This window comes from Dromiciops gliroides, chromosome 1, assembly GCF_019393635.1.
Source record: "Dromiciops gliroides isolate mDroGli1 chromosome 1, mDroGli1.pri, whole genome shotgun sequence".
In the NCBI taxonomy this organism is placed as follows: domain Eukaryota; kingdom Metazoa; phylum Chordata; class Mammalia; order Microbiotheria; family Microbiotheriidae; genus Dromiciops; species Dromiciops gliroides.
The window spans coordinates 320,223,172-320,367,350 of NC_057861.1; the positions used below are offsets into that span (position 1 = coordinate 320,223,172).

Below are 144,179 nucleotides of genomic sequence, written 5' to 3' on the forward strand. Positions count from 1 at the left end.
CTATCTAGCCGCCCCCACAGACTCTCTTCTTAATGTGAAAATATTTAGGATAAAACATTCTAGGAGTCAGGATACATGTAAGAAAAAATGTCTGAGGACATAAAATAGCTCACATAGTTAAAGGTAAATGTCACTCATAAAAATACTCCATTAGTAAAGCATGCTTTCTAAGAGTGTGGCTGCATCAGAGCAGGTAGAACTCTAGCTGGGCCAGATCAGGTAGAACAATGGTGATGGAGACCATTCCTGCTCTTGTTGGGTTTAAAAATCTGAAAACGCATAAAAGCACATAGGGAATAGGGATTGACTAATCATTATGATATAGTGAAAAAAGTTCTAAACATAAGAATCTGAAAACCTAAATTTGAGGCTCAGCTGTGCCATTTGAATGGTTGAGTCCTCAGACAAATCACTCAAATTCACTGAGTCTTGGTTTAATAGTCTGCAAAATAGGGATAATAATATACAATCCTTCTCCAGGGGATATGTCAAAGTTTAAATGAATTAATGTATGTAAAGTATTAACTAGTGGCTTGAGGTAATTTATTTTCTTCTAGTTTTGTACATTCAATGGTTTTCATTGATGATTGTTTATGATAATTCTTTGTAATGTATGGAAAGAACTTCATAACCATAAGTCACAATGACAAAATAAACTTTTAATATAACAGATATTTAGACTCAAATGTATATGCTGTTAAAGATGAAAGGGGCCTGAGATACCTATCTGTATAGCTTTTTTTCCTACCTTGCTCAGAGATTATCAACATTAATTGAGTATACTCTATGTACAGACAGACCCCTGTATGGGGATAAAGGGTAGAAGAATAAAGAGAAAAAAAAATATCATGGTCTTAAAGAACACCCAAGCTCCCTAAGGAAAGGGAAGAAAATATAAAAGAATAAAAGACCTTTCCCTAAGCTACAGTTTCCTTAAAAATAAATAAGGAGAGTGGTAGGAGCAACCAATGCTTTATGTTGTCTGGCCTTCTTTCCTTTTAAAGGGGCAGAGAAGCCATTCTCAGGACCTTCATTGCTTTGACTTCCTTCCCAGCTATGGTCATGTGGTATGCTGTAGCAGCTCTCACTGCCCTAGAGTCAGAACACTTCTCTGATCTAGCATGGCTAATTACCATGAATGTGAATGTGGAGGAGACTAGCCGTTTGATTAGAATTACTGTCTTTTTAATCTTAGGAATTATATCCCTTTTATCTATTGTTATTAGGAAAGTCGTTTTACTGGCATTCTAACCCTAAACCTGAATCACCAGAATGGTCTGAGTTAGGATTGACTCAGAATAGCATGGTCAGCAGGAGTTGTTTGCAGTGTTGAAGTGGTTGAAGGGTAGTGTGTAAGAACTTTGAAGGACTGGAAAGCCAGATATAGGATGGTTACAACCTGTGGCCAAAGTTTTGTTTGGGGCATTTAGGAATCCCTCTAAATAGGATAAGGAGGAAGCTCCTATTCAGTGTTTATTGTTAATATGTATAGCTAAATGTAATGAGTGCTTAAGGAGAATGACATGGGAAGTAATATAAGAAAATTGAGTATACCTTAGTTCTTAGCTTTAGAAAAGCTGGAATGCCGGGGGGCAGCTAGGTGGCGCAGTGGATAAAGCACCGGCCCTGGATTCAGGAATACCTGAGTTCAAATCCGACCTCAGACACTTACTAGCTGTGTGACCCTGGGCAAGTCACTTAACCCCCATTGCCCTGCTAAAAGAAAAAAAAAGAAAAGAAAAAGAAAAGCTGGAATGCCAAAGTAAGGAAAATTAAGATAAATTGTCTCTGAATGTTAGGTAACTAGAATCAGAGGTGGGTGAGCTTTGGATCTTTAAGAATTGTGCCTTAAAGAGGGAGGAGTGGCTAGTGGATCTATGAATAACCCCAGTGAAAGGGCAATGTTTTGTTTTGTTTTTTTTAGTGAGGCAATTGGGGTTAAGTGACTTGCCCAGGGTCACACAGCTAGTAAGTGTTAAGTGTCTGAGGCCGGATTTGAACTCAGGTACTCCTGACTCCAGGGCTGGTGCTCTATCCACTGTGCCACCTAGCTGCCCCTGTTGGGTTTTTTTGTTTGTTTGTTTTGTTTTGTTTTGTTTTTTTGTGAAAGGGCAATGTTAATGGGGGTGAGGACTAATAGAAGTATGAATTCAGATCCAGAAGCTTCACAAGGATGTGAAGCCCTGCCAAGGTTCTGGATATAAGAGAGCAAGAATGATGATGAGGATTTGGCACTAGAGCAAATAGTAAGAAAGTCTGAAGCTTATCCCATATTATTAACCCCAAGAAGTGATTTCCTCCAGGGGAGTAAGAGGATGGGTTGGTTTTTAACACCAAGGAACTTTGGAAGTGTCTAGAAAAACCTTAACAGTAAGTCAACCAATCATTAGAACAATGGCTAAATGAAGGTGTGATCTAATGGAGACAGCTCAGTTTTTGTCAGTTGCAAAATTCCCATGAGTTTGGAGGGCTTCCACAGGATTTTCTCTTGCAAATACAGATAAATTCATGAGAGTCCCCAGAGAAAAATGTCATTCTGTTCATTTCTAGGTGGCTACAATGGGGAGTTCTGCCTACTTGGTTCTGCAACAACGAATTCCCTCTACAGCCAGTTCCCTGATAGAGGACAAAGGAGGAGGCAATTTTTTTTAAGAAATGAGTTTTGGAGACTGGATTAATGCCTTTTCCTTATGACCTTTCACTCCCTATGACCAGCTTTTAGGGGCTATAGTTAGATCTTTCCTTTGGGGAAGAACCCAACCTGCATAGCATTAGGTTTTAGATACGGGCTTCCCCACATTCCAGACCCAAGATCTCACCTGTTGAAGTTTGAGCAGCAGACTGGGATAGCACCAGTAGTGGTCTGCACAATTAGGTACTCTAGGGATGGTGGGAAGAGTCCTTGTGGTTCCCACTGCCATGTTAAGTGGGTTGAAGGTTATACTACTCTTTCCCATAAGGAGCTTTGGGTATGGTTTTTTAATCACAGAGTGAACAAGACTATGATTGATGGCTAGCCTGTGAGGATGTTAGTAATATTGTATCAGGAAAAAAATAAAAATAAAAAAGTCAATTGGGGCAGCTAGGCAGTGAGGTGGATAAAGCACCAGTCCTGGGTTCGGGAGGACCTGAGTTCAAATCTGACCTCAAACACTTGATACTTACTAGCTGTGTGACCCTGGGCAAGTCACTTAACCCTCATTGCCCCGCAAAAAGAAAAAAGAAAAATGTATCAGGACATCTGGGACCAGGCAGTAAGGGTCCTTCCACTTCATCAAAATGTCCCATCCCACCTGGTTGTTCAGAGCTACTTAAGTTTTTCTATCTAGATTCGAGGCATTGTTAGGATGAGTCTCCCTCTAAGGGCCAAGATTCCCAAGGAACTTTTGCCTAATGTATTATAACTGTAGAACCCACAGGTATGGAAAGGCTATCAAATACATAAGGAGCTCTTATAGGCCACCAACCATGGGACACTCTAAATGGGTCCATAGGGGTAACCCAGTTTCCATTAGGAGTTTGAGGAATAAATGCACTTGCACAAGTAGAGGTGGGTGAAAGAATGTCTCCTCTCCCCCTCATCTACCACTATGCCATTTGAGTTTTAGTTGTGATGACTCACCAGGGGAAGTACACCATAAGTATGGATGCTATGAGTTCTTGGGTACCTGTATGGGTACTCATTGTAGCCTCTCTTCACATATCATCTTTCAGCTAGGTGGGCAGTGGATAGAGCACTAGGCTTGGAATCAGGAAGACTCATCTACCTGAGTTCAAATCTGGCCTCAAACACTATCTGTGTGATCCTGGACAAGTTACTTAACCCTCTTTGCATCAGTTTCCTCATCTGTAAAATGAGCTGGAGAAGGAAATGACATAACACTCCAGTATCTTTGCTAAGAAAACTCTTAATGGGGTCACAGAGAGTTGGACATGACTGAAATAACACAACCACAACAACAAATACCTAATGTTAAACAACCTTGGGGGTGGTAAAAACAATTACCACCCTAGTAATGGGGCAAGCCAAGCAAGTAGAAGTATCAGGGAACCCTGAGGGAGAGAAAGGAGGTAGCATGCACGTTGCAGGAAATAAAGCCAGCACCACCAATTCAACCACTGCAATTACTCAGGCTCTGATGGAGACAGCCCAGGACCCAAGAGGCTAGAAAATGGCAGTGCATCTGAGAACAATAGCATTGCTTCCACTTCAGTCTCACTGCCATCACAGAGGAGAGAAATTATTGTGGAGAAGGGGCTCACCTTCCTTGTCATCAACATGCACTGCTGACCAATTATCACCTAGAGGCAGGTGAGCCCAAAAGGCTGAGTGGCAGCACCCTTCAAACCACTGGTCCTGCATATAGCCCAGCTCCTGTAGCTATCATCCTAAGAAACTGCTCCCATGGAGATAAAGCTTGAGAACTGCTTCTGAGGGTGCAGCACCCAGAAAAGGAAGTTCTTATCACTAGTCTTTGGTACCATCAAGTGGTTCAATATCAGAAAAAGATGTGATTTTATAAGTGGAGATGACATGAAAGAAGATACATTGCCATCTGCTGGACTATGTACAGCCCCCTGAAGACCATGAGACCTTTCTGCCTGACTTACAGCTGAAATCTTCTATAACATTGGTGTTCCCCATTAGAAGCAAATTCCTTTCCATGATGAAACATGCAATCTACCTCCAGATAGAGAAGTGATAGATTTAGAATGCAGATTGAAGAGTGTGTATGTGTATACATATATATACATACATATAGATAGATATATATTTGTACACACAAATTTCTACATTAGCCCTATATATGTAATGTATACCCACACACATAGACATATAGGGCTAATATGGGAATATGTTTTGGTTGACTACATATTTGTAATGGGTTTTGTTTTTCTTGTTTTCTCAATGAGTATGAGGTGGGACATTTGAGGGAGAGAATTCTGAAAATAAAGCTGAATTTTAAAAAAAGAAGAATAAATAGAATTAAGGAATCAAGCTCCTTGAGAGGAAGGACTGTTTTTTATATGTATATCCCAAGGGCTCTGAACATAAGTGCTTAGTAAATACTTTTCTCTTCCTTCATGAAAGAGGTCAGAGTACTGCACTGTATAAACTCCCATCATCATAACTCCATGTGGCCAGTGAAGAGGGGAGACGGTACCAATAGGGAAGATTGTTTAAGCTTGGGAATTCTGTGCTGCAGTGGGCTGTCAATGAGTATCCACAGTAAAATGGTCATCAATGTGGTTCCTCACCTGCCACCGGCCACCAGATTGCCTAAGGAGAGACAGATTGATCCAGGTTAGAAATGGAGCAAGGCAAAATTCCCATGCTGATTCGTAGTAGTGGGATTGGCCTACAAGCAGCTGCTGTACTTTTTGCCTGGGCCAGATTTAGAGACTCAAGGGGAGGAGAAGAGAGAGAAAAGGATCTTCCCCCCTAACCCCTCAAATTGTCCAACAAAGATCTAGAAAATTTAACAGAGTCCTGATCAGAAATCCACAGAAAAATTACAGCAAGTCATTTTTCCAGTCCAGAGCCACATAGAGAGACAGATAGATGTCTTCAGATACCAGTGATCAGGTCTAACCAGGAGAGTGCAATGGGGATTCTTCAAGTTCCAGTATTAAAGAGGTGCCTGGGGCTGTGAACTAAGGCATGGAGAGATCAAGCCCAAAGGGGCATGATCTTGGGCAGTAGCAGACACTAACTAGCTGCTCAGTCACTCACACCCCAGAGCTGAGTCACAGATTCAGTGTAAACAGAGAAGGGGGCCTGTACCTAAGGGTGGCATATCAGGGTGAGAACTAGCTATGTATTGGGCAAGAAGTAGGAACAGAATTGAGCAGAAGTTGTGTGGCTCTGACCCCGGAGCATGGATGGTATCAAACCCAGCCCCTAGCCCAAACTAAAGCCTGCAGCTAAATAACCAGTGCATGGAACTCAAAGGGAGAGCTTCCAGTAGAGTTTCTGAATCTACAAAACCTTCCAGATGCCTGATGGTATTTGGGGCCAGTAAACAGTCTACCAGATCTCCAACCAAAGTCAAATCCACAGTTTCATTGTACAAACCCAAATATGGGTCAGAAATTTGCAAAATTCAGACTAGGAAGTCAACAACCAGACCTCACCCTGGATCAGACAACTCTGAGCATTGAAGGTGTTCCCCAGCCTGAGCTGTCCCTGAGATCCTTGAAGTACCTAGAAAAAGCAGCAGAAGGACCTAAGAGAATTCAAAACAGTCCAAAGTAAGTTCCAAATATCCCCTCAAGAAGTGTGCAGAGCCTGACCCTAACACAATTAGGGAAGTAAGAATGGGAGAATGAATAAGTAAACAAAAGAGTCCCACCATAAAGAAATACAATGGTGACAGAGATGCTCAAGACACAAACCCAGAAAAGAATGACTCTAAAACATCTACAAGCAAATCCTCAAAGAAAAACACAACTCTGGGCACAAGTTCAGCTAGATTTGCTGGAGGAAATTAAGCAAGTTTTAGAAGGGTTAAAATGAGTATTAGCTCTTTTTCTGGTGGCTAAGAATTGGAAATTGAAGGGATGACCATCAATTAGGGAATGGCTGAACAAGTGGTGGTATATGAATGTAATGGAATAATTATAGTGCTACAAGAACTGATGAGCAGGGGCAGCTAGGTGGCACAGTGGATAAATCACCAGCCCTGGATTCAGGAGGATCTGAGTTCAAATCCAGCCTCAGACACTTGACACTTATTAACTGTGTGACCCTAGGCAAGTCACTTAATCCCCATTGCCCCATGCAAGAGAGAGAGAGAGAGAGAGAGAGAGAGAGAGAGAGAGAGGGAGGGAGGGAGGGAGGAAGGAAGGAAGGAAGGAAGGAAGGAAGGAAGGAAGGAAGGAAGGAAGGAAGGAAGGAAGGAAGGAAGGAAGGAAGGAAGGAAGGAAGGAAGGAAGGAAGGAAGGAAGGAAGGAAGGAAGGAAGGAAGGAAGGAAGGAAGGAAGGAAGGAAAAAAGAAAAGAAAAGAAAAAAGGGGGGAAAATGAGCAAGATGATTTCAGAAAAACCTAGAGACTTACATGAACTGATACTGAGTGAAGTGAGCAGAACCATAACATTGTATACAGTAACAACAACATTGTGCAATAATCTTAGCAATACAATGATCCAAGACAATTCCAAAAGACTCATGATGGAAAGAACTATGGAAAATACAAAGAAAGAACTATGGAGTCTGAATGCAGATTGAAGCATACTATTTATGTGTGATCATTTCCCTTTTGTTCTGTTTCTTTTTTCACAACACGATTAATTTGGAAATATGTTTAACATGATTGTACATGTAAAACCTATATCAGATTGTTTGCTGTCTTGGGGAGTGGAAAGGAGAGGGAAGGAGGGAGAAAAATTTTTAACTCCAAATTTTATAAAAAATGAATGTTGAAAACTATCTTTACATGTAATTGGAAAACAAACATAAAATACTATTTACCTATATATATAATATATGTAAATATACTGTACAATGAAGAACTATGAATGATTTAACTATTCTCAGCAATATAATAATCCAAGACAATCCCAAAGGACTCATGATGAAACATGCTATCTGCCTCCAGAGAAAGAACTGATATTGTCTGACGCAAACTGAAGCATACTATTTTTCACTTTCTTCTTTCTTTTATTCTTTTTTCCTTCAAATCTTCTTGTACTAAATGACTAAATATGGAAATGTTTTACACAGTTGCACATGTATAACCTATATCAGATTGTTTACCATCTCAGCAAAGGTGGTGGGTGAGAGGAATTGAATTTGGAACTCAAGGCTTAAAATGTTAAAAAAAAATGTTTTAATATATAATTGAGGGGGAGGATAAATTTTTTTTTTTAATGAAAGTGCTAAAGGAAAGAACTGGATAAGAAATGAGAGCAATAGAGGAAAGATTTGGAAAGAGAACTAATAGTTTAGCATATGATGTATCAAATCTTATGCAAACAATAGACTTCTTGAAAATTACTGTTCAGTCATGTCTGACTCTTCATTGACTCCATTTGGGGTTTTCTTGGCAAAGATATTGGAGTGTTTTGTCATTTCCTTCTCCAGTTCACTTTATGGATAAGTAACTGAGGCAAACAGGGTTAAGTGACTTACCCAGGGTCACACAGCTAATAAGTGTATGAGGTGGGGCAGCTAGGTGGCGCAGTGGTTAAAGCACTGGCCCTGGATTCAGGAGGACCTGAGTTCAAATCCGGCCTCAGTCACTTGACACTTACTAGCTGTGTGACCCTGGGCAAGTCACTTAACCCTCATTGCCCTGCCAAAAAAAAAGAAAAAGAAAAAAGAAAAAAAAAATAAGTGTATGAGGTCAGATTTGAACTCGTCTTCCTGACTCCAGGCCTATTGTTCTATTCACTATGCCACCTAGCTGCCCTGGAAAATGAGAATGAACCAAATAGAAGCTAATGATTCCATGAGACATCAAGAAATATGAAAACAAAGTCAAAAGACTCAAAAGGTAAGGAATCTCTTATTAAATTTTCCCATGTCTGATGTATGGAGTGAAATAGCCGCACAGAAATAAAATACACAATTCATGCTATGGTTTAAACAATCATGGGGTATTAAACATAGAAGGAATTTAGAAACTATCTGGTCCACTGCCTTACTTCCCAGATGAAAAGATAGAAAGTGACTTGTACAAGGTCATAGAGTGAGTTAGTGGCAGAATTAGTACTAAGAACCTAAGTCTCCTCCAAGTTAATGTTCTTCTCTATGATACCATACAACTTTTTATGCTATCCAGGTGCTTCTCTTCTGCCCTTCTTGACAGATGTTCAGGTGAATCTGTTTTTAGTCCTGAACTCAACACTTCATTAGAAGCAATCATAAGAACTACAGCTGGCTTGAGGTTTTCTCATCTATCCTTCTAAAAGAATTAAGAATCAGAACTTTGCCCCTAGCCCCTCCCCCATACTTCATGAAAAATATGACTGGTCTAAATTTCCTTTATTGAAGAACCACTAGCTCTATTTACTTAATCCACATGTTCTTAATGCATATACCAAAAATCAGAGCTTCCTAATCATTAGAAAAGCATCTACAGGTAGGCCTTGAAGTCTCACCTAGTCTGTCAGCAAAGCTGTTGCAGTAGACAAACCTTTTTTTCTCTGTGTCTCACTGAGATTAAGAGAGGGTTAGGAGAAATGCAAGCCTTCCCCAGTTCTACTTAGAGAAGAGCCTTCTACTCCCATCCAGAAGTTGAAAACTAGAACTTCATAAAAAGATAGAGGGCTTTTGCTAAAAACCCACCGTATAATCTTTAATTCAATTTTAATATTTAGGTTAGAGGTTAAAAGTTTCTAGGGTAAGGTTTTGGGTGGTGATAATAAAAAACTAAAGGGGGCACAGTGTAAAGGCAATGATGCAACTAGGATTTGGCTATAAAAAAAAAAACAACCTTTTCTACAAAAGGGCAAAATCCTTCGGTGGAAATGAGACAGTATGGTGGCAGACATCATTTCAGCATAGGAAATATCTTAAGAAAACTGATGTAGAGTTTCAATTCTTTAATAAAGCAAAAAAATTTAAATCTTGTTCTCCCTGGTCCATCTTCCACTCTGCTTTGCTCTCATAAATGTGTACTAAGTAAGAGAATAGACAAATCTAAAGTGCTCAAGAGAACAGATCCCTCAGCTATCAGAAGTAGAATTTGAAATGCTAGTGCCTTCTTTTTTTTATTGTCTCCAATTTATCCTGCATCTTGTTTGTACATAATTGTTTACATGTTATCTCTTCCATGAGCTCCTTGAACAGGGCCTTTTTTTCCTTTTCTTTCTTTTTTTTGGAGGGCATGGGGGTGCTTTAAAAAAATCCTCTGTGCTTACTTAGTATAGTGCCTGACACATAGTAGGCCTCCAATTAATATCTTGACTGACTGAAATAAAAAAGATTCTTTGACATTAAACAGGACTTATCTTGACATTTGGTAACAAAGAAAATAAGAAACAAAGAAACTAGCTGTTCAGGCTATTTTTGAAGTGTTACAAATTTTGTTTTCACTATTAAAAAGTTGTCACATCATCTTTCTCAATTCTCAGGAAAGCAGAAGCAGATACCATCGCTAGCAGGTGGGAATTAAGTGGGAATGCCTAGTTCAGTTCCCAGAAAGTTAAGTGGCCAGCATCCATTGGAGTAACAATCCTGTTTCTCACTAGGCATAGACCAACATCTTAAATTGCATACTAAAATAAGGTCAAATTGGGTACATGATTTAGACATAAAGGATGATACCACAGGTAAATTAGGACAGGAAAGAATAGTTTACCTCTCAGATCTATGGAGAGGAGAACAATTTATGACCAAACAAGTAATACAGAATATTAGGAAATGCAACATGGATGGTTTTGATTACATTAAACTAAAAAGCTTTTGTACAAATGGAAGTAATGCAGCCAAAATTAGAAGGGAAGCAGAAAGCTGGGAAACAATTTTTACAGCCAGTGTTTCTGATAAAGGCCTCATTTCTAAAATATATAGGGAACTAAATCAAATTTATAAGAATACAATCATTCCCCAATTGAGAAATGGTCGAAGGATATGAAGAGGCAGTTTTCAGATGAAGAAATCAAAGCTATTTATTGCCATATGTAAAAATGCCCTAAATTACTATTGATTAGAGAAATGCAAATTAAAACCATTCTGAGGTACCACTTCACACCTATCAGATTGGTTAATATAACAAAAAAGGAAAATAATAAACGTTAGAGTTGTGGAAAAATTGGAACACTAATGCATTGTTGGTGGAGCTGTGAACTTATCCAGACATTCTGGAGAGCAATTTGGAACTCTGCCCAAAGGGCTATAAAGTTGTGCATAACCAGCAATACCACTATTAGGTCTTTTTCCCAAAGAGATCATTAAAAAAAGGGAAAAAGACCTACATGTACAAAAATATTTATAGCTGGTCTTTTTGTGGTAGCAAAGAATCACAAATTATGGGGATGCCCATTGATCAGAGAATGGCTCAACAAGTTGTGGTATATGAATATAATGGAATACTATTGTGTTGTAAGAAACGATGAGCAGCTGGATTTCAGAGAAACCTGGAAGGACTTACATGAACTGATGCTGAGTGAGATGAGCAGAACCAGGAGAGCATTGTACACAGTATACATATACAACATTGTGTGATGATCAACTGTGATAGACTTTTCTCAGCAATACAATGGTCCAAGATAATTCCAAAGGACTCATGATGGAAAATGCTCTCCACCTCCAGAAAAAAAGAACTGTGGATTCAAGATGAAGATTGAACCATACTGTTTCTACTTTTTTTGTTTTGTTTGTTTTTTGGTTTTTTAGGTTTTTCTCTTTTGTCCTGATTCTTCTTTCACAACATGACTAATACAGAAATATGTTTAATGTGACTGTACTTATATAACCTGTATCAGATTACTTGCTGTCTTGAGATGGGGGGGAGGGGCGGGAAGCGAGGGAGGGAGAAAAATTTGCAACTAGAAATCTTATAAAAACAAAATGTTGAACTAATGTATTGTTGGTGGAGCTGTGAACTGATCCAACCATTCTGGAGAGCAATTTGGAATTATGCCCAAAGGGCTATAATGTTGTGCATACCCTTTGACCCAGCAATACCACTATTGGGTCTCTTTCCCAAAAAGATCATAAAAAAGGGAAAAGGACCCACATGTACAAAAATATTTATAGCTGCTCTTTTTGTGGTGGCAAGGAATTGGAAATTGAGATGTCCATCAATTGGGGAATGGCTGAACAAGTTGTGGTATATGAATGTAATGGAATTTTATTGTGCTGTAAGAAATGATGAGCAGGCAGATTTGAGAGAAACCTGGAAGGACTTGCATGAATTGTTGATGAATGAGATGAGCAGAACCAGGAGAACACATTGTACACAGTATCAACAATGTTGTGTATTGATCAACTGTGATAGACTTGATTCTTCTCAGCCATACAATGGTACAAGATAGTTCCAAAGGACTCATGATGGAAAAGGCTCTCCAAATCCAGAAAAAAAAAAAAAAAGAACTGTGGAATATGGATGCAGATTGAACCATACTATGTCTTTTCTTTTTTGGAGGTTTTTCCTTGTTGTTCTGATTCCTCTCTTATAATATGACTAATGCAGAAATAGGTTTAATGTTATTATACATTTATAACCTATATCAGATTACTTGCTGTCTTGGGGAGGGGGAAGGGAAGGGAGGGAGACAGAAAAATTTGAAACTAGAAATCTTATAAAAACAAATGTTGAAAACTTAAAAAAGAAAAAATATCTCGACTGCTCAAAAAAATTAAAAAAAATTTTAAAAGATGATATACAAGAAAAAAACAAATGTTCAAAACTATCTCTAGAAAATATTTTTATGATAAAAAACAAAAAAAACAAAACTGTTTCTCTCTGTGGGCAATTCTAAGGCCCACTCTCAGTGTGGGTACTTTGGGGGAGTTGAAAGTGGAGATGAAGGAGGAAAAAAAAGTATTCTGGAATGTATCTTAGCCTTCAATCTAAAAATCCCATATTCACTTTGCAAAGTGAAAACCAGAGAAATCCTACTATTATCAGGAAAATCAACATTGGCATCCTGAACAGCTACAAAAAAAAACACCAGAAAGAATGTTGAATGAGCATTATTCACTTTTCAATCTATCAACATTAGGTACTTACTTTGCACAAATATATACAAAGCAAATTACGTACAGGATTATTGTTCATTCTTTGTTTTCAGAGGACCAATGACATCATGATGTGCTGAGTGATGTTCAAGTCTCGTGGCAAGACAAAAGTCAAAATGACTGGTGATGGCCTAGGATGCAGTAGACGATGACCTTGGTATCTTTGATGTCTGACCAAGCTTAAAGCATTCCACAGCGCTTGCTTCAGCCTGTATGGATGTTTAGAACAAATTCTTCTCATCCACCCATTCCACCAGGGGAAGCCTTCACATGCTCAGAGTAGACATCCCCCTAACTCACCCATGGGTTTGAAGCCGGTTGATTACCCTCAACCTGGTTTATCCCATAGGTGGAGTGATCCAGGACCAGCACTTCTGGTGTAAGAGCTCGCCAAGCCCTTTTCAAGGCCGCTCATCCACCTCTGGTGTCCACGTATCACCTAGTTCTCACATGTGGATGGCTCCAAAACCTGTAGCATGTGCAACAACCAAACCCAGACTATATAGAAGTAAGATAAATAGAAAATAACAGAGGGAAGGCATTAGAATTAAGGAGTGGGGAAGATTTCCAGCAGAAGACGGGTTTAGTTGGAACTTAAAGGAAGCCAGGGTGGTTAGTAGTCTGAGCAAAAGCTATAGATGGCTATAGAAACAGCCAAAGAAAATGCCTGGAGCCAAGAGATGGAGTATCTTGTACAAAGAATAGCCAGGGAGTCAGAATTACTGGATCCAAGAGTGCCTGTTGGGGATTAAGACAGGAAAGGTAGGAGGGCACTAGGTTATGGGGGCTTTGAATGCCAAACAGCATTTTGTATTTGATCCTAGAAGCACAGTATATTGGGGGGGGGGGGGGAGTGGTGGTTGTGACATGATCGAACTTCAGGAAAATTACTTGAGTGGCTGAATGGAAGATGAGTGGAAAGAGACCTCATGCAGGCAGGCAGGCAGACCCACCGGCTGGCCACTGCAGTACTCCAAGGCATGAGGTGAACAGGGCCTGCACAAGAGTGGTGGCAGTGACAGAGGGGAAGAGGCACAGTGAGGAGTCCAGGACAGAACTCGTGGTCACTGGAAAGAGGGTCTTGCCCTCTACAATAATAGGGAAGGGAGAAGGAGGGAAAGTTGGTGAATTCTATTTTGAACAAGCTAAGTTTGAGGTGTTTCCTAGAAATCCACCTTGAGACGTCTGAAAGGCCGCTGGAGACGTGAGGTTGGAAGTCAGCAGAGAGACTGGGGCAGGAGAGGTAGACTGTGAGCTCTAAAAGTCAGTAATCAAATCTGGAGATGTTTTAAAGACTACCCTACTAAGTGAAGCAGGGAGAAAAAACACCTCAGGCAAGTATTATAGTTTAAATAAAAAACACCTCAGACAAGTATTATTGTTTAAATACACTCTATTTTATTTTGTCTTAAAATAGTTTAACCTTTATGCTACAGACTTATTTCAAAAAACAGAAGGTCTTTTATCTTGCACCAAAAAATATATATATAACACTCTGTTTTATTATTTTTTTCTCAAAGACCATTAAATACTAGATGGAAACAAAAACTAAATAATGAATGTAAAGAAGAACCAAATTTCTTTTAAAACTAGAGTTGCACATTTTAAAACATTAATTCTAAGCAATGATTTGTCTTCACTGCATCAAGTTCCAAGTTCAAACTCCAGCAACAGTAGATCTGTTAAACCACCAAGTGCATTGGTTCCTAGCCACACAATGGCTAACATTTCACTTTCCTGGTGAGAGGAGCAAAAAAAAAAAAAAAAAAGGGGGGGGGGGCTTTGCTGCCCTTTGCTCTCTTTAAAATATAAAACAAAAACAAACAGAATAACATTTCCTAACTATCCAGTGATTGTGGGTGTGTTTTTTTTAAAGATCACTACCCTTTAAAATTTGTTAAAAGTATAAGAAATATGTAGTGTTTTAAATAAAATAGAAAACAAACCCAACAGCATGAGACTAAGATACGTGATTATTTTAAACTATAAACAGTGCACAATCTGAGGAAGTTTGGTTAGGGCGCAGTTGTTTTTATATATACATGGAAGTCACATCATATACATACTGGAAAACAGGAATTTAGGGGCTCTGCTTATTTATTTATTTTTCATAGGAAAGACTAAACTATATCCTCAGTTCCCTCAGACACCTCATGAGATAGGAAAAAGCAGGTAACTAACACATCAGTTTTCCCTCTCAGTTACCTACGGTGCTAACTTGCTAAAAATGATGCACATTACTAAATTAGCAAATTAGGAAAAGATTTGTATTCACAATTGGTACAATGATACCAGCATTATGGGATGCTCAACTGCAAAGAAAAGGGGGTCCATTTAATTTGGCCCCTTCAAATAAAATTAAAAGCAAAACATCAAAATAGCAGATACCGAAAAGCAGCAACTACATCTTATAGGGCATGATCGTACAATACATAGGTCATTGGTTCAAATTCTAATTTATTTGTTAAGTTGGGATAGAAACCAGTCTGTGGTCTAGCAGTACCATTTACCACAAAGGTAACTCTGAATAGAGCACCATCTCTGGGCTATTGCTTTGGGGATTTTTTCCTATTCTTTGTGCTACCAAATAGAAAATGTATATAGATATAATCCCTTAAGAAGGAATTCTAAGAGCTGTCTAAATTGCTTTCTCACCATGGAATTTTGTAAAAATTAGTATATTGCTTAAAAGTACATCTCCAGTGTGTAGGGGATAGCAATGAAACAAGTGGTGCCCAGAATCTCTGAGGAATCTATGTCAAAAGATGGGCTCCAAATACAGCAGAAGAGTGAGTATAATGTTCACAACATTACCATCTTTCTCTCTCTTCTTAGTTCCTGGATCTCTATCTCCACTACCATTTTATTCTGGAGACTATTAGAGAGTTTAGTTAGTTGGGATATCTAAAGAAGGAAGGGGTAATAAGAGTTGAAAGGTACTACTTGTTGGTAGGACAAAAGAATTATAAAGAGCATAGGGACAGCTCAACTCTCCTTTTCCTACCTACAATGCAAAAAAATATAAATATATACAAACAACCCCCCCACCCCCACCCCGGAAGAAAGCACTAACACAGAGGATTATATGCTATGTAGAGACTTTGTTGTAAATGGGTCAACAATGTGTTGTTTCTATGGTCCATCTACAATGGGCTATAGAAATAATTTTATTACAGAGAATTTTCTCTGCAATGGTATTTGCTTCAAAGGAGTTTTACAGCTGTCTGTGGAGAAAATATCTAAACAAATTTCAAGTGATATAGCACGACCAACCCTATACCCTTCAAATTGGTTTCCTTGAAAAACACAGATCAAGAGTTGGCAAAGTACTTTAAGTGAAGTAAATAATGGCTTACAATAGTACAAAGTATTTAATAAAATAATGCCAAAATTAAATATGAACAGTCTGAGGACATTAATAACAGTCAGATTTGAATAGGTTTCTGTTTCGGCCTCAATTTTGGTCTTTGGTTTTGCCAAAAGGCCCATATATAGGATAGAATTAAGATTTGTAAACTGGAATTGTTATCTCAAAAGCCTGAATCTGAACAACTGATGGAAAACAAAAGCAAATGTAAAAATATCAGAGAAAGGAGCTGATCAAAGAATTTGTGATCAAAAATACATCCCTGTAGAAGAGAGCATTAAGAGCCCAAAGAAGTAGAAAGAGTTCACTAAGAAACTATGCTTTAATAAAAATAAAGTATTTTAAATGTCGGACAAATAGGGTCAGGCAGACTATTCTGACTGTGCAGTTCTCATGCATGCTTTTATGATAAGCAGCAGCCACTGATGCATTAAGAGCTACAGGTAAAGCAGCTTACCTACAGTTGAATTACCAGAAAACCAAAAAGAAATGGCTAAGAAAAAACAAAAGGTGAGGAGGGTCCTGAAAGCAACATCACTTTACCCCACCTCTGTACATGGTGTTATCAAAGCTATTGCTTTCAAAAGATATGAACAATAAGTGAAATAAATCCCAGATACCAAGTAGCTAACAATGCCACAAAAACCTCAACTTTGGCATTTCCTGAATTTTCCCTATTTTAATTATGTAAAATCTAGAATGTTGCATCATGTGCTTCTTATGGCATATATTATTATTTTTTTAAAGGTAGGAAGGAGAAAGATACTCAAGCACAACATCAGTTCGGCATCAGTTTATGTAATTAGCGCTTATTGGCTATGCCCTACATGGAGAGACTTGCTATGAAAGAAGGCACTTAACACTCTTGCCAAATGCCATGCAAGCTTATGAGTTCCTATAGCCTCCCAACTTTGGCCTCTCTCTGTTTCAGGCCCATGTAACAGGTTCCCAGTTTCACCTTTATTACATTTTCCAGTTATATTTGAGTAGACCAGAAAAAAAAGAAAAGCCAATGGAATCAGAAAGGAGATTTTTTTTTTTCCATTGATGCCAATCCTCCTCAGCAAAGTATTATCCTGGAAGTAGCTAATAGTCAAGAAATTCTCATTTTTCAGAGTTAAAAGTTATTGCAAACAAGGAATCAACAGAAGTCAACTTAACAGAATTTGTGATCACAACATCAGAGCAAAGTCATTCAAGTTGTGGCAAGTCACCAGTCAGGAGAGTAGTCAGGAAAGGGAGCAGAAAACTAAGTTAATAGAGAAACAGTAATGCTCCTGTTTTCTGCTTAAAAGGACAAGCTGTTACACACATGTCCTGCTGAGTGCCAATAATAGAACCTGACTGAAAAATGTGCAAATGCCCTGGGGTAAGAGGGCCAGCGGGAAGGAAAGAAGAGCTAACCTTGTAGATTATAATTTCACTCACAGAGAGAAATACAAGGTTCCAAAACCCCAGTTAAAACTCACCTTGTAATTAAACTAATATTCTATCAGGAGTGAGGAAGGCAGAGCTGGATAGCGTTTCCTCTGATTAATATTCACCACATATAACTGCAGCTGTTTCTCCATAAAATTCATCACTATCTCTCATCTTCCTAATGAAGGAGGGAAAGAGTCCTTCATTTTCCTAAATGACTTCTAAAGAAAACCTCAGTGGGTTTGGGGTTTTTGCTTTTTTGTTTTTTAAAGGGGTAATTCTCCACAAGTTTCAATTCCACAAATGCCAAGAACGGGGCTTCTGAAGTTGAAGCAATGACAATGAACTTCTGTGCCAAAGAGAAAAGGAAGGGTACAGTAGGGAAGAAACACAGTGACATCGTATTACAGTAGGTATTTGCGTCTGCTATCTTCATCCAAGGTAAGATCGACTACTTCTGAGGGTGAAGACCAATTCTGCTGGGGAGTCACGGATGTCCATGATTGTGTTTGCCGGCTGCTAAAATATTGTAAGCCTGAGCCATCCTTCCATGAAGACACACTCTGAATCACACCACCCCTAGGATGTACACACCTACAGAAGAAATAACAAAAGCAAAGTTAATTCTGCAGATGTTTGCTACAAATATTACAATGTAAAACAATGTAGTCTCAGTTGTATTGGCTAATACCTTTACTACTAAGACAAGTCTGATATGCATACTCATGTAATCCAAAACACATCATGTATGTATGTGTATGTATATATGCATATATGTATCAGATATGGCTTAACACAGAAAGGCCAAGGATCACAACACTGGACAAATGTTATGTATTTTATTATTTTATTTATATTATTGTTATATTTTATATTATATACATATATATCATATATATGTATATATATTTTTAAACTTCTGAAACTGTCATGGCTCTGTGACTGCTAAACTGTGGGTATATGTCATATCATTTATGGGAAGGCCCATTGAGGGGTATCTGGCAAGGAATGACAGTCCCTGTTCCCTTCCCATTCCAGGGGTCACTTCTTTTTTTGTTTTGTTTTATTTTAAATAAAATTTGAGAACCTTAGGCCAAAAGATACATTAGGTAAATTACAATGCTAAAGGGAAACAATTAAAAGCATAAGAAAATAAGACTTAAAATTAACTCAGCTCTGTGTGTGTGTGTGTGTGTGTGTGTGTGTGTGTTAAAAAAATGTGTCAGAGCAACAGAGGATGCATGCTCACCAGTAATAATAATAATGATGATAATGATAATAATGATGGTGATGATACCATTAACAATTACAATATCAATTGTGGCGATATGCTTTAAGAGGAAGTAACAACAATACTATGACACAGATTAGATTTCTGTAACTCTCTTCTTCAGTGAGGATTCTTGAGTACTGGAGTTTGCATTGTGGCCAATTCCTAGTCTAAAAAAAGCAAAGAAGAAATATTGCACCTTTCTGCTCTATCACAGCCCATAGTCTCTAGGCAACAAGATGAGCAGAGTCCTGATCTACTGAACTCAAACTCTCAAAGAGATTCAGATTGGTGAGACAGAACTATTCATCTGAGAAATTCCTTCAAGGGCTATTTGGGAGAAAAAGAATCATCAACAGCTTGGATTTCACATTCCTTGAAAGACTCTAAGTATCCCAGGATGAAATACTGAGTCAGATATGAAGAGGGCAGCTGGTGGATCACTACCACTTGTGTCCTTCCATCTTAAGTACTGCCCATCCCTAATTAAGCTTAAATGAGATCTAACAGGTGGCCTGACTCCACTGACACTGGTTCCCAAAGCTGGGCTCAGAAAATGCTTAGACTGTATGTACTCAAAAAGTGGTGTTAGAGCTCTTGGATCTTGCAGTTCTGACTAAATTCTACCAGCCCAACCTAGTTCATCAGAGCACTAGGTTAGTAATGATGACCAAGGTTGTATGCCAGAATTGCCTCTGTGAGTAGATATTCTTTGGCCTGAACACAGGAACTTAAAGTTCCTGAAAGAGGACTCCCATTCCTATTGGAGAATTAGCCTGAAAGCTACTCCTTTGCCAAATGGGTTACTGAAAAACAATCTCCTCCTCCCAGCCACATCAGGGGCACCATTTAAAGTTGTTGCCAAGATATTTTTACTTAATGTCTCTTCTGAAATTGGTGATTTAGCTATAAACTTGGGGGAACCTATATTTTCAAGGCTCCTTTCTGGTATAACACTACAAGAATCCAAGAAAACAAGGAGCACAGCATCAAATAAATCAGCCCAGATCCCAGTCTGATTGGCTAAGCCAAAGAAGAGTTTTGATCTAAGGATCTTAAAACTCTCTCTCATCCTAATAGTACCCAAAACTGATGAATAAGGAAAGAACCAGGAAATAGTACAGGACTCAACAATGGACAACTGTGAAAACAGAGGGAGCTGTACAGGAGAAGCCTATGCTACAGGATACCAATGAAATAATATAGGGGTTTTCCCCTAAGGTCTCACACAAATAGTGTCTGTTATTGGAATGACTGAATTCATACAAGAGACAATTAAAAGCTTGTAGAAAACTGAAGAATCCACAGAAAAGAACTGCAAGGGAGATAAACACTGTGAAGGGTCAAGTCTAAGATCACAATTGTATGGGAATCTTAACATAAAAAAGAAATTTTCACTTAGTTTGCATATCTCTTTGTAATATAGGTTGCAGAAGTCAAAAGAAGGGCAAATGAACTAACTGAGCAAGACCAATCCAATGATTACTTCCTCCCATCTCCCATGAGAAATGCCTGTTGTCCCAAAAGTCTAAATGCTGTTTTGAGCTTTAATGATTTAAAACTCCACTAAGACTTTTGGATCACTCTGTATTTCCATTTGCATGTGACAAGAGGAGGGAGTGAGGAAGAAGCACAATGCAATCAAGCTTTGAGTTCACACTGACTTATTAGCTAATTTGACAAACAAACAAAACAAAACAAACAAAACAAAACAAAAAAAAAAAACCAGAAAACTTTTCTTAAAATTTTTCCCTGTTTTAGAGAAACAGGATCAAGTTCATGTCCTTAGTCCACTGAAACTAGTTTTGGGTCTTGTTTTTTTTGTTTTTTAAATAAGCTTTCATAACATTGAAGAGAAGAAGAAAATGCAAGGAATACTGAGATTAGCTAACTTATTTGTAGGAGATAGTACCTTAAAAATGAAACCTTTATACACTTATTTAGAGATCACTCTATAGTACTTTTTGTGGTAAAATTACTATTTCTTTTTCCTGATAGAACACTAAGTGATTGCTTATTATTTTATGGAAATACTCTGGCCATGGGCTCTAAGACTTCTAATTTGCCTCCTTCAATTTTTAGTATTTACCATTTAATAGATGTCTTGGTTTCTAGGAAGCCTTCAGCTTAATATGCAAAAGTTTTTCCATCTCCCATCAACTATTTGGTTAAGAATGTCACCATTACTGTCAATTACCAAAGGTACTAAAAGTTTGATTGCACAAAAGCATCTGGGAAAATGTACTGACAAGTTCAAGGAAGATGGGAAGGTTGAGATATCTCTGACATGGCTCAGTGAGATGACACTAGATTGGTGCTGATGGAGAAACAGGAGTAAGGCAATTTATATAAGCTTATTATTCTGGCATCAGAAACTCATTTATTTTGTCAAAACAGCAGACCAGACAAAGCACAAAGCCCATATGTGACTGATTAAGTTCAGGCCAAGATTAGGAAGGGTGATAATACTTCCATCCAGTTGAAAAAGAAAATTTTAATTGTACTCTGATAATCTAAAAGATAATATTCCACACTGAAAACAAGTTGTCCACAAAACACCATATGGAAATGATGATGTTTGAAAGATAAAGAAAAGAAATTGAATGCATCAACCATCAACACAAAGCAGCCATCAGCAAAGTTTCATTCAACTATTAGCTTAGAGAGCATGCTTTCTAGTCTACAACTACATAAAGGAAACGTGGAATATAAATAAACATCACAATTGCAAATAAAGGAGCAGGGAAAGAGTTTAACATGCAAGGAAAAGAAATTATTATAACAAATAAAAAGGCACATACATCACAACCAAAATTACTCAATTCAAATACCAAAACACTTCCAAGGAGGAAACATGACACCAAGTCCCCAGACTCAGAGCCACCATACCCCCAAACAACCACTCAAGGACAAAGCCTGAGTTTCATAAACCCTCAAAACTTCAGTAACAACGTATAACACAGATAGGAAAGTACAATGAGAACAGGACAACTAAATCCAAACAAACATCTGACTGAGCATGCACATCAAACTAGAACAAAAAGATGTGGATCAAAACCTAAAACCTTTTTCCATGCGATAACCCTGCCAGAAGCCCATCAATACTTCATAACTGCAACCCTAGACCTGCAAGAGAAATAAATTCCAGATAAGATACAAGCAACCAAAAGGCGCAATTCTGACGCAACCAAAAAGAAAGCCTCCCCATCCACTTCCTGGCCCTTCAGCCTTCGTGTTTAATATGGAGAACACTGAAAAGGAAGCAGGTCAGGAACTGTGGAAAGGCTTAAAGGAAGAGGTCAGTCAAACCATCCTCACAGTCCAAAGGGCTGTGTCCACATGCATGTGCATGGGTCAGTTAAAATGCCTCAGTTGTACTTACAATGAAAAAACCAGTACTTCTGGTGGACGGCATCTGAAATGCCATATTGTTTTAAAAATGGATTAGCCATCTATAGGAAGAACAAAATTTCTACAGCAAGTAAACATACAGAACAGAACCAAAGACTCATTCCTTATATTCCAGGGTTGAAGAGAATGTCCCCTGACAAAAGAACTGCAAGATAAATTGGAATTTTCCATTTACTCAGTCATCTGGCTGTATACAAAAACTGAGACCATGTCACTCTCCAGTGCACTTACAATCTAGGTAAACAAAGAGGACAAAAATCACAGAAATTACCACAACTAGAAGAAAACAATGGACTTGCCTCTAGTTTCCATGATTTTATAGAATTATTGTGAATTTTAAAAATTTTTCCTGAGATCTTTGACCTTCAGCTTAGTCAGTGTAGGCAAAAGTTTTGAGGCATAGAAGTAAAGGCTTTATGATGGAAGGTGGATCAGAGAAGCAAAATAGAGAAAGAGAAGTAGCTAGATAATTTAGGCTTTTGGCCACAGGAAAATGTGGAAAAAGCAGCAGTCACCAAGATATACATGAGCCATGGTAATTAACGCTGTGCCTAATCACAAAAAAGAAAAAGGAGATTTGGGAAAGAGTAAAGGTGAGAACAGAGTGGGTACTTCTTTTAGTGAGAATTGAATAAATTAAAATTTGAAATATTATTCAAGAAGAAATAGATGAAGGGCATGTATGCTGATGGTATAATTTATGGTAATTCTGCTGGTGTCATTCTGAATAACATGAAGGAGAAAGGAAATAATAGGGAAACAAAAACAAAAACCTGATATTTATGATGGAATTAGCTCAGCCCGAACAAGTCTGGACATGTGCTTGAAAGTAAGATTTTAAATACAGAAAAATTTTAGAAGAAATTTTATAAAGATGAGAAAAGGAGAAAGCTCATTACAGAGCTAAATATCATAAGGCTAATAGTTAAGAAGATATGAAAGATTAAAATAACAGAAACTGATGGCAAGGAGTAGAGTGATATGAGGAAAAAGTGAGTTCTAACCTCCCTAGTTAGGTCAAGTTAACAAGAAGGAAATACTAAAAAAATCACTGGAAAAAGGAGAAAAGGTGAATCTAATAGGGAAAATGTAAAATATGAACAAAAGGAAGATGGAAGTTGAGAGGAAAAAAAGATAAACAGACAATGGAGACATTTTAAGAACCCAAATGGGAGAAACTAATACAAAAGAATTACCGTATAAATGAAAAAAGAGGTGGCAAAATTCAAAGATATCTCTGACAGTCAGTAAATTGTACAATAGTGCGGCATTTAAAATTATACGTGGTCGCCTTGCTTCTGTCCCAAGTTTAGGGAAAATTAGCTGGGGTTTCTAATATATTAGTTACCTATAAATTAGAAGCTTTAGCACCAGTTTTGGTCATTAAGCATTTATTAAAGCAGACCAAATGTTAGTAAAGCAAGAACACTTGGCTCTGAAAGTTAAGAAAAGGCCTTTCTAGCCTAGAGCTCAGCCTGGCCTGGCTCTTCCTCCAAGTATTCCTCCACTAGTGCCTCCAAGAGCCTAACTAACTGCAGAACCTTCCTCCCAGTGCGGAGGAGAGGCAGCCCTTCTACACTGCTCAAAGCTAATTGGCTAGCATCATTCAAGTTTATTGGTTTACTGGACTTGAGGGTGGTCCATGAGCTGAGGTCAGAGTTCAGAGAACACACCCCCTGAGGGCCAGGCTCTCAGGTAGGTGTGGTTTCAATCAAGTCAACTTTAAGTGAGTTAATCAGCAAAGTCAATGCAATCAATCTTAATATTATCCACTGCCCCCCCTTCCTAAAACCCATTATTTTCTCACAACAGGATGAAATGGAGAAGGAATGGTAAAGACAATAGAATTTATAAAGGAGAAGAAAATACAGTCAAGAAAAAAACAAAACTTAGATATACTGTGAAGAAATCAAAGAAAGAGGGATGAAATGAGAAAAAATAAGATAAGAAAAATACAAATGATTAAAAAAATATATGTAGAATCAAGGAAGATTCAGGATGTTCTTTGAAGAATTCAGTCCTGGCCAATAACGAGAAAATGTCATGTCAAATCCTAAATGCTGAAATTATTATTGTCAGCAGAATAAATCTCACTGCATCAAGGAACAGATTTTTCTGAAAGATCAGTTCCATACTGGCTCTCATTACAAACATCTCAAAAAAAAAAATTATCTCCACTAAATGGAGATGATAGATGTGATTTCCCCTCTACTTCAATTTTATTTGAAGCAATGCGAGGAAACTAGGTTAATTTTCTAAGCTTTTCTGAATATCCCAGATCTCTGTAAGAGTTAAGTGGGAAAAAGTAAGGGAAGGGAGTGTTTATTAAAAGCCTATGACTGGGGCAGCTAGGTGGTGCAATGGATAAAACACTGGCCCTGAATTCAGGAGGACCTGAGTTCAAATCCGGCCTTAGACACTTGACAATTACTAGCTGTGTGACACTGGGAAGGCACTTAACCCTCATTGTCCCACCCCCCCCCCCAAAAAAGCCTATGACATGCCAGGCACTATGCTAAGAGTTTTGCAAATATTAAATCATTTGATCAAGTGAAAAGTAATAGAACATAGTTGAAGACAGGGCCAATTTCACTCTTTGTACCCCCATCACCCAGCTGGCACCTGGCACAGAAACATAGTACTTAATAAGTATAGCGACTGGCATGAGGTAGGCCAAACTGACTTTTCATTTTATCTACTTTTTATGAAAGACATTTGAGAGTTCAAAGAATATCTTTAATTTTTAACTACCAGTATCATTTAAGACTAAATTAAAAGAAGGGAAAACTTAGTGATAAAATAGTCATGACAAAAACCTTATGGTACTACTTCATCTATAAAAGAGAGAACATTGTAGCATTCCCTTGGGTCTCAGCTTTAAAAATTTTCCTGTTTGTTCAGTCATTTAAGTCAAGTCACTTAAGTACTGAAAATATGGAGAAAAACAGCAGCAGTAACCCACAGAAATATATAGGGTGTCCTGAAAGTCTTAGTGCAGTTCAAAGCTATTAAATCTTAAAAGAAAGGTAACCTTTTTTTAGTTGATTTGTCAAAATGTGAGGCAATATGGTACCACACTCCTGAACTTAGAAACGTCTACATACTTAACTAGAAAACATCTCATAAGGAAGAACTTGACAGACAATTATTCATACTAGCCACACCATTAGGCCAGTCCTTTCTTTTATCTGTATTCTTGGAGAGGAAGGGAAGGTTAAGGTTAGCAAAGGGAAGAATTTGGCTTTAGGTTTTTTAACCCTAGTTAAAGTAAAACTCAAAATTTACATTGAGAAAAAAAAATGCTATCCTACCTTGCATGTTCCTGAACTCCCACAATCTCTACTTCACTGTCTGAAGATGGGATATTAATCTCTTCATTGAGTTGTGCATTGCCAGAAGCTGTTTTGTCACTTGCAAGGAATCCTGGATCCAAATGACCTACGAGGAGAGAAAAGCCAAGCTCTATAATTTGACTTCTCACAAATATCAGAAATTTCCTGATAAACTTTTAATCCAATCTCAATCACAGAATTAGCTACTTGATTAGAATAAAATACAGTGGTGGTATTATTTATTTAACATATTTTAATGTTTTTGAGGTTCAGTTTAGCTTGCTTTGAAAACATTTCTTGAGACAGACCTACCTCTAAGCAGAAATTTGCCAAGGACAATGTTGGATTAGTTCTTAAAAAGAAAATAAAACTCTCTCCCTGCAAAATTTTAGTAGTGACAGGTAGAAACAGAATAATTATAATTCATTACCAATTTTATAATTGTAACTATATAAGTCAAGTAATGCTCTGTACTACAAAACTTCTCAAGGATAAGTGTCTCTGCAACTTCATTTTCCCTGTGGAATTAAGAAACACCACCAAAGGAGTGAAATCAATTGCTGAACTGCCTTTTTGTACTTGACGTTTCTGACCTGTCAAATTTGGCCATCACCATCTGCCACCTTTTTACCTTCACAGAATACCTTCACCAAACCACAAGATCTAAAAGTTGGAAGGGTCCTCCAGGGGCCATCTAGGTCAGTCTCTGTACACAAAAGGAATCTCCAGTACAGCATACCCAACAAGTGGTCTGGCTGGTGGTTGAAGTCCTCCGAGGAGGTAGAATCTACAGCCTCTTGAGGTATCCATTCCAATTCTGTACAGCTCTAATCATTAGGAAGCTTTTCTCCCGACATGAAGTTTAAACTTGCCTCTTTGAAACACCTGCCCGTTGCTGCTCCAGGGCCAAACAGATGAAGTCTAATCCCTCCCCAACAAGACAGGCCTTCAAATAGTAGAAGCCAACAATCATACCCTCCCTGAGTCTATTCTTCTTTAGTCTAAAGAAGCCCGGCCTCAACCAATCCTCATAACAAACATGGTCTCAAAAAGCCTTACCATCCTGGTTGCCTTTCTCTAGAAACTATTGCTTATAATTCTAACCTCCTAATTCTCTTTACAGAGAAAAAATTCTAACTTTGTGTTTAGTATCACCTTACCCCCTTATCCCACCCCCAATTTCACTGCTTCAATCCTTTAGGAATCTTTTTAAAAACTTCCTCCCTAAGGAAGTTTCCCTAATTAATTCTCTAACTAATGCATATCACACCATTTCAGATCAATATTTTAGATGTTTAGGACCTAGGCCTAAAGAGATCAAGTGGCTTGTGTACTACCACATAATTCAACAAGCCTTTTTAAAAAGTGATATTTTCTTATATCACCATTATTCTCTACAGATCTCTGCCCCCCATAAAGCCCTCCTTTGCAACAAATAACCAATTAGCAAAACAAATCAACAAAATTAAGCATGTCTGAAAATGTATGACTTGTCCTGCACTTCTAGTCCAACACCTCTTTGCTAAAAGGCAGGAACAATATTTCTAAAGCTTCATCACCTTTTCTCAACCTAGCTTTCCCATTGTATGAATCCCCTTCCTGCGTTCTGCCATTCAAACTGGAGTTTACTATGTTATTTACCCATGACATTTCATTTCCCAGACTTTGCACTGGCTACTGTAATCCATCCCCAGAGCATACTCCCCCTCTTTACGTCTACCTCTTAGTCTCCTTTTCCATAAGATGGAAGTTCAAGCTTCTATAGGAAGCCTTTCCTGATTTCCCTAACTGCTAGTATCCTCCTTCTCAAAGTACCTTGTATTTCACTTTGTTTTCACTCTCTTTATATACAGTCTATATATAACTAGGCATGGACTTGTATCTCCCATTGGGGTATAAGTTCCTTAAGAGTAGGGATAGCTTCACTCTCCATACTGCTATTTCCAGTAGCTAACAGTACCTGGCCTATAGTAGGTATTTAATAAATTTTTTTTGATGAACTTATTTTTTTTTAAATGCCTACTATGTACAAGAAAGTGTGAGATAAAAATAATACCAAAACAAACAAACAAACAAAAACAAAAACCAAAAAAAACCCAACCCTGATCCCTGCCCTAAAGAAGTTTACAATCTAATACAGGGGTTCTTAACCTTTTTTTGTGTCATGGACCCCAGTGGCAGTCTGATGAAGTCTATGGATATCTTAGAACAATGTTTTTAAATGCATAAAACATATGATTACAAAAGAAACCAATTATAAGAAAACTATTGAAATATTTTTTAAAACACAAGTTTACAAACCCTAGGTTAAGAGAACTCATTCAAATAAATAACATATACACAATTACAATGCAAAATGAAATACAAATGCCTAAGAGGAATTACCACGGTGCTATGGTAGTTTTGGGGAGAAGGAACACTTTTGTCTGGTCAGGGAAGGGAAAAGGATGAGGGAAGACTTCATAGAGGAGGTGGCATTTTGAGTTGGACCTTTAAAAACAGGCAGGATTTCAACAGACAGATAAAAGAGAGGACATTCCAAGTGTAGGGAATGTTTTAGCAAAAGCAAAGAGCGTCACACATGGATGGCTAGGGGGCGCAGGGAAATAGAATGCTGGTCCTTGAGTCAGGAAGACATCTCCCTAAATTCAAATCTGATCTCAGACACCCCCCTAGATGTGTAACCTTGGACAAGTCACTTAACTCTTGTAACGATTGGAATGACGCCACCTGCTGGAGACTTACTGTAGAAGAGTTCCGCCCATGAAGTGAAGGTCTTTGAGGGCAAGACCAGGAGTCTTTTCTTTGGCGTCAGGAAGTGACGCGGGCTAGTGGGAGGAAGAAGGAAGAGACTGGCGCTCGGTCTCACTCTCTTTCCTGAGGACTCTGGTGGAGAGCGGAGCTAGAAAAGTGCTCTCCCTTTAATAGATAGGAATCTAGGCCTTTCTTCTCTCTTTATCAAATTCTTATTCTCCTTAATAAATGCTTAAAAATCTAACTCTTGCTAAAGCTTATAATTTATTGGCGACCACTCATTAAATAGTTTAGACAGTTTAGCTAGAATTTTAGCCCTTAACACTCTGTTTGCCTCTGTTTCCTCATCTGTAAAAAATAAGTTAGGGGGCAGCTAGGTGGCGCAGAGGATAGAGCACCAGCCCTGGAGTCAGGAGGACCTGAGTTCAAATCCAGCCTCAGACACTTAACACTTACTAGCTGTGTGACCCTGGGCAAGTCACTTAACCCCAATTGCCTCAGGGGGGAAAAAAATTAGAGAAGGAAATGGCAAACCATTCTAGTATTTTTGCCAAAAACCCCTAAATGGGGTCACAAGGAAATGGACACATCTGAAAAACAACAAAATGAGGGCCGGAAGCATTTAGGAGACAGAAAATAGTCCTGTGTAATTGGAGCTTAGAACAATGATTTTAGGGTTTAGAACTGGAACATTAAAAATAATGCAGTCCCATACTTTTACTTACACATAAGGAAATTGAAGCCTAGAAGTTAAGTTCACATAGTTATTAAATCACAAAGCCAGGGATCACAACTGGTTCTCTGATTCCAGATCTGGTGGTCTTTCCATTATATCATACTGCATCATCAGTCAGTGAAGGGAAAATCCACAAGACCGTATTATGTATTTTAATAAAAATCAACCTCTCCAAAAATATCTGAGAATTGGTATACTGCTTTCTTAAGTCCATCACACCTTCCACTATATCAAGAAATATTTCTGATCTTTTTGTTTTTTTTGGAGGGGCAATGAGGGTTAAGTGACTTGCCCAGGGTCACACAGCTAGTAAGTGTCAAGTGTCTGAGGCTGGATTTGAACTCAGGTACTCCTGAATCCAAGGCCAGTGCTTTATCCAATGCTCCACCTAGCTGCCCCTAAGAAATATTTAAGAAAGATAGTGGGTCAGAATAGATAAGAGTTGACAAGTGACTGGAGGTGGTAGTCTGGTGAGGAAGAGGAATCAAAGATGACTTTGAGGTTATAAGTATGGATGAATAGAAGAATTCTGGTAACATTAATGGAGTGGGGAGGTGATCAGAAAAAAGTTTCATAGGAAAAATGAATTCACTTTCATGCATATTATGCTTGACACTCTGGAGCTTGGGAGAGTGGTAAAGATAGGAGACAGATTTGGAACTCAACAACAGTAGCTTAGGTCACATATAGCATTTTAAGGTTTACAAAGCATTTAACACGTTTAGTCTCATGTGATCTTCATGATGGTCTTTGGGAAATTGGTGCTATTATCATCCCCATTTTGGGGACAGGAAAACTGAGATTCCAAGAGGCAGTGGTGGTGGAGGTAGGGATAGTAGTAGCAGCAGCAGCTAGCATTTATACATAGCACTTTAGGGTCTGCAAAGTGCTTCACAAATATTGTCTCATTTATGATCCTCATGTCACAGAGGAGAAAACTAAAGCAAACAGAGGTTCAGTGAATTACCCAGAATCAATAGCTAGTAAGTGTCTGAGGCTGGATTTGAATTTAGGTCTTCCTGATTCTAGCCTTCCTAGATTCTATCTATTCACTGTGCCAGCTAGTTGCTACTACAAGATAAAATGATTTACCCGGGGAAATAAAACTTGTTAGCACTGCCAAACAGTTCAACATCAGAAACAGATATGGTTTTATCAGTTTAATAGACACTAAGTATGTGTTAGTGCATCAACCTTCTCTTCCCTCTACACTTGCCAACTGGCCCACTAAGAGAGGCCATCTGACTTGTCACTGTGCTGTCCAGACCCCTGGGCCTTGCCATTTGCCCTGAAGTTGAACCCTTCTAATGTGTTGTCTGGAAGGAGGGAGGGAAGGAAGTAAAATACCATAGGTTGTGAAAGCAAGATTTAAATTATTCACTTTATCAATGGGAATTCAGGCTTTGAAAACCTTTAATGTAACACAAAGCAAATTCTAATATTAATGGCAGGATCTTAAAGGGATTAAGATTCATACTTCAAGTTACCATGAACATTATAGCTTCATGAGAAAAGCATTTACTACTAAAAGGCTCCCAAAATTTGCTTTGCCTACCACTTTCTGGGAAGCATGGAGTAGTTTCCAGAAAGAACACTAAGCTACAGGGGGCAGCTTAGGTGGCACAGTGGATAAAGCACCAGCCCTGGATTCAGGAGTTCCTGAGTTCAAATCTGGCCTCAGACACTTGACACTTACTGGCTGTGTGACCCTGGGCAAGTCACTTAACCCCCATTGCCCCCCCCCTACACACACACACACACACACACACACACACACACACACACACGAACACTAAGCTACAATCTGGAAAAACAACAAACAGGTTATAACAAACATGAGCCATTTGACAATTCTTTCTCCTTGATTGTTCTTGCAAAATAAAACTATAAGAGGGAAAGAATTTGATAGTTGTCAATGCTTTTACTCCTGGATCTATCCACAGAAGAAACTGGTCATGCATGGAAATTCCTGTTTTGTGGGATAATTTGGGGAATATACTGGTCAATTATATTGTTAAATATAGTCCTGTTTATTGTTTCCCTATTAAATAGTTATAAATTTTAAATTATAATAATAGTGGCAAACCCAGCTCAAACAGAAAAGACTACTTTTGGGGGGTAACTAATATATCCTACTTCATCTGTAATTATGGCTTTATAATGACACTTGAAAAGTATTGTACCTTTTAACAAAATTTTATAACCCCCCCCTCAATGTTCATCCAGCATAAATGCAGTACCCAGTAAGAGTAAACTTCACCCAAATATACCACCAATTCAATCCATCAAAATTCTTTTTCTGCCCCAGTACATAAAAATCGCAAATCAAACCTGCCTATTTGGTTCAGTTAACTGAACTTGTACAACTCAATAAAAATGATAATGGAAAAAGCAGGACTCTGTTCTTTTGTGGTTGGCATTTTTTTATTTTTTTTATCATAGACAATCAGTAACAAGATTTTTTAAAAAATGGCAAATCAAACAAGTGCTCAGAGACAGAAATGTGAAAACACAAATCTTATGGCAAATGCTGGGGCCTTACAGACTAGGGATATGAGCTAGTCTGCCACATTTCCAGCATTAAGGCAAGGGAGATGTTTTTTTATGATGGTAAGGCATCTGGGATCTGCTCCAGGCCTGTGGGATGCTGTTTTCCATAAAGGGACATCAATCGTGTTCTTAAAGAGTCAGGGATGTAGCCCCACTCCCATCTGCTTTCAGCTGCTTGGAGCCACAGCCTACAGGTTCTTCCTTTCACTGAGACCCTCCTAATGCATGTCACAAATTTCTTTAAGGTCTTTCTATGTAAGCCCTAATCCCCTCTGGCCTCTTTACTGGCTCCCCCGTGGTTTCAAGGGAGCCCATTGGCAAATAAGATGTCTAGAGCAAGCAGGGAAGTCAAAAACTCTAAAATGTTCTCTGAGACACTGCCAGTGGTGATGGTAGTCTTCTCCAGCTCTGATGAAAGAATCAGGCCTGCAGAGAAAGAAGTGTAAATACCACAATTATCATATATTAAACTGTATAATAAATCAAAAGGTTATATTTAGTGAAGATGACAGCTGGCTACCTTTTTAGTCTCTTTGCACTGCCCGTACACAACTTTGGAAAGACAATTTCTCTAATTTCTATAGTTGTCACAAAATTCTAAGTTTTTGTTCTCCCATAAGGGAACTTTTCAACATATAAAGAAGTCAGGACAGATAGCTACTAAAGAAAGCATAAGAACTGAAGAATAGTAATTAGATTATACTGTGAAAATTATTTCTCCAAAAACAAAATGATAAATTTAACTCTCTGAGATTTTCAAGTCTACTAGGCAAGGGCCAAACCTGATTTGCTAGGTATCTTCTACATTCCGTTCCCTTTTGTTTCTTTAGACATCAAAAATTGAGAGAGCAGGGACAGTTGTTTTTTTTCTCTTTATCATCCACTTTGCTTTAATATCACCTGGCACAAGTCATTAAAAAGATTTAATATAATCTTGATTTTTCAGAAAGGATTCTTTAAGGGGGGTAATTCCCATATATTAGCAAGGAATTCTAGTTATAAAATATTATAATATACCTCTAATAATTTATTGAATGAATTATTCTACTCATTCAGATGTCATACCCTTTGATTTAAAAAAAAAAGAAGCAAAATACCATTATTGTGCCTGAATCTTTTGAATAACAGCCAAAGCACAGAAATACCAATTCTCAAAAACATATCATTCACAGGAAGTAGGCTACTAACCTGGAAGACATTTAAGTTATGTTCCACTTTCAACTAAGTAAACAAAAACCTCAAAGTGAGGTTAATGGAGCCTATTGATACCTTCCCAAAAAATGTATTACAGAGAATTACTCTTCTTGATAGCTATAATCATCTACAGGACTTTAAATATTGAGTGTTATCAAAGACAGAGTAATGGGTTGACTAAAAGAAACATCATGAGAAAGCTCAGTCGCAACATCACCATTGACCAAACACTGGCCTAGAAATAAAGAATCTAAAGTTAAATTCTCTATTCCACTACTACATGCCTGTGACAATGAGGAAAGCAAATCTTTGTACCTCAATTTATTCATTTTTCAGAATAGAAACAAAAACACTTGTCTTCTATCTCCCTGTAACAAAAATGTTGAGGGAATAAATGAAAATATAAATAAACACACACACAGAGTCTTGAATACTTTTGAGCAAGCTCCTTAAACTGTGGTTTGCAACTCTCCATATGGGGTGGTATAACAATTTTGGGGTCATGAAATATTTGGCAACAGTAAAGATTATATAAATCTATTTTATATATCTATATGTTCAGGGTCACGTAAAAATTTTTCAGGTGAAAAGAAGTCAGGATTGGAAAAAGTTTAAGAAGCCCTGCTTTTGAGAAAGGTCTCTAAATAAATTCAACAACCATAACAAAAAAGTGTCACATACTCTAATTCCATCCAGGCTCAAAAGAATCCACTCTCCTCTTTTTCCATCCTTCCTATCTATCCAAAACCAAAAACCTAGCCTAGAGAAAATTACTGGTGGTTATAGTAAAAAGGAAAGATTTTCAGACAGATAAGAGAAATGAATCCCCAGGCACAATGGGGAATCCACCCCAATCAATTTACCACTGTTTTTAGCAACAGCAACAAGCAAGAAAAGGAAGCAAGTGATAAATATAGTACCTGAATGGTCCAATTCATTTGATGACTAGTGGCTGGCCTGATTTCTACTTCGTTTTCCTTAATTTGTTGTTGATTTAGTTGTTCTGTCTTGGTTTCAGTCACGTCCACTTGGGTTCCAGAACATCAACTCTTTTATAAGAAGGGGTAGGTTATTCTGACCTCACTAGGGTGTTAACTACCTCAGAAATGCTCCAATTTTAGGATTACAGATATGCAAATCCAGGTTGCAAGGTAAGCCTAAAGCATTCCTTTTTATCAAAATGAAACTTTAAATAGCTTTTTGAAATCCAGGTCCACATTCAGAAATTTCATACAAACAACCACTTGACTTCTTCAAACCATCAATTTTTAAATCAGGGACAAATATGTAAACGTATTTTTCTTTACATTATGGCACAACAGATAGATGTACTCTCAAATTAATATACTGGTTTTATGCTGCTACAATTTGAGAGCATAGGTAAACTTGTGCCTCAAAGTCACAACAATGTTGATAGGTACTAGAACAGTTGAGGGGAAAATTGTCCTAAAATTGAGGGTTAGAGGAGGTGGGGATAAAATTTGTTAAAACTGTGACAATGACCAAACTCTCTAACCTAATCTAAACTCTAAAAAGGAATTTATGTTGAATTTGAGTGACCTTTGCACTATGTGAAGCTGTAATGTGGATATTAAACACAAGACAGGTATATTTAAGAAAACTCAAATTCAGCTTAACTTAAGAAGACTTAAGAAGGAACAAATTCCTTCCTATTAGAAAGGAATTCTAGTTATATGAAATTCCAAACTCATTGTTTTGTTGTGTTACTTTTTTTTTAAAGCCATAAAAAAAAAATTCACTACAGGGCTCCTTTTAATTGATAGAGGAAGGGAACTTCCTATATGAGGAGCCACTGACAACTTAAGATCAATAATAAATTATCCTTCAAATGACTGAGCCAAAAAAGATGTGATTACAATTAAATAAACAATTTACATGAACACAGACTGCATATAAAGCAATATATGAATAAAAATGCAAACTCCTGTGGTGTATTCCTAATACCTAGGATGAAGGTAGCAATGTCAACTGCCTTATATTTATGTAATGCTTTACACTCTTCAAAGTGTTCTCTTATGTTACCTCATCCAACAACATAATCAAGGTTTATAATTATTTATTATTACCCATTTTACAGATGGACGCTGATGCCCAAAGAAGAGAAGGTAATTTCCTTAAGGTTTCATAATTCATCAGCAGAAGACTCAGTACTGAAACCCAACCTCCTGCCTCTTACTCCAATGCTCTTTCAAAAACCCTCAAAACTAACTCAATCATAGTAAATCTCAATTTAAGTACAAAAAATAAATTTTGAAGAGAAAACATTTCAGAGTAAATTTTTTAAAGAAAAAAGGTCCCCACAACAATCTTCTTTTAACCTGTTTTTACAGTTTCTAAAAATTTCAATACTTGTAATATCCAACACTAAAGAGATTGTGTTCTAAACATGTAATTATAAATTCATTATTTGCAACAAATTATTTCCTATTTATACCAAGTTACAAATGATGATTGGGTACCCAGGTTAGCCTACAAAAGCCCAATTAGCTTATTCTTAAATAATGAGAATATGTAATAAAAAATAGTAGAATTCAACAACAAATACATATATTAAGCTTCAAACAAGTATATACAAGGCATTAAATTTGGCTACAAAGACAAAAATGCTAAGAGTCCCTGCCCCTTGAGCTTACATTCTACAACATTGTTACATTAAGAATCTGGGCAAACGGGGCAGCTAAATGGCGCAGTGGATAGAGCACCAGCCCTGGAGTCAGGAGGACCTGAGTTCGGATCTGACCTCAGACACTTAACACTTACTAGCTGTGTGACTCTAGGCAAGTCACTTAACCCCAATTGCCTCACCAAAAAAAAAAAAAAAAGAATCTGGGCAAAACAGAAAAATTAAACTGATTTAACAAAGTTTTTTTTATCTTGAATGCTGTTGCTTGAGAAAAGTCATTTATTTTTAAGAAAGGAGAAGGTAAATTGAAACTTTTGGGGAGAAACTGAAGGAGGATTTCTAGAAGAGGTATAGAGTTGTACTACCCCTACATGAGAACCTTATCAGTCGCACAAATGGGATTTTTTCTTAGTCTATAAATGGAATAACAGGGAGAAATAGGGGGTGGGAGCGGGAGGGGAGAGAGGATGCATTATTCTGGGACAAACAGAGAAGAACTAGAGAAGAATAGCAGCAAAGAGCAAAGGTAGATATGTACATTTATATGAGATAGGCTGCATGCAGGTGAATCTGTGAGAAGTGAAGGATGGGAGGATTGAGGCCTATGATTATGTGCATAATCCTCCAAAGCAATGGAGAGGAGAGCAAGGATAGCAAGTGGTTTCTGGTCTTAAGAAATAATTGTCCTCAGAATAGGTGGAGTTAATGTTTATAATCTAGGGATAAGTGAGTTGCCCCACATCATGAAGGGAATAAGTGAAAGACTCAGAAGACAAATCCAGAGATATTTCACTACCACCACACTACCCAGGTGGAATTCCCAACTGCCTTCACAAATCTAAGTGACACAATACTATATCCTGGACAGACACTTGCCAGTTAATATAAAATACATCTGACCTGCCCCCATTCTGTTCTGTAGGCAGGCTACACCTAAAAGGAAGATTTCTGCCAGGACACATGCATGTTATGGCATCAGAGAAGTGGTTAAAGTTGACCAACCTGCCTCAGCATTCAGTTCCTCTAGAAGCCCGCTGGTCCTCCAGGTAGCTCCTGTGTCCTGGCTTCCTACAGAATTACTGTGCTCTTGAACTACTGCAGCCGCCAATAAATTGTCCACATTTACCACTTCTGAGTCAGAGTTGGTGTCAGATATATCATAATGAGCTACAACTGAAGGTCCATCTGGGAAAGAAAGAAAATGTATACTGTATCTATATATATGGGGAGAAAAATATTCCTGGAAAGGGAAAAAAAAAACACAGAAGAGCTCTCTAAATGTCAGATTTCTTTTACTATCTTATTGTATTTGCAGAAGAGTTGTCCTTCATGCAACTAAAATTTAAACCCAATGTTATACTAGAGAGATACCCTAGCTTTACAAAGGTACATAATTTTAGAACAAGGAAGTGTTCATTCAAAGAAGAAAATACATAATTGTACTGAATGTTACATTTAATTCTTTTCACAATCCTAAAGAACAAAATTTTATAAGTAGAGAATGATTCTACTCCATAGAAGATAAAAGTGAACTTTTATGGAGATTTTTCTAAGTATAAAAATGATGTAAACCATCAACAAGTGAAATTGTGGGGGGTTTTCATTGATTTATGAGTGTATAACTTTCAACAGATTATACTAATCAAAGCTCTAGCTTAGCAAGAAAAAGAATAAGGAAATCTTCCTTACTTAACATTCATGGGGCCTGTACACTGCAGTTTGAAATGTATGAAATCCCAGCAGTTTCTAAAACAAGGTGAACAAATATAACACAAGAGCAATTCATGACTGACTTGTCTATTCCAAACAATACACTGTGACAAAAGACTGTTTATAACATTTACAATATAAATCTATTTTCAAAATCAATAAATCCACAATATCCATTTTCAGGATTTTGTTTTGAAATGCTTATATTGGAACATGTTTTGCAAAACATTTTTTTTCTCTTTATTCAAACACTCTATTATTCAAATAAATGAGTAATTTGTGAATTAAATTAGGGAAAGCAGCAAAATAGAAACCACACTGAAGGATGCTCAAATTTTCAGAGGGAAGGTAAGAAAGAGATCCTTACTAGTCTGATAGGCATTCCTGAAGATTACTAAGGTGTATTCTAGAGTGAGTATACTACAGCAGTCCATACTAAAGTAACTCACTATTCATGCTGATTCGACAGATACAGGATAAAAACAAAAATAAAAACAGCTGCCTAAGTCCTCTCAACAACAATACCCAAACTAAAAATTTTCCTTAGCAAAATAAGAAAAATTATCACAAACTTAGAGTTTGAAATTATTTCAGAGGTCATCTAATCCAACCTCTTAATTTTGCAGATAAAGACCTTGGGCTGAGAGACATTAAGAGATCTGTGCAAGGTCATATATTAAGTAACAGATCCCATATTTGAACCCAAGTTCCTCTGATTCCAAAGCAATGCTCTTTCCACTGTACTATTTCCCTGTTTCTAATCATACAACATCCCATAACTCCAAATCCCATCAGATTTAGAATAAAATAGACATAAAAAGAATGCCATTTGTTACTAAAGGCAATATGCAATAAGCCTCAAGATGTCTCCACAAGGGATATTTTTATGTCATCCTACAAATGGATATTGTAAAAACCACTGACTTTTCAAAGAGAAATAAAGCTCAGCTGATCATGCTAAAATATAGCTCAAAAAAGAAATTGTTATTTAAAGATCAATATCCAACTTTTTATAAATTGCCAGTGAAGGGAAAAAGGAACAATACATATTTTTGTCTTTGTTCCTCCAAGTTACCCCACATATTAACAGAATAATAATATAAACAACAAAAAAAATTAAAACTCAACATAAAAATAAATGTATAATTAGATGCCAGCATATAGTGTGAATGTGACACAATATGAAATTCTGACGATTATACTTAAAATATATTCCAATGATTTAATAAGAAAAATGTTCTTCATTCCCCAAAAGGGGGAAATTAATTTTAGCAGGGACATTTTAATTAAATAGCTGAGGAATGATCCATGGTTTTATTGAAGGATTTGCATTTTAGTCTAAATTTAAGACTGCATCATGATAATATTTTTTTTAAATAAAGCAGCACTGTTTGATATCTTCCATAATGTTATCGTCAGAGTTCAAAGTGATATATATGTGTATATGTATATATATATGCATACACACACATATATAAACACACACATACATACACATATCAACATACTGTGTGATCTCTTTTTAAAAAAACACACACGAGTGCAGAAGATACGAGGGTCAAGTACAATATTGACTATTTGACAATATTTTTTGGATAAGAACTCATTTTAACTTAAAATATTTATTTCCTTCAATGAACTTTTTCAGTGAATGAGTTTTTAACCATTTTGCCAATATCATTGAGAAAAAATACTCACCAAAATTTAGACAGATCTAGAAACTTCAAATTAGATCTAAACAAAAAGTAATTATCAACTCAAAACTTTTTTAAATGTTTAAAAATGTGTTAACATGTAATTAGAGAAAAAATTATATTTAAAAAGTCATTATCAGTCAAAGTCAAAATTGTACCACTCCTACATGTATAATCATGCAAAATTTATATATATATAATAAATGTATATACATGCAGAGTGATATTTCTTATCACCTACCCATGGAAATAACTTGTGTGAAAGTCTTCTTCAGTAGGAAATACAAGCATAAACTTGTTATCTGTAGCTCCACTCTTGTATCTTCCACACTTCCAAACAGCACACCTTATAACTTAGCTTAAATTTAGCATACATTATAAACAAAAACAGCAACATTTTTTCATATTTTTGCATTCCATGACAGTAATAAATTTGATCACTAACCAAACTTTTAGTTTCCAGAAAGCTCACAATAAGTGATCAATACTTTATATTCCTCTTTCAGATGTGAATTTAAAATTCATGGTCTTTCTTTATGTACCAGGGCCAAAGTAAACTTATTGTCATTCAATCTTGGCTTCATCATGAAGTCTGGATCATTCATATTAAGGTATAAAAATCTAATATACTGGAGTAATTTGTCTGCTTTCAAAAAGTACACTTCCCCCCACCCCCAATCTGAAAAATGATTCTGAGACCTAATACAATGGTATTAAGACAGCTAACTTGGGATATTTATGCTGTTTGGTATGAACCTACTCATGTAACTATATTAAATAATGAACAGAGACAACTTCTTTCCTATCATTTGATTACCTCTCTAAGACATGGGGGGGGTTGGGGGGGGGGGTGGAGAAATCATATTACCACTGAAGAGGGAAGAGATGACTTCAGTTTTCATGAGACTGTCAACAAAAAAATGTTCACATGAAGATTCACTAAGATACACTTCTCTTTCTATGAAATCAATAAATGATGTATCTACTCCATCTCACTCTCTCTTATTTTGAATTTTAGAATCTGTCAATACCTTAATTTTTTTCCTCCCTTATACCCATTATCTACAAATATCAACAAGATTTTTTCAGGGGTATTGTTTTAGTTTGTAAATTATCCAGTTTCCTTGCTTCTCCTGCTCTTTATGTTAGAGGACTTTTGGATATTCCCTACTGTTAATTATCTTTTACCAGAAGGGGAAGAAAGAAAATAAAATCATTCTATTCATTGACTCTTTTTTAATAGCTTTAAAAAAAAAAAAAAGCTGCTTGGGGCAAAGAATTTCTAACCTCAAGATTGGCTATATATTTAAATCATCCATTAGCATGGGAAGTAAGATTGTTAAGCGATTTCTCATCAAGTATTGCTAACTCCTATAATTTTCCCTTTGTCTCCCCTCTATTCCCCCTATGAAACCACCAAAAAGTCTATGCTTCTTTTCCTTTTGTATCTTAATATTAGCACTCATTTTATTTTCTCTTACTCAGGTTTGAGTTCTCATTGATCCGTTCTAACAGTATTCTTTCATAAAAGTTATTCTCAATAATAAAATATTCTCAAATATATTCTCATATAAGCTTTCCTAATATTGTAGATCACTCTTTTCCAATTATTGGCTTTCTTCTATAACATTTCTTTAATATGATTTAATCGAAGTTAACTTTACATTCAGTCAGGTAGTCCTATCCTTCATAAAGACATGAAAACCAGCTTGAATCAAGCAGAACAGAGATAACCTATGCCAATCTACCTTTACTTAAATATTCAATTACTGAATAAAACACTGGTTGTCAATTCTTATTTTTCCTTTTTCCTTCCCTATCAAGGAAAGGATATTCAGATTTTAAAAAGTAATAGGTGGAAAATCCAGAGAAATATATATCAATATATTTGATTTTCTTTAAGATAAATTTTAACAAGTAGAGCTAACCACAAATGGAATAAGCAGCTTCCCCAGGCAGTGGAGTTCCCAATCACTGGAGGTCTTCAAGTAGAGGCTGGATAACCACTTATCAGGTGTTGTAGGGTAAATTCCTGCTATATATCTAATAGGTTGAATTAGATGATCTGAGGTCCCTGATAAATCTGAGCTTATGGGTGTGATATTTGAAAAAAATGGAACAAAAATTTAAGGAGGAATTGCAACTCAAAATAAATAGAGCACAGAAGTGACCCTCAATATGTTCAAATCATCTCACCTAGTCAACTTGGACCTTAGGTATAGAAAAGACTCAGTGATGTGAATACTATTAGTGAACTCAGGAGAACTGTAGAGAAGAAAGAAGACGATGTAAGACTGAAGACAAACACTCTAATTTTCACAAAGGCAAAGATAGCTGATTCTACAAATTGTATCAGCAAGTAAGACTGATTCCTGAAAAAATTCTAGAAAGTTATTTTAAAAGGGGTGATTCATGGGCACTTACTAAAAGGTGATTACTAAAAGCCAGAACATCAAGAGAATCATGCCAGAAAAATCTTGGTTTTTGTTTTTCCCCTAACATAGTTTTAATAAACTAATAAATTAGGGGAATGCAAAGTCAATGCTTACCTGAGCCTCAACAAGGAAGTTAACAATGTCATGATATTTCCATGGATAAGATGGAGATAAGTAGATGAAATAATAGTACAGTTAGACATTAAAAACTGGCTGAATTATTGAATCCAGAATGTTGATTAATGCAGTCAAACCTAGAAGGAGCTTTCTAGTAGATTATCATAAGGTTCTCTACTTGGCTCAATTGTGTTCAACAATTTTATCAATGAGTTGGAGGAAGGCCTAGATCAAATTTATGAATTCTGGAATGTTGAAAAGAAAGGCCAATACAATGGATAGTAGAATTGAGATGCAAAAACATCACAATACTGTGACAAAGGACTAAAACTACTAAAAAGAAATATAACAGAGATGAATGTCTTATACTTGGGTTCAAAAAAGCACAGTAACAGAATGGGAAAAGTGGATAAGCATTTGTATAAAGAAAGACTTGGGATTCTGGACTATTCCAAGCTCAACATCCATTAACAGAAAGTCAACAATAACAAATGCAACCTTAGGCCACAACAATAGAGGCAAAGTAGCCAAAAGAGAATGGGGAGTGTAACACTGTATGATCAGCTCTGGTAAGACCACCTTTAGGGTATCATGCTCAGACCACTTAATTAGCCACAGTGCCGCCATAGAAACTAAGATGATCAAGGGAATTAAAATTGGACTATATGAGCAAAATTGCAATATGACAATGACCTGAAAGAATTGAGCTGTTTAAATGGCATAGAGGTGGTTGGAATGACAAAATCAATTTAAGCACCTACAGTGCCAGGTACTGTACTAAACTTAGGGGACACAAAAAGAGGCAAAAGGGAGAAACAGAATCTGCCTTTAAATATCTGATGAGTTATCATATAGTAAAGGAATGCTTAACCAGAAGCCACACAGGACCAATATGAAAGGTTTCCTAATAATTAACCTATACTGCTACAGTTGCTGCCCTTATTCCATATTCTCACCTCAAAATTCCATGGCCCCATTCCTCATATACTGTCCTGCTTCACAAATTCTCCTACCCAAACCAATAGTAACTAACCACAATCAACGAACAGTTGGTGCAAGACTCCTCACTGCCCTTCTTCACTCACATTATGAGTGTGGCAGGTCAGCAGAAATAAGTCTTCAAAAACTGACAGGGCTACAGGTTGGGGAGGTGAGTTCCTGACATACTTAATTAAATTTCTCATATTTTCCTAAAGAAATACTGATATAGTTACTAGTATCTACAGTATAATTTAATATAAAATCCATTACAGATCTTCATCCTCCCTTCTTCTTCTTCTTTACTAATTCTTCTTCCTCCTCCTCCAGATATATTGGTTCAACAGATTTTTCTTTTTGTTCAATATTGCTGAAGCCACATTTTTCTATTCTTAAAGCATACTATGCGAAAATAGTTCCACAGTTTCAAGGTACTAACAACTTTTGGAACACTCGCTGTTTATAAACTGTGAGTATTCAAAAACTGACAATTAGAATTTTACTGTTACTGGAGACATGAAATTTGGTAATAATTTTTACTACTATATAGCAAGATATCAATTTACACAAGTGAAATATTAAGTTTACAAAACAAGAACTAGCATCAGAAGGAAAATGCATGTTTTTCTTTTGTATAAATGCCATTACTGTCAAGGAAGAAACAGCTGAAAGAAAAAAACTGAAAATAAAGGCCAGTTCAGAAATAACTGAATAGTTTTTTAAAAGAAGAATTATACGAAACATGAGGTCTTCAAGAGATGGAATAATTTAAACTGAAGTCAATTAAACAAAAATGTCAAAGTCTACCATGCACAGCAAAACAGTTCTCTGTGTTTTAGATTTTGGAAACATACGCAAAAACTGATGCATATTTATTTTCTCAGAATTGTACCACAAAGCTATTTTATTAAAAAGTTAATAAACTATTATAAGAACAGGTATAAAAAGACATGGCTAGAGAAAAATGAAATATAGCAAAATAATAGTTCCCCCTTAACAATAATAACATTGACAAATTATTCAATAGAGAAAGTACTTTGGGGATTTAAATAAATCAGTGTTCAATTTATCACTTTTCTACTGCACTAGCTCTCATAACTTTTACTTAGAAGTAAAATAAACTCATTCAATCAAAACCACCATAGGAATGAAAAGTTCTAAAGCAGTCATAATTCTTAAGCCACATACCACTATGATAAATTGGATCTACCAGTGAAACAATTACCTATAAAGGAAAAGTTGTTTCACAGTTTTAAAAGACCACAGAACAATTTTAAATAAGCAAGAAAATACTGAAGTCTCAAGGAAATATGAGTGTGGGAACAAGAAGTTGTCATTTTAATCTACAATACTAATAGAGGGGGTTAGGGGGAAAAATTGAGAAGTAGGTTTGGATTTCAAAATAGATGAAAGTATAACAAACGGGTACCAGCAGATTCTAAAGAATTCTAGTTATTTTGAAAGCCATATGTAGGTATTCAAGAGAATCTATTTATCCTTAAATAGGATCTATACCTTGAAGAATTCATTCTTTTTAAACAACATCCTGATCTCTCTGGAACAAATAGAGAAGCTATTGGAGGGAGGGAAGGAGAGAAAAGGAGAACTGGCTAAGGAGAGACTACACAGATGTAACAAACAACAAAAAAAGGTCTTAGAACTAGTTTAGAACCAAGTTAAATAGCAAATTATCCCATGAATTTATGTTCGCTAAAGTGCTTCTATTCACCTTATGCTAATTAAGATTTTACTCATCACAACTTTTCAGTCCCTCCTAAAAGAAGCCTGCTACATTATGATTCAGCTAAATTTTGGCATTTGACAAATAATTCTACTTAATATGGAATTGTCTATGCTTAGTCTAAAATAAATGAAGGGGGAAAGCCAATCCCTGCTTTCTTACAATATTTCTAAATCATTGGTCCTTCATTGTAAGCTAGAAGGTTCAAAGACAGTTTCTAACATTTGAAACAAAAGTAAATGCATTAAGTAGCAAAACTCAATGAGTGTTCAAAACATCTATCACTATTAAGTTCAATATTCAAGAATGGAATTTTTACTATTACATAAAATACAAACCTGTTTGATTTACTTTACAACTCAAGAACACAAGTCTTTAAAAGCTGAACATGAATTAGTTATTGTCAAAGAAATTGACTAAAATACAGAATATATTGCCCATTTTATAAACATAGTAACAAGAATCATTTAATCACATTTTATATTTATTTAACTCTAAATTACAGTAGTTACAATCCAAATGTACAGGGTTAATTTGGCAAATAATACATACTGAAAATACAGTAAGAAGAATTTTAATAGTCCAGTTACATTCTCCCTAAAACATTAAAATCGGATGCAAATAGAATTTAATTGCTAAAGAAACATTCCTAATAGTTCCTTCATTTTATATGCATCTTTTTTATGCTGTAGTAACATATCACATTTAAATATCTTTCATTAATTGGATTTGATCTTGATTTAAATTTTCTACCACCATTAATTTTCCTGAATTTGGAAGTATTCAAAAAGCCAAGAAAAGGGAATTTGTTCATAAACTCTCTGGGTGTTGAATGACTAGATTACATCTAATTCGTCTTATAATACTTATTCCAAAGACAACTTTCTCAGTTGCTTTTGAAGAGGATTTGAATATACTTTCAACAGGAATTCCTCTATGCACCATTTCTGAAATACAAATTATACCACAATTTAAATTGCCTGCATGGGATTTTGATCCACATACAAGGTGTCCCAAAGTCACAGTGCAATTTTATGCTTTAATAGTTATGTGTGTGTGTATGTGTACAGATAGATAGATAGATAAGGGGAGAGAGGATATAGTTATATGTATATGTATGTATATGTATATTTGTGGCACAGTGGATTGCCAGGAGTGCCAGGTCTGGAATTCAGAAGACCTGAGTTAGAATCCAGCCTCATTCAACACTATCTGTGTGAACTTGGGCAAGTCACTTAACCCTGTGTGTCTCAGTTTTCTTATCCATAAAATGTTCTGGAGAAGGAAATGGAAAACCACACTAGTATCTTAGCCAAGAAAACCCCAAATGGGGTCGTGAGCAGTCAGACACAATTGTGAAACAACAAAAAATACATACACGTGTATATAAATGTGTGTGTGTGTTTTAAAGGGAGATTTGTGGAATTTACATGGACTGAGAAGATCTATTAGACACAAAAAAATACCAATTCTACCCTGTGCAAGGCACACTCAATTCCTTTTTTTTTTTTAATTTCTAGGGATACAGCACAAGACAGTAGAAAGAATACTAGATTTGGAGTCAGACCACCTCATTTCAAATCCTACCACTGCCACCTGCTATCTATGATAGCAAGTCACTTAACTTCTCTAGTTTCTTATTTGTAAAATGAGAGTCAGAATGGATGATCTAAATATCATCCAGATCCAAATTTATAATCTTGGGATCTGGTAATAATGGTACCTAACCCCTCCTATCATAACAAGTATACCCTTCTTCAACTGGCAATCTCAATACTGAATATGAAAGGGGCAGCTAGATGGCGCAGTGGATAAAGCACCGGCCCTGGATTCAGGAGGACCTGAGTTCAAATCTGACCTCAGACACATGACACTTACTAGCTGTGTGACCCCGGACAAGTCACTTAACCCTCATTGCCCTGCCAAAAAAAAAAAAGGTAGCTGTTGGAGGCAGCTAGGTAGCGCAGTGGATGAAGCACCAGCCCTGGACTCAAGAGGACCTGAGTTCAAATTTATTCATGTGAAATTTATGCCCCAAAGAAATCCTCTCAAAAATATGAAAACTTTCATGATTATAATATAGTTCAAGTAAACCAGATTTGTTGGTCATCTGTCCCCATCAAACACAGTACATTAAATTCGAAATTTTGGTTTTGGTAAAAAAGAGATTTTGGTTTTTGTTTTATCATGGAGAAACTAAGACTTTGGGGGGGGGGGGGGGGGGGGGGGGGGGGGCTGTGGTGTGATTGGTGTGGGGATTCCTCCAGTGAAGAAATTCCCTTTACCAATGCATATCAGCAACTGAGAGCAAAGATCATTTGTTGCCTTGTTATGTATCTCCACACTTGGCAAGGTGCCTTGCCCACAGTAAGCACTTAATAAACGTTTGTTGATTGGGTTTCTGAAAACTATACATTGAGAAATGCCTGGGGCAGTGAGACATTAAATGATTTGCCCAGAGTCACACAGCCAGCATATATCAGACTTTTTACTTGAATCAGGTCATCTTAGACTCCATTTATAATTATATATGTACTTTTATACTTACGTAGCATTTTGCAAATTATTTGTTATTTCTTGACACAGGTAAAATCTAAAAGTGGTAGCCAAAGGCTCTAAAGCCCAGGGCAGAATTCATGGGCCTAACAAAACAGCTGAAAGACCAAAAAAGCTACATTAAAAAATAGAGCACCGGGCCTGGATTCAGGAGTACCTGAGTTCAAATCTGGCCTCAGACACTTAACACTAACTAGCTGTGTGACCCTGGGCAAGTCACTTAACCCCAATTGCCCCGCAAAAAAAAAAAAAAAAAGTGTTCATGGAACTCTTATATTCTAAGGCTATTCTGATGAAAAGTCCAATTTTTCCAGAAGAGCATGAGTAAAAGTCACAAAATGCTAGTAGTGGAGGGATGAATTTGTTCATTTATCTAATAAGCCTATTGAGGTGAATGAAAACAAGGGATGTTTATATGAATGAAGATTACCATAAAGTTGTCTGGGACCACATGATATTTTCCTTCCAGTGATCCAGAAGATAGGAATACAATAGGTGACAAATGTGGTCCTATCACCTTTAGCAAAACAAAATTCAGAGGAAGTATTTTTATATCATTAATCCTGAAGCTATACTTTATCTTTTTCTCTCCAAATGAGACAAGATTTAGAAAATTTTCTTAAATGGTGGATCACGACCCTCGGGCTTGTGTAAACGAATTTAAAAATATTTATGTGTGTGTGTGTATGTATGTATGTATGTATATATACATGAATATGGGGATCACGAAAAATTTGGCAACAGCAAAAGGTTACGTATACTTATTTTATATACCTTTACACCTGGGGTCATAAAAATTTCTCAGGCAAAAAGGAGTCACAAGTGGAAAAAATTTAAGAAGCCTTGATTTAGAAGACTTAATCTGGAATCTTCTAATTCATCCATTTACATTAGGAAATCCTTAGGATCCCACTAATTCAAGATGTATTACTTAAAAATTCACCTGGATAAACGATAAAGTACTATATAGACACGTCACCTTGCTCAACTGCACTAATTTAGGTTAACATATATACAAGATGTAACTATAAGGCAGTAAGATTACAGTTTTAAACAGCCAAAGGAGTACTAGCCCCTTAGCAAGAAGTGTTAGTAGAGAAGGCTACTCTTATTTCAATGATACTGCCATGGCTCAAAGCACATTATATATATCCGGAATTAGGGACAGTATAATTCTCCTGAGATGAGAGGCCCCATTACCTTTTTGACAAAAGGTAGCAGCTCCCTCCAAATTCAAATCTACCTTCAAAGAATACAGCTTTGCCACTATTAAAGATATGTGAGACAACACTACAAAGGCACTGAAAGCAGATTTCAGAGGGAGTTCTGGAGAAGCTTTAAACATTAGTGAATCAGTGAAGTAGAGCCTACCAAAGGGCATCATTTCCAAGGTGACACTCATTTGGATATATATAAGTTCTGGTATTTGTTCTTAAAGAATTTATAGTCATATTTCGTACGTAGAAATAAACAATATTTAACGACCACTATGCTTCAGGCTACCATCATCCCTTCCCCACAAAAGATGAATTAGTTTTGTTATACACCAACATTTTTAAATTATGGAAACTCTTCCAAGGGGACATTTAAATTAACTTGGATAAAGAAACAATACTTCCAAAGATCAACAGAACAAGTATATGTTACATGTACTCAACGATATAAAATTTCCAATTTAATTTGCAAAAAATTATATAAAATATCTACTATAATTTGTGGGCTTGTTCTTAAAAGAAAGATTTCTACAAAATTAACAATTCCCTGAGAATAGCCTGTTGAAGTCATGATTTCTGTTCTATGACTTCAACTTCATTTTTCAACTTTTCTGAGGCACAAGCTAAAAATCAAGTTTAGAATAATAATTTGACAACTATAATGTATACTGTGTAAAACTTAGTTGGGTTTTTAAAGTATTACTAACATATACTCAAAGGATTTCTCCCATTAAGCGTTATAAAATGAATGTCTTTCAGAATCATTTTGATTTGCTGGTTAAATTCTCCAAAAGATTATTAATTGCTGATGTGCCAATGTCTACATGAACCAGTCAGAAAGGAGCTTGTATCTTTTTGTTTGGGGCGGGGGTACTTTCAAAAGTCAACAGCCCAGTCATTTTCATCTTTTCCTCTCCTAAAAAACAAGCTGCTCCCAAATGGAACAACTATCTGATGATTTTTTTCCACCAAAATGTTCTTGAATTTGTTACACACCCATAAAGGAGGAAAGGGAAAATAGTGTGTGAATAAGGTTTTATTCACAAATACTTCAACCAAAAGCTAAATTAATTTAAAAGCTTGAAGGAAGGAGTGTTTCCCTAGCATCAGAACTTAATGGCGAACAGCCAGAACAGGACATATTTCTAATATTTATGACAATACTTTGAAAATAGAGGTATATATAAGAAATTGAATCTAAATTACTCTATTCAAAAGCAAATGCTTTCTTATGCAGTTAGGTCCTAAAGTGAATAATGAATCTCTGAAGTGGTCACATGTATTTTTAAATTTGCACTATTTGAAGTCATAATTATATAAAATATGGTAACTAATTCCAGCCCAATGGAAATATCAAGTGCAAATTTGAATAATGCAACCACTTCAGGAGAGGTGATTATTCACATTGATAAGAGACTTCTTGTACTTTTCATCACAGTACCACAGAAATACCCCATGGTGGACATTATTTCACTTTTATAGTTTTCCAAATACCATTCGAAAGAAAGAAAGAAAGAAAGAAAGAAAGGAAGAAAGGAAGGAAGGAAGGAAGGAAGGAAGGAAGGAAGGAAGGAAGGAAGGAAGGAAGGAAGGAAGGAAGGAAGGAAGGAAGGAAGGAAGGAAGGAAGGAAGGAAGGAAGGAAGGAAGGAAGGAAGGAAGGAAGGAAGGAAGGAAGGAAGGAAGAAAGAAAGAAAGAAAGAAAGAAAGAAAGAAAGAAAGAAAGAAAGAAAGAAAGGAAGAAAGAAAGAAAGAAAGGAAGAAAGAAATTAAGAAAGGAAGAAAGAAATTAAGAAAGGAAGAAAGGAAGAAAGGAAGGAAGAAAGGAAGGAAAAGAAAGGAAGAGAAAAGAAGAGAAAAGAAAAGAAAAGAAGAGAAAAGAAAAGAAAAGAAAAGAAAAGAAAAGAAAAGAAAAGAAAAGAAAAGAAAAGAAAAGAAAAGAAAAGAAAAGAAAAGAAAAGAAAAGAAAAGAAAAGAAAAGAAAAGAAAAGAAAAGAAAAGAGAATGAACCTGGAGATAACAATCATCCTTAGAAGAATGATGATGAGATGATGGGTTCCAATATCTTACCATATAAAGATATGACAAAGGAAGTAAGAACAATGAGCCTACAAAATACTTAGAGGACACAAAATATTAGACTTCAAGTATATGAAGGGCTGTCAGAACAGATTTGTTCTATTTGGCCACAAAAGACAGAGCGATGAGCAGATCGCTGCATAGAGGCAAATTTAGGTCTGGTCTGATGAAAAGCTCCCTAACAATCAGCACTGTCCATAAAGGGAATGGGTTGCCTTCAGGAGGTAATGGGCTCTCTCTCAATCCCTGGAAGTCTTCAAGTGGACCACTTGGCTATGTTGTAGAGGGAATAAATCATTGTTCACATCTGAACAAGCCAGGTCACTGAGATTCTTCCAAGTTTGTTTTTCAAAACAATATTCCTTAAAACAGTAATACATTAAGATATATTCAAGGCACAATAAGCAAAATTGATCAGGTTTTTAAATTACATCCATTAAATGTTTCGGCTACAAAATTATTGTAATGTTAAACTTTTCACATAAGAGAAAAAAATCAATACCCTATTTTTGAAAGGTAAAAAGTTTTAATATTTTAGTGGGGGGTTCCATTAACTAAAGTGTTGTAACTGGTTTTTTTTAAATCCCCTTTAATTTTTTTGCTAAAACTTTCATTACTGTATTTAAACACTATATGGTAGGAACTTCACAGTACTTATGAGTCTTTTTAATAAAAACAATTATTACTACCTGAAATACTAATTAAAAGTATCAAAACATATTTAGGACACATTAGATCCATTCCATTTAATTGTGTGCTTGCTAACACAAAGAAACCAGATGAAGATCATACCATATCCTATGCTACAAAGTTACCGTCCATTAATAAGTAAAATTGATCAATAAATCAGGTCAATATAATATCAGCAACTACTTGGTTGGTTCAAGTCTACATGCCAGACTTTCTTTTGTAAGATGTTTAAATTTTTTATTTTTAAAAATAAAAGGTATTTCTGGACATGCTTAATATATTAAACATTAATTGATGTACAAAAAATCATTTAACTGTTTAAAGCAATTTCTGCATACATGGAAAAATCAGTAGTGTTAACATGCTAAAAAAGTTAATTTGGTTTATATCTCTAAAAATATACACATAGTAAAATCTATTATATTCTAAAAACTGAGGAGAATAGGAAACCTTCCCTGAAAAATCTCAACATCATCTGGGGATAAACTAATTAAATTTTGGCCATTCAAAACCAGAGCTACATTTTTAAATTTACCTACAAGCATGAACACTTAAAACATAAAGATACACAGTATGATGTTTGGGAAATGCACATATAATTTCATTCAAAGAGATGAGTAGATAATAGTGAAAAATCTATACCTAAAATTTTATGAGAAACTGAGGGCAGGTTATCTAAAATCTTTTTAAACTCCAGTCCTATTATCAAAAATTATCCACAGGGGGGCCTTTTACACAGGCATTACATACAAAAATAGATTTTTCTCAACTTGTTCTAATTTCAATAGATGTTTTTTGCTCCTATGTATTCTGAGATACAACCATAAAAGAACAAAGTCCATCGCCTGTAAAATGTAAGAGGTTAATGAGGTCCAATATCTCAGGTTTCCACCTTCCCTACCCTCTTCAAACCCTCCTTTCAAGTTCAAGACTATTGACAAATGGGAGAGATGGAGACACAGAAGAGGGAGGGGGGAAAAAATCACAGAATTATTTTTCAATTCTAAACCACACACATACACAAAAAATGAAAACAGGAGAGAAAACATCAGCTTGAGCAGGAAGGATATTAAAAACATATTCTCTAGGTTTAATTTACAAACTAGAAATAAATGCTCCTCATTTCAACACAGAAAAAAAAATATTCTTTTTACTTCATTCTAAACACAGTCTGTTGACAGGTTCAAAACTAAATTCACGAAGTATAATGATAAAGGAAACAAACTCCAAACACAACCTATCTATTCATTTCTCAATTTCTAAAATACATAATTAAGACATTCCTCAAATCACAACTACAACTTTATCATCCATTAAAATAAATATCCTTCAAAATTGATTAACTATATTGATGTAATTTTGAAGGATGAGCTAAAGGATAATTTTTAAGGCTAAGCCAAGAAAATGGCACCAAGAAAAGTGAACCATTGTAAAAACCCAAAACAATTTATTCCTATTATACACTTTCTCTTTTTTAAAAATATCAATATTCTCAATCAATACTCTTCATATAAACTCAAAAAATAAAAATCAGTATTTCTGAATCTTGTGTATCACAATAATATCTACTAAAGCATAATAATTTAAAATTGTAGATAAGTCACCCCAATTATTTTAATGTATGTGCCCTATAGAAGTTCCAATGTGCGTGCACTTATGCATTTCCTTGAGTTATTTTTTCCAAGTCTAACAAATAAAACTAAATCCAAACAATAAATAGGTCACTTAGCTAAATGACCACTTCATTCAATAGTATCTATTAATAAATGATACTTTTAATTAGACTACTCTAAAAAAGATCATAGAAAATGTATTCATTTTAGATCAGAGTACAATGGTGACCAGTAAAAATTTAATAACAGTTGCCTAGCTTCTACTCTGAATTCTTAGTTGAAGATACACATTCATCTATGTACCAATATATGACACAATCATTTTTTCTAAGTAGAAGTCAAGGTTTTTAAAGGAAGTGACTATTGTTTTATTCATTCATCTTTAGGCCTCCAAGAGCACCTGGTAGGTACTCAATATTTGATGAATGAATTCAATGCTTTTTCCTCCACATGAATGTTATTTTAATTATGTAGCAATGGAATTCATAAAAAACTACTGAATAAAAATGAGTGACTAAATGTTATGTGGATTAATGGGGCATCATATTGTCATGCACATTCATTACCTATACACCTTTGAGGTAAGATTATTTTATATGATCTACCAAATTGGAATAGGAAGAACGGTGATATTTAGGGAAATTTAAATTGCAGAATGTAAGTATACAAACAAACACACATGGAATTAGCAAATGCTCATAAACTCTTGGGTGCAATGGCATTCGTTAAGTGTCAAAAATTTTAATTAAATTTTCCTATAATTTTGGCATGCAAAATGCATACAGATGAATGTTATTCCTATTATAGTATAATAAACATAACTCTAACGTTCCAAGAATATATAACAAGGATTCTAGGTTATATCTGACAAAGCTTTGGTGATTTTTTTTGTTTTGAGCATATAAAATTGTTCTTAAAACATTTATTGTTATTGTGTTTAAAACATCAAGGGGAAAAAAACTCACAGGGAGAAAAGTATGTTTTTCTTAACATAATCCAAGGACCCTTTTAAGACTTATTTTAAGTTTGTGACTGATTCAAATCATGCTCTGCAATATTTCCATTTTCTGAAAAGTTAGTTGGAAAATTGTTATTAAAAGTCGTCGGAAACTCTAATGTAGTATCGATATTTTGACAGCTCACATAAGAACTGAAGGGCTGCTGTGGAAGAACGTGGCTCTCAGGGATCTGTACAGATGCACCTGATTGAGTGGTAGGGGGAATTCTTTGGCCAGCTAGTTGCATTTTAGGTTCCCTGGGTTCCAGTTGCTGCTTGCTTTCTTCCTCAGTGTCCACGCGGGTTAGCTTTTCTATCCACATGCGAAATTTCTCCTCTGTCTGCCTCTGCATCTCGGCAAAGCAGTTCATGGCCTCTTCCAGGACATTGCCTATGCAGTTCCTATCCCATACGGTGCCCCTGTCAAGCAATCCTGGAATTTCCCTGGTCGCTCCTCCAGATCCCCCAGCACGACTGAAGCCAGCTTTAAAGACATTGAGGCCATTTGATAAGACATCATTAAGTCAGAACATTATATTTATTAAGACATGCTAACTCAGGAAAACAGCACAAACAATGCTAATGGCCAGGTGGATACAAAACTGATGAGAAAGTAGCCTGTAACCTCCAATTACCTGAAAGAATTTAAGTATTTTTAAGAAAGGCAAAGAGGGATAAGGGTTGGGGGAGTCACTAATACCATAATGTTACCATATTCTTGTTTCAAAATAGATGTGTATATATATATTTTCAACTATAAGTGGCTTATTCTATATCCATGAATATTTCTATTGCCACAATTAGAGGATTTTGAAACTCTAAGTCCTGTTATCAGAAATAATTTTTAGATGTCTTCACAGTTAATAAATGTTGAAAGCAGCATGCAATATTTCATGATAAAAAATACTACTTTTCCTGAGACTGCAGAAAATCATTTAGCTTATTGCTAATTGGAACTCCAAGAATACCATATTTACTATAAGGAGTCTGACCACAAGATAAAAGTTGGACAAATAAAACTAAATGAACAGTTTAAGAAGAGTAAAGTGGATGTTTTGATTCCATGGCATCAGAGATTTTTTCTGAATTTACTTCTGAAAGAATGCTGAGCAATGGATTGGGGGGAGGGGGTGCAGTAGGAGAATGGAGACAATCTGCAAAGATAATTAGTTGTGGATGGCAATAAATACTGGGTTAAGTCACAAAGGCCAAAAAGTAGGTGAATCTATTCTGATCTCCTAGACTCGTATACACAATCTACTATCAACTCTGTCAAACTCTTGGAAAAAAAAGAGTTTGCACTACCCTTTGCATTCTTGTACACCAAAAAATGAGTTACTTGCTTCCCTTATGAAAAATTATCTGTACTTACACAAACAAGTGAAGAAACTAGGAACTAGCACTAAAAAGATTAATATCAATGAAAGAAGTTAGCAAAAGACTTTCACCAAGAGCAGTTCCCACAGGCTTCAAAGCTTGCAAATCTAAGACACAAACTCTACCCAGATATTATCACATAAAAGAATTCACAATATCATTTAAATAATGCATAATATTAAAAGAAAAGGGTAAGAGAAATTACCCAAAGATGTCTTTTAAAAATAACTACAGAGGTGTAGGAAAAACCTTCATTTTTGTTCTCTCTGGAAATATACTGGTACACATCACTGATGAGTTTCTCCAAAGCATTAAATTTCTTGAGTTAGGTCAAATCTTAACTTTTGCTCTTTGAATATATTTTTTAAAACTATATGAATTAAACATAAAAATTCTTTTCCAAGAACAGACTTTGAGAATCTAATTATAATCTAATTTACATCCAGGATTCTAAAAAGCAGTTCCTTAAACACAAAAGGGCTCTAAAAGAAACTAACAACAGAATAATGGATAAGCTAGTAATTAGATTATTTGTATAAAGAACTTCTATTCCTCAAAGATAAACCTTTTGTAAATATGCACCATTATTACATTAATCTTCACTACAAAATACTCTATTCTTATACTATCTTTTTCACAATTCTCCAAATCAATTTAAAACACCCTGATAATCTGTGAAACTTGCCAAGAGATTTTACCCTTAAAAACAAACATCGTTTTTGGACATTCAAATGGAGCCATAGCTGTCCACCAAATAATTAAGCCCTTGCACTAAATAAACAGTTCTTACCTTTATAATAATTTATTGGCCCAATTATAAGCTCAATTCAAACATGTATGGAATCTCAAACAGTAATAATTTATACTCAAAACAAAAACCCATTAGTCATAAACTTCTTTAGAACTGCTGAACATTTAGGACCATGCTAGAATTTTAAAAATACATTGCCCCTTTGACTTTCAGGATCACTTCTAAACAAGAAAAACCTAAAATACAGCTATTTTTCCTAAAGTATATGTTAAAAATATGGCAAATAACAAAAGCCTCAAACAACCTGACTGCCCTTGGTTCTGAAGCTGCAAGCACTCTACAGAACACAGCTGTCCACAAGGTTCTCTGACAGCCTGGCCACATTTTTTCCAGCTTATCTGCATTTTCCATGTTTCTGTACTAGAGTTCATTCAGAATATATCCAAACTGCTAAATTTGCACATTAGATTTATGGCACTTATCTTTAGGGCAAGTAAGACAATATTTTAATACGAAAAATCACACTGGCTCTTCTTGGGAATTTGAGGTATCTCTATGTCAAAATAATAAGCACATCCAAAATAAATGCATGCTAGCAAAATGATTTCAGCAATGACATTATGATTTTGTTGAGGTGACTAATATTAAAGACCCACATGATCTATAGTTTTATAGAGCGTAATAACAGACTAAACAGAATTCTTATTTACATTCTAAGTTAATACAGTGGTAGTATAAAGAAAAAGCACTGGTAAGACCTGAGTTCAAATCCTAGCTCCAACAATTACTAGCTGTATGACCCTAGGTAGCCATTTCACTTCCCTGGGCCTCAATTTCCTTGTCTATAAATAGGAATAAATACTTGCACTATCTAACCTCAAAGAGATGCCATAAGTAAAGTATTATGACAAACTTGCAGCATTCTATAAATGTGAACTATTGTTATTCTTACCCTCATCTAATTAATGATTTGCTTCTTAGCGGTCACTTCAAATACACTGCATTATTTTAAAACTCACTACATGTCATTCTTACTCAATATGAACTGCAGTGACTCAGAAAATGTATTCAGAGAAATCATGAACTTCTGTTTTTAGTTAATAAACTGTAGAAATAGAAAGTTGAACAACGCTTTTTATTTATTGATTTAAAGTAGAAATAACGAAGCTAACCCACTAGCAAAGCTATTAGGCAATAGAAACATATGAACTTGGCTTTTGAATTAGGCATAGCAACAGGGAGATTCCTCACACTATCTTTATATGGACTTTGCCTGGTTTTTAACTCAGACTTTTAAAAACCTACATCTGAAGAAAAACTGTAGGGTAAATTACAACTATCTTATGTCGCAGAAGCAAATTATAAACCTGAAAACTGTGTATTTAATAAAATTAAAAGAATAAAAGTAATCAGAAAGTCATCAAAAGGACAAATTGAACTGCTGGGCATAAGCAATGGGATTCACCAACAGAATGTATGAGGAAAGATTTTCATAGTTGTTATAAGGCATTCCTTTTTTGCCACTAGTAAAATCACTATTAAGTATAAAAATTTTAAAAACATCTAGAGTAGGGATTCTCTTCCTGGCATCTTTGACCTTGTTTAAAGAAAGGGGAAGGTGCTTTTAAATATTTTGATAAATGTATTTCAATGTAATTTGCTTCCTTTGTAATCCTATATATTTTATTTTATGCATTTAAACACATTCTGAAGAGGTCCATGATGCAAAAAAGATTAAGAACCCCGACCTAGAGTTTACCTTATAACAAGTCAAACATCTTTGCCTCTCTCTTGAATTTAAATGCTGAGCTTCATTTTCATCATTTTAACCCACTTCCCAGAAGGAGCTCCAGTGTATATCAAAGAAACAGCTCCCATAGGGAAACAAACCCCATTCACTCAATTGAGATAGTGAAACAGTGACAAATATTTCTAAAGACTCTGAAAAACTCATCTTTAATATGCATAAGATTGTACAGGTGATACTATGCTTTATTCTTATAATCATTTATGCAGCACTTTAATATGTATAAAGTGCTTTACAATCATTCTTGTTATGCAATTTGTATAGATTTGGGTCTTTGTGGATTTAGCTAACCAATACGGCTTTCCTTTAAATAACTCCTTTTACATCAGCAATATGCTGTTTTCTATCATGTGGAGGTAAGCAAACCCCAAACATCCTTTAGAAAAGTAGAAAGAAATAGTATGACCACCCACAAAAAATTTGAAAAACCAAAACTTCCCCCTCTTTAGGGTTGCAAAAAGCTGAGTTCAGATAAATCCTAGGTAAGCAGTTTGTGAAATAGTCTGATCATACTATAGGAGTCTCTTCACAAAAGAAGATTCACCAATTAAGAAACTTTAAAGACCTCATTCTTTCTTAATCTATGAATTATAAAGTTGCCCCGAAATAGTTTTGCCACACCCAATTATATGGTGGAGGCAGACTTAATAAATTGTAGACCCTTGAAATTATAGAACCTTGCAACAACCCAGCTAGTATCAACACAATGGTTCAAAATTTTTAAAGCTTAGAAGGTTTAAGGGGGAAATTTTGCAAAAACAATTTTTTAATGAAATAAGTGACAGCTTCACATAGAAATAATGCACAACAAGAGCAACTAAGCTTGTCATGCACTGAAATGTATATCAGAATCATAAAACATAAAAGTAGCAAGCACTCTATTGAGCAGTAAGGGAGTTATGAGAAAACTCAGATAAAAGATGAACATGTTATTTCAGACACCATAAACTTAGGTGCAGCTGCTGTATAATCGAACAAGGTGCCTACTCTTCAGGAGAACGTATTTAGTAATGAAGCTGTATAACGATTATTAAATCTAATCAATACTAAAAAGCAATGATGGGAGTTCATTTAATGGGGTTACAGCGAAAAAGATCTGTGAGAAATTCCACGACTTAAAAAGTCTTGTCCCTATCATTTACCATTTAAATATTTTTGCTGATGTGCAAAAGTGCACAGGAAACCTCAGAACAGGTTTTGGGTTTTATTTTGTTTTTAATTGGCCATGTCTTGTTAATACACTGCAGTCTTCAAATTTACACAGAGCTGCAGGTCTCCTGGTTTTTCTCAAATGTCACTCATCTAACTGAGCTGAGAAACGGTGTCAGGCGCTTTACTGTTCAGTTTAAAAAACATCCTCTACCTGGTATCTCTGCAGTGACTGTCTTGCTGCTCCCTGAAACTTCTTCGTCATCATCTGATGAACTCGTGCTTGAGTCACAGGTCAGGTCACTATCACTGGTACTGCTGTCCTGCAGCAGGTTATACTTCTTGCGAGCAGCAAGTTCCCGCTTCTGCCTCAGTAGCCGGATTCTTTCTTTGTGCTTTTGGCTCCGGTGACCTTTAACCTTGGCAACTCGGCCATTCTGCTTATCACTGGACTGCCTGTTTTTCTTGGCAGCCATTGTTGATGTTTCACTTTCAGATCGGGACCTTCTAGACTTGCGACCAACAGCTGATCCTGACACTCCAGAAGGATCTCCTTCTACAGTAGCTTCGGCTTGGGAGGGCTCATTCTCTTCTGCGGAAGACAATGTATCTGAATCCGCCAGATGTCCACTGGAGGAAGGTGAAAGCATGCAGTGATTAGAAGAGTCACTCTCATAAACTCGGCCAGTTGTTGGTTTATCACTTTCTGTGGATGCCAGCTGAGACTCTGAGGAGTCCCGTCTCAATTCCATCAGCAAGCAAGGCATTGATGAAAGAACTGCAGAATCACCGACACCATCTTTCTGAGAATGAGACTCTAGTTCTATAGGTCCATCTTCTGTCTGAACTGTTTCTTGTTTTTCAGACGTCTTTGGTGAGACTGGAGACTCAGTAAGTTCTTCAACTTTTCCCACGGCCTCCTCCATCTTCATTTCAAAATTCCAAGTCTTTCCTAGATCTAGATCATGGAGCAGGTCGGGGGACTCGGAAACTAGATCAAGGATTCAACAGGAAAGTGACCTGTACAAAAATACAACAACACAAAATCAATGAACAGAAATGGCATATTACTTAAGCAACAGAATGATACCTATTTTTCTGAAGCAGGAAGCAGAATTAGCTAGTTATTATCTTAATACTTTAGCTACCCCAAAGTAATACATAAGTGTTTTTGCTTGGTTCAGATTAGTTTTACTGCTAGGAAAAAATAACCTGCATTCTGCTTTTTACTAGAAATTTTGAAATTCTGTCATTCTGCATAAGCAATAAAAATGGCACAGTGTAAGCAAATATAATTCTAATGTAAGAGGTAGCACAGCATGATGGATAAAGAGTGGTTTCAGGATCAGGAAAACATGGTTAGGTGATAAACCATGAACCTAGTACTGCTCTGTGACCCTAGGAAAGTCACTTTAGGATATCAGTGCCCCTAGGCAACCCTAGAACAAGTTGTAGAATATTAGGTTACCTCAAGTGAAAAAGAAAAGCTCTTAGAAGAAATAATGAGCTTGTAAAACAAAATGGCTATATATTATAAGGAAGCCTAGGCTCATAGATTTAGAGTGACAGGGAGCTTAAAGGTCATTTGGTCTGACCCTCATTTTACACACAAAAACATTGACCAAGTGACTTAACCAAAGTCACAAAGACAATAAGTAGCAGAGCTTAAATATGAACCCAGGTCCTCTGATGCCAAAACCAGAACTCTTTCCACTACACTGCCCCCCCCCATGCTTCTTTTCTTAAAAAATTATCCACTTGGGGCAGCTAGGTGGTGCAGTGGATAGAGCACTGTCCCTGGAGTCAGGAGTACCTCAGTTCAAATCCGACCTCAGACCCTTGACACTTACTAGCTGTGTGACCCTGGGCAAGCCACTTAACCCCAACTGCCTCACCCAAAAAAAAATTATCCACTAACTCTATGTAGCATTCCTCAAAAGCCAGCAGAGGGAGGAAGAGTTGAACAACCTATTCACAAAGTCATACATTAACCAGGTTAGTCACCCCCAAGTTTCTTTTCAATAATGAAGGGCAAGGAATAAACTCCAAAACTGCTAATAAAAAATGTTTTTCCTCAATAAGAAAAACATTTTCAACATTTTAAAGGGTAGGAGTTTTTACATTTTGAATAATGGAGGGAGGGGAAGGAGAGAACTAGTATGTCTTTTGGGGGGAGGGGAGGGGCAATGAGGGTTAAGTGACTTGCCTAGGGTCACACAGCTAGTAAGTGTCAAGTGTCTGAGGTCATATTCGAACTCAGGTCCTCCTGAATCCAGGGCCAATGCTTTGTCCATTGTGCCACCCAGCTGCCCCGTGCATTTTTTTTTAAAGCAAACTGATTATCTAAAGCAAACTAATGAAATTAAATTTAAAACCTAAGACAAATGCTTTGAAAAAAATCCCAAACATTCACAGCAATCATGAAAGCAAAAGACCCAAACTCTTTTTGATGTGTACCATATATTTTAAAAGTAAAATTGTTAAAAAATCATCTCCAGATCATTACTATTTTGCTGGAGAAATAAATCACAAACACATCTGTGCATTCATTTGTTCGTTCTCTCTCCTCTCTCTCTCAGCAAAAAAAAAAAAAAAAAAAAAAAGGAAGCTAAGGACAAATATGAGACTATACTAAGAGAAACCACAACAATGAGAAACATTCTGAATGATTTTCACTGATAACTCTTTAAAAAATAGGCATCTTTCCTGTTCAAAACACCTTGTAAATGTTCATTGAGATAATGTCATTGAGTTCTCACATTTACTGTTAAAACAGACAGGCAGGGGGCAGCTAGGGGGCACAGTGGCTAGAGCACGGGCCCTGGATTCAGGAGGACCTGAGTGCAAACCTGGCCTCAGACACTTGACACTTACTAGCCATGTGACCCTGGGCAAGTCACTTAACCCTCATTGCCTGGCCAAAAAACAAAAAACAACAACAAAAGAGATAGCCAGTTATGAAGCAAAAATCATCCCTATGTCCAGGTTACACTTTGAACTTTTCCTATTATGTACCAGAAACCTCTTCAGCCTAAATGCTCACTCCAGACAAGACATTCATACAGTGAAAATATACTCTACTTCTGCAGGCTCTACCTCTGATTGAATGGCTCCTTCCATGATCTCCACTCAAGAAGAGCACATACACTAGCCACAGCTTCATTCCTTTACAGACTGACCTCCAGATTTTCTCTACTATGTCTTCCCCTTCTCCCTTTCCCCACTACTACCTCTAGGCCCTGCCTATTAGTGCCTGCCTTAATAAATTCTGTAATAAGTAAGTTTAATAAACTGAAGTTTCTAGCTCCACTTTGGTATAGCTCCTCTTCCTTTAACTCTCTCCTGGATAAGACACATCACCTTCAATCTAACATTAAAAACAAATTTATTACAGAGAACTCCATCATGCATCTCAACTTTTTCACTATAACAAAGTCTGTCATAAGTTTTAAAATAACAGAAAATGGAAATATTTAAGGATCACTTAAGAAACAGTTTCTTCTGAGAATCCAATATGACAATCTGGCGTAACTCCCCTCATTTTACAGATGAGGAAACTGAAGCACAGAGAGGTTAGGTAACTTGTCCAATGGCACACAGGTAAGTGGTATCAGAGCCAGGATTCAAACTCAGGTCACTGACATCAAATTCTGCACCTTTTCCAGTGTAGAAAATATAACTGAGAATAGTTTACCTGTCAGATCTATGAAGAGAGGAAAAATTTATGACCAAACAAGAGACAGAGAACATTATGATATGCAAAATGGATAATTTAAATTACATAAAATTAAAAAGGTTTTGCACAAACAAAACCAATGCAACCAAGACTAGAAGGAAAGCAGAAAGCTGGAAAACAATTGTTTTTACAGAGTGTTTCTGATAAAGGCCTCATTTCTCAAATTTATAAGAATACAAATCATTCCCCAATTGAGAAATGGTCAAAGGATACAAACAGGCACTTTTCTGATAAAGAAAGTAAAGCTAGGGGCAGCTAGGTGGCACAGTGGATAGAGCACTGGCCCTGGAGTCAGGAGGACCTGAGTTCAAACCTGGTCTCAGACACTTAACACTTACTAGCTATGTGACCCTGGGCAAGTCACTTAACCCCAATTGCCTCACCAAAAAAACAAAACAAAAACCAAACAAATTGAAAAAAAAGAATTGAAAAAAAAAAGTAAAGCTATCTATAATCATATGAAAAAAATGTTCTAAATCACTATTAATGAAAGAAATGCAACTTAAAATAACTCTGAGGTACCATCTCACACCTATCAAATTGGTTAATATGACAAAAAAGGAAAATGATAAATGTTGGAAAAGATGTGGGAAAACTGGAACAATAATACATTGTTGGTGAAGTTGTGAACTGATCCTACCATTCTGGAGAACAATGTGGAACTATGCCCAAAGGGCTATAAAATTTATGCATATCCTTTGACCCAGCAATATAACTACTAAGTTTGTATCTCAAAGAAATCTTTAAAAAGGGAGAAAGACCCTTATGTACAAAAATATTTATAGCAGTTCTTTTTGTGGTGGCAAATAACTGGAAATTGGGATGCCCATCAATTGGGGAATGGCTGAATAAGGTGTAGTATTTGGATGTAATGAAAAACTACTTGTATAAGAAATATTGAGCAGGTGGATTTCAGAAAAACCTGTAAAGATTTACATGAACTGATGCTGAGTGAAGTGAGCAGTAAGTACCAGGAGAACACAGAACATAGATAGTAACAGCAACATGATCAACAATGACAGGCTTAGCTCTTCTCAGCAATACAATGATCCACAGCAATTCCAAAAGACTTATGATGGAAATGCTATCCACATCCAGAGAAAGAACTATGGAGTCCAAATGAAAATTGAAGCATACTATTTTCACTTTTTTGTTGTTTTTTTCTTTCTCATGGTTTTTCCCTTTTGTTCTGATTTTTCTCTCATAAGACTAATGTGGAAATATGTTTAACATGATTGTCCTGTATAACCTATATCAGACTACTTGCTGTCTTGGGGAGGGGAGGAGAAAAATTAGAACTTAAAATCTTACATAAATGAAAGCCGAAAGTTATTTTTACACGTAATTGGGAAAAAATAAGATACTATTAAGGAGCTTAAAAAAAAAAAAGAAAAGAAAAAAAAAGAAAATGAACTGAAGTAGTTTTGAACTTAAAAGGAAAGGGGGCAGGGGCAGCTAGGTGGTGCAATGGATAAAGCACCTGACCCTGAATTCAGGAGGACCTGAGTTCAAATTCGGCCTCAGACGCTTGACACTAGCTGTGTGACCCTGGGCAAGTCACTTAACTCCAATTGCCTCACAAAAACAAAAACAAAAGGAAAGGGGGCACCATACATAGAGTATCACCTTTCTTCTCTGAATACGAAGATATTATTTGTATATCTGTAGTTTGTTAATGATTCAAACTAAATTATTCTGGGATAGTGGTGACTTTAGACATTAGAAACTAGATGAGATAATGGTAGTAAAAAGACAACTTATGGGAAAAAAGTTCAACTCTCCAGTTAAATTTATGATTCAAACTAAATTATTCTGGGATAGTGATGAGTTTAGACATTAGAAACTAGATGAGGGGCAGCTAGGTGGCACAGTGAATAAAGCACCGGCCCTGGATTCAGGAGTACCTGAGTTCAAATCCGGCCTCAGACACCTGACATGTATTAGCTGTGTGACCCTGGGCAAGTCTCTTAACCACCATTGCTCCACCAAAAAAAAAAAAAATCCTAGATGAGATAATGGTAGTAAAAAGACAACTTCTGATTGGGAAAAAAGTTAAACTCTCCAGTTAAATTTTTCTGAGTGACTACTATGAAAAGCACTCACCATTCCTTATTTACAAATAAAGAATCAAAGAATATTAGAATATTAATTGATAGGTATCTGTAGAGGCATCTACTGATGCTATCATCAGTAGAATCATAGTCACTACCAAAAGGAGTGACTATGTCATAGAGAGAAGACAAAGAACCTATATAATCCAAACACTCTTTGGTATTATTTGTTGAAATTAGATTCAAAAACAAATACTTTTTTTGGTATGCCCACAGGCAAATGGAAATGCTGGAAAATCTCTTTTACCTGTGTCCAAACAGGATTTTTTCACAATATAATAATGATAGATGTATAAATGAGGAAGATATATTCCAAAAATATTCTTGATTATCCAAAACTGTTACTAGTTCTAGGATATTAGAATGAGGAAGTTACAGAACAAAATTATTTAAAACTAAATAAAATTAATTATATAACTGAAAAAGCTCATAAAACAGGATTTGCCTTGCTTTTTATACATAGCTCAATAATCAACAGCTGAATGAATGACAAGACTGCCTATTACAACTTTGATTCTACAGATCAGAGGCCATGTTTTATATAGTGAGTATTTGGTCATGTAGGAACAACCTATTCCCTCCCCCTTCCACCTTCTTGGTGAAGGGAAAGAGGAAAAACCGGTGGTAGTATCTTGAATTCTTGAAAATTACAGATGGTAATTCAATTAAGTGGGATATCCCATTAACCAGAATGACTGTCACTGGGCAGTTGGGGCTGGGGACTAAAGGGGGGTCAGGAAGACAAAAGGTCATGACATCAAAGGGACTAGCAAAACAGCAAACCTAGATTTAGGTGACATAGCAATTTCCACTGCACTCCCAGGAGAGAATTAGCATTCCTGGGAATAGTTAATAAAGTACAATGGAAAGAAAAAAGGAACAAGAAAGGGGATGGAATAAAAACCACATTTCGGGGCAGCTAGGTGGCACAGTGGATAGAGCACCGGCCCTGGAGTCAGGAGTACCTGAGTTCAAATCCGGCCTCAGACACTTAACACTTACTAGCTGTGTGACCCTGGGCAAGTCACTTAACCCCAATTGCCTCACTAACAAATAAATAAATATTAAAAAAAAAAAAAAACACATTTCTTGGAAAGAGGAGCAGATGTCACATAAATGGAAGAATGCACAAAATGAAGAAGGGTCGGGGCAGATTAAGCTTGCTGTTATCAACTGGCAAAGAAAAAGATTTTTTTAAAAAGACAATGAAAGGCGGTGGCTAGGTGGCGCAGTGGATAAAGCACCGGCCCTGGATTCAGGAGTACCTGAGTTCAAATCCGGCCTCAGACACTTGACACTTACTGGCTGTGTGACCCTGGGCAAGTCACATAACCCCCATTGCCCCGCCAAAAAAAAAAAAAAAGAAGAAGAAGAAGAAGAAGACAATGAAAGTGTGGATAGAGCACTGGCCCTGGATTCAGGAAGACCTGAGTTCAAATCCAGTCTCAGACACTTGACACTTACTAGCTGTGTGACCCTGGGCAAGTCACTTAACCCCAATTGCCTCACAGAGAGACAGAGACAGAGACAGAGACAGAGAGACAGAGAGAGACAATGAAACTAAATTTGAAATTGGGCAGGGGAATGAGAGGGAAGGGGTCAGGGGAAGCAAGCAGAACAATGAGAATCAGAATGATGATTAGATTAACTAATTTGGTGTTTTTAATTAACAAAAATCCACCATTTTCCCCTACCACCCACCTAAAGAGGAAAAAAAAAACCCTCTTGTAACAAATATGCATAGTAATTCCACAGTGCCCATATCCAAAAATCTGGAGCTTGGGTCCATTACTTTCCTGTAAGGTGGGTAGCATGTTTCATCATTCAATCATGATGTGTCATTGCTTTGATCGGCTTTCTTAAGTTGTTGATGTCTTTACAGTATTGTTGTCATTGTATAAATTGTTTTGGTTCTGTTTACTTTAATCTGCATAAATTCATGCAAGTCTTCCCAGATTTCCCTGAAACTATCATTTTCATCATTTCTTTTAGTACAATATTCCATCACATTCATATATCATATTTGCTCCGTAATTCACAAATTAATAGGTATACCATTAGTTTCTAGTTCTTTGCCATTATAAAAAAATATGCTATTATCTGACAAATCATTTTTTCAGAATATTAGGTAGTCAATTTAGGTATGCATCTTTTAAAATTTTTTTCATATTTTATTATGATCTGTAAATAATATTTATTTCTATCTTTTTGCATATATTTATAATTCCTCTATGGCCTAAAAAATGATCAGTTTTTCTAAAACTACCACAGGATGCTGATGAATATGTGTAATGCTTAATATTCCTATTTGGAAATTACCATAGGGCAATAAAATCTAATTCTCCCATTAATCTGGTCAAGCTTTTAATATTTTCCTAATTTGTCTTTCTTCTGGATTTACCAAGCCCTGACAGAGGCATGTTAGAGTTTACTGCTTTTATTTTGTTACTATCACTTTCTTTTTGAAACTTGCCCTGCTTTTCTCTTTAAGACTAGATATTATGTCATTTGATTCATATTTATTTAGTAACATTCTTTTTCATAGTCCCTGATACTTTTAGGAATAACGTACTTTTCCTTTTTGCCACTCTTGACATTATCAGTTTCTATTTGGTATTAATAAAAACCAGTAAGAATAGAAATTTCATTCAAAAGAACTATGAAAGAAAATATCTGGGTGTTAACTTACCAAGATATATACAAGATTTGTATAAAATACAACTAAATACACTCTTTAGAGAAACCTTGTGAGACCTTAACAACTAGAGAGATACTGACTACTCATGGTACCTAAATAAAAAGTGATGATACTCCATTATCATTAGCATCACAGATTTAATGCAGTACTAATCAAAATTATTGAAAGGGGGGGGGGAGCTAGGTGGTACAGTGGACAAAGCACCGGCCTTGGATTCAGGAGGACCTGAGTTCAAATCCAGCCTCGGACACTTGACACTTACTAGTTGTGTGGCCCTAGGCAATGTCACTTAACCCTCATTGCCCCACCACAAAAAAATTATTGAAGAGACATTTCAGAAACCCAGATAAAATAAATCTAACACTCCTTCCCCCCACCCCTCATCTCTACCCATACTGTTTAAGCTCTCAAGCTCTCCTTTTTGAAGACAGCACAGGACCCTTAAGATAAGTTATAAACTAAACTAGCCACTACCCCTAGGAGCTATAACAGGTTCCTTTGGGAAAATTCCATTTCTACAGTACCTAGAGATCACCTCTTAACAAAGAAAAGCCGGCCTCCTGTCAGACCTGGCTCTGCTTGTGGGAGCAGTTATCAATCAATCGATTAATGAGTAAACATTAAGTATCTACTATGTGCAGGCATCGTGCTAAACACCAGAGCTAAAACACACACACACACACACACAGAGATACACTATCTAACGGGGAAGATAACATCCAAACAAATACATAAAGCAAGCTATGTATAGGATAAATACAAAATTAATTAGAAAGGGAAGGCACTAGAGTTAAGGAGGGTGTAGAAAGTGGGGTCTTAGTTGGGACTTAAAAGAAGCTAAGGAAATCAGAGTTGGAATAGAGGGAAAGTATTCCAGACATGGGGGAGAGCCAGAGAATATGCCCAAAACAGAGACAGTGTCTTGTAGGTGGAACAGTCAGAATTTGGCCAATATTACTGAATCAAAGGGTACATACATGTCAAGAAGTAAGGTGTAAGAAGACTGGAAAGGTAGGAGATTGGCTTACAAGGGCTTTGCATGACAAAACATTTTGTATTTGTTCTTGGAGGCAATAGGAAGCTATTGAAGTTTATTGAATAGAGGAATAACATGACTGAACCTGAGCTTCAGGAAAATGACTTACATGGCTAAATGGAGGATGGACTGGAGTGGAGAGACTTCAGGTTGGCAGACCCACCAGCAAGCTTATTACAGTAATCAAGGCATGAAATGTTGAGGGTAGCCTGCACTAAGATGGTGGTTGCCTCAGAGGAGAGATGGGAATACATACAAGAGATGTGGCAAAGGAGAAATCGACAGGACTTGGCAACATCTTAGATATGGGAGGTGAGAACTAGAGTGGAATCTAGGATGCCTCTGAGACTGTGAGTGTCAGGGATTGGGAGGACAGTTGTATATATCTTGGACAGTAATAGGGAAGGTAGGAGGAGAGTTTAGGGGGAAAGAGTTCTGTTTTGAATATACTAAATTTAAGATATCTACTGTAGCGGCAGCTAGGTGGCACAATGGATAGAGCACCAGCCCTGGAGTCAGGAGTACCTGAGTTCAAATACAGCCTCAGACACTTAAGACTTACTAGTTGTGTGACCCTGGGCAAGTCACTTAACCCCAATTGCCTCACCAAAAAAAAAAAAAAAAAAAGATATCTACTGTATATCCAACTCAAGATATAAAAAAGGCAGTTGGAGATGCAAGATTGGAGGGTCAGCAGAGTGTTTGGGGCAGAATAGGTAGATTTGAGAATCACAGACATGGTAATTAAATCCATGGAAGCTAATGAGATTATCAAGTAAAGTAATATAGAGGGAAAAGAGAGTCCAGGACAGAGCCCTGAGGGACACCTATGGTTAGAGGTAGTAAACTTGAAGAGGCTCCAGCAAGCAGACAGAGGAGAATGGGTCAGAGAGATAGGAGAACTAGGAGAAAAGTGTTCTAGAAAATCTAGAGGAGAGAGTGTCCTAGAAAACCTAGAGAAAAGAGGGTATGTTAAGGAAGAGAGAATGAACAACAGTGTTAAAGGCTACAGAGATACCAGGGATAAATAATTCAGAAAAAGGCCATTAAAACTGGCAACTAAGAAATCATTAGTAACTTTGGGAAAAGCCTTTTCAGTGGAAAGATAAGGTCTGAAGCCATATTCTAAGAAATAAAGATGCAAATGAGAGGAGAAAAAGTGAAGGCATCTATTGGAGATACCCTTGACAAGGAGTTTAGCTACAAAGGACAAAAAAGATATAAGATGACAATTAGCAACAGTGGAAGAATCAAGTGAGGTTTTTTTGAGGATGGTGGAAACATGAGCATGTTCATAGGTAGTAGGAAACGGGCCAGCAGAGAGGGAGAGATTGAAAATAAGAGTGAAAAAATGGGGATGACAGATAAATCAATCCGCTGGAGGAGATGGGATGGAATGGGATCACTTAAACAAGTAGAGGCGTCAGCCTTTGTAAAGACTAAGGCCATTTCATCATGTGAGACAGGGGTGAAAGAGAAGATAGGAGCAGAAGACATCTGAGCGATAGGAGATGAGAAGAGGGAGTTTATGGCAATTGGATTCAATTTCTTCTTTAAAATATGAGGCAGGGGGCAGCTAGATGGTGCAGTGGTAAAGCACCAGCCCTGGATTCAGGAGTACCTGAGTTCAAATCCGGCCTCAGACACTTGACACTTACTGTGTGACCCTGGGCAAGTCACTTAACCCCAACTGCCTCACCAAAAAAAAAAAAAAAAGAGGCAAAGTTCTCAGCTTGGCCTGGGTTGGAGTGGGGGGAACCATGGCAGGTTTGAGGAGGAATGAAAACGTTTGGAAGAGCTGCTAAGGAGAATAGGATAGTGAAGATTGCCTAGCAGCAGTGAGGGTCCAGCTGAGGTGAGCAAAAGGCCTATATCCCTTCCATTTCTTTTTCAGTGAGACAGAATCACAAAAAGCAAGCACAGATTGTGATCTGGATTGATAGATATCAATATATTATCTTTCCTCCCAAACCCAAGCATCTTTCAAATCACTCTATGTTTGTAAAGTGTACCACTATTTTTCCAGGTAATCACAATTTCAGTTCTATCTTTGATTCCTCAGTTTCCCTCATCTTGCATTCAATAAGTACATTCAATTGCCAAATCTCATGAGTTCTACCTCCATATTGATCACACATGCTCCTTTTTCTCTCTATTCAAACAGCTACTACCCTATTTCAGACCCTCATCAACTCTCACCTACATTACTGAAAAAAATCTCCTAATTGATCTCTCCGCCTCAAGTCTCTTCTCATTTCAATCCATCAACTACAAAATTACCAAAGTAAATTCCTCTTTCAAGTGTGACATTACTCCCCATCTCATTAAATTCCAGTGATTTGACCTAGGACCAAATATTATTTCTTCATCTCATTCTTTTTGTTTTTGTATGTGTTTCATAATATACATAATTACTAGTACAACAGTAAATTATTAAATTTATAAGTAGATATACATATGAGGGGCTAAATGCTCTAAGCAAAGCTGCCAATTAAGGAAGGGTAAAATTGAGACCTTTACAGCGTCTTTTAAAGTGTTTTGCACTTGCTTATACTGAATTTCCAACTGCTTACATAAGCCCAATTTAAGAGTCCAATTTTTAATTATCTAAGAATTAAAAGGGCACTCACAGGCCATCTAGTCCCCTTACTGCATATTAGTGTCATACTCACCTTCCTAGAATATTTTTATTATGTCATTTTTCTATACAAAGAGGTAAATGGTTCCTTTTTGTGTATTATTCAAACTCATTAACTTGGCATCCAAAATCTTCCACCAACTGATCCCACATTAACCTTTCCCATATTCTACAATGAGAATGCTCCACTTCAAACAGACCAGTTGCTTTACAGTTCAACACACACCAGGTTTACTTCTAGCTCGAGGCTCAAGAATATTCTCCATCCCCCACTATGCAACTCTTATAGTTCCCTTCAAGTTCAGATCAAATTCTACTTCGAGGTTCCATTTATCAAGGTCATTTGACTTTTGCTTTTATCTTTAAGAAAATTTAATTTAGCATGACTTACAATATAAAAAACATATCCAAATGATCTCAGTGACATGGGCATTTCCCACATCAAGGTCATAACTCATGAAAGAGATCACCAAGAAAGACAGTAAGCAGAACAGGTCTGCAGATCAGTCTTTCGAGATACTACTTGGTATGTCTCCTCTGGGTTGAAATGGAACCTCTGTTAGCAGTTTTAAGCAGGTAATAATCAAGCCATCTATTCATTCATTCCATCCTAGGACTCACCAAAGCACAAAGTATCAGTGTCAAAAGCACACTTCATACGATCACCAAAAATTTCATGATGCAAAATCAAGTCTAGTCTAGCTGAATTAAGTTAGACAGAAAGAATAACTTCAAACTATTATACTTCATATCATCTTAACTTGAAGAAACTGAGAAAAAAAAAAGAATGAGTTCCAGTAAGGACCTACATTCACATCAGTATCCATAAGGAAAAACATTTAATAAACCAAAAATAAAAACAAGATATTCCACAAGGATAGCAAAAGTAGCTCCTCAGCACCCCACACTCAAGTTCCTGTCTATTCCCTTTAGCATTCCCACTCAATAAGCACAGTCTGTAAGTGTTTATTAATGTTAGTAATAAACAGATATAGTCTCTTGGGGTGTTTTGTTCTGTACTCTACTGCCAACCCACTGCTTTTTCAGGCTAGATTTTTGCTGCACTCTTTTGTGGCATGGCACTATTGCAATAGCATTCTGACATGAATTCAACCCACACAATCCAAAATTGAGTAGTGCTTTTAATCACACTTTCCTTGGGATGTACTTCTATAAAAAGCTTCTCTCTATACAAATTAATCAAATCTCAATATAATAAAGTTTAAAACCATCCCATGGCATATAAAACCACAGGGGGCATGACACTTACATGTAATATTGCCTAGAATGTATGCTAAAACACTTAGGATCTGAGGAGAGTTGAAAAGAGGGTCAGCTCTTAGCATTTCCTTTTTTTCTCTAAACAGAAGTGACACAGAGTATAAGGTATCTACAGTATCTCAGAAAGGACATTTTAAAGAATGTATTTTAATACTATACTTCTGACCAGAACATGGAATATTTTTAGCTTTTAGATAATGAGCAAATTCTTATCGAAACAAACAACAACAAAAAACAAAAAAAACCACCACATGATAAGAAATGCCTTAGAGGCCTCTGAATTTTTATAAGATCACAAATGTAAAGCTATAAGTTGTTCTTTTTTTTTTAATTTGTAATAAAGTATTTTATTTTTTCCCCGTTACATGTAAAGATAGTTCTCAACTTTTGTTTATACAAGCTTTCCAATTTCAGATTTTTCTCCCTCCCCTAGACAGCAGGTAATCTGATATAGGTTTTATGTGTGTGTGTGTGTGTGTGTGTGTATGTATATATATATACATACACATACATAATAACATTAAACATAGTTCTGCATTAGTCATATTATAAGAGAAAAATCAGAGCAATGACAAAAAACCTCAAAATAGAAAAACAACAGCACCAAAGACAAAAGAAATAGTATGGTTCATTCAGCATCTATACTCCACAGTTCTTATTTTTTTTTTCCCTGGATTTGGAGATCCTCTTCTATCATGAGTTCCCTGGAACTCTTCTGTACCATTGCATTGGTGAGAAGAATATAGTGTAAGTTGTTCTTAGAAATCATCTAGCTCAAGATCCTCTAACTAAGGTCCAGAGACATATAATGATTTATCCAGTCACAGAGCCAATAAGTAACAGAACCAGTCTAACTTGAAATTCAATACTCTTTACAACAGTCAAAATCATGATACACACAAAAAGTTTAGACTTTATTCTTTTCCTATATCAACTAAACTCTCTTGAAATCATCCTCTACAATAGTGGTATCAAACTAACAGAAATAGATGCTTGAGGGTTATATACTGACTTAGAAAACCACAAATTTTTGTTAAACATTCCCCAATTAGATATTTAACCTTGTTTGGAAGCATTAGGGAGTTTTGCTGGCTCTCTCCTCTAGAATGAAAAATACCTTTTAAAAATTAATCTAGGGGCAGCTGGGTGGCGCAGTAGATAGCGCACTGGCCCTGGAGTCAGGAGTACCTGGGTTCAAATCCAGCATCAGACACTTGACACTTACTAGCTGTGTGACCCTGGCCAAGTCACTTAACCCCCCCATTGCCCCGCAAAAAACAAAACAAAACAAACAAAAATTAATCTAGGGGCAGCTAGGTGGCACAGTGGATAGAGCACTGGCCCTGGAGTCAGGAGTACCTGAATTCAAATCCGGCCTCAGACACTTGACACTTGACACTTGACACTTGCTAGCTGTGTGACCCTGAGCAAGTCACTTAACCCTCAGTGCTTCACAAATATAAATAAATGAATGAATAGATAGAGAGATAGATAGATCTAAGAATGTCAACTACACTGGTTCATTCAGGCCAGGTCTCATATTTCCAGGTTTTAAATTTAATTCATTACGAAGTCAAACCATTAAGGAAAATCATAAAATGCTAACTTCAAATTTATTCTTCTGCATTCTTACCCATTGTAAAGGAGTGTGATCCTGTGCTTTGTAATCTAGTACTTCAAGAGAGGTTAGATGGAAAATAAAGTTTCAAATAATCATTAAATTATTTTTATTGTTCAGTTGTTCAGTCACTTCCAATTCTTCATAACCCCAAGGACAATAATGTGCATGCAGTTTTCTTGGCAAAGATACTGGAGTCCTTTGCCATTTTCTTCTCCAGTGGATTAAGAAAAATAGAGATTAGATAAGCAAATCACCCAAGGTCACACAGCTAGTGTTTGAGGATGGATTTGAACTCAGGTCTTCCTGACTCCAGGCCCAGTGCTCTATCCACTGAACCAACAAACTGCCTCCTAAAACATTTTATCTTGCATTGACTGGGAATTAAATCCAGGCTTCCCACATGGCAGGCTAGAATTCTAACACTGAACCAACAATGCACACAGTTAGACATTAAAATCACTACTAAATACTTAGGAAACAATACAAAGCCCAGTTTGGAAGATAGTACATTCTAAAAAAGGCTGGAATAAGGAGAATTGGGACTTATTCTAGACCTGTGAGTCACAACTTTTCCTCACTAATTTTTTCACCCAAGAAATCACTGCATGTTAGAAAGCTGTTCCTAGGAATCAGTCTATCACCTATAAAGCAACTGAGCTCCTTGCTGAAAAAAGTTTTTTTTGAAAAGAAGCTTTGAGAGCAGAAAAAACAAAACTACATGTTTAATTAGAATCCATAAATGTCTGCTAGGTAAATACCCTCTATAATACAGGCAATGATACAAGAATTCTAGTTTCAAACTTAAGAAATCAGGGATGTTTCTTATTAGAGTTAACAATTACAACACAGACATAATGTACTTTAAACAAATCTAGTATAACAACTTGGAGTCTACAAAATAGGTAAACTGGTAGGTAATTATTTGATTTTTTAAAAGAATTCAGAGATTAAAAAAAATAAAAACCAAGTTGGAGCCAAAATAGCCATTAAGAGGTAACCCAGTTGAACTCTCTCAACATTCCCCTCCAAATAACTTTAAAATAATGCCTCAAATCAAATATTGTAGTGGCAGAGCCAACAAAACAATCAGGGTGAGACATTTTTCTGGCTGAAGAAAACTTAGGAGGAAAACAGGAACGGTTTGTGACAAGGAGGTGGAAGCCTATCCAAATGCAGCAGAAGCAACAACAGACGCAATAGATGGAGCAGCAGCTGCATGAGCTCTCAGCCTATAAATGGTAGTAAGGGGGTCAGATAAGTGGTCAGAAAGAGACTAAAGAGGACCCTTTCCTAACACTGGGTATACCTGGCCCTGCTTAACCCAATTCTATCACCCATATGAAATTCTGGGTCTCAGTTCTAGGGCACAGAGGGTGCTGGGGGTTAGTCACAAGTGAGCACTGTTCTAAGGCAGAGAGAGAGAGCTAGCACTTGTGGCTGCAGGGGACCAGGAGCCCTTTCTGGGTAAAAAACAAAAAAGCAGATCAGGAAAGCAGTGACCATACCTTTCTCAGGATAACACCACCTCTAGAAGTACAAAAAACTTGAACCCTAGAACTAGCTCTGAAACAGCAGCATGAAAAAGCCTGAAGCCTTGGACAGTGCCTCCCTACCCCCAGGTGTGCAGAACCCAACTTTAACATAGTCAAGAAATAGACTGGAATAAATGAGCTAACAACAACAGCAGCAAAAAGAATTTGACCATAAAAAGCTACTCTAATAGCAAAGACCAAGACATAAACTTAGCAGAATCAGAAAAATGTGAAAACAACTTACAAAGCCTCAAAGAAAACTGTTAATCAGACCCAAACCCAACAAGAATTCCTACAAGAGTTCAAGAAAGCCGTAAGAATGGTAGAGGAACAAATATGTAGAGAAATGAGTCAAATTTATAAAAATACAAGTCATTTCCCAATCAATAAATGGTCAAAGGATATGAAAAGGCAGTTTTCACACAAAGAAATCAAAGCTATCTATAGTGATATAAAAAAATACCCTAGATCACTATAGATCAGAGAAATGCAAATTAAAACAACTCTGAGGTATCACCCTCACACCTATCAGAGTGGGAAATATGACAAAAAAGGAAAATATTGGATATTGGAGGGGATGTGGGAAAATTAGGACACCAATCCACTGTTGGTGGAGTTGTAAACTGATCCAACCATTCTGGACAGCAATTTGGAATTACACCCAGAGGGCTATAAAACTGGGCCTATCCATTTGGGGGGGTGGGGTGGGGTTAAGTGACTTGCCCGAGGTCACACAGCTAGTGAGTATCAAGTGTCTGAGTCTGGATTTGAACTCGGGTCTTTCTGAATCCAGGGCTGGTGGTTTATCCACTGCGCAACTGGGCCTACCCTTTGATTCAGCAATACCACTGCTAGGTTTATATCCCAAAGACATCCCAAAAAAGAGAAAAACACCTATTTGTACAAAAATATTTATAGCAGCTCTTTTTGTGGTGGCTAAGAAATGAAAATCAAATCAATGCTCATCAATTAGGGAATGGCTAGCTAAACAAGCTGTGGCATATAATGTTGAAGGAATATTATATTGTGCTATGAGAAATGACAAGCAAGATGATTTCAGAAAGGCCTGGAAAGACTTGTATGAAGTTATGTATAGTGAAGTGAGCAGAACCAGGAGAATACTGTGCCTAGTGACAGTAATACTGTTCAGTGAAGAACTGTGAATGACTTAACTATTCTCAATACAATGATCCAAGACAATCCCAAAGGACTAATGATGAAATATATTGCCTACCTCCAAAGAAAGAAATTATATTGATTGAACACAGACTGAAACATGCTATTTTCACTTTCTTTTATTTTTTCTTTTATGCAAGGTTTTTTATACAAAATGACTAATATGGTAATGTTTCACATAATTGCACATGTATAACCTGTATCTGCTTACTACCTCAGGGAAGGGGGAGGAAAGGGGGAGGGGAAGGGGGAGGGGAAGAGGAAGAAGGAGGGATAGAATTTGGAACTCAAAACTTTAAATTTAAAAAAAATTTTTTAAAGAATGGTAGAAGAAAAACTGGGAAAAGAAATTGAAGTGATGCAAGAAAATTATGAAAAGACAATAAAAAACAAAATTGGCCTAATGGTAAAAGCACAAAAATTCACTGAAGAACTCCCTAAAAAGTAGGATTGGTCAAATGGGAAAGGAGGTACAAAAGTTCATTAACGAAAATAATTCCTTAAAATTTTGAACTGGGCAAAGTGAAAGCTAACAACTCCATGAGACATCAAGATACAATAAAACAAAGTCAAAAGAATGAAAAAGTAGAAAAAAGGTGAAATATCTCATCAGAACTGACACATACACATATCTATAAGCACTTTTCATCATGTATATCTGACATGAATCTATAAATAAGTATTACTAAAAATAAAATAAACCAATGGGGTGAAAGAGGGATTCACTAAAATGTTAGGCAATTATCCCACTAGCAGCCCCAAGGTTATTTCTTATCAGAAGACTCTAAACCACAGGGTGGTACTATGAGGCTGGAATTGAGGACCCTGAAGACAGATGAGATTCATTGGTAGAAGAACTGTAACAATTGCTTATGGACTACTTTGACATCTTTATGTGTTTACAGTAATTTCTATGAAGTGAAATAAAAAGCTGTCATATATTTTAAAAAAGGGAAAGAAAAGAAAAACAACTGACTAGAAAGTAGGTCAAGGAGAGATAATTGGGGGGGGGGGGGATGAGGGTTAAGTGACATTTCAAGAAATTACCAAAGAAAACTGCCACAATATTTTAAAATAAAAGTTAAAAGAATTCACCAATCACTTCCTGAAAGAGATCCTGAAATGAAAACTCTAAGAAATATTATAACCAAATTCCAGAGCTCTCAAGTCAATGAGAAAATACTGAAAAGCAGCCAGAAAGAAACAATTGAAATATTGTTGAAGCCAAAAAAGTGGTGGATTAATATTTAAAGCTCAGGGGCAGCTAGGTGGCGCAGTGGATAGAGCACCGGCCCTGGAGTCAGGAGTACCTGAGTTCAAATCCGGCCTCAGACACTTAACACTTACTAGCTGTGTGAACCTGGGCAAGCCACTTAACCCCAATTGCCTCACTTAAAAAAAAAAAAAAAAAGAATTGGTTTAAAGCAGGAAAAATATATATCGGGAATATACGTAGAGAATATATGTGTGTGTGTGTATCTATCTATATATAGCTATATCTATATCTATATCTATATCTATATATATCAGGAAGAATATAATACACACACACTTAATTGTGTGTAGAAATCTATCTTACTCAGGGCAGCTAGGTGGCACAGTGGATAAAGCACTGGCTCTGGATTCAGAAGGACCTGAGTTCAAATACAGCTTCAGACTCTTGACACTAACTAGCTGTGTAACCCTGGGCAAGTCACTTAACCCTCATTGCCCTGCCCCCACCCCCCCCACCCCTGCCCCAAAATCTATCTTACTCAAAGATTAGGAGGGAAAGGTAATAAGAGGATGTGTGTGCCTGACACCTATCAGATTGGCTAAAATTACAAAAAAAGGAAAATAATAAATGTTGGAGAAGCTGTGGAAAAATTGGAACACTAATGCATTGTTGGTGGAGCTGTGAACTGATCCAACCATTCTGGAGAGCAATTTGGAATTATGCCCAAAGAGTGATAAAGCTGGTCTTTTGCCCAAAGAAATCACGGAAAGGGGAAAGGGACCCATATGTACAAAAATATTTATAGCTGCTCTTTATGTGGTGCAAGGTATTGGAAGTTGAGGGGATGCCCATCCATTGGGGAATGGCTGGACAAGTTGTGGTATATGAATACAATGGAATACTATTGTGCTGTAAGAAACGATGAGCAGGAGGAGTTCAGAGAAACCTGGATGGTCTTGCATGGGCTGATGATGAGTGAGATGAGCAGAACCAGAAGAACATTGTACACAGTATCATCAACATCGAGTGTTGATCTACTGTGATGGACAATATTCTTCTCACCAATGCAATGGTACAGAAGAGTTCCAGGGAACTCATGATAGAAGAGGATCTCCAAATCCAGGGGAAAAAAAAAAAAAAAGAACTGTGGAGTATAGATGCTGAATGAACCATACTATTTCTTTTGGTTTTTGGTGCTGATGTTTTTCTATTTTGAGGTTTTTCATCACTGCTCTGATTTTTCTCTTATAACATGACTAGTGCAGAAATATGTTTAATGTTATTATGTGTGTGTGTGTGTGTGTGTGTGTGTGTGTATATATATATATATATATATATATATATATATATATATATATATATGCAACCTATATCAGACTGTCTGCTTTCTAGGGGAGGGGGGAGGGAGGGAGAAAAATCTGAAATTGGAAAGCTTGTATAAACAAAAGTTGAGAACTATCTTTACATGTAATGGGAAAAAAATAAAATACTTTATTAATTTAAAAAAAAGGATGTGTGTGTGTTGGGCAAGGGAAATAATAAATGTAAGGGTAGATTAAGGGAAGCAGTAGTTAGAAGCAAAACAGACTTTTCAGGAGGGCAAGGATAAAAAGAAAAGAATAAACAGAAAATAGGATGGAGAAAAATACCCAGTAATCTTAATTGTGAATGGGATGAGTCACCCATAAAACAGAAGCAGACAGAATGTATTAGAAACCAGAATCCAACAATACATATTTTTACAAGACATCCTTGTATTAGGAAGAAACACACAGTTAAAATAAAGGACCAAAGTAGAATCTAATATACTTCAGCTTATCTCAGACAAAACAAAAATAAACCGGCAGTTCCCAGTTATAAGTCAATCAGGAGCTGTGGCTCCCACATTGGACTGCACAGCCACACTGTGGCCTGTGGCTCTTCAAGGCGCTGATCCATGGTCGTCCGCGACTGGTGGAGGCCTACTACTACTATTACTGTCATTTCTATTATATTGGCTCAGCCTATCCATGAGTAATAAATATTTCTCTAATTCTTTATTTTGTCTTTATCTGTATAAAAAGTGTTTTGTAATTGTTTTGAAATTTTCTTATGTCTTGGGGTAGGTAGGCTCCAAAGTATTTTATACTGTTTACAATTATTTTAAATGGAACTTCTCTTTCTAACTCTTACTGCTCAGTTTTGTTGGTAATATATAGAAATGTTGATGATTTGTGTGGGTTTATATCCTACAATTCTACTAAAGTTGTAAATTGTTTCAATTAGTTTTTTTTAGTTGACTCTAAGGTTCTCTAAGTATATGACCACATTATCTGCAAAAAGTGATAGTTTTTTCCTTACCGCCCACGCTTATTCCTTCAATTTCTTTTTTCCTGTCTTATTGCTACAGCTAGCGTTTGTAGTATGATATTGAATAATAAATAATGTGGTAACAGATATCCTTGCTTTGGTTCTGATCTTATTGCAAAGGCTTTTAGTATATCTCCATTGTAGATGTTCACTGGCTCTTGATTTTAGCTGGATACTAATTGTTTTAAGAAAAGCTACATTTATTTCTACACTTTCTGGTATTTTAGTAGGAATGGGTGTTATATTTTCTCAAAAGCTTTTTCTGCAACTACTGATAAATCATGATTTTTTTTGGCTTTGCTATTGATGTGGTCCATTATATTTATGGTTTTCCTAATAATGAAACAGCCCTGCACTCCTGGCATAAATCCCACCTGTTCCGTGTATAATCTTTGTGACATATTGCTGTAATCTCCTTCCTAATATTTTAAATTTTTTTTGCATTAATATTCATTAGAGAAATTGGTCTATAGTTTCCTTTCTTTGTTTTTGCTCTCTGTGGTTTTGGTACCAAAGCCATATTTGTATCATAGAAGGAATCTGACAAGACTCACTCTCTACCTACAGTTTATATAGTGTTAGAATTGTTTTTTAAATATTTGATAGAATTCATCTGTAAATCCATCTGGTCCTTGGTTTTGGGGGGTTTTTTAGGGAGCTTATTTATGGCTTGTGAAGTATTTTTTTCCTAAGGTAGGGTTATTTAAGTATCCTATTTCCTATTCTGTTAATCTGGACAATTTATGTTTTTGTAAATATTCATCTACTTCATTTAGATTGTCAGTATTATTGGCATACAGCTGACCAAAACTGCTCCTAAACAACTGCTTTAATTTCATCTTCAATGAATGTACATCTTTTAATTTTTGAACCTGGTAACTTCATTTTCTTCATTTTTAATCAAATTAGCCAATGGTTTATCTGTTTTATTGGTCTTTTCATAAAGCCAGTTCCTAGTTCTAGTTATTAGTTCAACAGTTTTGTTTTGTTTTTTACTTTCAATTTTATTCATCTCATCTTTGGTGTTTAATTGGGGCATTTAAATTTTTTTTCTTTTTCTACTTTTTTCTGTTGCATGCCCAATTTGTTGATCTGCTCCTTCTCTTTTATTTATGTGTTCTGAGTTATAAATTTTTTCCTAAGTATTTCTTTGGCTGTTTCCCACAAATTTTGTTATGTCAGGTCAGTGTTGTCATTATCTTTAATGAAATTTTCTATAATTTGTTCCTTGACCCACTCGTTCATTATTTTATTGTTATTTTTATATTTTATTGACTGTCCAGTTAATTTTTAATCTAGCTTTCAAAGGCCCTTTACTAAATGTAATTTTTACTGCATTATAGTCCCCCAAAAGTAGATTTAATATTTGTGCTTTTCGGTATTCATGGTGTTTTTAGCCCCTAATATATGAACAATTTTTGTGAAGATGGCATGCACAGCTGAGAAATAGGTATACTCCTTTCTATTCTCATTCGATATTCTTGAGGAGTCTATCATATGTGACTTTTCTAAAATTCTAATCATCTCTTTCTTTCTTGTTTATTTTGTGGTTAAAAAGAAGAATTCTTAAATAAAGAAAGAATAGGTGCAACTATAAAAGAATACAATTTTGATTACCTGAAATTTATAAAACTTTTACATAAAAGAAATTAATCTAGGATATAGAATAAAAAGGGAAGCAGCAGAATGGAAAATAATCTTGGTATTAAATATCTCTGACAAGGGTTTGTATGACATATAAACATTCCACAATAGTTAAGTAGTCAAAAGATATAAGAAAGGAGTTTTCAAATAAAGAATTGCAAACTATTAATAACTAATATGAAAGATTATGCCAAAACACAAAGACAAATATGACAAATGCAAATTAAAACCCTATGGTTTTACCTCATACTAAGCAAACTATCAACAGCAAAGAAAAACAAAAACAGTAGACCTGAAAAGACTAATACACTAGTACACTATCTGCCAAATTTCATCTATCACATTCCATTATCTTGACACTAATACATTGTAGGTGGAGCTGTAAACTGATATCTTTTCTGGAAAGCGATTTGGAATAAATTGCCTGCAGCATTTGATCCAGAGATTCTACTCTCAGCGGCCATAGAAGTCCCTGACAAAAAAGAAGGATTCTGTATACACTAAAATATTTATGACAGTACATTTGTGGTAGTAAAGAGCAGGAAATAACGTAGCTGCCTTTCACTAGGGAATGGCTTTTTTTAAAAAACTGGTACATGGACAGATCGGGGCGAAGCCAAGATGGCAGAGGAAAGACAGTGAGCTCTCGAACTCATGAGACGATCACTCAAAAAAAATCCAAATAACGCCATAGGAAAATGCCCAGAGCAACAAAACTCACATAAGAATATGCTGAAATCATCTTCTAACCAAGAACAGCTTGGAAGGTCAGAAGGAGGGAGCTGCTGTGCTAATACAGGACTCGATCCCAACCCCACAGTCACCCTGACACAGATCCAGTCCCAGGAAGGCCTCACCAGAGAAGGAGACCCCCAGAGCCTCTGAATCAGCTGAAGCACCAGTGTCGTCTGGAACTAAGCTCACAGTCTGGTGAGAGGGCTGAGCCCTGGGCAGGGGAGAGACTACAGGGGTCTATGCTGGTGCTGAGGCAGAACTTGGATTTTTCACCCCTGCTGAGAACCAGGTGGTAGGCTCAAGTAGAAGTGGCCCAGGTGGGGGAGGGGCACAGGCTCCTCAGAGCTAACAACCACAACACACAAAGCTGGTTGATTGGCAGGTTGGTCTGGGGTCATCTACAGACCAGGGAACAGGCCAGGTGAGTGAAGAACCTGATCCTCTTAAATCATACCACCTGGGTCTTCTTAAGCTTGAGATACTGCAGCCTGGAAATAGTGCCCCACTTTAAGGAGCTAAAAGGCAAGTAAAAGAAAGGCAAGATGAGCCAACAGAGAAAGGTGAGGACCATAGAAAGTTTCTTTAGTAACAAGGAAGACCAAGGGGCACCCTCAGAGGAAGATGTCAACATCAGGCCCCCTATATCTAAAGCTTCCAAGAAAAATATGAATTGGTCTCAGGCCATAGAGGTGCTCAGAAAGGACTTTGAAGATAAAGTTAAAGAGGTAAAGGAAAAAATGGAAAGAGAAATGAGAGTGATTCAGGAAAGACATGAGAAAAAAGTCAACAGCTTGAAAAGTCAAATTGGCCAAATGGAAAAGGAGGTACAAAAGCTCTCTGATGAAAATAATTGCCTAAGAATCAGGATTGAACAAATGGAAGCCAGTGACTTTATGAGAAACCAAGACACAATAAAGCAAATCCAAATGAATAAAAAAAAATAGAGGGCAATGTGAAATATCTTCTGGGAAAAACTGCTGACCTGGAAAATAGGTCCAGGAGAGAGAATCTGAAAATTATTGGTCTACCTGAAAACCATGATCAAGGAAAGAGCTTAGACATCATCTTCCAAGATATTCTCAGGGAAAATTGCCCTGAAATTCTAGATTAAGAAGCTAAAATAGAAGTTAAAAGAATCCACCAATCACCTCCAGAAAGAAATCCCCAAAGGAAAACTCCTAGGAATATTATAGCCAAATTCCAGAGCTCTCAGGTCAAGGAGAAAATATTGCAAGCTGCCAAAAAGAAAGAATTCAAGTACTGTGGAGCCCCAGTCAGGATAGCACAAGATCTAGCAGCTTCTACATTAAAGGACTAGAGGGCATGGAATATGATATTCCAGAGGGCAAAGGAAATGGGATTACAACCAAGCATCACCTACCCAGCAAAACTCAGCATTATCTTTCAGAGGAAAAAATGGGGCTTTAATAAAAAAAGAAGACTTTCAGATATTTGTGATGAACAGACCTGAACTGAATGGCAAATTTGACTTTCAAATACAAGATCCTAGAGAACCATAAAAAATTGGAGCTGGAGACATACCTGGGGTCGTACAGTGGGCAACTGTCTTGTGTCTGAGGCCTGGTTTTGGCTGGAATCCCCCTGGGTCTAGGAGTGATGCTTTGTCCACTGTGCCACCTAGCTGGGTGATGACATCTTTAGAGTTAAATTGAGGGGTGAAGGGAATGCACTGGGGGAGGGGGAAGGGCAGAGGTGAAATCCTACATGAGAGAAACAGGAAAAGGCTTATGGAGTGGGGGAAGAGATGAGAGAGGAGCAGGGCAGTAAATGAATTTTACACTCATCAGAAAAGGCTCAAAGACATAAACTCATTGGACCTGCCTCAAGGAGGGACTAACACACACACCCAACTGGGTGGAGTAATTTATTTAATCTGGGCAGTAAATGAGCCTAACACTCATCAAAATTGGCTCAAAGACCTCAATCTCATTAGAATTGGCTCAAGGAGGGAATAATGTAGACACTCAATTGGGTGGAGTAATCTCTCTAACCCTGCAGGAAAAGAGATGGGGAAGGGAATAAAGAGAGAGGGGAAGGGAATAAAGAGAGAGGGGCAGGGGCAGGGGCAGCTAGGTGGTGAAGTGGATAAGGCACCAGCCTTGGATTCAGGAGGACCTGAGTTCAAACCCAGCCTCAGACACTTACTAGCTGTGTGACTCTGGGTAAGTCATTTAACCCCCATTGCCCTGAAAAAAAAAAGGGGGGGGGGGGCAAAAGAAGGAAGGTCAAAGTGGGGGAGGGGACAGACAGAAGCAAATCCCTTTTGAAGAGTGATAGGATGAAAGAAGATGGATAATAGAATAAATATCATGGGGCAGGGAATAGGATGGAGGGAAACAGTTAACAATAGTAATCATGAAAAAGAGAAAAGGAGGGAAAACTGTACAAAAATATTTAAAGCAACTCTTGGTGGAGGCTAAGAATTGAGAATCAAGGGAATGTCTATCAACTGAGGAATGATGGGAAAAGCTGTGTTATATGATTGTAGAGGAATGGTCTTGTGTTACAGGAAATGACAAACAGGATGATCCCGGAAAAACCTTGAAAGACTAATGAACATCGATGTATAGTGAAGTGAGCAGAGCTGAGAGGACATTGTGCATAGTGACAGCAGTATTGTACAACGAGCAAGTGTGAATGACTTAACTGCTCTCAGCAGTGCAATGATCCAAGACAATCCCAAGGAACTAATGAGGACGCTTACTATGCACTCCCATAAAAAGAACACTTGTGGATTGTACATATATAACCTGGTTGCGATCTTGTGGAGCAGGGAGGGAGGGAGGAAGAAAAATTTGGAACTCTAAATCTTATGAAAATGAATGTTGAAAACTACGCTTTATACGTAACTAGAAAAAATAAAATAAATGTTTGCTACAAAGAAAAGAAAAAAAAAACCCTGGTACATGAATGTAATGCAATACCATTGTGCTGAATGAAAATCAATGATGTGAAATCATGAAGAATTTGGCCTCAAAGAAGAGATTAAAAGACATCTCACTTTAGTCCTTTTCAGAGATGGAGTCCACAGATAATGTCAGATTTATACATACATATATATGTGTATATGTATATGTAAATATGTGTATCTACATATTCATATTATACATATTCATCCATTTTACTTTCTAAAATCTTCCTCTTTTTCTTTTTTGTTTTGGGTTTTTTTTGGTGGGACAATGAGGGTTAAGTGACTTGCCCAGGGTCACACAGCTAGTAAGTGTCAAGTGTCTAAGCCCAGATTTGAACTCAGGTCCTCCTGAATCCTGGGCCAGTGCTTTATCCACTACGGCACCTGGCTGCCCCCTCCTTTTTAAAAAAAAAAATTCTTTGTTATAAAAGATGGTTCAGGGGTGGGAGTAAGACAAAGGAAATTTAGCTGATATAAAAGATATCAATAAAAAAACGATTTTTCAAAGAAAATTAGAATTTGAAGGCTAAGATTAGATGAAATGTTGAAACAAAGTATTTGAGTACATGAGAAGTATTCAATAAATATATTTAAATTGCTTTATGGGGGCGGCTAGGTGGCGCAGTGGATAAAGCACCGGCCCTGAATTCAGGAGTTCCTGAGTTCAAATCTGGCCTCAGACACTTGACACTTAACTAGCTGTGTGACCTTGGGCAAGTCACTTAAGCCCCACTGCCCTGCAAAAAAAAAAAATGTAAATTGATTTATGTCATGGTAGTAGTGAAAACAATTCACAATGCAGTTGTGGGATCTGGATGGGGCAATCCTCCAAGTTTAAATAGGACAAGCTGCAATGTATGGCCAGAGAATCTTCCATATCAAAAAAGCATTTATAGCTAAATGTTCCACACTGAATACTTACTTCATACATATTGAATTATTTAGCAGAGAATACATATCACAATCTATCAAAGTAATCTTCAAAGAAATAATTATTATCAGCATCAAATAGGTAATTATATGTGTGTCTTTTCAGGGATTAAAGTTACCTAAAAGCCTTCTCTAAAGTCCAAATGTTTGGTTAAAAGAGTCATTGAAATCTATGTCACAAAAGAATGAAGAACCTGCTTATCAATTCTGTCAGCTTCCATCCCAAAGAGCTGGCGCCTAGATATCAAATAAAAAGTTTTCTGTGAAATGTTTTTCCCAGAAATCTACTCAAAGCTTTTATTTTTCATATTTAATACAAATGTGAGCAGCTAGGTGGCACAGTACACAGAGTTCCGGCCCTAGAGTCAGGAGGACCTGAGTTGAAATCACACCTCAGACACTTACTAGCTATGTGACCCTGGGCAGCTCACTTAACCTCATTAACTTGGCCTCAGTTCTTCATCTGTAAAATGATCTGAAGAAGAAAATGGCATGCCACTCCATTATCTTTACCAAGAAAACCCCAAAAGGGGTCATGAAGAGTCAGTCATAACTGAAACAACTTAAAAACAACAACAACAACAACAAAGTACAGAAACATGCCTATTGACAAAAATATACCCAAAGGACTTTGAATATATTTGAAATTTCACTGCATACTGGGCATGGTGCCCACTATTATTTCTGTTACTGGAGAAGGTGGAGCTCCAGAGTTCTGGGCTGCCATTGGCTCAGCTGTTTAGGTATCTTCATTAAGTACAGCATCAACATCATAAGCTGCCCAGGAGGAGAGGCAAATTGGTCCAGGTTGGAAATGTAATAGACCAAAGCTCCTAAGATGATTACTAACAGAATCAGGCACTTGAGGGAATACTTCATTTCCAGTCTGGGAAAGATAGGAAAATCCTGTCTCAAAACAAAAACAAAAATAAAACAATACAAAACAAAACCTTACCTTTTTGTCTTTCAAAAAAAAGGGAGGGGGTAACACTTCTATTTTTCTTTGAATGTTCCAACACCAAAACCAGTTATTTTAAAATCAATTTTAAAAGATCTGAAATTAATTGTATAATCTTACAGGCCTAGAATAACTAATTTCATGGGCAAATAAATAGGCCATAGAAAAAAATTCATGAATCACCTACCAATGGATATAAGAAATGGAACCCAAAAAAAAATAAAAGGGATAAATCCCATTACAATAAATGTAATAAAATATTCTAAAATAAAACCACTTCTAAGTTTGCAAAGCAAACTTATTTTTGATTAATGATGAAATTCTTTTACAAAATAAAATGGATAATCTTTGGTAATTCCATGAAATGGGTTCTTACACATTTAGGGTTTACAACATCTCTCTGATTCTGTCTTTTCCCTTATCCAAACTCATATCTAGTTATTACAATAGTCTCTGCTTCTAGTCTCTCCCAACTCTTACCTATTTTATATATTGCTGCCAAATCAGCCTTCCAAAAACAAAACACAACAACAACAAAAAACCCTTATCCTTCCCTGTAGACCATATCATCTCTTGTACAGTTCTTCCCCCTCCACCCTACCTCACATAGGTACACAGTAGGAGCTTGATTGAATTATCAGTCAGATCAAAAACAAATCTGCTGGGGGTGCGGGGGGGATGAAAATACATTCTACTGTCATTTTATCCATACTATTACTTTTCTTCCAGTATAAGCTGATAAATAAGCTATGTCGATGTTTTCTAAATTTCGTTAAAATCAGATAGGGCTGAAGGGGGGGGGGCAGGGGAGAAGGCTTATAGGGAAAGAGGGAGGAAGTCTGAAAACTATCTTTGAATAAAAAAGAAAAGAAAAATGTTTCTGAATTTCTGTTCCTCTAAAAAATTAAAGCCTTTCATATAAGAATTCTTATTCTTATACCCAAACACATAATCTGAGAAGTCAGAATAAAGGGCATAGTCAAGAAAATGACCAATATGACCTTATGAAATATAATGCTAACACAGAAGCCTGTTGATTAATCCTATCCTAATGCTAGTTTTTTATAGATTAGATATTCTTATCAGGAAAATGCTTTCAAACTTCTGCGTCAAACTTTTTCACACACATACAAACAGGGCTTGCCTTTTACTCCTAAATCACAATCCACAGGTTAAAGGGAAACACAATTTAATTGAACACAATTTAAAAAAAATAAAAATGGAACATAATCAATAACTATGACCTTTGTGAGTCACCCTTAAGCCAGCATCCTTTAACAGAAGCACGGTGACTTTATTTAAATGTCCATTAAATTGAATGGTAGAACCTAAGAACTGCACTTTCCTTCCTAAAATTATAAACATAAACTTAAATACTTGGTTGTTAGAAGTTTATTCTGTTGCCACAGGCACTTTTCCGTTGAAACCACAAGCTGACACATGCACAGCCCATTAAATGATGCTAACTGAATAGTTTCTTAGTATACCTTTTTTTTTTGTATAATAAAAACAGGAGTTCTAACATACCACATTTACTTCCAAGAAATTTATATCACATCTCTATAATTTATCTAACTGAACTAATTAACTTATACAGCACCTCTCCAAATGTATGTAACAAGCAACTGTCACTGAAAATTTCTGAATTCTCACCATGCTATCTTGTACAAAACAAAACTTTGGTAAACAGAAAACTCCAAAGTTTCATTTAAAAAAGAGCAGGACAACTTTGAAGGGGTTGTCACTGTATTGAGATAAACTACAAAGATCTTTCTGAACTTTTGGATTGACTAATGTAATAATTTCCCAGGCACAGAAATTAGAGATGAAAAAGCCTTAGAGGTGATCTAGCCAATTCCTTGCCAGTGTACCAGACTGAATACCTTCTACAGGTTTTATCTAATCTAGTTTTAAATGTCAAGTTAAAGAACTTCTACTAATTTCCCTTGGGAGACTACTATATTGGCTGGAATTTAATACACATTTCCCCTCAGGATTAATGTATCATTGCCATTCACATTTAAAGATGATGCAAAGATTCTGAAAGTTTTACTCTTGTGACTGAAAAGATCAATAAATAAAGTCTTCATAAGACATACTAAAATCAGGCCTTTTTTTATTTCAAAGATTTAAACGTTTCAATAAAAAAGACCCTTGCTCTTAAATAATGTATATTTGGAAATCAGGACATGTAGACTCTCCCAGATAATTTTAGGACAAAAGTCAAATGGGGTATGAGGAGCAGAATTCCCCTGCTTCCAATAAACTTTATGCGTCTTCTAAAAGATACAAAGTATGCAAACCTCAGCGAATATTCTCTCTCCCTTTAACTTCTATACCTCATCATGGCACATAAAAATGGCTCTGTATTTATTTCTTTTTTCCCCCAGTCTTATGCTTCTATTTTTTTAAATAATAAACATTTTTACTTATAGTTTTGAGTTAAAATTTTTATCCCTCCTTCACTCCCTTCTTTCCTACCTCCCTGAGGCAGCAAGCAATCAGATATGGGTTATACATGTGCAATTATCTAAAACATAACCATATTAGTCATTTTGTACAAGAAAACTTGAATAAAGAAAAAATGAAAAAAAGTGAAAATAGCATGCCTCAGTCTGTGTTCAATCAATATCAGTTCTTTCTTTGGAGGTGGATAGTATATTTCATCAGTAGTCCTTTGGGATTGTCTTGGATCATTGTATTCCTGAGAATAGTTAAGTCATTCACAGTTCATCAAACAGTATTGCTGTCTCTGTGCACAATGTTCACTTGGTTCTGCTCACTTCACTATACATCACTTCATACAAGTCTTTCCGAAATCATCCTGCTTATCATTTCTTATTTCAAAATGGTTCTATATTTCCTTTTCTGTTTAATTCTTCTGTCTACCTTCCATATAAGACTGACAGTGACTCCTGGCTCCAATATATCCTAGCTATGTGAGACTTAGCAAGTCACAACAACTATGAGCTTCAGGTTTTTTTTATCTATATATTAAGTATAATCAATCCCGTGGTTACTTCATAGGCATGTTATAAGAGCTGTGTAAAACAAAAGAGCTACAAAATGTGATTATTATTATCCACATACTTCAATGAGATCCTCTTAATTTAAATTCCACATTTTAACCCACTAACATCTTAACAGCAGCTCCTGCTAAATTCTCCAGAGAAAATACCCAATCCCACAGGTCTTTCTCTAGGTATTAAGAAATACAATATCTTGAAATAAATACTGAAGGAAGAAGGAAAGCAAGGAGGATTAAGGGACAGAATGGTTAGAGCACAACTATCTGGAATTATTAAGACATTGAAAAAAGAATGTTGGGCTTTATATCTTCAAGTTTGTCAAAGCAAAGAAAGTTTCTTTAATTTCTCCTGGTACAAAGTATATAGAAAATTATATCCTTGTAGCAGACACATTTGGTTAAAAAAATGTTGATTATCCTTTGAAAATAAGGTGCATGTCTAATTTTAAAGAATGCTTTATGTAGAAATATTAACTCATTAATATTCTTACCATGTCAATAAGCATTTATTAAACACCTACTATGTGTCAGGGACTGTGCTACAGATTCAGATTCAAAGAAGGAAAAAAATAGTCCCTATTCCCAAGAAGCTCACAATCTAATGGGGGGACACCAATGTAAAACAACTATCTACAAATGACATAATCAGGGGAAAAGTAATTAATGTAACAAGGGCACTTCAATTTAGGAGGATCAGGAAAGGTGGTATAGAAAGTGAGATTTTGGGTGAGGCCTAAAGAAGGAACAGAAAACCAGGATATGGAGAATAAAGGAGAGAATTCCAGGCATGGGAAAAGTCAGTGAAAGCATTCAGAATCAGGAGATGGAGTGTCCTGTGGGAGGAACATCAAGGAATGGCTCTAGATCATAACGTGAGTGGAAGTTAAGTGTTATAAAGGGCTTTAAAAGTCAAACAGCAGATTTTGTATATGATCCTCATAGTAACAGATAGCCACTGGAGTTTACTGAATAGGGGGACTGGCACAATCAGACATATACAATAGCAAGATCAGTTTGACAGCTGACTGAAGGAGGACAGATTCAAATGGAGCAGACACTTGATACAGGAAGACCAAACAGTGGGCTGTTTCAATAGTCCAGGCACGAGGAGATGATGGCCTTGCACCAGGGTAGCTGCACGATTAGAGTGACAAAGAGAAGGGAGCATACACAAGAGAGCTAATGAAGGTATAAACAAGGGGCCTTAACCACCGATTAGATGTGGGGCATGAAAGACAGTGAAACAAATATGACACCCAGGTTTTGATCCTGGATGCCTAGGAGGGTGGCAGTACCCTCACACTAATAAGGGAAGTTAGGAAAAGAGGAGCATTTGAAGGAAAAAGATAATGAATTCAGGTTTGGACATGTTGAATTTAACATGTCTTTGGGACATCCAGTTCAAAATGTTCAACAGGCAATTAAAGATGCAAGACTGGAAGTAAAGACAGAGGTTAGGAGTGGATAAATATAGATTAAATGAGTTTTTATATCACACTAGAAGTGAAGAATCATGCATTTATATTAATTTGGCATAGGTAAAAAATGAACTATTTTATATAATGGTTATAACTCAAGAAACTAAACCTCCAAAAAACCCAAAAAACACTGTACTGAAATGCAGCAGAACCAAGAGAAATGATTAGTACCTATAGCAAGGTAGGGATCAGACTTAAGCTCTTTCCAACACTACCTCTCAAATCTCAGTTTAGGAAAGGGAGGCTCTTCTACTCAACATCTCTCAGCCACTGCTGACCCAGCTGTTTCAACCTTCCTTGACTAACAACTGAACAGTATAGTTGAGATCAGATCACCCCAGAGGACACAGCAAGAAATTAATTTGGCAGTAATGCTTAGGGTGAATTAGGGCAACATGAACCAAACAAACAAGCACATATGTAAAAGTGAAGGGCTGATGAAGTATCCTAGAAGTCAAGAAAGCAGTTAGGTGTTTTTATTCCTCCTAGTGCTAAGATCACTGTAACTCCCAGAATTTCAGCAAACAGCTCTGAATCATGTGGCTCTACATAGGAATTGGCTGATGATGATGATGATAATCTTGTTTTGTTTTGTTTTGGTTTTGGTTTGGTTTTGGTGAGGCAATTGGGGTTAAGTGACTTGCCCAGGGTCACACAGCTGGTGTTAACTGTCTGAGGCCAGATTTGAACTCAGGTCCTCCTGACTCCAGAGCCGGTGGCGACACCTAGCTGCCCCTGATGATGATAATAATCTAAACTCTTGAGAAGTCCAAGTTAAAAAATTCTACTTCAAACCATTATTAGATAAAAAGCCACATCCTTCATTTCCCAAACATTTTCCTAAAACCATCAGAAGAGCTGGAGCCTACAAGCCAGAATGTGGTTCTCTGATAGCCTTACTTAATACAACCAGGGATATTAAAAAAAAAAAAAAGAATCGTATGAAACTAAAGAAAATGCCTTCTTTTATATGTATGTCTTGTCAAGACAATAATAGAACATCACCCTATAAGGCAAATAGAGAGGTGAATAGTTTTACTAAACACGGTTTTAAGTATTCTAAAATTAAACTTCAATTAAGAAAAATAGCTGGATGTACCATCATCAATTAACTGATATATTTAATTATGAGTTAACCCATTCACTTCTCTACTATGTTTGGAACCCTTTCAAGTATATGCAATCGTACTGGTTTCTAAAAATTATATATTATAGAAATACATATTTTTCCAACCACAAATCTTTAATCTAGAAACCAGGCCAATAACTACAACGCTGAGCTTTGGAATAAGAGTCAAAAAAACAAAACTGCTTATCACTAATAATAGCTCACATTCAAAAATAATGGTTGACATTTACATACCACTTTAAAGTTTTAATGGCTTACAAAAAGCTATAATTACATCAGGTGACTTAGGTAGTTCAAGTATTATCCCCGTATTTTGCTGAGTAAATTAAGACTCAGACAAGTGGCATGCCTACGTCACATAGCTTGCTAAGTAGCACAACTGTGACTTTAGCTGAGGTATTCAGATTCCAAGTCCATGGTTCGTTTCATTAGAATATAATCTACACCACTGATTATATTAAGCAGAACAAACTTAGAAGAAATATAACCACAGAAGTACATGAGACATAGTATGTCAAAAATTAAATGTGACTAAAAATGTAAGATGCTAGAACTAGGGAAGGTTAAAGAATTAACATTTATTCAGCATCTAATAGGTGTTAGGCACTTCTTTAAAACAAATTATTATTTACTGATGTAGTAAGAATTGGGACTCAGGATAAGTGTTTAGTATACTCCTCAAATTTTTATGGATTATCTATTAAATCTTTGGCATTTTCAGCCTTTTTTCCCCCTTCTTATTATCCTTAACACCCACTTCCTGAGTCCCTCCCCTTTGATTGTAATTTCTTTGGGGGCTAGATATAAGTAACAGTGAAGAGGTGGGGAATATAATAGACAAAACCTGGCAACACCTTACCTACAGGTGAATGCTTCTTTTGTGGGACTACATTACAGCATAGGAGGGTACATAAAGGGGATGGAGGGGAGTAGTGGGATAGAGGTGTGAGTGATGCACTGAGATCAAAACATAGGCTAGCAATGAAGGGAAAATGACCTCTCTAGTCTCAGAAAGAGAAAGGCCTTGAGAGGAGGGGTTGAGGGAGGGAAGAGTTTGAAAAGGAGGAATAAAAGGAGGAAGCCTTACTATGGAGGTGGAAAAGGGTTCCACTGATGAATGCACCTGTGGGTGAAGAGAAATGGTCAATAAAGGAATATGAGGACATTATACTAGATGATGCCATGGGGATCTGGTGTTTGAAAAGTCTACTTTTCCTGAAAAGAGGGGGGAAAGGGAGGATTCGGGAGCCCTGGGGGCAACTGGTACCTGAAGGAGTAGGAAAGCATGGACCCAGGAGAAGATTTCTAGTCAAATGTAGAAAAAAAGGTCAACAAGAAAGGGCATATAAATCATTGGTAGGCTATGGAATCAAGGACTGCTGGTGGAGGGTTGGGGCCGTACCATCAGACAGAATCTTCAATAATTAGCACTGTTCTGGAAATGATGGATAATGGGAATCCATGTCCTATAAGGCAGTGGCAGAAAATTTCTAGAGGGGAAAGCCTAGAAAGGATACCTTGCAATCTTTGATAGGCATAAAGGATACAGAAAGGAGAGATGCCAGATAATTTATAAGTGTCAAGAATCAGAGAATGAGCATCTCTAAGTAAACAAAAAGATGATGGATCATTGAGAGTGAGAGAAATCTTTTAGAAAGTGGCAAAAAAAAAGAAATTTAAAAACTAAGGAACACAAGATGACGGAGGAAAGACAGTGAGCAGCAAAACTCACAGAAGAATGTGCTGAAATCATCTTCTAACCAAGAACAGCTTGGAAGGTCAGAAGGAGGGAGCTGCTGTGCTAATACAGGACTCGATCCCAACCCCACAGTCACCCTGACACAGATCCAGTCCCAGGAAGGCCTCACCAGAGAAGGAGACCCCCAGAGCCTCTGAATCAGCTGAAGCACCAGTGTCGTCTGGAACTAAGCTCACAGTCTGGTGAGAGGGCTGAGCCCTGGGCAGGGGAGAGACTACAGGGGTCTATGCTGGTGCTGAGGCAGAACTTGGATTTTTCACCCCTGCTGAGAACCAGGTGGTAGGCTCAAGTAGAAGTGGCCCAGGTGGGGGAGGGGCACAGGCTCCTCAGAGCTAACAACCACAACACACAAAGCTGGTTGATTGGCAGGTTGGTCTGGGGTCATCTAGGACCAGGAAACAGGCCGGGCAAGTGAAGAACCTACCTGATTCTCCTTAAATCATACCACCTGGGACTTCTGAAGCTTGAGATACTACAGCCTAGAAACAGTGCCCCACTTTAAGGAGCTAAAAGTCTAGTAAAAGAAAGGCAAGATGAGCCAACAGAGAAAGGTGAGGACCATAGAAAGTTTCTTCAGTAACAAGGAAGACCAAGGGGCACCCTCAGAGGAAGATGTCAACATCAGGCCCCCTATATCTAAAGCTTCCAAGAAAAATATGAATTGGTCTCAGGCCATAGAGGTGCTCAAAAAGGACTTTGAAGATAAAGTTAAAGAGGTAAAGGAAAAAATGGAAAGAGAAATGAGAGTGATGCAGGAAAAACATGAGAAAAAAGTCAACAGCTTGAAAAGTCAAAGTGGCCAAATGGAAAAGGAGGTACAAAAGTTCTCTGATGAAAATAATTGCCTAAGAATGAGGACTGAACAAATGGAAGCCAGTGACTTTATGAGAAACCAAGACACAATAAAGCAAATCCAAATGAATAAAAAAAAATAGAAGGCAATGTGAAATATCTTCTGGGAAAAACTGCTGACCTGGAAAAATAGGTCCAGGAGAGATAATTTGAAAATTATTGGTCTACCTGAAAACCATGATCAAGAAGAGAGCTTAGACACTATCTTCCAAGATATTCTCAGGGAAAATTGACCTGAAATTCTAGAAGAAGAAGCTAAAATAGAAATAGAAAGAATCCACCAATCACCTCCAGAAAGAGATCCCAAAAAGAAAACTCCTAGGAATATTACAGCCAAATTCCAGAGCTCTCAGGTCAAGGAGAAAATATTGCAAGCTGCCAAAAAGAAAGAATTCAAGTACTGTGGAGCCCCAGTCAGGATAGCACAAGATCTAGCAGCTTCTACATTAAAGGACTAGAGGGCATGGAATATGATATTCCAGAGGGCAAAGGAAATGGGATTACAACCAAGAATCACCTACCCAGAAAAACTCATCATTATCTTTCAGAGGAAAAAATGGGACTTTAATGAAAAAGAAGACTTTCAGATATTTGTGATGAAAAGACCTGAACTCAATGGCAAATTTGACTTTCAAACACAAGACCCTAGAGAACCATAAAAAATTGGAGCTGGGGACATACCTGGGGTCGTACAGTGGGCGACTGTCTTGTGTCTGAGGCCAGGTTTTGGCTGGAATCCCCCTGGGTCTAGGAGTGATGATTTGTCCACTGTGTCACTTAGCTAGATGATAACATCTTTAGGGTTAAATTGAGGGGTGAAGGGAATTCACTGGGGGAGGGGGAAGGGCAGAAGCACAATCCTACATGAAAGTAACAAGAAAAGGTTTATGGAGTAGGGCAGTAAATGAATTTTACACTCATCAGAAAAGGCTCAAAGATCTTAAACTCATCAGAGCTGCCTGAAGGAGGGACTAACACACACACACACACACACACACACACACACACACAACTGGGTGGAGTAATCTGTTTAATCTGGGCGGTAAATGAGCCTAACACTCATCAGAATTGGCTCAAAGACCTCAATCTCATTAGAATTGGCTCAAGGAGGGAATAATGTACACACTCAATTGGGTGGAGTAATCTCTATAACCCTGCAGGAAAATAGGAGGGGAAAGGGATAAAGAGAGAGGGGCAAAAGAAGGAAGGGCAGAGTGGGGGAGGGGACAGACAGAAGCAAATCCCTTTTGAAGAGTCATAGGATGAAAGAAGATGGATAATAGAACAAATATCATGGGGCAGGGAATAGGATGGAAGGGAAACAGTTAACAATAGTAATCATGAAAAAGAGAAAAGGGGGGGAAATTGTACAAAAAATATTTATAGCAACTCTTGGTGGAGGCTAAGAATTGAGAATCAAGGGAATGTCCATCAATTGAGGAATGATGGAAAAAGCTGTGTTATATGATTGTAGTGGAATGGACTTGTGCTACAGGAAATGACAAACAGGATGATCCCCGAAAAACCCTGAAAGACTAATGACCATTGATGTATAGTGAAGCGAGCAGAGCTGAGAGGACACTGTGCATAGTGACAGCAGTATTGTTCAGTGAGTAATTGTGAATGACTTAACTACTCTCAGCAGCACAATGATCCAAGACAATCCCAAGGAACTAATGAGGAAGCTTACTATGCACCCCAATAGAAAGAACTGATAAAAAGAACACTTGTGGACTGTACATATATAACCTGATTGCAATCTTGTGGAGGGGGGAGGAAAGGGAGGGAGGGAGAAAATTTTAGAACTCTAAATCTTATGAAAATGAATGTTGAAAACTACCCTTACATGTAAATGGAAAATAAAGTAAATGTTTGTTGGGAAAAAAAATGATAAATGGCAAAAAAAAAAACCCACCAAAAAAACAAATGAACAGGACTGGATGAAGGAGAGGAAAGAAAGGGGGAGTATCAAAGGAGAACAAGGAGTGGGAGTACAGGTGGGGGATAAGGAGAAAAGAATCAGAGGAAACAAGGATACCTTAAAAAAAGATTAGAGTAACTGAAGGAACATAAAACTCTGTTTACAGCAGAAGAAGGAACTTGAAACTGAAAAGCTTCTGCATAGACAACATTAATGCATCTAGGATAAGAAGGGAAGTAGCTGAATGGGGAAAAAAATTTTTTTACCAAATTTCTCTGATAAGGGTTTGGTATACAAGAAATATAAATTGTATGCACGTGTGTGTGTGTGTGTGTGTGTGTGCGTGCACACGCTCGACTAATAGCCATTTCCCCAAGAGATAAAGGGTCAAAGCATATGAACGAATAGTTCTCAAAAGAAGAACTGCAAAGTTTTCACAACCATGTGAAAAAAAATGCTCAAATCACCAATAATAAGAGAAATGTAAATCAAAACAATTGAGAGGTTTCACCTCACACCTTGCAAACTAGCAAAAATGACAAAAAATGGCAAGTCCATGTTGGAAGAGTTGTACAAAAATAGGCACACTAATTCATTGTTGATAGAGCTATAATATAACCATTTTAGAATGCAATTTAGAATCGTGCAAATAAGGTACTAAAATGCCCATACCCTTTGAACCAAAGACTCTATTACTGAGCTTATGCTTCAAGGAAGCCACTCATAAGAAATAAGTCTCCATATATTCTAAAATATTTATAGCAACACTTTTTGTTAAAGCCAAAAATTGGAAACAAAGTAAATGCCAATCAATTGAGGAAGTGCTAAACAAAACTGTGGTACATGAATGAAATAGAATATTACTGTGCTGTAATATATAGAAGCATGGAAAGAGCTCCAAGAACTAATGTATGGTAGGGGCAGGTAGGTGGTAGGGCACAATGGATAGAGCACCAATCCTGGAATCAGAAGAACCTGAGTTTATATCCAGCCTCAGACACTTACTAGCTATATGATCCTGGGCAAGTCATTTAAGCAGATAGAAGAAGAACAAGATATTAGTTCTCTATGTCCCAGGAAGGCCTAGCTGCCCTTACCATACATCAGTTCTTGTAGATCTCTCCATGCTTCCAAGTATTTATAGTATCAATAAAAGCTTATTACAAATAAATTAATTAATTAATAGGGAGATGGATGGATGGATGGATGGATGGATGCACTTTATTGAGGGGCAAGACAGAACAGAGGCAGGGAAAGGCTTATGTATATCCCCAATCTTTTCTTCCTATAATCTTCCTACCTCTTAATGAAATAACCAGGTCTTCCCTTCAAAATACCACATCCTTACCCTCATTAACATTAACCAATGAGCTACAATATTAGTAGTCCATCTCAAGATACAGTACAAGACTACAGCATTCAATCTTAAGATTTAAATTTCACACAAAAAACCCCAAACAATCCTTAAATTTGGTGCTCCCACACAAGTCATAGTTAAAGAATCCAGACTTTCTTAAAAGAATTTAGGTATTAACTTTGGCATCCCGGACAAAGAAAATCTTCTGATAACATTTTCCTCTTTTTGCTCTTTTTTGTAACTCATCAAAACAGCTGAAACAGTTGATACACCCCACCCTCTGGGTGGCTATACTACTATAAAGACAGAAGAATCCTAACAAAAACTAAACCACTCCAGGAACTCTAAGATTTGTGGCTTAAGGCAAAAAAGACACTAAACAAATATCAGTCATTACTACCATAATTACTCCATGCCTCCTGGGCTGTTGGCATTACTTTATCTTTCCCCCACATAAATGAAGACCGCAGGGGAAAAAAAGTACACTAGTAAAGGTACTCCATGTGCTCAAATTGTGCTCAAATTGCTCTCAATGTCATTCTTGCTTTAAGAATTACTCAAACAAACCAAAATTTAGTACTATTAAAAAGCAGGTCCTGAATGAATGCTTTGACTTTTTCTTCTGTCAGCATTCAATTTACAACGACCAGAAATAAGGACAATATATGAAAATATAAACTTCTGTTATGTAAACTTTGTTTTTAAGTATATATTAAACAATACAAGAGAAACCAAACTGCCCTGATTGTGTCTCTTCCAAACATCATTCTATTCTCTTCTGGATTTTTTATTACATTTTCCTTTCTTTTCTTCTACCCCTCCTCCCGCAAGCTCTGTCACTACCTACCAACTTCACCCTCCTCTTTCCCCTACCAAAAGCTGTCCCTTCTAACAACTAACTCAAGTAAAACAAATCAACACATTGGCCATGTCTAAAAATGTACATTTCATAGTGAAACTCTATTCTATTAAGTAAAAACTATCAAGGAGTTGGAAGAAATCTTCAACATCAATCATCTTACATCATGATTAGTAAAAATTGTTTTTCTTTACATTTCCATAAATATTCATATAAATTATTCTATTGGTTCTGTTCACTTTATTCTTCTCAAGTCTTCCATACCCTAACTTCTTAAACTGTCGGTCACAACTCCATATGGGGTCAGCTAACTAAATGTGGGGTCCCAAAAAATTTTGCAAAAGTAAAAGGTTACATATACCTATTTTATATATCTATACACCCAAGGTCACATAAGAATTTTTCAGGCAAAAAGGGGTCACAAGTGGAAAAAGTTTAAGAAGCTCTGTTCTATACAAGTATTCTCAAGTTCCTCTGAATCCATCATTTCCATTTCTTATGATACAACAATATTCCATTAGTTACTCCAGATGAGACAGGCTGAGTCTTGGGTGCTTAAGTCATACACATACTGAAGACAAGGTGGAACTAGAATGCAACCGCACTGCTTCTGGAAGATCATGACATGATCAACTGTAATAGACTTAGCTCCTCTCAGCAATACAATGATCCAAGATAATTCCAAAAGATTCTTGATGGAAAATGCTCTCCACATCCAGAAAAAAGAACTATGGAGACTGAATGCAGACCGAAGCATACTATTGTCACTGTTTTGGTTGGTATTTGTTGTTTCTTCTTTCTTGTGGTTTTCCCCTTTTATTCTAATTCTTCTCTCACAACATGACTAATATGGGAATGTGTTTAACATGATTGTAATGGATAACCTATATCAGATGGCTAGCTGACTTCCAGAGCGGGAAGGAAAGTGTTAAGGGCTAAAATTCTAGCTAGTCTGTCTAAAATATCTAATGAGTGGTCGCCAATAAATTATAAGCTTTAGCAAGAGTTAGGCTTTTAAGCATTTATTAAGGAGAATAAGAATTTGGTAAAGAGAGAGGAAAAGGCCTACATTCCTATCTATTAAAGGGAAAGCACATTTCTAGCTCCACTCTCCACCAGAGTACAAAGGAAAGAGACGGAGTCAGAGCTCCCGGCTCTTCCTTCTTCCTCCCACTAGCAAATGTCACTTCCTGACGCCAAAGAAAAGACGCATGTTCTTGCCCTCAAAGACCTTCCTTTCATGGCAGAACTTTCCTACAGTAAGTCTCCAGCAGGTGGCGTCATTCCAATCGTTACAAAAGGGAGAGAACAATTTGGAACTCAAAATCTTTTTTCCCCACTAATTAATTTAGCATTTATTACATTCTTTTTTTACAGCCATTTAAAAAAATTTAATATTAATAAACATTTTCATCTAAATTTTTGAGTTCCAAATTCTATCCCTCCTTCACTCCCTCCCTCCCCCCGCAGTAAGCAGATATAGGTTATACATGTGCAATTATGTAAAACATTACTATATTCATCATTTTGTATAAGAAAACCTAAATAAAAGAAAAAATGAAAGTGAAAAATAGTGTGCTTCAGTCTGTGTTCAATCAATATCAGTTCTTTCTTTGGAGGTGGATTATATGCTTTATCATTAGTCCTTCGGGATTGCCTTGGATCACTGCAATGCTGAGAATAGTCAAATCATTTACAATTCTTCATCAGGGTTCTGCTCACTTCAATAATATTCCATCATCACAATCATATACCAATTTATTTAGCCATTCCTAATTGATGGGCATTCCTTTGATTTCCAATACTTAGCCACCACAAAAAGAGCTGCTATAAATATTTTTGTACAAATAGGTCTTTTTTTTGGGGGGGGGGGAGGATGTCTCTGCGGTATAAACCTAGCCATAGTATTGCTGGATCAAAGGGTATGCAGTTTTATAGTTCTTTGGGCATAGTTCCAAATTGCTCTCCAGAATAGTTGGATCCATGAAACTAAAAATCTTACAAAAATGAATGTTGAAAACTATCTTTACATGAAACTGGAAAAGAGTTCATCCATGCTAAGAACCAGGATCTCATCTAAAGATATATCTATACCTATATCTATACCTATATCTATATATCTATCTCTATCTCTATCTCTATCTGGTTGTATCAGCCCTCTGTTGAGAACCACAACCTTGAAGTAGAAAGCCTGCTGCTTAAAAATGGACATCAAGTATTGTAATGTTTCCAAAACCATTTCATTTTTAAGCCCAAAATCCCAATACCAAAATGAACTTTTCTTTCCCCACCAAAACACTTCAAGTCTTTTAACATGGACCCATTGTTGCCCCATACATTTTTCTGCAAAGTCACAGTTCTACTTCTTTCTCCACTTCCAGAATGAGTTGCTTCAATTCCACCTTATGAATCTTTTCACACCACTCTGATCATCCATTCAGTACCTACTATTAAAACCATCACCCTCCTTATTTGACAAAAACCACTAAGAAAACTGGTCATACGCTTGGCAGAAAATGTTTAGATCAGCACTTTCACATTTCCCCAACAAGTTCCAAATGGATACTCAACCCAAATATAATAATAACATTGTTAAAAATAAATAAATAATACCCACGGTCGGATCAGATCAGGAGAGTGAAAGGAGGTACCTTTTGCAACTATAGCTAGGAAAATTCTAAACCAAAGGATAGAGGTGTTTTTCAAAGAACATTTGAATAACACGAAATTAAAAAGCATTTGCACCAACAAAACCAAGTAAAACTAAACAACTGAGAATTAAATCTGCTAAAAGAAATTGATACAAAAATATGAAACCAAGAACCATTTTCTAAAAGCTAAGTGATTGAAAAAGACAAACTTTCAGAATTAAGAAATTCAATTTACAAACAAATATTACAGGAAATCACTAAGAGCAACAAAAATTTTAACACTGGTTTCGCCTCACATTAAGTTGGAAAATATGAAAACAACAAACCCACATACCAGCAAAGTTGAATAAGACAGGATCACTAATACATACTGGTGGCAGGGCTTTGCACTGATCTAAACATTCCAACAATTTGGAATATTTTTTTTAAAAAGTCATTAAACTGTTAGAACTCTGATTCAGTCAGACATCTAGTATGAGGTATATAACAAAATGAGGTCAGAGATCGATCAGACTGAGGAAAAGCCCCATGTTACTAATAGCGCTCTTTGTCATAGGAACAACACATTTGAATTATTCAAAGAAACTGGGGAAGACTTATATGAACTTATGCAGGGTTAAAAAAAGCAGAATCAAGAGACATGTTTAATGGAGAGATAATACCAAAAAACAAAAATTAGATTAAGATAAATAATATTAATCAAAAGAGTGATGAAACATTTTTTCTCTAAGCAGAAGGTTATGGGGTTATGGGTATGGGGTAGTGTGTCAATAGTGTGTCCATTTCACTTGCTTAACTGTTTTTGTTATGGGGGGGAGACAATGTGGGGACAGAGATCAATGTATTAGGTAATTGTTTTTTAAAAAGGCAAGAGTAAGGGGCAGCTAGGTGGCACAGTGGATAGAGCACCAGCCCTGGATTCAGGAATACCTGAGTTCAAATCCAGCCTCAGACACTAGACACTTACTGGCTGTGTGACCCTGGGCAAGTCACTTAACCCCCATTACCCTGCGCAAAAAAAAAAAAAGGCAAGAGTAAGGATTAAGGAAGACAGGAAAAGGCTTCTTGCAAAAGGTAAGACTTTTCTGAGACTTAAAGACAGGAAATCTAGGAATCTAGGATGAGGAGGGAGAACCAACTAGTCATAGCAAACAGCCAATGAAAACACTCAGAATCAAGAGATGGAAGGTCTCATGGGAGAAACAGCAACCAGGCCAGTGCCACTGGATCACAGAGTGGGTGGAGGTAACAAAGTACAAAAAGACTGGGAAGTAGAAAGAGACCTAGCTATGAAGAGTTTTCAAAGTCAGAGGACTTTATATTTGATCCTAAAGGAAACAGGAAACCACTGGAGTTTACTGAATAGAGGGAGTGGCACAATCAGACATATACATTAGGAGGATCTGTCTGACAGTTGGGTAAAGGAGGATAGACTTAACTTGGGGAGACACTTGAGTCAAAAAGACCAACTAATAGGCTACTGCCAGGTATGAGGAGATAAGGACTTTGCACTAGGGTGGTTGCATGGTTACAGTGTAAGAAGAAGGGGGCATATCCAAGAGAGCTTATGAAGGCAGAAATGACAAGACTTGACCACTGATTCAATTTACAGAACAAGATAAAGAAACAAAGATGGGGGCAGCTAGGTGGCACAGTGGATAAAGCACTGGCCCTGGATTCAGAAGGACCTGAGTTCAAACCTGACTTCAGACACTTGACACTTAACTAGCTGTATGACCCTGGGCAAGTCACTTAACCCTCAATGTCCTACAGAGAGAGAGAGAGAAAGAGAGAGAAGGATGACACTCAAGTTTTTATCCTGAATGTCAGGGAGGATGGCAGTACCCTCCTACTAACAGGAAAGTTAGGAAGAAAGGAAGGTTTAGTGGAAAGATAACGAATTCAGATTTGGACATGTTGAGTTTAAGATGTCTGTGGGACATCCAGTTCAAGACATCCAACAGACAACAACTGAAGATATGAGGCTGGAGGTCAGGCTAGAGGTTGAGGCTAGACAAGCAGATCTGAGAGTTATCTGCACAAAAATAATAACTGAAACCATGGGAGTTGATGAGATGACCAGGTAAAAAGTATAGAAGGAGGGGCAGCTAGGTGGCGCAGTGGATAGAGCACCGGCCCTGGAGTCAGGAGTACCTGAGTTCAAATCCGGCCTCAGACACCTAACACACACTTACTAGCTGTGTGACCCTGGGCAAGTCACTTAACCCCAGTTGCCTCACTAAAAAAAAAAAAAAAAAAGTATAGAAGGAGAAAAAATCCCAGAGCAGAGCCAGTTTAGTCAGTGTCTCATCAACTAAAGTTAAGCCTAATATAGAATTGTAATAGAAAAGAGCAAGTACGGGCAGCTAGGTGGCACAGTGAATAAAGCACCAGCCCTGAATTCAGGAGGACCTGAGTTCAAATCTGACCTCAGACACTTGACACTTACTAGCTGTGTGACCCTGGGCAAGGGGGGGGGGAGGAGAAAAGAGGAGATCTCTGGGTCCCCCAAGATATTGGGGGAAAAAATAGCAAGTACTTTTCTTCATGGCAATATGAGAATGGAGTACATTCCAGGAATAGGAAATGGACAATGCAAAAGCATGAAGACAGCAGGAACTGCAGTATTGTCTGTAAGGAACAGAACAATCCGTTTTGCTCGATAAAAGAGTGCATGACGGGGTATTACATGTAATAAGGATGGAAAATCAGGTTGGAACCAAGATATGTTAAATGCTAAATCAAGGGGTCTGTATTTGTTCTTAGAGTGACCAAGGAGCCAGTAGTTTATTAAACAGAATGATATGACTGGACATGTATAACAGGAATGTCATCTGGCAACTGTGTGGAGGATAAACAGGAGAAGTTTATTAAACAGAATGATATGGTCAGACCTGTATAATAGGAATGTCATCTAGCAACTGTGTGGCGCATAGACAAGAGAAAGGAAAGGCTGAAGGGAAGAAAGCTAATTGAGGAACCCAAGTGTAAGAGGTAGTAAGAGACTGAACTAGGGTAGTGACTGTATAAGTGTAAAGAAAGGGATGGATAGAAACAATAACTAGGAAGGTAAATAAAAACAAATGACATTTCTTGACTCTTAAGGATTTTATGCACATGCCTTATGTTGATGAAATAATGTAAATTCCTCAAGGGCAGAGACCATGTTTGGTACCTTTTATATATTCCAATACCAATAAGGCCCTAATAATAATAGGAGGGGCAGATATAGGGAACAAGAATGAGACTTGGAGTTGGGAGACCTGGATTTTAAATCTGCTTTAAGCCTTTAATAACTGCTATGTGGAGATGGGCAAGCCACTTAAACTTTCCAAGCCTTAGTGTTCTCATCTGAAAAATGAGGATAACAAGACTTACCATATACAATCCAGGGGGCTGTAGTAAAAATCATTCAAATGAATGAATGAATTATATATTCAAAATACTCCAGGGGGCAGTTAGGTGGTACAGTGGATAAAGCGCCGGCCCTTGGTTTCAGGAGTACCTGAGTTCAAATCCAGCCTCAGACACTTGACACTTACTAGCTGTGTGACCCTGGGCAAGTCACTTTACCCTCATTGCCCCACCCAAAGATAAATAAATAAATAAATAAAATACTCTACAAACCAACCTTAAAGCCCTATATAATTGGCAACTGTTATAAAAAATAACCATGATAAATATTTACTGAAGGTGATAATTTGAGCTACTGAGGACAGATGCTTTAACACAGGTCTACTCATCTTTTTATATTCTCTTTTATAGTCAAAAATGATGCGGACGTGGGGCAGCTAGGTGGCGCGGTGGATAGAGCACCGGCCCTGGAGTCAGGAGTATCTGAGTTCAAATCTAGCCTCAGACACTTAATACTTACTAGCTGTGTGACCCTGGGCAAGGCACTTAACCCCAATTGCCTCACTAAAAAAAAAAAAAAATTATGCTGACGTATATTACCTGGTATATGGAAAAAACAAAGTATTTCGTTATTTTTTGTTAGTGAATAGCAAATCAGTCCTCTTCTTAGCAGGAGAGGTCAAAACTTTACAGAAAGTCACTTCAATGAGTGTGGCTCTGACTCTAGATTTTCTGCATAAAACCTGTGTTTTAACTGGGCCACTCTATCTTTATCTCTTGCTTCCCAGCAACTGAAAGCAGGTATTTCAAGGTGAGAATATCCCAGAGAAGTTTCAGATCTAGAATATAATCAACTCAGCAATAATTTAATCAGGACAATCTCAAAACCTTTCAAGAGTCATTTCATGATCAAGAGAGATCAGACTTCTTGACTAACTTGTCATCTAAAAGATCTTTATAAATATGCCAAATGTTGCAGCCACTTACAAGTATAAAGTCTTCAATGAATGTTTTCCTGCATGCTTGTGTTCTTTCAAAAATAGATGCGATTGACATTAGCTGAGGGCAGAGTCAAGATGAAGGATTAAGGGCAGCTACCCAACTGAACTCTCTCAACATTCCCCTCCAAACAATTTTTAAATGATGCCCCAAATCAAATCTGGAGTGGCAGAGCCAACGAAAGGTCAGAGTGCAAAATTTTTCCAGCCTAAGACAATTTTGAAGGTCAGCAGGAGAAGTCTGTGACACCAGAGTAGAAGCCTGTGTAGAACCCACACAGGCAGCCTCTGTTGCCTCCTTCATAGCAGCAACAGCTTTGGGAGCTCTCAGTCCAGAGAGAGAAAAGGGGTAAGACAACTGGTCAGAAAGAGATCACAGGGGACTCTTTTCTGGCACTGAATACAGCTGGCACTGATTGGCAACTCTACTGCCCATACAAAGTTCTGGGTCACAGTGCTAAGGCAGAAAGAAACACCTGAGGTTGGTCACAAAGGAGTAAGGGTCCTGTTCATAGTTCAAAAGCAAAGAGGAAGACTAGTGCTTGCAGACGGCTGCTAGGAAACAGGGGCCTTTCCTGGGTAAAGACCAAAGTGTAGACCAAAATAGCAGTAACTATACCCCTCTCAGGATCACATAACCCTGGAAGAAGCAGAAACTTGCAAAACCCCCAGAACTAGCTCTGAAAACAGCAGTACAAAAAAAGCCTGAAGCTTGGCACAGTGCCCCCACATCCACACCCAAGGTGGATAGAGACCAATTTTTTTTTTGGTGAGGCAACTGGGGTTAAGTGACTTGCCCAAGGTCATACAACTAGTAAGTGTCAAGTGTCTGAGGCCGGATTTGAACTCGGGTACTCCTGAATCCAGGGTCGGTGCTCTATCCACTGCGTCACCTAGCTGCCCCTATAGAGACCAATTTTAACAGAAAGTAGAAATAGGCTGGGAAAATGAGCAAACAACGAAAAAACAATTTGACCATAAAAAGTTACTATAGTGGCAGGGAAGAACAAGACAAACTCAGAAGACAGAAATGTAAAAACAGCTACCCCAAAAAGCCTTAAAGAAAAATGCAAATTGAACCCAAACACAAAAAAAAATTCTTAGAAGTTAAAGAAAGGGGAGCAGCTAGGTGGCGCAGTGGATAAAGCAACGGCACTGGATTCAGGAGGACCTGAGTTCAAATCTGGCCATAGACACTTGACATTTACTACCTGTGTGACCCTGGGCAAGTCACTCAACCCTCTTTGCCCTGCAAAAAAGAAAAAGAAGTTAAAGGGATAAGAGTGGTAGAGGAAAAATTGGGAAAAGAAATGAGAGCAATGCAAGAAAACTGAAAAGAACTGTTTTTTGTTGTTTGTCCTTCATTCTCAAAGAATTCCCAAAGAGGGCTATTTTTGTTGTTTTTTTTTTTAAATATGGAAATATGTTTTACATGATTTCACACATATAATTGATATCATATTGCCTGCCTTCTCAGTAGGTGTGAGAAGGGGTAGAAAGGAGTGAGAGAACTAAGAGCTCAAAATTTATAAAGAAAAGAATGTTTAAAATAAATACTTTTGGGGCAGATAGGTGGCACAGTGGATAGAGCACCAGCCCTGGAGTCAGGAGTACCTGAGTTCAAATTCGGCCTCAGACACTTAACACTTACTAGCTGTGTGACCCTGGGCAAGTCACTTAACCCCAATTGCCTCACTAAAAATAAAATAAAATAAATACTTTTTTTTAAAATAGGTACAATTTAAAGCTAATGCATATTCTAAACAAAGGGCTAACAATTACTATTATATATTTATACAGCACTTCATATATGTTTGCAGAACATTTTAATAATTTGTATTAGTTACTCCTTATTTACAAAAAGCTAAGTAGCAGGTTAATGATCAAGGAATATTTAGAATTGAGTGGCCACCACTTATACAAGTTTTAATGTTTATACAGTGTTTTATATCCATTTGTCATTTAATTCTCACATCATCACCACAAGATAAAGCTATCCTCATTTTATAGAAGAGAAAACTAACACTCAAGACTAAGTGACTTGTTTCAAATACAAACCTAGTTGTCACAGGGGTGAATTCAAACCCATAAGATTATTTCCTATCTCCAAACCCATTTTCCACTATATCACAAGGTCTCTCACATATCCCAATACATATCTAAAACTCATGCTAGAATATACCCCATCTCCATCTAACAGGGAATTCAGTGCAATTAAATAAGTATTTATTGTCTCTCAATCTTAGTGGGGAAACAAAACAAAGACACACAGATTCCAGCTAACTAGTCAGTCTAGCATTCAAGTCTCTCCTGTCTCCACTTTTTTTTAGTCCAAATTGTCAAAGTCACAATAATACTTTTTAGGCATTCCTTTAAAACAAAACAACTACTGAATAACTACATATTTAAAACAGTAATCAAAAAAGTATTGCTCGGGGCAGCTAGGTGGCATAGTGGATATAGCACCGGCCCTGGATTCAGGAGTACCTGAGTTCAAATCCGACCTCAGACACTTAACACTAAACTGTGTGACCCCCGGGCAAGTCACTTAACCCCAATTGCCTCACTAAAAAATAAAATAAAATAAAATAAAAGCATTGCTCAATGGCAAGAAAAAAATTTCTATATCCACACCTCTTTAGTCTTTCCCAAAATAGCTGAGCATCCAAAAGTTCTTTTGGTGCTTGCCAAGAAGTGTTCAATATAAGATGGCAATCTAAAACCAAAATCATGTTGTCTAAAAATGAAGAGGAAATAGGTAATAGACAGCCAAGTCCACACTGTTTCATGTTCCATTCAGGTCCTATCCACCCATTCTAGGAGAAAAGGAGCTTTAAAACTGAAAAGAGTCCTCAAACATTAGATTCTAAATCTTTACCGATATTGTATGTGGTTATACCAATAATTTCTATAACACTATTCTAATTAGTTCCATGACGACATAGAAACAAATTGCTACAGCAGGTCAGTCAGCACTTCCCATAACAATGCCATTTCCAGGCTCACCCACTATACATTCTTATGATATCAAGTGCCTTTAAGACACTTATCTAAAAAACATTAGAAGGCCTTAAAATTTTCTTTAAACTTGCTCCCCAAAAGAAATAAAAACTATATGGCATACCATATTATTGACTATACTCATGACTCACCCAGTAAAAGATGTTACATTTTGCTATGACATAGGTAGAAAGATATTTCATCAATGTATTAAGTAAGTAATCTGGTTGATTTAGTCAGTAAAGCAAAATATTTTTCCCTGAAAAATTCTGATTCATTCTATTTAATCCACTTAGCACATTCCCTAAAATGGAAAAAATAAAAACAGGTGTCATTTCTTTGATACTATTAATTTTTTATTCACTTGTAAAAAGTATATCACTTTCCATATTGGCCAAGGCATGGCCATTTTTTATTAAAAAAATAAAATGGAAAATTAAGGCATAAAAGGGGATCAGAATAGACAAGATTCTAGCTGCTTGCCAACCAATCATGATAAATAATGAACATTAGAACTAGGAGAGCTTAGGGGCAGCTAAGTGGTGCAGTGGATAAAGCATTGGCCCTGGATTCAGGAGGACCTGAGTTCAAAGCTGGCCTCAGACACTTAACACTTACTAGCTGTGTGACCCTGGGCAAGTCACTTAATCCCCGTTGCCTCTCAAAAAAAAAATAATAATAATAATAAAAAAGAACTAGGAGAGCTTTGAGACATCATCCAGTCAACCCCTTCATTTTACATGTGGAAATCGATTTTATAGGACCTGCCCCAGGTCATGCTGTGGCAAACCTAGTACTAACACCTAATTCCTAGGTCTATGAATGTTCCACCACTACATGCAACAAACATAGTATACTTGTACACTCGTATGGTAGTAGAGTGCTTATGAAAGCTCTCCCATTTTTTCATTTAATTCAGTTTAAAAAGGCCCAAATATCAAGATTTTTAGCATTTAAGTTGTGCTTAATGTAATTCAGCATTTACCATAGCCAAAGCCTATTAAGGTTTTTAAATGCTATTTAATGTTTCCTTATACAACTATCAGTGGAACTGCATTTAAAATTCTAAATTTTTATTTTACTGAATTCAGCTGATTTGAAAAATAACATATATTTTAGCATCAATCAGATAAGGAAAATTGCAGTTGCAACACTGCAAAAGCATTTTTTGGTTAGGTAAAAGGCATTAATGAAATGGAAGCTATTTGTCAGGACCTTCCCCCGAAAAGAAAGCAATAAAGTAAAAACACATTCATTCAGGTTCTGTAAGTTCTCAGAACATAGAGAAGTTAATTTTCTCCTAAAGAAACAATGATTCTAAAAATCAAAATGCTTATATCTTTACCCTTTGATACTCGTCACTTCTTTCTCAATGACCTCAGGAATATTTCTGAAGACAAGCTAAAGCAAACACGAATCTGTGACAGTGAGTCTCCAATCCAACCTACCACCTACACTATCTCCCCTGCCTCTCTCTTCTGGCACAAGACTGCCAATTCTACTCATAGCTGCTAAGAAATAGTACCCAAGAAAGCCTTTTCACAAGAGAAAGAACAGGGAGTGCAGAGACAGATTGGAGGCCAAGAGCCAATTGTAAACCCAAGGAGATAAAACTGGAATAAAACAAGGCTTTCAAAACAGCATTCTGTGCCTACTTCCTGTGGGTTTCAGCAATTGTCACAGTCAGATTTTTAAAGTTGTTCCACAGTGTTAGCTGAGCTGGCTATGAGAATGGTGTACTGTGACAACCTAATTATGAGGGAGGATTTCTATACCAGTAATCCTCCAAGAAAATTAGCATCTAATAATTATTACCTGATTTTATAAACAGATACACGTGTGTATATAAAAACATGGTTAGGAAAGATAAGAAACTCAAAGAGTATTATTTCATTCAATGAAAGTTCAAAGCATATTTTGAGAAAGGCAAAAGGGGAATATGAAAGGATTTCTTTTTTAAAACAGCCAAGACCTTTAAATGTCAAATCTTATTCCCTCGGAATTGGTCATTACTACCCAATTTAATGTGGAAAGCCATTACAAAGTATAAATGTAAAAGAAATCTGAGTTTGTGTAGAAAAATTCCTTCATTTTTATAAATGAAGAAGCTGATAATCCTTTATTTTACAAAGGAGGAAACTAAAATGCAAAATGGTGACGTGACTATGACAGTGTCACATAGTAAATAGCAGAGACTCAACCCCAGGTGTGACTGACTCCCAAGTCCAGAACTAGCTCCACTCTATCACTTAACTTTCTTCAGTTCACACAGCTAAACTGCTGTTCAGAGATTATGGACCAGGTTTTCTATATCCAGGTTCTAATGCTCTTTCCCCAACATCACCCACTTTCCTCCACTGATCTTTAGAGAAGTATCAGGTTCTTTATTCATGAAACAGAATTTCAAATATGTTCTTCACGTGTTTTATTTTTCTATATAACATCAAAACTAAACCCTGTGAAATTTGCTAATTGGCTGATGAATCTGTTTCCTGAGAACTTAAACAATACAGGTAGATTGCCTTCAAAGTTCACCTGAAAAAACTCAAAGAATCAGGTCCTTGACTGACTTGAAATTCAGAACATTTTAATTTGGGGATTGTAGAAATGCAACTTGACTTCCCTGTAACTCTGCAATTTAAAAATAAGTAATGTTTCAAAATAATGTTTTATTGATAGCCAAATGCTGAATATAATTAATGAAATATTTCTGAACAGATTTCTCTAAAAAGAGCTCACCTTTAATATGACATCATTATTTATTGTTATATGTGGACATGCAAAAGACCTTATGTAATAATAGTATATTAAAATTATACAGGGTATCTTCCCAGAACTAAAAAAAAGTAAGCAGGGCAGCTAGGTGGCACAGTGGGTAGAGCACCGGCCCTGGAGTCAAGAGGACATGAGTTCAAATGCAGCCTCAGACACTTAATTACTAGCTGTGTGACCCTAGGCAAGTCACTTAACCCCAACTGCCTCAACAACAACAACAACAAAAAGTAAGCAACCCATTTTTATCTAGTGTCTATACAAAATACCAACTTAAAAGACAATATTACTGCTATCCTAATAAGAATCTGAACTTGAGAGTAACTGAGTTTTCTGGTAGTTTCTTTGACTGCCCAGTCAAGTTCAGAACTTAACTTAAAAAGTTTGGTAGGCTGAAACACCTACCAAATGTAGTAGAAAGAAACTCTGAATTATGCAGCTAAATGCCTGCAACTATGGGGCAAAGGTACATGTAACTAGCAGAAAGATACATCCAAGTAGCAGTCCTCCTCAAATAGTTCTCTCTACCCAATCCTCAGGACGAGCAAATTATAGGTGCTATAAATGAGAGTTAGCATAGAGGGATATAAAAGACTCAGGATTGGGAAAGAGGAAAAGAAGATAAGATGCACTAAGAAGAAGGTAGACTTAATGTGAAGACTTAAGTAGTACCAGGACATTGATGGCAATAAACTAAAACCATTACTAGAGCTGAATGGATTTATAAAGTGTACATCAGTTCCAGAGTGCACTGACTTTGGACAACCCCATGCTTAAACATAAACTATTATGCTATATTCATAGGAACAGAACAGGCTTGTCTGCCAGCAGTCCTTCACTGATACAATCTCTATAAATAGGCTAAGTGTGATAATGGTCACTAGCAGAAACTTACACTGCAGGCACCACTACTTGTCTGGCTCAATATCAGACTTTGGATAAAGCATCAAATTAAAAACCAAACAAGTTATCAACCACATCAAATAGAATATAGAGTGGTCCACGTTAAAAAGGTCTTAGAGGGAGCAGCTAGGTGACGCAGTGGATAGAGCACCGGCCTTGGATTCAGGAGGACCTGATTTCAAATCCAGCCTCGTACACTTAACACTTACTAGCTGTGTGACCTTGGGCAAGTCACTTAACCCTCATTGCCCTGCAAAAAAAACCCAAAACAAAACAAAACAAAGCCTATACAGACATAGGAGAAACTGAGGCTCCAATACAAGGGAAACATAGCTGCGCTAAAAGAAGCCTTTAAGATGCCATAGACAAATAATCTCATGTGAAAAAGAGGAAAATGAGGATTAAAGGGGGAAGAACCTGAGAACTACAGATTGTCAGAAATGAAAGGAGCTTTAGAGACAAAAAGAAGAAAAAAAGAAAATTGGTCCTATTTTAAACTGAAGCATAGTTAATATAAGGAACATTGTAAAGGAACTTAAAATAGAACCATCATAATACATTAGGAATATTTAAAACACAGGCCACAGATTTCTAACAAGGATCCTACCTTAACCATTTTATTTTTTATAACTGGACCACAGGTTCAAGAAAGAACTGTGCCATCTCCATTAGAAGTTAGGTCACTACCTAGTGAGACCTACAGGCCCAAAGATAAATGTTGCTGAATCTATACACTTTACTCTCAGACTCATAGCAAATAGCTAAGATGGACAGAGTATTGTTGGGAAACCTTTGATGATAAAAGTGTTGATCCAAGAACAGATTGTGCTTGTTGTAGCTTAAACTCAAACAATGTAGATGGGATATTGTTTTACATAATAATACTATCAATATTTAATACAAAAATAAAATATGATCTACAGCCATACTCCCACTTACCAAGACCTCTCTCTGATTACATTACCTAAGAGAATGCTGAATTGTCTACCTACCTAGTATGAGATTAGTTAGCACAATAAATTTTTTCATTCCCTTAGAATCTTGTTTTTCCTTTAATTTTGAAACATGAAAGTATAAGCTTTAGCAATTTAATCATTCTACAAAACCAATACCAAGTTAATGATACTAAGATTTGAATTCCATGTAGTAGAAAAAGTAGTCTGAAAATAAATCAGGGGGCAGCCAGGTGGTGCAGTGGATAAAGCACCAGGCTTGGATTCAGAAGGACCTTAGTTCAAATCCCACCTCAGACACTTGACACTTACTAGCTGTGTGACCCTGGGGAAGTCACTTAACCCTCACTGCCCTGCAAAAAAAGAAAAGAAATCAGCAGTGAATAAAAGTTTGTTAAAATTCTTAGCAATTTCTCTTATGTTTAAATAACCAAACAGAAATAAATAATTATTCTTCAGTAACTTCTGCTAATACCTCAGCGTCTAAAAATGGTAGGAAAACCACAGGTCTAGATTTCACCAAAATTCAGATATGACCTAAACTTTCTCTTTCTCCTTCGTTCTCAAAAAATTATAGCATTCAGGAACTAGAAAGGACCTAGCTGAAGAGTTCCCCGTTATTTTACAGATTTGGGAATTAGGAATCCTGTTCTACCATAATAGGTTTTCTTCTTTAATAGAATTCATTTTTTTTTTTTAATTCACTAGCATCGGGGCAGCTAGATGGCGAAGTGGATAGAGCACCGGCCCTGGAGTCAGGAGTATCTGAGTTCAAATCCAGCCTCAGACACTTAACACTTACTAGCTGTGTGACCCTGGGCAAGTCACTTAACCCCAATTGCCTCACTAAAAAATAAATAAATAAATAAATTCACTAGCATCCTTTGCAATTGGGGGTGGGAAGGGATGAGAAGTCTTTCTTAAGAAATATAATTTGGGAAGCAGCTAGATGGCACAGTGGATAGAGCACCGGCCCTGGAGTCAGGAGTACCTGAGTTCAAATCCGACCTCAGACACTTAACACTTACTAGCTGTGTGACCCTGGGGAAGTCACAACCCCAATTGCCTCACTAGAAAAAAGAAAAAAGAAATATAATTTGAGGGGCAGCTAGGTGGCGCAGTGGATAGAGCACTGACCCTGGATTAAGGAGGACCTGAGTTCAAATTTGACCTCAGACACTTGACACTAGCTGTGTGACCCTGGGCAAGTCACTTAACCCTCATTGCCCTGAAAAAACAAATGAGAAAAAAAAGCTATAAGAAATATAATTTGAAATCTATATAACTTTTAGTTCTATAAAGCCAGTCTGACTACAACTGATAACTGAAAACTAATGAAGGCAGAGAGACCTACATTGAGACAGGGTTACTTGTTTTGAGATAGCAAGCCTGAAGCAATACTCTAGTCCAATAACCATATGTTAATTGCTGTTTTAGGCACTCTAAAAATCAACAAGCCCTTCAAACTGAAACTGTAAATACTAGCCCAAAGAGAATAAAGGGATACTCGACTTGGAGTCACAGCAGTCCTTGGGGTTAAGTGACTTGCCCAGGGTCACACAGCTAGTAAGTGTTAAGTGTCTGAGGCCGGATTTGAACTCAGGTACTCCTGACTCCAGGGCTGGTGCTCTACCCACTGCGCCACCTAGCTGCCCCACAGCAGTCCTTTTAATTTGACTGAAACTCAAAACAAAATCAACAGCATCTTTTAATACAGCAAAACACACACACACACACACACACACACACACACAACTACTCCTGGAATCAGGAGACCCTAATTCAAGTCCTGTTCCTGACACACAGAGATTATGTGTACTTGTTGTAGGACAGCTCTCAATATCCCAAGAAACTCTCTAGGACTTTAAATTGCAGGGCAGTTACTGATCTGTATTGGTAGATTAAGTTCCCTAACCAGGAATTTCCTACAGTGACAGTAACAGAAATACAAACAAATTCTTCTCCTTGAATTTTTTTTAAAGTCTCACCTCAAATTTCTCCTAGCACTTTGCCTTCTCATACCACACAGACCTCTCCTTCATACTTAGCCCAGTATAATTCACCGATTAGTTATGTATATGTCTCTTCAACCCCACTCTATCATAAAGACCTTGAAAGAAAGGCCCAGAATGACTAAGCAAATAGTATGTGTGAAAACAATGGAATATCACTTTGCCTAAGAAACAAATATGATGAATACAGAGAAGCATGGAAAGACTTACTAAATTGATGCAAAGTAAATTACGCAGAGCCAAGAAAACATAAATGTAACAATATAAATGGAAAAAAGCAACAACCCCAAAACAATCAAAAATGAATGTTATAAATTTACAAGAATTAATGTGACCCCAAAGAAAAAATTAGAATAGACACATTGACATAATTATGTAATATATATATATATATACACATATATATTATATATAACTGGGTTTTGCTGATTTCTCTTTTTTTCTTTAAAATAATGCCTTGTTAAATGGGATGACTGCTAAGAGAAATATTGGGATACATTTAAGTGATATAAAAACAATAGATAAATTTTTTAAATATTTTAACAAAAGAAAGAAAGGTCTGGTATTAGTCTATCCTCAAAGCCAGTGCTTTACACAGTAAGCATTTAATAAATTTCCTCTGAATTGAACTGCAGAAGAGGTTCATAGAGCCAACAGAATAAAACAAGCTATACTGACATTGTTTCACTCTCACTCCTTTCTACCAAGGCCCTGTGGGTTGAGTGTGAAACTGAATTCTACTTTTGCTGAGAATGGCTTCCCACACAGAAATTGAAAATGAAGACAACTTATTTCAATTTAGTTCAGTCATAACAGTACTAAGGGTAGAGAAAAAGAAGGTAGAATTATAACAAGGCACAGAGGAACTTAAAAAAAAAAAACAGAGAACAGAGTTAACAAATTAAGACTGGAGTTTGGCTTCCTAAAGAAATAGGATCTACTGAATGACTTTAGTTTTATGCTTTTAAAAAAAATTGTTTACCTACAACCAGTACAATCCCAGGACTGAAACCAAAAGGTATTTTTTTAAAGTTCTATCCAGAAAAGAATGAAATGGAAAAAAACTGGCTTCTACCTTGTTTGCCTTCAAATATTCATACATCACAGAATATAAGGGCTAAAAAGAATCTTAAGAGAACATCTAGTCCAACCTACTCATTTTGCAGCTGAAAACTAAGGGAAAGGACCTGTCCTAAGTCACATAGCAAACCGACCAGGGTCTCCTGAATCTTTTTTGCTACCCAGGCTTCTTCTTATAAAATATTAAGACAAGTGGAGTCAGGAGGACCTGAGTTCAAATCTGGCCTCAGACACTTAACACTTACTAGCTGTGTGATCCTGGACAAGTCACTTAACCCCAATTGCCTCACCAAAAAAAAAAAAAATTAAGACAAGTGACAAACTTGTGTCAACTGGAAAATATTCACAAAGATACATACCATTATAAGTATTAATTCCCTAAACGAGTGTTATCACACACTTTCTTAAGAGATAGGAAGCTGAAAAAAACAGCTGACTCCAGAAATTATCAAAAATCAGCATTAATGATCCAAAATACCCAGTCCCAAATTTGGAAATGAACTTCCACTTTTAAATTCTCCTTCCTGCTCACAAATATGATGGGGGTGAGAGGAGAGAGGAAAGAATAATGCAGGAAATCACTGGTAACAGAACTGCAGGAAATGTATCGCCCCTTGAATTAGTAACTGTAAATAGGCAATCAAACAAGTTACTAATCATTAACAAGGAAGTTTGTTATCAAAGAAACAATGACAATATCAATGAGACTAAGAAAAGAAACTTTGTAAAGAGTATTATAGAGTTCAGTCCTAAGACTACTGCATTAAATTAGAATGCATTAATCTTTAACTTTAGAGGAATTTTAAAATCAGGATCAGTTCTACCACAGAGTATAAATTAACCATTAAAAGCTATAAAGTGGTCTACTTTCACAAAAATCCCTACTATCAAGGTTCAGCAAGTCTTCCAATAAATATGAATTTGTAAGAAACAGTGCTCTCTTTTCCCTGATTCTCCATTATTCTGTAATTATTTATGTACATGTAGTATCTTCCCCAGTACAACATATGCTCCTTCCGAACAAGACTTTTCATTTTTATCTATATCACCAGTGTCTTGCTCATTTAATGTTTGTTGAATTGAAAGCCTAGAAAATGTTATTTTCACTTAAGAATTTCATTGTACTTAGTGCTTCCAATATAAATTCCTTGAAAAATATTTAGTGATTACAATGTCGATTCCTTGAAAAATTTCTTTCTTGTTGTTTCACTTAGATTTTGTACACGTGAATTGAAATTTCCATCTATAACATGGAAATACTACCCAGGATAAGTGAATAATATTATCTAATTTTCATGGTACTTCAAAGTTTCCAAAGGAATTTTATATACTGTGTCTAATCTGATACTCATACCTGAGATTAGCAGGGGTCATCCTCCCATTTTTACACCTATGGATACAGGCTCAGAGGCTCTAGGTGACTTGCCAATGTCCACATCAAGAGGCAACACCAAGTTGATGAGACCAACCTGGGTCTCCTGTTCTTTGCTTTGCAAATGCATAGACACCAAAAAGTTAATGCTATACTTAAGCTTCTAAATATGTAGAGGCAATACGCTGTTCAGGAATAGAGAACTGGACCTGGAGTCAGAAAGACTTGTTATCAAGTCAAACATAAGACTGAGTAGGCAAGTCATTAAACATCTCACTGCTGCAGAAAATTCTCCAAAATGGTAAATTATGGAGTTCCAGTCCCAGGATCCAACCCATCTGATGACTGAGTATATATATGAAAACCAGCTCACTTACCTCACTATATTTAAATGCTGGCCCCAGGCACCAAAAAATGCTTTAACTTCACATCCTATTCAGCTAAAGCCATCTTACCATCCACTTACTTATCCACTGAGAGTGTACCCTCACTCCATATCCACCTCCCCAGAACAAAACATTTATTATCCCTTATTACAGAACTCTATTAAAATGAAAGCTCCTTGGGGCAGCTAGGTGGTGCAGTGGATAAAGCACTAGCCTTGGATTCAGGAGGACCAGATTTCAAATCCAACCTCAGATACTTGACACTAGCTGTGTGACTCTGGGCAAGTCACTTAACCCCAACTGCCTCACCAAAAAAAAAAGCTCCTTGAGAGCAGATATCTTTTTTTTTTTTAATTTGTATCCCCAGCACTTAGCATAGATCCTGGCACATAGTAAACACCTAAAAAAGGCTTTTTCATTCATGCATGCATGTATGCATTTATCTAATGAGTTTAATCAGAAATGAGGGAAATTCCTCACTAATTAAATTAAAAGTACTGATTTTTTTAAAAAGTTGAGCATATATTTATTTCTCTAATAGGACAATGTATAAAATTTGGCTAGTTTGTTTTGAAACAAACTAATGTAGAAAACACTATATAATCTAACCACATTTCACTTAAAGTTTTCCTGAACTGTACATATTATCATTCTGACAAAATATAAACCTTTAGTACTATCCATGACCATTTAAGATTCTGATACTTTAGTATCTAGGTAAGTAACACTATCAACTGTAGGTCTATTAAAAATACTTGTTAAACCCCTAATAGGTTTAATGAGCTTGGATTGCTGGAGTAACTCAGATTGATGGAATAAGCAAAACCACATCATATTAGAAGGTTAATAACCCCCATCTTTAAAATTATCGGAGAAGAAGGCTGATTCAAGTTTCTGTTTCAAATTATTACTTTGGGCCCATAATATCAAAAAATAACACAACCTGAGCAAAATTGCTTAATATACTTGTAATTAAATGGTCAGAGTTTGGTAAAAAATTCATTGGTAGGACTTTTTTTTTTCCTATAGAAAGATGCCATGATTCATGCAGGCATGAAAAAAGAGGGAAAACACATGAATAAACTATTCTCCCTCTCTCTCCAACCTTCCCCTCCCTACTACCAAAAAACCCCCAAAACCACCACTCCTCTCCAGAATATGTATATCCAGGACAGAAAAGAACTTCTGGACAAGAGTGTAATATGTACCCAGAAATCTCATGGTTAAAGATAAACTCCCAAAGACAATGTTAAGACTGAGGATATCCTCCAACTGAACTGGGGCAGAAGTTGTGAGGGAAAGAAGGAAGGTGAGGCTATTATTCAAATTATACGGAAAAGCTTCATTCTAGAGCTTCCACTGCTTTGCTAAGAATGGTTGGCGGCACCTGAACACCAGGTTCGTGCAAAAACCTGGCTTTGGGGGAAAGCCTGGAAGGAGTTTCTCCTCGGCCCACTCGAACTCTAGTGAAAAGCCCCGACCCGGCCCCCGGAGTGTCAGAGAACTAGGGCCGGAGACCGCCCGAGTCCCTGAAACTCTAACCTGACCCCCCCCTCCCCACCACGAGAGCAAGTGGGGCTGCTTAACTGAGCTCCAGCTGCTGTGACCCCAAGGCCAGGGAGAAGAGATAACTCCAGGGACCCAAATCTCCTCTAAACTGGCAGGAATCCCTCCTACTTGAGCCGGGACTCCTCCACCCCCGGCCGGGTGTAGACTTTCTTTCCTCCCCCCTCCAAAAAAGTGAAGGAAAAAACCCGGAAAGAATATGCGCCTCATATTCACGAAAAGCGAGGGGCGGCGGGTCCAGACGCCGTGCCCCCAGACCCAGAGCGGCTGCAGGTGCTGGGGGCCCTCAAGTCTCCTCCCGGACCCCTCCGGACTTTGCGGGGCGGAAACAGAGTCTGTCACCCTGGGTCCCCTCCAGAGCCCAGTTATACAACGGCCTCGGTTATCGGGAATACGCACATAAACACACGCACGTTCCTCTCCCTCTCTCCCCCCAGGCAGTTTCTCCCTCCAGTAACCACCTCCTTACCTACCCCATCCTCTCCCGGGCACCACCATGGCCTCGGTTATCGGGAAGGCACTCACCACACACCTCACATGCACACGGGCTGCGCGCGCGCACATACACACACACACACACACACACAAAACACAACACACATACATGCGGGCACCCACACACAACACAACACCTCCACACTTCCCACAGAGGCACTCACACACTACACACATGGGGGCACACGCCAACAACACACACAACACAGACACACACACGCTGGATCTCCCCTCTCCTGGGCACAGAACCCACACAAGCGCCGCTCGGCCTTATACCGGGGCAAGTCCTGCCGCCCTCTACCGGGCCGCCAGACCGTCAAGCCCCAGGTCCGAGGCCCGAGGAAGCACGGGCCGCACGGCTCACCTGCGTTCCGCGGCGGCTCCTCTCGCGGTCCCCAGCCGCCTGGCTCTCCCGGTCCGGGGCCCGGACGGGCTGAATGGCTGGCTGGTGGGAGACCCTCTCCCGCCGCTGTGACACTTCCCCCGGCCCCAGCAGCGGCAGCTCCCGCCGCCGCCGCCTCCTTCCAGACGCAGGCCCCAAGCAGAGCGAGGGGGCAGGGGCTGAGGCTCGACAACACCGGCGCCGCCGCCTCCACCGCCGCTAGGTCGCTTCTCTCCTCCGCGCCGCCCGGAGAAAAATGTCACCAGAGGCCGTTCCGCTCCGCTCCGCGCCTCACTTCCGCCCGGAACCACCGAGATCCCGCCGGGCAGCTAGAGCGACTACTGCACCAGAGGCCCCTGGGGGAAGGAAGGAAGAAGGAAGCAAAAGGGGAGGCAGTGAAAGCGTCATAGCGCCCCCTCCTGGACTAAGTGCGGTGATCCTCCCGCTGCAGAGCCTGACGCGCGCTAATCTCAACAACCCTCGCGCTCTCCTCTCCCTCCTAGATGTTCTCCACTCTAATTTGCTCTAGATTCAGAGGGGAAAATTACTCCGGTCTTCTGACGTCTAGCAAAATTTAACTCCTCCACGAAGGCTTCTCGGATTTACACAATCAGACCGCGATCCATTCAATAACTTCAACTATCAGGGACCCACCCCACCCCCCACCCCTTTCCACACGCATAAAATTCTACATAGTGGCCAACCAGTTATGTTTATAAATTATATATAAACACTAAGGGCACGTTTTATGAATGAACACCTGGTTAATCGTTACAAGATTACCTACCGGTGCAAACTGAGAAGCGTAAAAACGGTGCTCAAAAAAAAAAATTCTTCTGGCTGAGATTTAGAGACTTGATGTCCCTTTAAAATGCAAATTATATCCTGCGAATAATAACACATCTAGAGTGAAATAATAACAATCTAGAGTGAAAAGGTTTTCAGACCCTTTTTTAAGATCAGGTATTCTTGAGGAGGGGGTAGAATATGAAGGTAATGGGTTCCCGAAGAGGAGAGTAAACTTCACCAGTTTCACAATTTTCCCGAGAAAACAATCTTTCAAAGTTTCTTTGATAAAGGACAAATTATCCAAAAGCTGTAAGAAACTGAAATATATAAGAACACAGCATTCTCCAAAAGATCAATGGTCAAAAGATATAAATAGGCAATCCAAGAAATCCAAGCTATCAAAAACCATCCGGGAAAAAAAAAAGTTCCAAATCATGGATAGAGAAATGCAAACTGAAACTCTGAAGCACCACCTGACCCTGACGCATATCAAATTGGCAAGGATAACAACAACAACAAAAAGGAAGTAATAGCTGTTGGAGGGACTGCCGGAAGACAGAAACACAAATGTACTCTTTGAGATCTGTATATGAGTTCAGCCATTCTGGAAAGCAATTTGGAACTATATTTGAAAAGTCATTAAACTGTGCACTCTTTGAAGCAATGGTACAGTACTAGGCTTGATATCCCAAAAACAGTAAAGGAAAAGAAAGATAGATTAGATAGATTAGATAGATAGATAGATAGATAGATAGATAGATAGATAGATAGATAGATAGATAGATAGATAGATAGATAGATAGATTGATTGATAGATGATAGATAGATAGATTATAGATAAGATAGATGATAGATAGATGATAGATTATATGTGTATAAAAATAGAAGATCGTTTTTGTTATAACAAAAAACTGGAAACAAAGAAAGGGATGATCATCAATTAAGAATATGAATATACTGGAAGATTGTTACACCACAAGAAATGGCAAAAGGATGCTTTCAGAGAAACCGGGAAAATGTGTATGAACTGATACAGAATGAAGCCTATAGAACAAGGAGAACAATTTATACAACAAGAAGATTCATCAAAAATAATTTTGAAAAGAGTTAATAACCCCAATCAATGAAATGACCAATCACAATTCCTTAGGACCAATGAAGAAGCTAGCAAATGCCTAAAAAAGAAGTGATGGACTAGAGTCAGAAGGAAACATATGGAGGGACAGCTAGGTGGCACAGTAAATAGAGCATCCTCCCTGGAATCAGGAGGACCTGAGTTCAAATTTGACCTCAGACACTTGACACTTACTAGCTGTGTGACCCTGGGCAAGTCACTTAACCCCAAATTGCCTCATAAAAAAAAAAAACAAAATACAAACAAAAAAAGAATGAGGGAAAAGACAAAAGGATACATACATTTTATTTATTTATTTAGGTGAGGGCAATGAGGGTTAAGTGACTTGCCCAGGGTCACACAGCTAGCAATTGTCCGAGATCAAATTTGAACTCAGGTCCTCCTGAATCCAGGGCAGGTGTTTTATTCACCTAACTCCCCCCTAGGATACATACATTTTAAGATAGGGTCAATTTGTAGATTTGTTTTGCTTAACTATATTTTTCTGAGATTACACTTTTGTTTTTTGGTTTTTTTCCTAGTGAGAGAGAATAGGATAGGGAGGATAGGGAAGAGCTAGCAATCAAGTTGCTAAACAAAAAAGAAATAAAAGAGGGTCATTGTATCATTTAAAAGAAAAGTAATAGAATAAAACAGAAGGTTAGAATCATAATCAGGATAGCAAGGTTCATGGTTCATAACAAGCACTTAATAACTGCTTATTGACTAACAGCTTTGAAAGTAAAATATTAAATTTATTATATAATTTTAAGTAAGAGATTTGTGGTTTCATTTGCAATTTTTCTGTTTTACTTAATATTTTGATATTTAAGTGTAAATTTTTTAAACAATATTTTTTTTTAATTTCTAAAAGCCAGCTCTGTATCCTTATTAAGAAACACAAAAGGCATAGTTCTTATTAAGCCTAAAGAAGGGGGTTGATTAGTTTTGCTGATTTTCTCTTCATCTTTTTCTTCTTTTTTTTCTTTAAAAATATTTGTTAGGGTGGCTAGGTGGCTCAGTGGATAAAGCACCGGCCTTGGATTCAGGAGTACCTGAGTTCAAAATCCAGCCTCAGACACTTGACTTACTAGCTGTGTGACCCTGGGCAAGTCACTTAACCCCCATTGCCCAGCAAAAAATATATATATATTTCTTATATGGAATGGTTCTCTAGGAAAGAGAATACAAAGAGAAATTCTGGTGATTTAAAAAACATATCATTAAAAATTTGTTTTAAAAGCAAAGAGAGGGGTCAGAAAAAATAATTCACAATGGTACTGAAAGTTAGAAGAGACATTCATTCTACCACACTAAGGTACAAGAGGCAGTATGTGGTAGGACATTAGACTGAGTATCAAGAGATCTAGGTTCTGATCCTGGCTCTGCTATTTGGAAGCAAGATTATGAGTATATTTGATTTTACAATTCTTACTTAGAGAATCATTTAATACTTCTGAGCTTCTACTACCTTATCTGTAAAATGAGAGAATGGGTTGGAGTAGATGATGTGTTTATTCTCCCAGTGACATTGGCATTACTAAAGAGAATGCTTGGCAAGTCAAATAATAACAGTTTATATTCACATGAAACATTAAGGTTTATAAAGCACTTTCTTTAAAATAAACCTATGGGGACAGCTAGGTGACGTAGTGGATAAAGCACCAGCCCTGAATTCAGGAGGACCTGAGTTCAAATCCAGCCTCAGACACTTGACACTAGCTGTGTGACCCTGGACAAGTCACTTAATCCTCATTGCCCCACAAAAAATAATAATAATAAAATTTTAAAATTTAAAAAACAAATAAAATAACCCTTTGAAGTAAGGCATATAAGTATTATAATCTCCATTTTACATACAGGAAAACTGAGGCTCAGTGAAGTTCAATGACTTATTTGTTCTCCAGAGTTCTTTGCACCATACCCTATCTCAAACTGGTCTATACAACCCTGTAGCAGTAGAGAATAAATGCAAGTTACTATGAATAAATACATATGCATACAAACATGTATTTGTATATAACATAGGTATTTGCATACATATACATAAATAAACAGAGGGTCAATTTTGAAGTCAAGAAGACCTGGATTCTAGTCCTGCCTCTATCAATTTAGCAGTCTGACCATGACAAGTCACTGAATGTCAAAGTGCCCTGGGTAGTTTTCGAAGACTATAAATTGCAGAAGAGTTGCCAATCATCACTGCCTAGATGGAGAGAATTCCTTGTCCCCAGGCCAGGTTTCATATATACAAATAGTGCTGTGTATAGAGTGCTAGGCCTGGAATCAGGAAGACTAATCTTCCTGAGTCCAAATATGGCTTCAGACTCTTACAAACTGTCACTCTGGGTGAGTTACTTAATCCCATTTAACTTGGTTTCTTCATCTGTAAAATGAACTGGAGAAGGAAATGGCAAATCACTCCAGTGTTTTTGCCAAGAAAACCCCAAATGGGGTCATGGACATAGGTGAAAAATGACTGAATAACAATACAGATATAGATACAGATAAAGGTGTACAGACATAGACATATGTATGCATATACATATGTGTATATAATATATACACATGTTATAGCCTTTTATGTGTACATAATCAATAATGTATGTGTATATTGATAGGATAATTATATATAATATCTATAGCATAGATATTATATTGTATATATACAAATTTCATTTCTATTTAACAAACCTTTATTGGATTCAAACAAAACACCCAATATTTCCAGTCAATGGGGATAAAAATAAAAAGGCAAAGTCTCTAACCTAAAAGAGCTTACTATTTAGAAGAGACAGAGTACATTAAAAGATAAATAAAAATATAAGGTTGCATGTGAGAAGTGTTACTGAGGAGGAAGAGGAGGAGAATGTTGAACTTACATTGCATTACTTTTATTCAATTACAGAAAAACAGTTATTTTATCCATCCCGGCAATAGTCCATAGAACTTGAAATATAAAAGAAGAATAGTGCTGTGATAGAGCTTTGAGAAGTGGCTAGCATCCTGGGATTTGTCGTTTAGAGCAGGGCTTCTTAAACTTTTTCCTCTCATAATCCCTTTTTGCCTGAGAAATTTTAATACAATCCCAGGTATTTCACAATCCCCAGATCTGGTTCCACAACCTCATGTGGGGTTGAGACCCACAGTTTAAGAAGCTTTGGTTTCGAGAGGCAACCATTCTACTCTCAACCCTTAGAACAATTTGGAAGTATTTCAATCTTTGCCTAGAATTCTTAAAAGGATAGACAGTCTTTGAGAAAGTCTAAGAGAAAAAGAGTAGGGACCCCAAGACCTGAGCTGCAGAGACAATGGAGCTAAGCCTCTCTGGCCCCAGCCAGGGCTTAACAAACTGAGCAGGAAGGAAACACTGAGACAGGGGCAACAGGAAAAAGGGCAATTAGGAGAGCCTTCCTCCTCCTTCTACAATCTTCTTGGAGCAAAAGACTAGGACTGGGGCAGCTAGGTGGCGCAGTGGATAGAGCACCGGCCCTGGAGTCAGGAGTACCTGAGTTCAAATCCAGCCTCAGACACTTAACACTTACTAGCTGTGTGACTCTGGGCAAGTCACTTAACCCCAATTGCCTCACTAAAAAAAAAAAAAGACTAGGACTGGGGAGCTACTAGTTGTACCTAAAGGACTTAACACAGGCCCAACAAAATGGTCTGCTCTTTTCCCAACTTCACCTCTCTATATCTATATCTAGTTAAGCATACAGAGATAAGCATAAATTTAAACTAGTGTAGTGAGCCAAACCTCTGTCTGAATATTAGGAACTTTCCTAATTTGGGGGTGGGGGGTCTGAGCTATTATGATTTTGCTGCCAACTTTTCATCTGACTCAATAGAACAGCAGAGGAGGGGAACCTAGATTTTTTGGCAATGAAGGTTAAGTGACTTGCCCAGGGTCACACAGCTACTAAGTGTCAAGTAGTATCTGAGGCCACATTTGAATTCAAGTCCTCCTGAATCTAGGGCAGGTGCTTTATCCACTGCGCCACCTAGCTACCCCTGGGGATCTAGATTTTTTAAAATTACTAATTGCCATAACAGAGCATGGCTGATTACATCTTTAGGGACAATGTAAATAGAGAACAAAGGGCAATGAAGAATTTTGTCTGCCAACTGTGCACTGTACAGCAACAACCACAACCAATAGTTTTATAGGAAGATGGTGATTTGTCCCAAGCCAATTTCTATCTAATTCCAGTGAAAAAGGGGAAAAGAATAAAACAGCAACAACAATATGTGAGTGGCATGTTATACTTTACTGCTTACAAAGGAGTTTACCTATGCTACCTCATTTAGCCTTCAAAACAGTCCCTTGAAGTCCTGCAGGTATTTACAAAAGAGGAAATTGGAGCTTTAAAAAGGTCAAAAGGGACAGCTAGTTGGATCAGTGGATAGAAAACAGGCCCTGGATTCAGGAGGACCTGAGTTCAAATATGACCTCAAACACTTAACACTTACTAGCTGTGTGACCCTGGGCAAGTCACTTAATGCCAATTGCCCCCCCTCCCCCCAAAAAAGAAAAAAGGTCAAAAGATTTGTGATAGGTCAGAGATCCTGTTAATCAAAGAGCGTGGATGCATTTTTTATTCTAAATCCAGCATCCTCCCCATCCTAGGTCAGTGTCTAGAGTCCTGTGCTTTACCCTGAAATTGAATTGAATGAGAAACTAATGGAAATTTTTAAAAATTCTATTCAATTCAACAAATATTCATTAAACACCACTTTAGGCAAGCCACAGCTCTAACCTTTCCTGAATCTGCCAACAATTAGAACCATCCCCCAAAATTATTTGGACTATTTTGTACATATTTTGCATATAGCTATACATATATATACATACTGGTTGTCTCCCTGCCTCAGACAGAACGTAATCTGAGGGCAGAGACTATTTCACTTTTGTTCTTGTGTCCCCAATACCGAGCTCAGGTCCTCAACACCTGGCTCATAATAGGCACTTAAGTGTGTGTTGATTGACTGACACAAAAACAGGTTGATACAAAACAGTCCGTGCACTCAAGTCACTCACATTAGAGTTGAGGGAAAGGTCAAAGAATACTTAATGAATGCAGCTAAGTAGAGCCAGAGAGCTGATGATAGAAAGGAGAAACAAGACAGAGTCCTGGGCAAACGAATAGGGAAAGTCCTCACAGTAGCTGGTACGATTAGGTAAAAGCTGAGCTGAACCCTGAGGGAAGATTAGAATTCTGAAAGGCAGACTTGAAGAGAGAGTGCTTGGAGATCACATTATGGAGGAAAGCAAAATCTGGACTCAAGTTCAGGAACACCTTGGTTCAAGTCAGCCTCAGACCCATGCATGCTAGCTGTATGACTCTGAGCAAGTCACTAGTAAGTGACTCTCAGTGCCCCAGACAGCTCTCTACAACTGTAAGTTATGGATCAGTTGTTGGTCTGCATTAGGAGGGAGTTTGCCTACCAGAAGTTCTGTGGTCTAAATAATAGACCCAGGAGGAAAAAAAATTGTCAAGAACAGTGGAGCCACCAAATTTTAACTCTCATATCACTATCCGAGAGGCAAAATAGTATTAAAAACCAAACAAACAGGGGCAGCTAGGTGGCGCGGTGGATAGAGCACCGGCCCCGGAGTCAGGAGTACCTGAGTTCAAATCCGGCCTCAGACACTTAACACTTAACTAGCTGTGTGACCCTGCGCAAGTCACTTAATCCCAATTGCCTCACTAAAAAAATAAAAAACAAACAAACAAACAAGCAGGGGCAGCTAGGTGGCACAGTAAATAGAGCACCAGCCCTGGAATCAGGAAGATCTGAGTTCAAATTGGGCCTCAGACACTGGACACTTACTAGCTGTGTGACCCTGGGCAAGGCACTTAACTCCAAATGCCTCACCAAAACAAAAAACAAAAAAAAACCCTAAAAAACAGTTGAAGCAGATTAAGGATGCACGGAGCAGGTCAGCACAAGAGGCTACTCATTTTACAGTATACTGGTAGACTGATTCATGAGATGTCTATCTGAAGAAAGAATAGCAAATACTTCAGAAGAAAAACCATACACGTTATTACTAATTTAAGAAAATGTAGAAAATGTCAGTAACTGTTTGCTCATGTATCTTCTTTTCCATATCTACAAAATCTTTGTGGGACTAATCAACTGAGGTATTAAGGACTGATAAAAACTATGAGGGGGCAGCTAGGTGGTGCAGTGGATAGAGCACTGGCCCTGGATTCAGGAGTACCTGAGTTCAAATCCAGCCTCAGACACTTGACACTTGCTAGCTGTGTGACCCTGGGCAAGTCACTTAACCCCCATTGCCCCGAAAAAAAAAAACTATGAGAGGCAGGCTTTGGCAACACATGGACAACATCTTTATAGTCACACAAATGCCTTAAAGGAACAAAAGAATGCAAAATCCCACTGTGTTTATTATTTGCCAACTACAGAAAGCATTTGATTCAAAAGAGAAAAATGCCGCCTTAAGGCAGCAAAGTGTCCCCCATGTATATGTTAAAATTTAAAAAAAAAAAGATCCCATGAAAAGTTCAATGAGATAGCTTTGATCTTCAGACTCTCAGATATCAATATCAAGTGAGGCATAAAACAGGGAACCTGAAGCTTGCCAAAGGTGTTTACCACTATCATAGAAGATGTCCAGCACAAAGCCCAAATAAGAGAGACTCCCTATAGAGGAGGAGAGAGAGCCTCCAAATGTTCCTGTGGGTGGACGGCATTATATTTTGTTTTTTGTTTTTTGTTTTTTAGCGAGGCAATTGGGGTTAAGTGACTTGCCCAGGGTCACACAGCTAGTAAGTGCTAAGTGTCTGAGGCTGGATTTGAACTCAGGTTACCCTGACTCCAGGGCCAGTGCTCTATCCACTGCGCCACCTAGCTGCCCAACGGCATTATATTTATTGTATCAAGCTCGGGAATACTGCAGAACCTCCTAAATCACTAAAGAGTGATTTACCAAAACAGGAAAAAACAAACAAACAAAACCCAAATGGATGAAGAATACCTCTTGCTTAGGCAAAGCTATGCAATGAAATGAATAGCTCATAGAGCTAGTCAGTCAGTACATATGTACCAAAAGGACTCTAAGGATGAACAATGAAATGATTTGAGAACTGAATAGAAGGAAGTGATTTGCCTGAATTGCCTTTGGAAAATGAAGCTTGGCCTTTAATTAAACCAAGATTCTCCCTGAAACAAAGGCCTATCTTATTTACATCAATATTTTTCCAGTGATGTTATATGGCTATGTATTATCAAATACCACAGCCGTAGAAGCAGCTCACCCAAATAGTAATGGGTGTGACCAGGTCAAAGGATGTTACCAACCGGGAACTACATCCAAAAAAACCCAGTATAAATTTATTATTAGAGGTGTATGACCAGAAGGCAAAGTGGGCCAATTTTGTAGTGAGAGTTGTAATTACAGATGGATAGTCCATGTACTAGAATGGTCCTGTATTATCAATAGACCGACAGAAAGCCAGCCAGAATTTATTGTCTGCCAACCCCCCTTCTGCCCCCAAGGATTTGGGGGGAGGATTCAGATAAGAATTGAACAGCCTGAAGACATATGTTAAAGAAGATGAAATGAGGAGTGACTCATCAAGGTTTTTGAGCAGGAACAAGGCATTGTCAGATTTGATATTAGGAATATTAATTTGACAACTGAGTGGAAAAAAAAATGTTCTTTAGAGAAAAGAGATTGGTGGCAAGGCGACCAATTCATAGGCTATTCAAATAGTATAAGTATAAGGCAGCTAAAGACCTGGGAGATTTGTTGCCACTCTCAGAAATGAAACAGGGACTAGAATAAATTCCAGGAGGAAGACAGAGACAAGAATCGAAAAGCATGAAGATAATGACCTTGCCCTCTCATCTAAGTTTTCGGGCTTGATCATTTTCATTTTCAAAGCAAAAGATCCTTGGGGCCTTAGGGAACCTATGGTACCACAGACCTGCAGAAAACCTTGTGGGTTTGCAGAAAAGGAGTCCCTCAAATGATCTGAGAAGAAACCGGTTAAAACTCAGGAATGGATGGAAGTTAAAAGGGGCTTCCTGGTCCCAAATCAAATAGAGTATTGGGGCAGAGATACTGATTCTGCCAGCAGGAAGAAATAAGTTCAGAGTCAGACTAAATATCTGTGGGTTCTAATTAGCTGTCTGACAATTCTTTGTTAGGGTAGGGTCAAAATCTCCCCAACTTTGCTCTGATACCTTCACTAAGTGCAATTTTTTTTTTTTTTTTTTTTTTTTTTTTTTAGTGAGGCAATTGGTGTTAAGTGAGTTGCCCAGGGTCACACAGCTAGTAAGTATTAAGTGTCTGAGGCCGAATTTGAACTCAGGTACTCCTGACTCCAAGGCAGGTGCTCTATCCACTGTGCCATCTAGCTGCCCCTAAGTGCAAATATTTTTTTAAATTTAATCGAAAAATCAGCACTGAATGTGAACAGGTCCTATACACCTGCTTGAATCTATCAAAGTGATTGTGTAAAAGATAACACCACACTCCAAATCACTTTATGTAAAAGAGATAGACTATCTCTAAAGTGAAGAAGAGTTTCTGAACCTATGAATTAGAGATTGAAAGAAGCATGGAGCAAAGGGAGGATTGGGTTGTGGCAGAGAAGGGAAATATAAGAGAATCTGGATCTACAGGCATCATGAAGAAGGGGTTCTGGGCTGATATGATACAGTTGATAGAGTGCTGGGACTGAAATCAGGAAAACATGAGTTTAAATATGGTCCGATACTTATTAGCTGTGTGACTCTAGGCAAGTCATTTAACTTCTATTTACTTCATTTTTCTCATCTGTAAAAATGGGGATATTAATAGCATCTACCTCACAGAGTTGGTGTGAAAATCAAAGGATAGCATTTGTAGTATTTAACACAATGCCTGGTACATGCAGACACTATATAAATGTTAGCTGTCATTAATGTCTAAGTCCCAAGAAAATGTTTGCTCTTTCCCCAACTTACCCTCTCAAAACCTGTTTAACCAAAGCCACTGAAACATAAACTGCCATATCATTACTCACATGTTTTCAGGAAAGTGAATTTTGCCTTAACATACAAAGAGGTCACGGTTTAACTATATCCATCCATCCATCCATCCATCCATCCATCCATCCATCCATCCATCCATCTATCTACATACCTATCTATCTATGTCTATATCTATCTCCCTATCTCTAGGTATCTCTATCATTCTTTCCATCTATTGATCATCTGTCTACTTATCATCTCTCTATCTCTATCATCTCTATCATCTATCTCTATCTATCTGTCTGTCTGTCTATCTAATCTTCTATGACTAGGCTTGGCACATGCACAGATCACCAAAGATGAAGGCACCCATGTAAGAGATGGTAGGGACCTGCTTCTGGAAGAAGACATTCTGTGTTCCCCTATCACATGGATGGGAGCAGCCTCTTGTCACTGGCTGGTAGCCAGAACAGGCTTTGTCCTAGGCTGGGACAGTTTCTCTCTTTCTAGCATCTCCTGAGGTGTGGAGGTCCTGTTTCTCCCACAGCACAAATGCCTTCAGCTAAACCGAGTAAGGAGACAGGTGACTTCCTCTTCTTCCTTTTTTCATCCTGTGGCCCCAAGAATCAAGTTTGGGGGCTTGGGTCTGTTTTGTTTATTCTTTTCAGTTCTAAGCGCAGGCGGTTGAGAGCTCAAACCACGGAGAACTCGGAGACAGGATTCTAGGGCAGAGGTTGTTGCCAGCCCAACAGGGAATCCCTGAGAAGCCAATGTGCTGAGTCTCAAGCCCAGGGGGACTTTGGACTTGGAACTTGGTGAGGCTATAATCTGTGGGATTGAGTTAAACTCTGAAGAAAATTGTCCTTTTATCCTCAGACACTGAGAGGATATAAGGGGGGATTATGCCCCCTCCCGGGTGTTGTGGGGGGGGATGTTTTTATGCTTGTTGTTACTATACCTTTAAAGAAGCTATTCTTCTGTAAAAACGACTCTAAGTGGTTAAATAGATCTGTGGCTACGGAGACTCCTATAATTGAGGGCGGCAATGAGTGGGGTCTTAAGGCAATGGCAGAAGCTAGACATCCCCCAACCTAGTATCAGAGAACCCTGGAGGAGGGGCAAAATGTAACAGATCTAGCCTTCAGGCAGTGGAGGGCCAGTGTAATTATTGTTACATATGTATGTGTGTATATGCACACATGTATATATACATATATACATAAATGTGTATATGTGTTTATGATAGATATCACATTACATATAACATATACATGTATATATAAAAATATGTTTAGACAGAAAAACCATCTGCTTAGGTTTTAGGAATTTTTCCTCTTTAAAAGCTCAGAGAAATTTTTGACATCTAAAATAAACACTTTAGAGGCAGCTAGGTGGCACAGTGGATAGAGTACTGGCTCTGGAGTCAGGAGGACCTGAGTTCAAATCCAACCTCAGACACTTGACACTAACTAGTTGTGTGACCCTAGGCAAGTCACTTAACCTCAATTGCCTCACCAAAAAACAAACAAACAAATACAAAAACCCCCCACCTTTAAATAGAAGAAAAGGAAACCAAATGGACCTGAAGGACCATTATATTGTACTCTAAGGGACTTTGCAATGGGGTATTATTATGCTAAGGACAGCTACAGGCACAGTGGATAGTATGTCAGGCATAGTCAGGAAGACTCATCTTCCTGAGTTCAAATCTGGCCTCATACACTTCCTAGCTGTGTGACTCTGGCTAAGTCACTTCACCTTATCTGCCTCAGTTTCCTCATCTATAAAATGAGCTAGGGGCAGCTAGGTGGCACAGTGGATTGAGCACCGGCCCTGGAGTCAGGAGGACCTGAGTTCAAATCCAGCTCAGACACTTAACACTTACTAGCTGTGTGACCCTGGGCAAGTCACTTAACCCCAATTGCCTCACTAAAAAAAAATTAAATAAAATGTAAAATGAGCTGGAGGGCAGCTAGGTGGCGCAGTGGATAAAGCACCAGCCCTGAATTCAGGAGGTCCTGAGTTCAAATCCAGCCTCAGACACTTGATACTTACTAGCTGTGTGACCCTGGGCAAGTCACTTAACCCTTATTGCCCTGCCAAAAAAAAAAAAAAAAAAGAGCTGGAAAAGGAAATGGCAAACCACTACAGTATCTCTGCCAAGAAAGCCCCCAATCAACAACAACTGTTATGCTATGTTACAAATGGCTTGGTCATTGGAGATAAACACTGAAAGATGATAGATCCCTCCATTTATAGGGATAAAGCAGTTGAGAATCTCTGTCCTAGTCTTATGACCATTTTTCTAAAAGACGTAAAGACTGAGCTCTTGGAGCCAATCTAAAAGAAGATGGTAGAACTCATTCCTCCTTTTATAGGCAAGAATTAGATTCTCAGATGAGAATTGTCAATGAAGTACAGGAGGAGGTAAACAGCAGTAGATAAGTGATGCACATTCAGGTTCAGACTCAGCAAACAACAGTGTCCAGTGGGGAGCAGGCCCGGCAGAACCAGCTCAATAGCATCCCCACAAGTCATTGATGACTCTGCAGCATCAAAGTCTTGAGTGCTCCTGCCACATCTACCTTGGCCACATGTTTCCTATGTGTGCACTCCTCCCTGTACTCATGGATGCTGGTCACATGTGTTCCCTCTGCTTGTCCCTAAACATGATCCCTATTTTTCTCCATGCTTCTTACTTATGGTGTGTTTTGTGGGAAAATATGCCCCAGGTTGATGTGAGGAAATGTTCTATTGATCTTCGTTTTATTATGCTATTTCATAAATGTCTTTGCTTTGAACTAATTAGGTCGTCTGGCTGACTAGAAGATAAATGCATTGGTGAGAGTGGAGAGCTTGTGAGCTATGGTTTTGAGTGTATGTATATCCACAAAATACCTTGAACCTAGAGTAGCTTCCCTGGGGGCTTCCCATTTGAGAAGGGGAATAACCAAGTGATAACATAGGAAAACATATCAGGGACTGAAATGGAGTGGTGGTTGTGAACATGTGCCATGGGAGATCCCCAAAGACACATATACTGATTTCTACAAGATTTAGTGTTATGACCTAAGGAAGTCTTATTCTCTCTCTACTAATGCCCCAGAGTGAACAAGTCCCCATCCACATGGTAGGTGGTGCAGAAGGTGCAGCTTGAAGGGGAGCAGTGGGTCGGATGCTAGCCAGTTTCCCATCTCAGTGCATAGTAAAACTGAAGCAGTGGGACCTTCGGTGATTATGTAGAAACTGACTGGCCAGCTGTCTATCCAGAAACTAAATACCCCTCAGGGCTTTGGCTTAGTTTTCCACACAGGCTAAAATACACTCTTGGAAGGAGCTGGTCTCTGCTCCAGTTACTCTCAGACCCCTGGTAGGAGTCAAGTTCAGTGTGAGAGCATATCTCTGACCGCATGAATTTAATGCTGAGAAAAACTTCAGAATTGAAATTCTCGCTCCTAAAGCAATATTAGCCACAGGGAGACAGCAAGCACTCTACCCAAACCCCTCTAGTCTGGAGGACTAGACTGCCCAGACAGTGACCTAATTGGGTCCTTCACTCAAATGTCTTCCCACGATTCCCCTTTTCTTCACATCTTGATCTTCCCTGCCCTTAGATGTAGACGCAGAGTAGGGTAATTTCTCATACCTGTGGTGTACACTGTCTCTCCTGAGGCAGGCTTCACTTGGGCTCATGAACTGTAATTGTTAGGGAGAAAGTCACATAGCCTGCAGACTGTGCTGCTGAAGGTATTGAGTGTGGCTGCCACACCTACAATCCACCAGCCAGTTGCAACAAGTAAAATTTTTCCATCTCTTGATTTCAACACTTCTTTGTTTATTACCCCACCACTTCTTAGGGATCTAAAAGGAAAAGTCGGATGTCAGGGCCTGGTGGAGCAAAAATATAATCCCTGCAATTTAACTAAAACAGATGTCTCCAAGAAAATCAATGATCGAACCACCAAATTAGGGGGAGGCATCCACTATGTCCCAGGCACTGTGCTAAGTGCTCTTACAAATAGTATCTCATTGGATTCTCACAACAATATGGGAGGAAGTGCTGATACCAGCCCCATTTTACAGTTGAGGAAACAGATGCCAAGTGACTTTACCAAGTTCACACAGCTCGTACCTGAAGTTGGCTCTAAACTCAGATCTTACTGTCTACAGGTGCAGTGCTCTATTTACTGTGCAATGAAGCTGCCTCAGGTATTGGGGTATTTTTTCAATCCTCCTCCTCCTTTACTTTTCTTCAGCAAAGAGCCCTCTTGGCCACCTTTTGAACTTTCTCTCTTTAGCTTCCATCCTACACCAATCCTGCCTCTCCAACCTACTTTCCAACCACTACTTCTCTGATTCCTTCATTAGATTTTCTTTTCTCTATCATCCTCTATATAAGGAATCTCCTCAAGAATATAGTAAAAAAAAAAAAGGGGGGGGGCAGCTAGGTGGCACAGTGGATAAAGCACCGGCCCTGGATTCAGGAGGACCTGAGTTCAAATGTGGCCTAAGACACTTGACACTAGTTGTGTGACCCTGGGCAAGTCACTTAACCTTCATTGCCCCACAAAAAAACAAACAAACAAAAAAGAATATGGTAAAAAGAGAGGTCTGGTGGTACCTACCTGTAATTCCTACTACCAGGAAGGCTGAGGATGGTGGATGGTTTGGAGTTCTGAGTTGCAGTAGATGAAGCCAAACAGCTGTCTGCACTAAGTCCAGAACCAACACAGTGAAGCCCTGGGAGGCGAGGGATGGGAAGAAAAGCAGGCGGGCTAAGGAGGGACAAACCAAGCCAGGTCATGGAGCAGGTCAAAGCTTCTGTGACAAGCAGCAGTGGTACTGGACCTGGGGGTGGCCACTGCATTTCCAACCTGGGTGATAGGGAGACAGTTGTGTTTTTTTAATTTATTTTTTTTAATTAATTTTTTTTTTTTTTTAGTGAGGCAATTGGGGTTAAGTGACTTGCCCAGGGTCACACAGCTAGTAAGTGTTAAGTGTCTGAGGCCGGATTTGAACTCAGATCCTCCTGACTCCAGGGCCGGTGCTCTATCCACTGCGCCACCTAGCCGCCCCGGGAGACAGTTTTTTTAAAATAATGGAATTAATGTTAAGGACCTGAACTAGAGCAATCAGAAGGGGAGGGAAGGAAGAGATATTTGATCAGGAAGTCAAGAAGACTTTGATGAGTGGATACAGGTGGCAAATGATAGGTGCTATATAAAAGAAGAATAACAAAACATGCCAAGATCATGTATTTTGTTCACCATGTACAGCATAAAGAAATGAGTTTCTAATTGGGCTGGTGATTTTTGTGACTACAGGATTCTGTTCTGTCTGGGAATGGTTTGGAAGTTATCTTAATTAACATCAAGAGGGTGGCAGACAAGATGCTTTCAACTTTTCTATTAAGAATAACTTTCAGGGGGCATCTAGGTGGCACAGTGTATAAAGCACCGGCCCTGGATTCAGGAGTACCTGAGTTCAAATCTGGCCTCAGACACTTGACACTTACTAGCTGTGTGACCCTGGGCAACTCACTTAACCCCCATTGTCCCGCAAAAAAAAAAAAAAAGAATAACTTTCAGAATGAAAAAGATCAAAAATGCTTAAGAAGGAATTGAAATCCAGTATTTCACAGAAGATAGTAAGGGGCAGCTAGGTGGCACGGTGGATAAAGCACTGGCCCTGGAATCAGGAGGACCTGAGTTCAAATCTGACCTCAGACACTTGATACTTACTGGCTGTGTGACCCTGGGCAAGTCACTTAACCCTCACTGTCCTGAAACAAAAAGAAGATAATCGATAACACCTGGCAACTTCCTCTACATGTTTGAAGCTTCCAAAGTTTCCCAAATACCAAATATGTCAAATCATACATAAACAGAACAGAAGTTCTGTTATTAACCCCATCCCTTCCACAGGTAATCAGTATCACATCACTCTCTCTACCAATTAAGAGTCATAGCTTCTCAGGCAGATTTCAGAAAAATCTGGATAGACATATGAACTGATACAAACTGAACTGAGCAGAACCAGGAGAACATTGTACACAGTAACAGCAATATTGTACAATGATCAACTGTGAATGACAGTTATTCTCAGCAACACAATGATCTAAGACAATTCCAAAGGACTTGTGAAAAATGCTTTCTACCTCCAGGGAAAGAACTGAAGGAGTCTGAATGTAGGTTGAAGCATACTATTTTTCACTTTCTGTATTTTTTTTTCTCCTTTGGGTCTGTGTCTTTTTTCACAACATAACCAATATGATAATGTATTTTGCAAGATTGAATATGTATAACCAATATCAAATTACTTACTCTCTCAGAGATACAGAAGTGAAGGAGGAAGAGATAAAATTTGAGACTCAAAATTGTCTTCACATGTAACTGGGAAAAAATAAAATATTATTAAAAAAAAAACAATATCGGGGGGGGAGCTAGGTAGTGTGGTGGATAAAGCACCGGCCCTGGAGTCAGGAGGACCTGAGTTCAAATCCAGCCTCAGACATTTAACACTTACTAGCTGTGTGACCCTGGGCAAGTCACTTAACCCCCATTGCCCTGAAAAAAAAAATGTATATTTCATTTAATGTAGTAGCAACAAAGCTGCCTTGCTACCTTTCCTATGTTAATTCTGTTGAGAAGCCATCATTCTCTTTCCAGCCCTGATGGACCCAACCAGTTGCCAAGTCCTACAGATTCTGTCTATAAAATATCTGAAATTAGGAGCAACACAGAGTAGTGGATAGAACATTGGAGTGAGGAAGATCTGGGTTCAGACCCTGCCTTAGTCCCTTACTGGATGGGGTCCCTGGGAAAGTCCCTGAATCTCTCTGAGACTCAGTGTTTTCATCTGTCAAATGAAGGGATTGGACTTAATGTCTCTGAGGTCCCTTCCAACTCTATGTGATTTTGTGACCTCTTGCATCTGTCCCCTCCTTTCCATTTGCAAGCATAGCTTGCAAATGCTTCCTTCTCATTTTCCTTCTGCTCTCTTCTATGTATTTTTAAACATTTCCTTAATGTTCTTGTCTTTGTTTTTGTTTTGCATGACCATAACTTAATATAACATAACATAACATAATATCAATCACCAAGTAGGAACTCTTCCTTATGACAAATAAATGTAGTCGAGCAAAACAAATGAACACATTGGCTATGGCTGAAAAAGATATGTTTCCTTCTCAACTCCTAGTATATCACCTCTCTAGAAAAATACAGGGAGTATGCCTTATCATCATTCTCTTGAATCATGGGATTGGGGACAGCATTGAAGAGAGTCCTGATGTCTCTGTAAGCTATTTCCCTTTACATTAGGGTGGTCATTATGCAAAATGTCGCCCTGTTTTTCTTCACTTTACGCTCTTTCCATTCATTTCATTCGTTCAGCTCTCTTTCAGTCTTACTATGTTTCTATGAATCCATCAAATTGATCATTTCTCATACAGGATGAAGCTCTGTTAACCATTCTAAACACTTAAAAGTAATTACCTTTGTTAGGGAAGAACATTCTTTGATTTAATCAATCAGAACTGAATGTGAAGGGGCTTTGTACACTACCTTGAAAGAATCAAAGCCATTGTGTGCAAGGATTGGTCACAATTTAAGGAAAGTGTACAAAAGAAAGGAGCTTATCAAAACCAACTGGCCGGAGGAGGCAGAGCGAAGATGGCGGAGGAGAGGCTGTGACTCCCACAAGTTCCAGATAAACCCGTCCATTCATGCCCAAATAATGCGGTAAAAATCAAAACCCAGAACAGCCTAATGCACATAAGAACAGAGTGAGACTATTTCTCTGCAAAAGAGGGCAATTCTGATCACCTATTGATCAGGCTGAACAGCTCAGTGTGCAGTCCGGACCCAGCCAGGTACACTGCTTCCAGCTGTATGAGATGATTATGGATTTGAGTCAGATTAAACTCTGAGGATGGGGTCTGGAAGGTACCCAGCCCTGCCCCAGTATAGTTCGTTTAGAAGTTTATTGCTTGTCAAATTCTCACTGTCTCCTTTAAGTTTTATTGCCAATTAATAGTATTTTTACTTCTGCTCAGTCTCCCCACTTGTCAGCTACATATTAGTTTTGTCTGCAATCCATCATGTGTCAGAACCCCAGTCCCTGTTGAGTGGGTCAGGGAATTTACCCACCAATTCAATACTTGGGACTCAAGAAGAAAGGATAGGGCTCGGCACAGGATGCAGCAATTAAGTTGAGACCAGATGTTAAGTGACATGTCTCTTTTTCTCAGAGTGGAATCCACTTGGCCCTGGGGTCCCAACAATGGATTATTCTTTTCTTCCCAACATAGCCGAAGATAAATTTTAACCCTGTCGTCCTTCTAGAATTAACGCGACTACAGAACAATGCTGAAGCACCTGAGTGACTCTCCCTGTTCTTCAGGTTGAATATCTTTAGAGACAGGGGCCGGGAGAGGGGAGTCAGTGGGAACTGTGAGATCTGAAACATCTGACTGTCACTCCCCTGTTTCCTCTTCCTTTGATTTGACCTTGTTCCCCCTCCCCTTTTCCTCCTTGTTCCTGGAACACGTATGCATGTGTCCATACATTGATCACGAGCTAAACATGTACCCTGGGTGAGACAGGATTGGATGTTAGATTGTGAGCTCGCCCTAGTGTGCATGGGGACTTCCCCTATAAAAGGTCAAGGTATGTATTAGCTAGCGCGACTCAGGCATTGAGTTTGCCCATTCCCATGGGAATGTAATAAATCTGTCTCTGCTTGACTTGGTGGTCTCCTCAAGTCACTTGGGTAAACTGAGGCAGTTTGCCCCATACACAGCACATGTCAGAGTCTTCAGCACCAGCAGCTTCTGAGGCTCCGATTACAGACTGGTGAGGGGGTTCGGTGGTAGGCTGGGGTGAAGTGGAGGCAGTATCTACTGGATTTGGGGCAAAGCGCCCTGGGTCTGAACCAGTGGGATGAATCAAGTGGTGGTGGCCCAGTGGGGGAGGGGTAAAAGCATGCCAAGCTTCCGACCATAGAGAATCAGAGTTCAATCAGACTTCTGTTTCCCGGTCAAAGAGAAAGCGGCTGTGATTACTCACAAGCCAGGCAGACTGAGAAGAAGCCCAATCACCTCCTGGGCCACACTGTAGCACGAACAGTGTGTCCTGGAAGCAGTGCTACACTTTAAGGAGTAAAAAGCCAAGAAATAGTAAGCCAGGATGAGTAGGCAGAGAAAGCAGAAGACCATCGAAAACTTCTTTGGGGAAAAAGTAGACCACAATACAACCTCAGAAGAAGATAATAATAGGGTCAAAGCTCCAACATCCAAAGCTTCCAAGAAAAATATGAACTGGTCTCAGGCCATGGAAGCTCTTAAAAGGGACTTTGAAGAGAAAGTAGGAGAGATAGAACAAAGATGTAGAGAAAGAGAGGAAGGAATGGAAAGAGAAATGAGAGCGATGCAGGAGAGTCATGAGAAAAAAGTCAACAGTTTGAAAAGCCAAATGGAAAAGGAGATTAAAAAACTGCTAAAAATAATTGTCTAAGAATTAGGATTGAACAAATGGAAGCTAGTGACCTTATGAGAAACCAAGACACAGTAAAGCAAATCCAATTGAATGAAAAAATAGAGGGCAATGTGAAATATCTCCTTGGAAAAACAGCTGACCTGGAAAATAAATCTAGGAGAGATAACTTGAAAATCATTGGACTACCTGAAAACCATGACCAAAACAAGAGCTTAGACACCATCCTCCAAGAGATTGTGAGGGAAAATTGCCCGGATATTCTAAAAGCAGAAGCCAAAATAGAAAATGAAAGAATCCACCGATCACCTCCTGAAAGAGATCCCAAAAGGAAAACCTCCAGGAATATTATAGCCAAATTCCAGAACTCCCAGGTCAAGGAGAAAATATTGCAAGCAGCTAGAAAAAAGGAATTTAAAAACTGTGGAGCTCCAATAAGGATAAAGCAAGATCTAGCAGCTTCTACATTAAAGGACCAGAGGGCATGGAATATGATATTCCAGAGGGCAAAGGAACTGGGACTATAGCCAAAAATCACATACCCAGCAAAACTAAGCATCATCTTTCAGAGGCAAACATGGAATTTCAATGAGAAAGAAGACTTTCAGGCATTTGTTATGAAAAGACCTGAACTGAATAGAAAATTTGACTTTCAAATACAAGACCCTGGAGTAGCATAAAAAGATAAACAGGAAAAAGACTTCATGAGGGATATTAAAAGAGCAAACTATTTATTTTCCTACATGGGAAGATAATACTTCAAACTCATAAGAACTATCTCAGCAAGAATTTAACAGAGGTCTGAACTGAATACGAAGGGATGTTATGTTTTGTTCTTTGTGGGGTGTCTTATGTCTGGGGCCAGATTTGGGCTTGGGGCCTCCTGGGCCCAGGGCTGGTGCATTGTCCACTGTGCCACCTAACTAACCCATAATGACATCCTTAAAATAGGGTTGAAGTGTAGGAGAAATAGACTGGGGGAGGGGGAAGGGGAGAGATGGTCTGGGGAGAGGTTGTTCACATGAAGGAAAGAAGAAAAAAGCTTATGGAGGGCAGGGGAAGAGGAGGAAGTAATTGGGGAGTGAGCGAACCTTAATATCACCAGAATTGACTCAAAGAAGGACTAACATACATACTCAAGTGGGTATATTAATATATTTTTGCCCTGAGGGAGGGGAGGGAGATAAGGGAGGGGAGGGGAAGGAGGGAAGGACAGATTAGGGGAGAGAGCAGTAAAAAGCAAAATACTTTCAAGGAAGGTAAAGATGTTCTGCATAACAGCAAAATTATGACATATTGAATTGCTTGATTTCATAGGGAGGGTTGAGGAGGGAGGGAGGAAGAAAAATTTAGAACACAGAATTAGCTCAAAGACCTTAAACTCATCAGAGTTGGCTCATGGAGGGAATAACATTCACACCCAGTTGGGAGGAGTAATCTATTTAACCCTACAGGAAAGTATGAGGGGAAGAGGATAAGGAAGGAAGGGTGAAAAAAAAGGGAGTGCAGAGTAGGGGAGGGGACAGTCAGAAGTAAAAGAAGATAGAAAATAGAGTAAATATCATGGGAAGGGAATAGGATGGAGGGAAATAGTTATGATGATTGAATATAATGGCAAAACATATGGTACCTACTTTGCTGGGCTAATATGAAGAAAATTCTTTGTCAAGTTTAGGTACTTTATTTAGGTTATGATGAACAGGATACTATCAGAAAAACCTGGAAAGACCTACATGAACTGAAGCAGAGTGAAATGTACTATATACAAAATAACAGCAATAGTGGGGGATGATTTGCTGGGAAGCATGTGGTTATTTTCAGCAAAGCAATGGTCCAATATAACCCTGAAGAACTTATGAAAATGGCAACCCATCTACAGAGAAAGAAGTGATAGTATCTGAAAATAGATGGAAACACATTTTTTTTTCTTTTCTTTTCTTTTTTTTTTTGGTGAGGAAATTGGGGTTGGGTGGCTCGCCTGGGGTTGGGTGGCTGGTGGGTGTTGGGTGTCTGAGGCCGGATTTGGGCTCAGGTGCTCCTGGTTCCAGGGCCGGTGCTCTGTCCACTGCGCCACCTGGATGCCCCTGGAAACACATTTTAAATTTTTTTTTCTCTTTGACAAATCCTCAGTCTGAAGTTTTGGGAGTTTTTTAGACTGTTTTCTCTCACAACCTAGCTAATATGGGAATGTTTTCCATGACTACTCATGTATAATTTATTTTGAAATGCTTGAGTTCTAGTGGGTGGGGAGTGGGAATGGAGGAGGAAGAGAAGTTGGAACACAATTTTTTTTTTAATTGATGTTAAAATTTGTTTTTACATATATTTTGGAAAATAAAATTCTATTCAATTAAAAAAAACAACAACTGACCTAGAAAGGAAATTATTTAACAATCCTTGAGTTCCCTGAAAACCATAATAAAGAGAAAACCAGCACACTCTACTTCTTTTTAAAATAGTACTTAATTTTTTCCAATGAATTTTCTCTCTCTACTACCTTCTCCATTCACTGGAAAAAAGAAAAAACAAAGACAAAACTCATAACAAATATCCATAGTCAAGCTAACAAATTACGATATTAGCCAAGTACAAAAAATAAATGTCTCAGTCAAGCTCCTAAGTATAT

At 37.6% G+C, this 144,179-nt stretch overlaps 1 protein-coding gene across 6 annotated transcripts; it reads right to left on the bottom strand.

The window, feature by feature from the left end:
- Window positions 1-14,080: 14,080 nt before the first annotated feature.
- Window positions 14,081-121,517, bottom strand: C1H18orf25 (chromosome 1 C18orf25 homolog). 6 transcript variants are annotated; one of them, XM_043984858.1, is made up of 6 exons: window positions 121,154-121,491; window positions 58,486-59,291; window positions 36,368-36,550; window positions 25,467-25,593; window positions 21,810-21,870; window positions 17,934-18,068 (listed from the first exon to the last, which is right to left on the bottom strand). In XM_043984858.1, the coding sequence occupies exons 2-5, from the start codon at window positions 59,201-59,203 to the stop codon at window positions 21,843-21,845; spliced, it is 1,056 nt and encodes a 351-aa protein (XP_043840793.1). In that variant the 5' UTR covers window positions 59,204-59,291; window positions 121,154-121,491; the 3' UTR covers window positions 17,934-18,068; window positions 21,810-21,842. The 6 variants fall into 6 exon arrangements, with proteins under 6 accessions (XP_043840777.1, XP_043840807.1, XP_043840793.1 ...); XM_043984864.1 differs by having other exon boundaries at window positions 17,938-18,068; window positions 21,803-21,870; XM_043984842.1 differs by lacking the exon at window positions 21,810-21,870 and having other exon boundaries at window positions 14,081-18,068; window positions 121,154-121,485.
- Window positions 121,518-144,179: the final 22,662 nt, after the last annotated feature.

Excerpts from the sequence above, each read along its gene's own strand:
- C1H18orf25 (XM_043984842.1), bottom strand. The coding sequence starts at position 59,203 with ATGAAGATGGAGGAGGCCGTGGGAAAAGTTGAAGAACTTACTGAGTCT. Across the intron at positions 36,551-58,485 it reads AGTCACTGCAGAGATACCAG|ATGGACCTTCAGTTGTAGCT; the intron begins GTAGAGGATGTT and ends TTTCTTTCCCAG. Across the intron at positions 25,594-36,367 it reads GGAACTGAATGCTGAGGCAG|GTCATTTGGATCCAGGATTC; the intron begins GTTGGTCAACTT and ends CTCTCCTCGTAG.